The sequence below is a fragment of the Microtus pennsylvanicus genome, chromosome 3, assembly GCF_037038515.1.
Source record: "Microtus pennsylvanicus isolate mMicPen1 chromosome 3, mMicPen1.hap1, whole genome shotgun sequence".
In the NCBI taxonomy this organism is placed as follows: Eukaryota; Metazoa; Chordata; class Mammalia; order Rodentia; family Cricetidae; genus Microtus; species Microtus pennsylvanicus.
The window spans coordinates 83643315-83772245 of NC_134581.1; the positions used below are offsets into that span (position 1 = coordinate 83643315).

At 40.5% G+C, this 128931-nt stretch overlaps 2 protein-coding genes and 1 pseudogene across 10 annotated transcripts in view; 1 reads left to right on the forward strand and 2 right to left on the reverse strand.

Moving 5' to 3' along the window:
- Window positions 1-12985, reverse strand: part of Hepacam (hepatic and glial cell adhesion molecule) — a 20189-nt gene extending 7204 nt beyond the window's left edge. Inside the window, exon 1 of the mRNA XM_075966349.1 lies at window positions 12570-12985. Within this exon, the coding sequence (XP_075822464.1) occupies window positions 12570-12654 (85 nt within the window). The 5' untranslated portion in view covers window positions 12655-12985. The remainder of the gene's footprint in view (window positions 1-12569) is intronic.
- Window positions 12986-33351: 20366 nt separating this feature from the next.
- Ccdc15 (coiled-coil domain containing 15) lies at window positions 33352-118847 on the forward strand. 9 transcript variants are annotated; one of them, XM_075966351.1, is made up of 17 exons: window positions 33352-33471; window positions 33790-33976; window positions 38120-38269; window positions 38868-39059; window positions 50195-50308; window positions 52555-52677; window positions 60490-60612; window positions 61424-62149; window positions 63587-63694; window positions 64665-64802; window positions 65401-65508; window positions 77848-77940; window positions 79695-79798; window positions 105234-105410; window positions 105875-106023; window positions 107636-107789; window positions 110551-118847. In XM_075966351.1, exons 2-16 carry the CDS (start codon window positions 33797-33799, stop codon window positions 107761-107763), a joined length of 2613 nt encoding a protein of 870 aa, XP_075822466.1. In that variant the 5' UTR covers window positions 33352-33471; window positions 33790-33796; the 3' UTR covers window positions 107764-107789; window positions 110551-118847. The 9 variants fall into 9 exon arrangements, with proteins under 9 accessions (XP_075822466.1, XP_075822467.1, XP_075822465.1 ...); XM_075966352.1 differs by having other exon boundaries at window positions 33408-33479; window positions 64665-64787; XM_075966350.1 differs by having other exon boundaries at window positions 33409-33479.
- Window positions 70416-70898, reverse strand: LOC142846220 (large ribosomal subunit protein uL15 pseudogene; annotated as a pseudogene).
- Window positions 118848-128931: the final 10084 nt, after the last annotated feature.

Here is a 128931-nt window from a genome sequence, read left to right on the forward strand (position 1 = left end):
TTCGTTTGTGCAGTGAAGTAGTTAGTGCGACCAGCATGATCGCTAAGCAGTTTCCAACTCTCACTTCCTATGCCTCATCAGCCGGTGTCACTCAAACCCCAGGAGATGACCCTGCAGAAAAAGCCACTGTAGGTATGAATGTCTGAATATCATTCGCTAATTGGAGGGAAGCCGTGTGCTGAGGAAGTTAGGACAGACAATGATCTCTATTTGTGAACCTTTTCTCTCATCTTGTCTTGAGAGAGAGTCTACCTGTGTTGTCCAGGGCTACCTCTACCTCACAATTGTCTTGCCTCGACCTCCAGAGTGTTGAGGTGACAGAAGCATGCCAAAACACCCTCTCATAACTAAGTATTTTTACATTAATTTTTGAGATGGCATCTCATGTATCCAAGGCTGGTCTCAGACTTGATCTATAGGCAAGAATGACCTTGAACAGATCTTCTTCCTGCCTCCACCTCCTGAGTCCTGAGATTGCTGACATGTGTTGCCACCCCCAGTTGTATGCCATGTTCATAATGATCCTAGGGCTTCGTGTACAGTACACAAGAACTTCATCAGTTGAGCTACACTGCGGCCCCTCAAACGCGATTTTTAAAGATTTATTTGTATTTTATATGTATAAGTGTTTTGCCTGAATATATGTATGTGCACCACATGCCTGTCTAGTACCTAGGGAGACCAGAAGAAGGTGCCAGGTCCTTTGAAACTAGAGTTACAGATAGCGTGACCTACCATGTATGTGCTGGGGATCGAATCTGGGTCCTCTGCAAGAACAACTGCTCTTAACTACTGAGCCATCTCTCCAGCCTTAAAGATTATTTATCTGTATATATGTATGTGTCCATGAGAGTGTATATTATACAGCTCTGGGTGCACGTCGAGAAGACAATGGATTCCTTGAAGTTGAAGTTATAGGCTGTTGCGAACCTCTTGGCTTGAGTCCTGGAATCTGACCTCAGGTCTTTGGGGAGACCAAGAACTGCTCTTAGCTTCTGAACTATCTTTGTAGTGCTCTCCCCCTCTACATCATTTTTTTTGAGACAGGGTCCCACTGTGTAGTCTGGCTGGCCTAAAACTTGCTACATAGACCAGGCTGACCTTGAATTCCCAGAGACCCACCTGTTTCTGCCTCCCAAATACAGTGACTTAATGCATTTGTCATCATTCCTGACCAAATCTCAAACATTTTTTAAAACAAAAAAAAGGTTTTCATTTTCCTAAAAATTTTACATGAAAATGGAAATAAATGAAATATGGTCCCATCTACATTACTTGTTTTGGCAGACGAGATGATGGGGCCTGAGTTGTCCTCCCCAATAACACAAAGAGCTATTAGGCATTCCCATGGCCCTGTGTATCAGACTGAAGTCCAGCTGTTCACGTAACCTGCAAAGTTTCTTTCAACTTTCAGTTTATGTGATGGCTTAAACAGGTTTTCCTGTCTAACAACTACTAGGTCCCGTTCTTGGCTAGATTTAGAAAAGCAAGCTTTCAAATTTCTCTGAGTGAACAAAGGGGCTTTGGTATGTATGACTTGAGGTGGTTCTGGGAAAAATCACAGAGTATACTTAAAGACCTCCATGCTCAAATAGCAAGGTCACGTCTCAGGACCTGGTCTAAAACTGTAGGATTAGCACATACCAATGACATGTGTGGGGTCACCCAGGAGGTTCACAAAGCTGAGTAAGGAAGGACCAGAGAGAGGGAGCACTGGTTAAAATCGCATACTACTCTTGCAGAAGACCCAAGTTTAGGTCCCAGCACCCATACCAAGTGGCTCCCAACCACCTGGACTCCAATTCCAGGGAATCTTCTGGCCTCTGTGGGCACTTAACACACACATGTGCACACACACACACACACACACACACACACACAAATAAATAAATAAATAAATAAATAATAAATATTTTTTTTAAAAAAATTGAAGGACTAGAGAGATGGATTAGCAGTTAAGAGCATTGGATGCTCTTCCAGAGGCTCTGGGTTCAATTCCCACATGGCATCTTACAACTCTCTGTAACTCCAGTTCCTGGAGATCTGTCATTCTAACACAAATATACATGCAGGCAAAACATCAATCAATGTACATAAAATAAATAAATCATTTAAAAAAGAAAAAATTAAACTTTCGGGTACCATCCCTGCTGTGATTTGTCCCTCTACCGTTTGTGTGTTGTCAGCCTTCCCCTCAAGGTGATGGTATTAGGAGAAACTGAAACCTTTAAGAGTACAGTGGGGTGGGGCAGTGGTGGCTTACACATTTAATCCAAAAGTAGGCAGAGCCTGGTCTTCAGAGCAAGTTCCAGGACAGGTTACAAAGCTACAGAGAGAAACCATGTCTCAAAAACCAAAACCAAAACCAAAGAAAGAAAGAAAGAAAGAAAGAAAGAAAGAAAGAAAGAAAGAAAGAAAGAAAGAAAGAAAGGAAAGAAAGAAAGAAAAAGCGAGCCCAGTGGGTTAGCTCACTGTGAATACTGTCCTTGGAAAGAACTGAGATAGTTATTGTGCCAACTTTTCAGAAATTAAATTGTTACAAAAGAATGATCCTAAGCACCACTCGCACACGGCTTCCTGTTTTACTGTGTGATCTCTCTTCTCCTCCACGTTCTGTGATGCCATCTACTGTCCTATGATAGGATGTGTGAGGTCTGCTCCAGAGCTGATGTTACATGGCTAGACTTTCTTCCTCCAAAATTACGAGCTAAGTAAACTTCCTTTCTTTATAAACTGTTCAGCCACAGATATTTCATTATAGAAATGGAAAACTGACAAACACAGATCTTGAGCATCAAACGATGCTTCTCATTTTCCTCTACCAGCGATAACCCCAGAAAGAAAGACATTATATTTATCAATTATCCTTCTCTCTTATGTAATCTCTGCTCTCTCTATCTCTCTCCGCGGATTATATTCCATCCCATTTCAAGGTTTCACTAGTCCCCCCACTTTTTTTTAAAGATTTATTTATTTCTTATGTATACAGCGTTCTGCATGCCTGTATGCCAGAAGAGGGCACCAGATCTCATTATAGGTACCTGGGAGGGCACCATGTGGTTGCTGGAAATTGAACTCATGACTCCTGGAAGACTAGCTAGTGCTCTTAACCTCTGAGTCATCTCTCCAGCCCTTCAGTAGCCTTTTTAAAAATTTTGTTTCCCCCTGTAATTCTGCTTTTTTTAAAAAATCAATTTATATTATATTGTGGATAAAAACACTGGAGACAATACAACTTTTGACTGCCTCCTAATTTACACTAGCCCAAGTGCCGGCCTTCCTTATGCCTGTGACCATGGGTATGCCCACAAGGAGAAGGGACACACGCACCCTCATTGTAAGAGGATGGCGCCATCTTTCTTGGATGCTGATGACAAGAACATTTTTGCTGAGCATGAACAGTTGCCTAGAAACTGGAAAGAATCTAAGTTTGGGTTTCATAACTTTCAGGCAACACAGAGAACTGGGACAGGAGCCAAAGCAGGACGCAGAAATGAGGAAACAGCTAACACCTCAGGTCTAGGGTGGCAATAAAAGGGAGGAGGATTATTTTACCTAGAGGAGCAATTAGCTTAATCATTGTCTCTCAGGCCTCTTTGTGTAGAAAGTCTCTGTTCCACTACAGAAGGTACAATCTCAAGATCTACCTAACTAAACCATGCCCTAGTGTTTATAAAGGTCAGAAGTGTCTACTCAAGGACGATTTGACACCCTGTGACACCAAGGAAAGGCAAACCTCAAGAATGTATCTACACAGAGCCGTGATCCTTTTCTTCGTCCCGTGATCCTTTTCTTCGTCCCTTAAAGGAATCTCCACGCCTTAAATTTATCTTTCAGAACCATCAGAGGGGTGATGCTGAACGCATGTTATAGGGCTCTCTGCACCTTACCCGTTCTCTAGCACCAGGAACCACACTTGCAATCCTTTCTGTCTGAAACAGGCTTTGTTTGCTAGGGTCTTTGAGCATCCTAGGTTCCCTGCCCTGGGCTTTCCCCAACTGTGTGATTTCCTTTCTGAAGCCTGGTAGCGAGACCCAGATGCAATAATCCAAGGGCAGCAAGAACTTTGTTCTCTGAGAGAAGGAACATTTTGTTTTCTGTTTTGGGTTTTTAATATCCTTCCGACTTAGTGATGATCCTGAGGAAGGCAGCATAGAAGGGAGGAAAGAGGCAAACTGCATGGTGGGTTGGTGACGTCATCATAGAGCCACATCACAGAAAACATCACAAGACTGCTCAGCTAGCAAAAGTCAGCTTCACCCAGGACCATCTAAAATTGTCTGGGGCAACAAGACCAATGGAAATAACTACCGTCCGTCCTAAAATTCAGCACAATATGTCTGGATCATTGGCCTTACAGAATTCCCTGCTCCCATCACGTATCTGATGCCCTGACACATCCAAAGACCACATATAAGATCGAAAGCATGAAGCAAACCCCGCTCTAGAAACCCTCTCCATTCCTGAAGTTCCCTACCATGCCTGTTACCTAAGGTTTGCTCCTGAGTGGCATTGGAGAGGCCTGTTCCCACTAAGGGCACCTTCACTCTGAAATTAACTTCCTCCCAGTTCTTTTCTTTGTCTCATCTCTGAATTCTTTCTTTGATGGCTAGCAAAATCTGTAAACACAGGATTGGCAGTCTCTACAATCCGTTATCATTATCCCTGAGACCTCTGTCGAACTCATCCCTGGCAGCAGTCTGAGAAAACGACCCCTCCTCGTCATTTTTACTATACAAGAGCATCATTTGTTGTGTAATGGTTGGGATTACTGCATTGTATGCTGTTCTCCTGTTGAGGCCTGGACTGTGACTGTGAAATCATTGGAAATGTTTCAAAATCATTCAGGGACATATTAGGAACTGTGAAGAAGTCCCTTGAGATTCAGGCAAAGGGGAGTCAGGGGATTTTAATCTACTCCTTAAGAAACATAGATGTTCAGGAATAATTTAAGCCTCTATTAAGACAACATAAGAATTATCATGTTTGTGAATTGAAACTGTCAATATTGTTAATCTGTCCATTCTGGCAAATAAAAAAAAATACCTACAAGTTGACCTATAATTTAATACTCTACTATTTAGATCTCAGGAGGCTTCCTTACTTACTGCACTAGAGCAGACTTGATATGATGTGTCAGTTTATGACCAAACTGACCATCACAGAGCAAGGACAGGGTGTTTTGTCCTTCTATGACAGGGCCAGTGCTTTGGAGTTGCCCTTGGCAAAACTGCTTTATTACACCCTCCCCTTTGTCCTACCCAAGGTTTCTTTTTCCATTACTTTTTCAACTATTATGTTCTTTTTTGTCTGGCACTTCAAGTTCTGAAAGAGAAGCCCTGGTGCAACTGTCCTGCTAGGAATGAAGATATTCTAAGGAGACATGTGTACTCTCTCTTTGGCTGTCAATACTGCTGAAACAATGGTCTCCAGGAACTGGAATTCCCCAGAATCTTATGAAAGGAGAAGAAAAAAGCCTGATGTCAACCAAAGAAAGAACTCATCTTCTAGCAAATAACAATAATAGCAATAATAATAATGTGTGTAGTCTGACTTGTCAGACCACCTTGCTTAAACAATGATGGGTCAATAATAGGCAGGATCACATCCTGACCAGGACTGTTTAGTTACATATAATTCTAGCTCTTCATATAAACCTAAACTTCAGGTCTGTACCCCAAAGGTGGACTTGTAGGAGTTGGGTCACTGGACCTTTTTGATTCTTCTTCCCAATGTGACTACACTAAATATCCTTCCTCTGTTTTATTATTTGTCCTTTTTTTGGTTTGTTTTTGTTTTTTCTAGGCAGGGTTTCTATGTGTAACAACTCTGTTTTGGAACTCACTCTGCAGACCAGACTGGCCTTGAACTCACAGAGATCTGCCTGTCTCTGCCTCCTGAGTGCTGGGATTAAAGGCGTGCACCACCACCACCTGGCTTTGTGGTTTTAAAAACATTTATTTGTTGTTTGTTTGGTGGTGGCATGGTATGTGCGATGGCACGGGGCACTTCAGTTCCCCTGTCAACTGTGTGTTCCTGCAGATTGTGAAGCTTGGCAACAATTATCTTTACCCACTGAGTCATCGCACCAGCCTCTTCCTTATTTGTCTTTTTAATTAGCCGTTGAGGATCAGTATCTGAGCCTAGTGTGTTAGGGTTGTCAGGGCCAAGGCTCTGACTCAAACGGTTACGTAGCTTGTCCAACATAAAACACATCCATTGATGTGAAGGGTAACTCGAAGAAAAGTAACATGTTTAAAAAGAACTGCAGGAGCTAGTCAATCCCGGAAGGGGGAGGTTCATGGCAATGTTCCAGAGAAGAAAGAAGGAGATGGCTCAGATGAGAAAGACCCCTTACTCAACATTTGGCCTTCCTGGCTTATACTCTACTCCCACAAAATGTTTATACTCTTCCCCAGTAAGCTGTGTGTGAGCATGCACTCTCCTGTAAACTGTGTGTGTGAGCATGCACTTCCCCACTAAGATGTGTGTGAGCATGCACTCCCCCAGTAAGCTGTGTGTGAGCATGTACTTCCCCACTAGGCTGTGTGTGAGCATGCACTTTCCCAGTAAGCTGGGTATAAGCATGCTCTTCCCCATTACGCTGTGTGTGAGAGTATGTACTTCCCCAATAGGCTGTGTGTGAGCATGTTCTTCCCCACTAGGCTGTGTGTGAGCATGCTCTTCCCCACTAGGCTGTGTGTGAGCATGTTCTTCCCCACTAGGCTGTGTGTGAGCATGCACTCCCCACTAGGCTGTGTGTGAGCATGTACTTGCTAGTGTGTCCACTTATGCAGAGACCAGAAGGGAACCCTGGGTGTCCTGCTCTTCCACTCTCTGCCCTATTCCCTCACACAGAGACACTCACTGAACTTGGAGCTAGGCTGGCAGGCTTCAACAACCTTCCTGTTTCCTCCATGACTCCCTGTACTGGGTTTAACAGGCATGAAGTTGACCACACCAGTCTTTTTATATGGGCCCTGAGCACTTGAACTCAGTCTTCATGCTTACACAACAAGTATTCTTATCTACTGAGCCATCTCCTCAGGCTCCAACGTGGAGCTTTAAGGATGATAAGTCCCTTAGAGCCAATTCTTGAGTAAACAGGGTCCTTCCCACCAACTCTGGGTTCCCAAGTACTGACCACAGAGTGCCAGGTTTCTTGAACCTCTTCTAGTAACAATAGTTATAATAAATAGTCCTTGGATATGTAGAAGTAAAAATAAATTTTCCCCTATAGAACATGTTGGACAAATATCAGTTTAGGTAGACTGCAGATCTAAGTACGAAAGGGGAAATACCATTTTAAACAGAAAAGGACAGTGTCTTAGTGACTTGAGAATAGATACAGAATTCCTAAAGAACAAAATAGCAGCAGCACCAGCAGCAACAACAACAAAAAACCTGGTAACCAGCTGGGTGTTGTGGCCAGCCTGGGCTACCATAGTGATTTCCAGGCTAGCGTGGGCTGCAAATTGAGAGTCTGCTTCAAAAACAAAAACAAAGACAGAAGGAAAAAAAGAAAGCAACAGGAGAAAACATCCAGGCAACTCAATGGAAAACTGTTCAAATGATTTGGTACAAGGGCTGGAGAGATGGCTCAGCAGTTTAGAGAACAGACTGTTCTTCCAGAGGGCCAGAGTTTGATTCCTGGCACCTGCATTGGGTGACACACAGCCACCTGTAACTCCATCATGTACATACTCAAAGCACACACACACACACACACACACTTGAAATAATTAATATATATATATATATTTACATTTAAAAAGATTTGGTACTTCAGGAAAAGCAATTCAATTAACTGATAAAAATATGTGAAAAGCTCAACTTGATTATCATGTAAATATAAATTTAAACTATAACTTGATTCCATTTTCTAGTAATTAAGAAGATTGGGATGATTGGTTCATGAAGGCATTAACTTCAATGGATTAATTCGTCAATGGTTTGTTCTAAGAGGGCTATTGAAAGGTAGGGCCTGCTTGGAGGAGTAAGTCCATGGGCGCATGTCTTGCCAGACCCCTTCCTGTCTGTCTTTACCTTCTGTCTGCCACGAGTTGATCTGCTCTCTCGCACGCATGTTCCCTAGGGATGTGATGGTCTCTCATCAAGCACAGACCCAACAGCAGTGGAACCAACTGACCGCGTGATAAGAGACAGGTAAGGGTGCTTTATATTCCACATTACAAGGACACACTTAGGCCTATGTGAATCTCCCGCTATGGGGCTGGGGGGAAGGGAGGGGAAAGTACAGGAAGAAATAAGAAAAAAAGTACCAACACCATGAATTATAAAAATAAGGCTTGGTCACCTGACCGGAGGGACCAGACTAAAGTTTGGAATGATTAATTGTCTTTGTTCTTGTTCCCTATAAAATGGACCGGTTGGCAATGGTCTGCGTAAAGCAGATTTGGGAATGATAATACTCTGTCTTCCTAGATTGCTGGCTTTCTGAATAAAGTGTTTAAAAATTCACTTCCTGCTTCTGTTCATTGGCCTCTGGTGGTTAACAAGCAACACAAACTACCTGGGTTCATATCTTGGTGAGTGCAAAGCCAAAATAAACATAGCCAAGACATAAAAGTGGAGAACGATTTATTATCTGAAGCAGGGAAGAAAAACATAGGATTTATTTCCAAAGCACTGCCCTCCTTAACACAGACAGAGAAGAGATTTTATCTGGGGAGTCTATACATACTCATTCAGAGGTTGGTCCAACGCCCAGTTTTATCACTTTGGGAGTATACCCCTGGACATGCTCAATACGATATGGAGTGTATGGTTAGAAGATTAAAGTGACAGGATACCTCTGGGCATGCTCAGCTTGTGTCATAAACTTTATGTTGAAAATGAAGGTTCTTTGAAGGGACATTGACACAGGAATCTGCTCTGAAGGTATCTGCCTCAGTGGCTAACATAGCAACTGAAATACCAGGTGATTCAGAGGAAATAGCAAGATTTCTTTCTTTTCTTGAGACAAGGTCTCACTATGTGGTCCTGGCTGGCCTGGAATTTTCTATGTAAACTAGCCTGGCTTTGAACTCACAAAAATCCTCCTGCCTCTGTCTCCCAAGTGCTGAGATTAAAGGTTATGCCATCAACCCAGCCATAAGTGTTTCTTTGTCTAAGGGATGATTACATGGGCTTGTTCACTTGCTAAGGGTCTATAGGACTATATCCTTATGTTAACTGCATCTTCTTCTATGAGTTTTTTAATTACACTATTTTTTAAACTAAAAAGGATCTCCATTGCAACATGGTAGGCTAAAAAAGACAGTGGGTGTGATGGCTCGTATCTCTAATACCAGAATCCAGGAGGCTGAGGCATGACGATTGCCTTAAATTCAAGGTTGCCATGGATTACAATGTCAAACAGTTCTAATACCCACCCACTTCTTCAAATTCAGCACAGAAACCAGGCAGAGGAGTAGAAAAGTCCAGAGAATAAAAACCTCCAAAGTTTGGATTTATATCATTATATACACCTTAGCCTCTGCGTAAGTCTTATTTGAATATCTTGTGAATTGTGCTATGGTGAGTTTAAGAAGGCTGAATTTGGTCTGATTTGGGGCCAGCCAGATGTTTTAATGGGTAAGGGTACTTGTCACCAAAGCTGATACATAGGACCCACAAAATGGACAGAGAGAACTGCCTTGTCTCCTGACCTCTGCAGTTATGTGCTGGGACTCCCACAAAATAAGCAAATAAATGTGAAGACAAAGAAGGGGAAGGCTGCGTCAAAGAAAGCCCAATTTGTCAACATCAGTGCCTGAATTTTCTTTTATGTGTATGAGTGTTTTGCCTGCATGTACATATATGTATAACACGTGTGCAGTGTCTGCGGGGGTCGGAAGAAGCCATTGTAGCCCCTGAAACTGGAATTGTGGATGGTTGTGAGCTACCATGTGGGTGCTGGGAATCAGACCTACGTTCTCTACAAGAGCAGTGGGCCCTCTTCATGGAACCTTCTCTCCAGCCCTCTCCTTGCCAATCTTAATACTTCCATAATAATTCCCATCTTCCATTACAGTTAGCACGGCCATGTAGCTAGTTCTAGCCAATAGAACCAGTGAAAGGGATATGTAGCACTCAGAGACTTATTTTGGAAACCCTCTTCCTTGTATCTGTTAAGGTTTTTTGTTTATTTGTTTGTTTGTTTGGTTTTTAATTTTCTCTTTGGCCAGGCATGATGACCAACACCTTTAGTTCTAGCTCTCAGGACAGAGGGACTGACACATAGACCTCCGTGAGTCTGAAGCCAGTCTGGTTTACATAGCAAGTACCAGGCCAGTCAGGGCTAAAAAGTAAGAAAACCCTGCCTCAAATTCTCTACCTGGACTAAGTAGAGACAAACCCTTCAGTGATCCACACACTGAAGCAGACAGAGTTCCACCAGCTTAGCGTGTTCCTTGAGAACTCTACACACTGAAACAGACAGACTTCCATCAGCTTAGCATGTTCCTTGAGAACTCCACACATTGAAGCAGATGGAGTCCCATCAGCTTAGCGTGTTCCTTGAGAACTCTACACACTGAAACAGACAGACTTCCATCAACTTAGCGTGTTCCTTGAGAGCTCTACACACTGAAACAGACAGAGTCCCATCAGCTTAGCGTGTTCCTTGAGAACGCTACACAATATTGTCCTTCCTTTCCCAGGCCTACTCTACCACTTTATTACACTGGCACATAATATATGCCAAGGAATTCAATTTTGAAATTTATCTACTACAGAAACTGACATTTTCCTAAATAATACAGTAAAGATGGCAGAGATTTATTACAGAATCTGCACTTTCATTGCTTGTTACAATAGCAGGACAGTAGTCAAGGGTCCAACAATTAGCTTTCATAAGTTATACCTAATATTGTTTGTTTGTGACAGGATCTCATGGAGCCCAGGTTGGACTCAAACTCACTATGTAGCCAAAGATAACCCTCAACTCCTGATCCTCCTTCTTCTACCTCTAAGGTGCTGAGATTACAGGCACGCACCGCCATGCCTGGCTCATAACTGCTATCTTATTAACATGATTTATAATTAGAAAAATAGCTTTGCTGTGGGCTGAAGTACCTATCCTCAAACTCACATGCTGAAGTCCACATAATCCTCACCCCCAAGCCCCACATCTCACGGCCGCACTTCTTTTGGCGATGGAGTCTTGGCAGAGCCAAGGAGTTAAAATGAGGTCATTCTGGAGCAGGGTGGATCCACTTCCGCACAAGTCCTTGTAAAATGGGGACATTTGAACACAGACACGCAAACAGGAAAACGCCACCTGAAGGCTGGAATTTTGCTGCCTCAAGCCAAAGAGACCGGAGACAGATCTGTCCTTAAGGCTTGCAGAGGGACCGTGGCACCATCAATACCTTGATCTCTAGCGTCTGCCTTTCAGAACTGCAAGACAACGATGTCCTGCTACCTAAATCACCTACTTTGTGCTGCTTGTTTCATCAGCTCAGAAGAATTAAACGGGCTTCCATTCTATTCTCTGTTGCCTCATTGTCCCAGCAATGCTTCATTGCACACCGAGGGATCCAAACGTCTATTGATCCTGCCAGTTCTCAAACTAAAGATCACTCAATTTCCCTGCCCACTGCTTATAGACTACCTCTCATCTTCGGAGACAGTTTTACAAGGGTTTTGCTGACCTCAATTCCTGCTTTCCTCTCAGCAATGCTGAACTTCTGGGCTCCGCCTAAACACACGAGACTATTTCAAGCTCTTGACCTTTGTCCATTTCCCAACAATCCTCTCACTCATGCTCCTACCTATTTCTCCCATCCTCTGAGATTCAGTGCAAACATTCTTCCTACGAGGAAACATTCCCTGGTTCTCGCCCAGCCGTATCCTGCCCCACCAGCAACAGCTTCCTGGAGGGAGGCAGGTGACTTTTTTTTTTCTGATTCCTTGCTTTTTGTTAAAACAATCTACGTCTCTGCCACACGAAAATGTGCATTTCTGGGCTCCCTGTCATTGTGTGTATGAACACAAAAACACATCGACAGTATTTAAAATAAGGTCAGTTCTCCATAGAATTGATAGGGGGCATTACAAAAGGTAGGTGTCTATGGCTTCGAGCGAATTATGAATAGGATGGATTATTATCCTAAACCAGGAGGCTCATTACCTACAAACGTCTTTTCTCTTTCAAGCAGTTTGACACCCAGAGAAGCCAGGGTGAAGGTTTGGGAGGCTCACCACCAAGATTTCCCCTCCTCCTCCCACCAAGAGCTCACATAATCCCCTGAAAAGAATGCTTGGACAGGCCCACGCCAACAAGTCATCCCATAAGAAGTGGCACAATGCCTTCCACCTAATGTACTGAATGCCGTGGGAGCTCCAAAGTCATGCAGCCTTGGGGGAGGGGGCCAGGGCCCAGGCAGGAAGCACAGGGAATGAAGAGATATATTCAACACTGATTCCTTAACTCACTGAGATCTTCCCACGGTCATAGCGCTCTCTCCCCTCCTCCAGCCCTGAAGGTATTCATGCTCTGTTCTCCCTCTCCCTCTCCGTCAAAAGCCCCAACTTCTTTTCTCCAGACCTTTCTGGTCTCCTACCTGGCTGGATGAGAAGCAGGTAGACAAAAGGAGCGAGGTGCAGGGCCCTGGAGGCTCTGGACAGGGCTCCCCTTTCTCTCTTCATTTTGGGTGGCGTTCTCCAGCTCTGGTGCAGACAATTAGCATGATTTCTCCACTCTGGGCACGTCCCTTTGTACCACTCGGAGTTTCTCTGCCCGGGCACAACCCTGCCAACTTCCCTCTGAATACACAGAGCTCTGTGTGTTGCTGGCCTTGTTCTCTCCTCTCGCTTTGCTCAGATCTAGCATTTTCTAGTTTCCAAGCCCTTCGCCCCCCTCCTAGTTTGGACAGGGGTATCTCCATGGCATGATAGTCTCCACGGCATGTTCCATTGTACTGGGCTCTGGTGGTCCAGCAGTTCTTGACTTGTCCGGAGTAAGCCTCACTCCCAAGGCAGATGCCGATCCGGCCTCCGTGTCCCAACCTACATGGCTCCACCTCACACTCCTCCTTCAGCTTAAGAACAGACTTCTAATAAGGGAGAAAAGGTGGGGGTGGGTGGGGGAGCTTTTGGATATCCTTGGAAATGAGAGGCCTGAAAGAATTGCTGAAGACGTGGAAAGCCCTGTTTTACCCCAAGGGGAGAAGATTGGGGGATGGGCTTGAATTCTGTTTCTTTCTTTTTTTTAAGATTTATTTATTTATTAAGTATAAAGTGGTCTGCCTGCATATGTCACTGCAGGCCAGAAAAGGGCACCATATCGCATTACAGATGGTTGTGAGCCGCCATGTGGTTGCTGGGAATTGAACTCAGGACCTTTGGAAGTGCAGCCAATGCTCTTAGCCTCTGAGCCATCTCTCCAGCCCCTTGAATTCTGTTTCTTTCACGTGTGTTCTAGTTGGGGTTCTCTCCCTTCACAGGTTCAGAGAGATGTTGGAAGTGTCTTCCCAAAGTCACTCTGTCATTCCCCTACATTCAGCCAGTGTTCTAGAACCTGTCAGAGCAAAGATGGGGGTAATGTTCCACAATCCAGCTCCCTGGGGTTCTGCTATCAGTGCTAACAGCCTGGCCTGTCCTCCTGCCTTTCAAGTCTGTGCACTCACTCCTCTCATGGCCCGTGCTGTGTCATAAAATGCTTGCTTACTCTGTGATAATGGGACAGACTCAGTCAGTATCTGTGAGTCCTTGATTTTACCTCTGTAAAACCGCTAAAGTGATAGACTCCTTGGAGAAATTGTCGGGGAGATTGGTGAAGATTGTGGTATAGAAGGCTCAGCAAATGCTTTGTTGGGGAGAAATCATTTAGGACTGGGTGTGGAGTATGCCTGCAATCTCAGCACTAAGGAGGCAGAGGCAGAAGACTGTGAGTTCAAGAACAGCCTAAGGTTCATTGTGATACCCTGTTTCCAAAATCCAAAACAGGCATAGTGATGCACGCCTGTGATCCCAGCACTTGGAGGATTGGGTACTTGGAAGATTGCTGTGCTTCTGAGGCAAGTTTGGACTACATCATGAGTTCCAGGCTGAACTGGGCTATAATGTGAGACCCTATCTCAAAACAAAAAAACAAAACAGAATGAAATAGAAACCCAGATCAATCAACAAAACAAAATACCAAAAAGGACATTTCATTTTTATTTATTTATTTTTTGTTATAGGTGAATGTATTTCACCTTAAAGTCAAAACTTGTCTGTGTTGATAGACTCCAACTTTGAGGGCCACCCCACACAATCCTGTGTTTTTTCTTTCATTTAATGTTTAAACCGTTTAAATTAAGAAATCATTCATATATCAGGAAACTCACCTTTAGTATGTACAGCTCGGTGGCTTTAGTATTTGCAACAGGCTCTGAGGCTGTCACAAATGTCCAGTGCCAGTTGGTTCTCCCCAGATAAGACCCATATCTTAGTTGTCAGTCACTACAGTCCTTTCCTCCAGCCCCGCTAACTACCGATCTGCTCTCTCTGTGGATTTGCCCGTTACGGATATGCTGTACACATGACACCATACCCACCACACCTATGTCTAAGATTTTATGGAACTCCGAAACTGTGTTCCAAAGAGCCCAAATCATTTATATGCTCACTAGCAATTCACAGTTGGCACTGCAAGGCCCTACCCCATATTTCTGTTTGTCTTTGTTTTTGAGGCAGGGTCTTCTGTATCCTACTTTTATGTAGTTGAGGATGACCTCGGACTCCTGATCTTCCTGCTACCAAGTACTGGAATTCCAGGCGTGCACCACTATGCCCTGTTCATCAGAACTCTCCCTTTTAAAGAAAGCAAATTAAAAATTTAAAAATCCCTTGACTATGTCATACATGTATATATTTTGTTTATTTGCCATTCGCCCCCTCCCATTACCTTCTCTTATCCCCTCCCAGTTCTGCTGGGAGCACCTTCCCAATAAGGCCTCTTGTTAATTTCATATCTTTTTCAGCCGGGGTCAGAGAATGGCCAAGCAAGGAAGCAAAGTTTATTGAAGACAAAAGAAACAGCTCTCTGAAGCTGGGAGGGGACTGGAAAATAAGTTGGATAAGTTACTCTTTTTTTAATTTATTTTTTGCTCTGTTTTGTTCTTGTTTTTTGTGCTCCACTAAGTTTGATTGGGGGTGCGTGCATGGATATGGGCAGAGAGATTCTTATTGGAGCATTGGTAACCTCCCAATTTTTACACCACTAAAGAAAATGACTCTTTCTCCTCTTAGCAACCATTAACTATCTGACTCTTTAGGAAGAAGTGGTGCTCCATGAGTCCTTCTCCCATAACCTTTTACATTTCTTTTTAATTATAATTTGTTGCCGGGCAACGGTGGCCTACACCCTTAGTTCCAGCACTTGGGAGGCAGAGGCAAACAGATCTCTGGGTTCGAGGTCAGCTTGGTCTACAGAGTGACTTCTGGGACAGGCAGGGCTACACAGAGAAACCCTGTTTCAAAAAAGGAAATAAAACAAAAATTATGATTTGTTTAGTGTGTGTGTGTGAGAGTGTGTGTGTGCATGCGTGTGTGTGTGCGCGCGCAAGACAGCTTGGGGGCTGATGCTCTCCTTCCACCATGTGGGTCCCAGGTACTGAATTCAGGTCATCAGGGTTGGCCACAGGCACCTTTGCTCATGGAGCTGTCTCAACAGTACCCATAGTCTCCCTCCTTTTTAAAGGTTCCTTTTATTCCTTTCTCTTTCATTCCTGCAAGGATCATTTTATTTCAGTAACACCAAAGTTCTCAACTTCCTTCTATTTTTATTTTTTCCAGATAAGGTCTCACTGTGGCCCTGAACTCCTGATTCTTCTCCCTCCATTACCCAAATGCTAGGATTTCAGGCATGTACTGCCCACCTAGCTTCATGAGTCCCCGTCAGTTACTTTTATCCCTGGTCTTAGTCTTGCAAACTAGCAACTGTCTCTACCTATGTTTTTTACAAACCAGACCAAGCTCAGCCAGGCCAGTTTTCTAAGACTGAAGTACCACCATGCCCATCTGAGCCTGGGAGAGCATCCTGGTGGAACTCCAGAAAATGTTCTGAAGTCTGTAAGTTTTTGTCTTTTTTTACCTCTGAATCTGTGACTTTTTCGTAGACAACTCAAGGCACCTGTCTGGAAAGCTATTGCTCCAGCAGACGTGCAACGCAGAAGGGAAAGGCAGCTGTAGATTTTGGCATTTAAACTTGTATTTTAAAGTGAGTAAGAAGATGAAAGATTTAATAGCCAGTCTTCGTGAAGGACAATAGAGGATTATAATCTCTTTCATCTGCCCCTCTGATATCATGGAGCAGCCTGTAGACCAGATCACGGTTATTTTTTAATGTTTTAGAGGAGCCACTCTTGTTTGTGATAGTTTGAGATTTCCTGAGTGGGGAAAAAGGAAATATGATGCTCAGGAAACAGAAAGCCTGATGTCTGGTCTTTTTAGTCTGAAGTGCTGTGGAAAACAAACTGTGACAGAGGAAGAGCTAAAAAGGATTTAAATACTCAACACCCGGTTTGTCCCCTGCTCTGGTGGTGGGGTTTAGGGTCCTGACACCTGTACAGAGTTTGTAAATGCTCCAGAATGCCCTAAGCCAGTGGAAGATTCAGAGGTGTGCATGGTGCCCCGTGTGTAGGAACTCTGCTGCCTGAGATGAGGCAGACCTACACGCTGTGGTTAGGGCTGGAAAGTAGCTCTCTAGACCAGCGAGGGGATCTCAGAACAGCATATAGAGACACCGTACTGTGTGCCTCTTGCTATGTCACTTCAGACAGACCGCCTACACTCATTCTAATGCTTCTGAGAGAGGATCTGGGGTGGATGGAAGGAAAGAGAAAGCCAGTCCGAGTGTCCCAGTGACTGAACTACTTGAGGAACTAACAAACAGAGCTCAGGAGGACAGTGGCTCTCCTGCTACCGTGAAAGGCAGAGGCTCAGAGGAAGATCACAGCAACTACAAACACATATGGGTTCTGCCTTGCCTTCATCCATCTTAGTGAACAAAGCATAATTTTGCAATCCTGTTTTGGGTGGTTTTGAGAAGAGCAGACTTGTAGAAGCTTATAATCACCTGCTTATATGCGTTCCTTTTCTAATAAATAAAGGCTTTTCAATGAAAGGATGTTGAGGTGGATGCTCCACTCTCTCCAGACCCCGCCTTCAGAAAGCCTGCCAAGAGGTGGCTCCTCCCCCTGAGATGCTCAGAACCACGCCTACAGAGTATTTTAAACAGGGCCACTAACCTGTCACATGATTTCTCTTCTGTCCCCTCCCCTCCCCGCCATCTCCCCACCCCCCCACCCCCCACACCCCGCAGAGTCACCGGAAGTTGCTTTTGCTCTGTTTATTAAACCTGGTTCTACTAATTTGGCTGGATTTGGCTTATGGCATCAGCGGAGAAACCCAAAACAGGGGACTTCAAAAATACTTATCAAAGGATCCTGTTTATGTCATCTGTCCTTGCTCACCCTGTCATGCTTCCATATGTTCTTCGGGTTCTCCCTCCGGGTGTACTCATCTAATTGCTTTTGGGAAGGGAGAGATTTCTGCACCCTGAGCAGCCCAGAGCTGCTGCCCTCACAGTTGACTCCAACAGAGGCCCTGCAGCTCAGCACAGAGCCCCGCCCCACCCGTCCACCATGTACTTACCCACCAGCTGAAACTCTAGAGTGTGTTCTGGAACAAGTGAAGAGGGAAACTAGTGGTTTTAACTGAGTCACCATCCTAAGTAAGCGTCTTCATGAACTGGAGAAACAACACTGGAAAGCAGGATGGGGAATGGGAGTGGTGTGTGCTCTGCCTTCCTAGTGCTGAAGGGCCCACCCAGAGCAGTGGACTCCCCCTGCAGCGAGATATGTCTTTGTTCCGTTTCTTCATTTCCCAGCGAAGGACACCAAGGGCAGAGAGACTTATTAATTTGGCCAGAGTTAGAGTGTTATTGGCTCGTGGACCAAGACTCTTGAGGTACCACAAACAAACAAAAACCATAAAAGGAAAAGGTAGCTCAGTGCTACAGAGCTCACCCTAATATGTGTGTTAGGCCCTGACTTCAGTTCCTGGTATTGCCAAACAACAACAGTAAATATACCATAAAGGGTAGAGTTTGGTAGGTGTGTACCTGTAATCCCAGCACCCAGGAGGCAGAAGCAGGAAGATTTCCATGAGTTCAAAGCCAGCTTGGGCTATATAGTGAGTTCTAGCCCCGTCAGGCCCACAGAGGGACACAAATCTGAGGGGCTGGTTGGGAAGATGGAGGGGATTGTGGGAACGGAACAAAAGAGTTTATGAGAATGAATATGAGGAAATAGGTTATGTATATTCATTATAAAACGTCACAAACCCACTATATATAAGTAATGTAAAATAAAATTAGAGTCAAGAAAAAATAAGGGATACATGTCTACAGAAGTGTACCATTCTTTTTTAAACAATCCTAGGCTTAGGTTTCCCAGAGTCCTCGCCTACTGGCCTCTTCCTGGTCTTCGGGCACTGCTATGGGAAGGGTGAGAACACAAGCAGAGGTTTCCAGTCGCCCTTAGTGGCAGCATTGCATCACTGGGGTTTTATATTTAGCCCTCTCCCCTTCCTCCTCTTTATTCACTTCCTGCCATTTTTTTGAATCATATCACTCTCCGTCACCAAACTGTAAATACTCTTTGGCAGAAGAGTGAAAAAAAAAAAAACCCCACAAAAACCAAGTCTTCCACAAAGGCTACCAAAATTGCTTTGTGGAAGGGAATTTCTTTGGCAAGAGATATGTCTAGATTCTACATTGAGGGGTTAAGGAAGGCCTTGAGTACAGTCAAGGAATAAAAAGACAAACTTCTTTGCACTAGAAATAAACATGAGGGGCAAAGAGATGGCTCAGTGGTTAAGAGCGCTGACTGCTCTTCTAGAGGACCCAGCACCTATCTGGCAGCTTATACCTGTCTGTAACTCCAGTTCCAGGAGATCTGACACCTTCTCATAGACATGCATGCAGGCAAAACACCATTGCACATAAAATGGGAGCAAATAAGTAGTTAAGAATGTTAAAAATAAATAAATACACATGAAGTTGAGGATGGAAAAGAGTAGAAAGAAAAGAAATGAAGCCAGGGAGCAGAGATAAGAAGAGCAACCGCTGTGAGAACAGCTTGGGTTATTGGTTACTGCCTCTCCCATCCCCCACTGCCTTCTTTGAAACCTTCAGGAAAACTGATCCCTCCCACATTCTTAAATTTTATCCCACCCACATTCTTTTTAAAAATATATTTTTCCAATTCTTTAAGAATGTCACTCACTGTATCTTGATGATATGCACCCCAGCTCTCCCCTTAACTCCTCCCAGATCCATCCCCACTGCATTTACATTCCCATTCTAGGTGTGTGGAAGGACTTGGGTTTGATTCCCAGCCCCCTTCCTTTCGCTCTCAACAACAGAAGAGGCCCACCACAGTAACAAGTCAGCCAGTCACTTGCCTAAGTCACACTGATGCATCTGAGAGAGAGGGACAGAGAGAGAGAGAGAGAGAGAGAGAGAGAGAGAGAGAGAGAGAGAGAGAGAGAGACAGAGAGAGAGAGAGAGACAGAGAGAGAGAGAGAGAGAGAGAGAGAGAGAGAGAGAGAGAGAGAGAGAGAGAATGTCTTGCTGACTCTGAAGCCGCAATGGTTGGTTGTGAGGGTCACATGGCTAGGCTCTATGTCATCTCTAGGAGCTGAGAACCATCAATAGCCAGCAAAGGAGCGGGGACCCAGTTCTACACTACAGGAACCTATGGACTTGGAAGAGGAATCTGAACTCCAGCTAGGAGCACAGAGCAAAGGACAGGTTGTCACACATTGGAGAAGGAGACACAGAGGCAAAGGAAGTAAACAAAAGTGGACGGCTTCTCAAGCAAATTTCCATCGTGGACAACTAGAGCTGAGGGCTGCAGCTGATGGCCAGAGAAGGACAGTCTCCCAGACTTCTAACCTGGCCCTCCTATGGAAGCATCCCACCCAAACATTCTTTCCTCTAACTCGTGCGTGCGCGTATGCGCGTGTGCGGGAGGCAGCTTCTATTCACCTGATTCTGTCAGACACTTTACTTGCAGTTACTAATCCAATTCTCCCAGCACCCTCTTTAGATAGAGATTATAATAACCATTTTACAAACAAGACCTAAACTTCTAAAAGGTTAGCAACTTGCTAAAATCATGTAGCTACTATAGATTGAGCCAAGGACTTCCTATAGATGACCAGGAAAAGTTAGGCCTTTCTTTATCCAATGCCCCAGCCGTTTCAACAAGTCCTCCTCCAGTGTCCTTGAGTTTCAGCTTTGGTCCTACCTTTGACCACCAGCGTCTTTGACTGAGCTCAGGATGTGAGGTGGCCCTTTCTGCCCATTCCTTGTGCCCCTCCCCACTACTGCCAAAGGTCTTTTGGGGTTTGATTTGTAAGCCTGTGCACAAACAATGCTGTAACTGCCACTTTCCCCAGCTAAATTGGATGTGATGGAGAGAGGCTACAGGGCCAAGAGCCGCCAGGAGACTTGCAGAGCTGTGAAGCGTTGCCTGGGAAACAAGGAATTTGTGTGCAGCTTTGTTGTGAGGAGGCAGGGCTGGACCTGGCCGGCAACTTCAGAACAAGAGGCAGATTAACTAGCTCCCTCGCTGCACAACAAGCTTTTCTGAAGCTTGGACAGTGAGGAATGGCTCTCTCCAAGGACATATTTTTCTCTTCCTTTTCTTTCTAAAGTTTCCTTAGGTGGCCTTTCTCTGAGTGGCTTCTGAGAAACATCAAATAGAAAGTGGAGACGGAGTCAAAAGGCAGCCCTCACCTCACCCTGCACAGTGGTTTTGCTGTTTGGATATTTCTCTCTATATGATGAGACTCCCAGAGAAAAGGGCTTCTGTGGAGATAATGTATCTCCAAAGTTGCAGAGTGTGTTAGGAGAAATATATGATCCTGGGGTACCCAGGGGTCCTGGGTAAATTTTGAGAGGCTGAGAGGGGGTACTGTCATTTCCCTCCTGGAAGCTGAAAAATACATCAAAGCCTTTTGTGCTGAGAGTAAATATTTGATTTCTGAATAGAATTCTCACCCCCTCAGAAACCCAGAGGAACTCAGGCTTGCGGTTATGGTTGCTAAACGTGCCCTATTCAGCAGCTCTCCAGAGGGACAAAGGGAAGAAATTAATTGGCCTTAAAGAGCTGGAGAGAGCCAGTCAGCTTTTGCTGACCTACTTAAGATGAGAGGTCATTCCAGGGAGCATCTTCGGAGCTCCGCTCTTGCAAGGCATTGGTGTTGGTTCTAAACAGGCTGGGAAATCACAGGGAAGCCACAGATGATGCCCCTCTCCTCAAAAGCACCATTGTTTCCCTTCTCCGAGGTCCTCAGATGGTGTCAACCCACCAACAACATCCCAGGCAAGGATTTGTTCTCACCCCCCTTCTCACCCGCCTCCCAATGAGGGAGGCACAGGAATGAGAATCAGCTGGCCAGCATCCAATAATTGCCTACTGTGTGAAGAGAACTCTATGTCCTAAACATTAAGAATGGTGGACCATGGGTGGGGGGGGCACATTCAAAAGCAATAGCTGGCCTGGGGCTGGAGCTCAGAGGTAGAGCATGTGCTTAGCATGCACAAGGCCCTGGGATCAGTCCCAGCACCAAAGAACAAAATAAGTCATAGCACAATCACTATTTAGAAGTTTAAATTTAGTTGGGGAAGTTGCATTTAAACCTCCAGTGGGTATTAGATTATTGGGAGTACATTTGAATTGCCCTTTTCAAATTATTTTGAAGTTATTTTTTTTTAAGTAGGATCTCCTTTAGTAAGTTTGGTCTCAAACTTACTATGTATGTAGCTGAAAAAAAACTGCAACATCTTGATCCCCTGCCTCTACCTTCTGAAAGCTGGGATTATGGCTGTTTCCCATAATGTGGATGCTGGGGATCAAACCCAGGACTTCATGCATGCTAGGCAAGCATCTAGTGACTGCCTTCAACATGTCTAGAAGTAAACCGTGGGTAAAAAGAGGACTTCTAGCGAGTGCCGGGATGGCTCAGCAGTTAAGAACACTTCCCATTATTACAGAAGAACTGAATTTGGTTCACAGCACCCACATTGGGCTGCTCACAACTTCCTGTAATTTCAGTTCCAGGTGATTCAACACTTCTTCTGATTTACACACGCACACACACACACAATTTTTTTAAATTCGCAAAACAAAAAGATGAAAAGAAGGAGAACTCTGAGACAGTGGGAGAAGAAAGAAAAGATGGGTAATAGGACCCTAACAAATAAAATTTAACTTCCACACAAACAACAAACTGCCCCTAGGGGTTTGGGACACGAAGGTATTTGTTATATGTGGTCAAAGTAGAGAAAAAAATAAGGAAGATCCACATTAAACTAGTAGGAGGGGTGGCTTCAAAAACAGTCCCAAATTTTCACCCCTTGTGGCTACCCTTAAAGGGTTTGGTTTTGCTTCCCTTACAGATCCTTGCCACAGCCGACTAGACTATCTGGAAACTAAGGAGTGTGACTTGTCAAGAACCTTTGCTTGCCTGGGTGCAATGGTGCACACCTTTAATCCCAGCACTGGGAGGCAGAGGCAGGAAGAGTTTTGAGTTCAAGACCAGCTTGGTCTATGTAGTGAGTTCAAGGACACCTAGAGCTACATAATTAGACCTGTCTCAAAATCAAAAACAACAACAACATGAGGTCCTTTTTGGTCATCAATGATAGAAGTTCACATTGAACTACTAGCAGGAAAAAAGTGTGTGGGGTGATTTCTGGTGCTATTTAAAAAAGTTAGGGTGGAGGCAGGAAATAGAGTGTTCAAGTGCTATCACGGCAATCATCTGATATTGGTGTCAGCTTCATTTATGAAACTTTCTTACAATTTTTGATGGGACCATAGTTGCTAGATACTCTACAATGCCAACACAATTCACTATAACCTTCTGAAATAGTGGGAAGGCTCTGTACTGACAGTGTCAAGTGTGGTGGAGGTTAGCGTTATGTCGTTTATAGGGCTGAGAAAACAAATGATAAATTTAATTCGTTAATTTATGTTTTGAGTCAGAGTCTTGTTATATAGCTCAGGCTGGCCTTGAACTCGCTGTATAACTTAGGCTGGTTTCAAACTTAAGTTGTTTTTCCTGCTTCAGCTTTCTGAGTGCTGGGATTACAGGTATGCACCATCTCAATGGACTTTAATTTTAATTAATTTAAATTTAGATAAATGGGACTGAAGAGATGGCTCAGTGGGTAAGAGACCATACTGCTCTTCCAGAGAACCTGAATTTAGTTTCCAGCACCCGTATAGGGTGTCTTATAACTTCTGGTAACTCCAGCTCTGGGGGATCTGAAGCCTTCCTCTGGCTTCCACAGCCATCCACACACTTGTGGCATACATACACATAGATAGACACACAGATACGTAAATAAAAACAAACTTACATTTAGGTAGCCATATGTTGCTGGTGATTAGCACATGGGACAATACAGCACTTCTCCAGAGAAAAGTCTCTTTGTAGAGCTGAAAAACAAACAATCACGCAATGGTAGTACAAGCCTTTAATCCCAGCACTAGGGAGGGAGAGGCAGGCAGATCCTTGAGTGTGAAGACAGCCTGGTCTATAAAGTGAGTTCCAGGACAGCCAAGGCTCACAGAAAAACCCTGTCTCAAAAAAACAAAACAAAGCAAAAAACAAAAGACAAAAACAAAACGAAACAAAACAAAAAACCAAACCACTATAACCTGCCACCCAAATCAAACCAAACCAAACCCTGTCCAAACACTGTGGTTAGCCTAGTTTTGGTCAGAGGCATTGCTGTAGATCAAACTCTGCAGCTAGGAGAATGGAAAACTATCCCAAGTTGAGCCATGTGCCTAATTCAGTGATAGGTGGGTACATAAGAAGGAATGGGGGAAGGGAAGCTTGACAAGAAAGTGAAAATCTTGATAAAATTAACATTATTAAATAATTATTTAAAAAGCTATTATATGGAGAGATAAAGGGTAAACTGGAATAAGAGGAGTAAATGGGGAAAGGGATGGAAGAGAAAAGAAGGGGATATGAGGAGGGAAAACTTACACAAACACCTTTGGAAAAACCATATGGAAACTTATTTTTGCAGAAGCTTTCTAAAATACATACACATATGAAAATAATCGAAATGGAGTCACCATATAATAAGGGAGACAATGCTTCAACTAGACATCTTGTGTCAACAAGTTAAACCTCCAGTACCAGGAATGAGCTACATCTTGTTGAGTCATTGGCTACAGGGGTCCTACAGAACCCCAAAATATCACAGGCTATTGCCAAGGCTACTGGTTGCTCTCTACAACCTGATGGCTTAGGCCTTATTGCTGAAGACAACAAATACTTATGTCATTGAACATGGAGAAGTTGAGCTGGTGCCTACTAGAAGCTTCACTCTTATTGAATGTTCATGGTGTTAGAAGGCACTCTGCACACTACCAGAGGAGAAAGGTAAATATCTATATCACACAACTAGAAACCTGAGACCTACAACAGCATCCTGCTTGCAAGCTCCACTGGTGCAATAGTGGCACAAATGTTATGGAGTAACCAACCAATTTTTTGTTTGTTTCTTTCTTTGCTTGAGACAAGGTCTCACTACATAGTGTTGGCTGTACTGGGGTGGCCTTCAACTCACATAGATTCCTTTATTTCTGCCTCCCAAGTGCTGGGATTAAAAGTGAGTGTACTCACACCTAGCTTCAACCACTTTTTAAAAAAAAACTTAGATTTAAGGCCCACTGCATGAGATGGAACCCAATGTTAAACTGGCCAAGAACCTGAAAGTTAGGTATGGGTCTAGGGGAAAACTTAATACTGTTATTCTGCTAAAGAACATGGCAATAACATGATTCCTAATGACATAGTGCCATGCCCGTGGAGCAGGGCCTCCTCAGAGAAGCTTCTTTGTGTAGTAGATGGGAGTTAACACAGAGATCCACAACTGGACAATGTGCAGAGAGGGAGAGACTGAAGCACTCAGTCCTAAACAAAATGTCTTTATCAGAACCCTCCCTTCAAAGCTCAGGAGTCTAGGTGAAAGAGGATGTGTGAAGATTAGAAGAGACTGCCATGGGGATGACTGCAAGGAAACCGTGTCTTTGAGACAAAACAGGAGTGACGTACAAATCAACTCCAAAGGACTCAGGCAGCGCACACAGGACCTGCACAAGTTCAAGCAAGATGGGGGTCCCAGAAGTGAGAGGGGATGTGGAAATGGGGTTCCCACCTCTAATCAATAAGCTATTTGCAATTGGTACCCTCTGACAAAAGGAAACACAGTTTTCTACAATGAAGTTGTCACTGAGTTTATCAACCACACACCAGTGCAGGCTCAATTGTCTAGAGTAGTTGGCCAACAAAAAATGAACTCCAGTGAGGTGTTTGTGGGGGTTTTGTTACTTTTTTTGTCTTTTCATTTGTTTTTTTTTTGTTGCTGTTTGTTTGCTTTTATTTTTGGTTTTTGTGGGTTTTTTTTGAAAGAGTGTGAGGGGGGAGGAAAAGCACAAAAAGTCTGGTGGGTAGAGAGGCAGGGAGGATATAAGAGAAGTTGGGGGAAAGATAAAAAAAATAGGTTGAAAATAAAATGAAAAGATTTTAAAAAGAAAATCTATTATGTATTCTTTATTTTGCAAATGTTCCATAATTCTTACAACAACCAAACCAGCCATGAAAAGTTAATTGTTAGACTTTGACATCTAGAGATCTGGAAATAAAGCTTCAGGTTACAGGATTTAATTACTAGTGGCAATAAAACTAGGAATACAAATTGAAAGTTTCTTCAGAGTCTTTGTTTTCTCCATTATAATGCCCTACCTGTAGAGATTTTGAATATAGAATGTCAATATGAGACATGGATAATCATGCCCAAACACAAATAAACAGACTGGCTTTCTTCAAACAGTTATCTGTAGTGCCTTGCTGCTTATTCTGTGTTTTTCCCTTCTTTTTCACATGTATGTCATATGTGCATATGTGAGCCCTAGGTTCTTATTGGGAATCCTCCTCAGTTCCTTTTCTGTATTATTCCTTTGAGACAGGGTTGCTCATTTGAACCCAGAGCTCACCAATGTGGCTAGTCTTGCTAGGCAGCTTTCTCTGGGGGATTCCCTCTCTGTCATCCAAAGCTGGAATTGCAGGTGAGACACTAAGTTCACCAGGCATTTATGTGAGGTCTACAAATTTGAACTCTGGTCTTCTTGATTTTGGCCCAAATTCCCTAAATGATTGTTTATAAATGTTTGTTTACATTTAAAAGGGGATATGCTATAGAGAGATGAATACTTTGCATTGGTATGGATCTTGGTTTATTGATACAAATTAAGGTCAATTCTGTTATATGTTTATTTCTGCACTTGATTAAGGTATTGTGTTTGTGCAGCTCATTTAAAACTGTAATGTATAATTAAGAAATATAGGTTAATAGATGATCATCTATAATAGTCAAGCTAGTAGTCATGTTAGTTAGGTTTTCTAGATATATATAGATATATTTCAGTTAGATAATCTTCAAACCTTTCAAATATTACAGAATATGGCATTTAAAATGTTTAAGAACTCAGGACTTTTCATGTCAACGAGACACATTAGCTCCTGGCAGCACCAAGCTACTTCAAGAGGAAGATGGACATTAAAGAGACTCCTTATGGAGCTTGCTGACCATTTGGGCAAGAAACTAATCTTACCTAGGCTGCTTGATGAACTGGACATGCAGGACCCACAGAAAAACGACTGCTGAACTTGTCTAAAGAAGGTGACATGTTCCTTTGGGGTTCCTGTTCTATAAAAGAGTCTGCCAGACATTCTGCAGGACACAGAAAAAAGTGATTGACAAACTGCCAATATAGGCAGAACTGTCTTTGAAATTTCCTGCTTCATGGAAAAGTTTGCCAGATATTATGGACCTGTAGGCTGAAGATGGGTGTCCCAATGTTACAGAAAAACTTTGGGTGACTGTCCAGGCAGTGAGATGTCTCTGTCAATTCTAGAGTTTTGGATGTTGCTTACAATGTACTTTCTGTTAACTTAAGTAATATTATGTCCTTCTGGAGTGTTTGATGGAGTTGAAGAATTTATAGTTATAGTTTTTCTTACTTATAATAAAAGATAAAGTAGATATAAATATTGTAACTGCAATTCTTGTTTGGTATCTGTTTTGTATATGTAATTTTACTATGTTAAAATTAAAACCTTGCTTTTCATTTAGACAGAAAAGGGGAGGTGGTGTGGGATTTTCCTCTGTGTGCTGTGAATACCATTGGTTAATAAGAAGATGTTTTGGGCCTGTGATATGGTAGAACAGAGCTAGGCAGGGAAAACTAAACTGAATACTGGGAGAAAGAAGGTGGGGTCTAAGAGAAGCCATGTAGCCCCACTGGAGACAGACACTGGAACTTTACCTGGTAAGCAACAGTCTTGTGGCAATACACAGATTAATGGAAATGGGTTAATTTAAGATATGAGTTAGCCAGAAATACGCTTAAGCTATTGGCCAAACAGTATTGCAGATATGGTTTCTGTGTGATTATTTTGGGAGTCTGGCAGCTGGGAAACAAACAAGCAGCCTCCGCACCACATAGAGCTATGCCTCAAAAAAAAATAATTTCAGAAACCCCAGTTGGAGTTTTCATCTGAGGACAGGAATGCTGCATGAATGTAGACCAGGATCTGGCATTAGAGAACCCAAATACTGCAGTAATTCTTGTGCTTCCCCCTCCTATAGGTGGAAGACACTTGTTCATTCCTGGCTTCCCAGACCACAAAATAATCACACAGAAACCACATTATTTGCAACACTTTTTGACCAATAGCTTAAGCATATTTCTGGCTTACTCTTATATCTTAAATTAACCCATTTTTATTATTTTATATTTTATCACAAAGCTCATGGCCTACTGGCAAGGTTCCAGTGGGCTCCAGCAGAGGCTTCTGTCCCTGGCAGTGGCTACTCCCTGACCCTGCTTTCTTTCTCCCAGCATTCAGTTTAGTTTCCCCACCTAGCTCTATTCTGCTAAGTCACTGGCTGAAACAAATTTATTCACTAGCCAATAAAAGCAGAACATAGACAGAAGGACTTCCCACACCACCCATACCTCACTATGTGGTACTGGCTATCCTGTAACTCACTATGTAGACTAATCTGGCCTCAAACTCACAGAGGTCAGCTTTCTGAGTGCTGGGATTAAAGGCCTGCACCATTACACTGGCTGCAGTAATTCTTGAAATATGTTTTTGTAGGCAGTTCTTATTCTGTTTGTCTCCTTAATTGTTCTCTATGTATCAGTCATGCAAGTAAGAGTTTTCCTATGTTACAAATAATAAAAATGAATACTATTTGTAGTATTAATAAATTGCTCTTGTTGTCCTTCTACTTAGAAAGTTTAGCATTGGGATAGCCTTGAGAGCTAATCTTATTAGCAACTCCACACCTCACATCATCAGAGAGAGAGGTTGAGAAGAAAACAGTTAAAGGAATTACAATACTCTCAAAATGTGATAAATCTTTCCTGGACAAGGATGTGGGCTTTTTATTTCTTGTCTGTCCTAGATATATATTTGGAAATGTTGAAAGACACTGAGACCCCTATGTTGTTGTTGTTGTTGTTGCTGTTGCTGTTGTTGTTGTTGTTGTTGTTCTTCTTCTTCTTCTTCTTCTTCTTCTTCTTCTTCTTCTTCTTCTTCTTCTTCTTCTTCTTTTTCTTCTTCTCTTCCTCTTCCTCCTCTTCCTCCTCTCCTCCTCCTCCTCCCTCCCTTCTCCTCCTCCTCTCCTCCTCCTCATCCTCTTTCTCCTCCTCATCTTCTTCTTTTTAACCACACACCAAGAATAAGGATAAAAAGACTCTGTATCCATGGTAAAATCAGAGAGTCTTTTGCAAAAAGCACTGTAGCAGATGCTGTTGAGAAAAATCAGGTGCCATTTGTGGTGCCATTTACACTGAAATGCTAGTGCAAAAACCCAATCTGCCCAGCAAGCAGAAAGACCCTTCTATATCTTCTAGTTAGAAAAGTTACCTTTGAGATGGTGAGGGAGGAAGAAGAACAGAGATAGACAGCACTATGGTCTGCTTTTAGGACATTCGCCAGAGCACTGGCTAGCTGTGGGAAATCCTGCTCCAACTTGGAGAGGAGATCAAAGTGGGTATGACTCAGCTGCCCAGGGTTGGGGTCCTAACACTCTGTTCCTCGAGGATTTGGGCTAGAAGGTTTGTTACTGTTACAGAGCTTCTCCTTGGCATAGGCTCTGAGGACTTAACATGTAACAAAGTTTTCTATATTGTTACAAGTATGGTTCAGCTAGTCACTATCAGGAGAGTAGTGAGCAAATAACAAACCACTCCCTGGTCTTCAACAAAACAATTGGTTCTGTGTTGGGTGGATGGCTGCCAAGAATGCAGAGACTTGGGGCTTTGTGCAGGGATTCCCAGCCACAGAAAAAGGATTGCCCAACTCTGCTGAGGGCTGCTCCAGAGCTGGGACTCCACACTCTGTTTCCAGCAACACTTGGTATTTTAAACTTTTGAGGATGGACTTTTTTCAAAGTCAACAGTTCCTTTGCTGAGCAACCAATCTCAGCCAGGCGAATATAAGCTTTGCAGAAAAGGTCAGAAAAGGAGATGAATCTCTGGTGTGAATTATCTGGATTTATGCGTATGGGCTCTTAGAAAAGATTTGACCTAGCTTTTAGTGAAAAATAAAGAATTTGAAGTAAAGGTTTGGAGAGGACAAGGAGCAATCTAACAATACCTTTTTATAGTGTATGTGCACACACGCACACAAGTGAAACTTAATCTCTTCATCCCCAAGTAGTGATTGTGTTCTACTATTCAGATGGGTGGAGGCAGGATGAATTCTGTCTTGCTATTCAGTGCTATTTCTAACCAACCCTTTTTTTCTTAATATCATCTCTAATTTTAAATCTTGTATCATCTGACTATAGCATTTACTGTTTTCCAACTTATATCCATCTACCACTTTGCAGATATTTTTCTGAAATGCCTCAAAGATTGTTATTCCTGGCAATGGCCAATCTGTTTTTTTGTAATATTTTTTTCGTGGTTTCAGTTTTCTCCTGGATAATTTGCCCAATGTTCTCATTCTTTGTTTAATTTCACTTAATGAATATAGTTGTTTTGCCTGCATGCACATTTGTTCACTATGTGTGTGCCTGGAACTCACAGAGGTGAGCAGAGGGTGTCAGATATTCAGGAAGACTTATTTTCTTCTCTCTCTCTCTCTCTCTCTCTCTCTCTCTCTCTCTCTCTCTCTCTCTCTCTCTCTCTTCTTTTGAGACAAGGTTTCTCTGTAGCTTTGTAGCCTGTCCTGGAACTAGTTATTGTACACCAGGCTGGCCTCAAAGTCACAGAGATCCACTTGCCTTTGCCTCCCAAGTGCTGGGGATTAAAGGCGTGCACCACCACCACCCGGCTAAGACTTATTTTCTTATTTCCAGAGTTAGGGATCAGAGACCATACCTTGGCTGCCCTAACAAGCTGGTCTTGGCCACATGTCCTTGATTAGGCTATTAAAAGAGCCATATTAAAAGTGATAAGCAGAAAATGGCTAGGCAGTGGGGGTATATGCCTTTAATCCTAGCGTCCAAGAGGCATAGACCAGCCTGGTCTACAGAGCTAGTTCCAGGACAGCTAGGACTACACAGAGAAACCCTGCCTCAAAAAACTAAAAACCAAACAACAAACAAACAAAAAGAAAAGCAGAAAGTGATTTATTCAATGTGATCACATTGGGAAGAGGAAGAAAGGGGTCCATCTTCCAGTGGTCCAAACGGAAGGCATCATTAAGCAACCCCGATCAAGGTATGGTTATTCACTCAGGTCCTGTCTCTTGCAGGGTGGTCTGACAAGTTATTAGCACTCTGTGAAATCTCTCTGATTTTGGGGAACCAGGTTCCCTGATGGCTGGCGCCAGATGTCAGCCTTTTCCTTCTCCAATCATGAGATTCTTGTGGCAAAGTACAATTCCTTAGGGGCAGCTTTGTTCCAACAGTCCAGACAGCCATAGTTAGGGACACAAATGTCTCTTTAGAGCATCCTCATCCTTTCCAGGCATGGCAATTACAGTCTGTCTATACTCATTGACTAGTGAGTCATGAATTTGAATCTATAGGCTAATAACTCTCAGATCAACCCTTTCAGTTCAGAACTCTCCTCCAGGTACTTTTATCCCACTATGTTCTTGGATGTTGAGTATGTAAGTGAAATTTTATTCTCAGCTCCTGATCTTCTTCCACCCCAACTCCACTCCTTGACCATTTTCACCATCTCAGGAAAATGCAATCCCATCCTGTAGACTCAAGAGGAAATCCCAGTTTTCCTCAACACCAGATTTCTAGCTAAACGTTCAACAGGTCCTCAAAATCTTGCTTCCCAAATACACTCGGAATTTCACAACTTTTCTCACCATTTCCACCCCTGCACCGGGGGCAAAGACATCATAAATTCCTAATGGAGCTATTGCAATGGCCTCTTAACTAGCCTTTCCTCCCTTTTTGCCACTCCTGTTTAATTCTCAACACCACATACAGAATGATGTGTTTTTTTTTTTTTTAAATTCAAGACAAATTGGCCCTCAGTAGCTCACAATCCTGTAATGGTGCCCCATCTCAGCACAGCATACTGCTCAACATGTTCTATGTGATTTGTCATCTTGTCTCAGTTCTTCTCCTTTCACCCTCTTCTAGGCATACTCAGTCAGTGCTCCCACACCGATGCTCACTCTCTACCTGGAACATTCGTGTTGTGTGTGTAGGCACCTACTGAAGCCAGAAGAGAACACTGGATTCCTGGAGCTGGAGTTATAGGAGGTTGTCAGCGCATGGGTGCCAGGATCTGAACTTTGGTTCTCTGGAAGAGCAGGAAGCAGTCTTAACCACTGAGCCATCCATCTCTTCAGCGCCTACCTGGAATATTCTTATACCTTGGTTCAATTATGTTGTATGCCTATTATTTCATCCCTTGGGATGCTGAGGCAGGAGGAGCCTGAACTACATTAGAGATCCCATTAAAACCTATCAGACAATCAATTAAATACCTAAAACTCTCCCTTGAAGCTTATTATGGCTTGTTCCATGATCTCATATAGTCTTTGTTTGAAAGTGCTTTAGTTTTTAAAAATAAATTGGCAGAGGATGTAGTTTTTGACTAGCTTGAATGGAGCCCTGGGCTTACTCCAGTACTGTGTAAAGCAAAATAAAAACAGAACACAAAGAATAACCTCAAGTGTCTTATGTCCTGTCTATGTCCCTTCACTGTACAGTAAATCTCCCAAACAAGAATATATGTTGAAGTGAAGCTTGGTGGCACATGCCTGTAACATCAGCCACTGGAAAGGCTAAGGCAGGAGGATTGCAAGTTCGAGGCCTGGCGTACAGAGAGTTCCAGTTCACCATGGTCACTTTAGTGGACCCTAAAGCAAAAGCAAGTCTTAAGGGGGTTGGGGGATTTTGCTGCAGTGCTTGTCTAGCATGCCAGAAGCCTTAGGTTCAACTCCAGCTCACACACACACACACACACACGCACACACTCACATCAAAACAATGAGCTTATATCTCTCAGGTTTAATGAAATGTCGCAAGCAGTGTTTGGAGACCACTCACTAGGTTGCACACAAGAACATGTTGAGGATAATCGTGAAACTGCGTTGTAAACCTTAAGAATGACATAAAGGGGTAGTGTGCTTTACTATTTATTGGTTTAATCTGTATTTTGAGGATGCCCTGGCAGGATGTTCTACACCAGTGGTTTTCAACCTTCCTAATGCTGCAACCCTTCAATACAGTTTCTCATGTTGTGGTGACCTTAACCATAAAATTTATTTCATTGCTACTTCAGAAATGCAATTTTGCCATTGCTGCAAAATATCGGATATAAAGGCTATCTGATATGCGACCAAATGGGGTCGTGACCAACAGGTTGAGAATCACCTTTTGGGTGCTTTCTTTCACTGCGTACTCTTGCCCACCCGCACATCATGCCAGACATCCCTCTTACAGATTAGGAGATGACAAGCCAGGCCTTGATGGCACACGCCTTTAGTCCCAGCACTTGGTAGGCAGAGACCTGCAGACCTCTGAGCTCGAGGCCAGCCCGGTCAACAAAGAGATTTCCAGAACAGCCAGGGCTACACAGAAAAAAACCCTGTCTCAAAAGAACCAAAAAAATAAAAATGAAAATAAAATCGAGATGACTACAGCGCTAGCGAGCACGCAGAGGCGGAACCTAAACTCGGAGATTTCCCCGACCTGCTCTGGACCTCCCATCCAAAGGGCAGGAAGCGGAAGTGACGGACCCCCCCCCCCCCCCAAGTGCCCGGATCCCCGCCCCTCGCACTTTCCCTGCCCGGAGGGATGACGCGAAGCCGGAAGGGGCAGGGCAGGCGTCCGACGCGGAGTGGCGGTTTGTTGTCCTGGCTCTCCGTAACAGCCCGCGGAGTTTGAGTGTGAGGAGGTCCGGGTCGTGGCGGGCTCCAGGCTTCCCAGGTTCCCCTGTCACTGCCCGCGCTTCTGCTCGAGCTTCACAGGTTCCCCGCCCTCCTGCACCGGCTCCGGTGGGGCCGCGCTTCTCGCTGCCGTGGGGCATCCTCTCAGACCCAAGTCCTGTCCCCACCGCCCGCTTGTGCTCAACTCTGAGCAGTTTTCCGTCTCCCAAATCAATCCTCGTTTCTCCTTCCCTTCATTTCCATTCCTCCCGGAAAGTAATTTTCAACCCCCCCCCCCCCCAATCTTTATTTCTTGACCCTCTCTTTTCTCCTAAGCAGAAGTCAGATGCCAGGAGGTATGGCGCCCCTCAAGAAGCCTCGGAATCCCACAAGATTACCCCTGGCTTTAAACCCCACGAAGAGTAAGGACGTTTTGGCAGTGCTGGCTGAGAGGAACCAGGCCATAATACCAGTTGGGGCATGGGTGGAACCTGCCTCACCAAATTGCTCGGAAATCCCCGCACATGTGAGTGTCAATTGACCCAGGTACAGAGATTCCTGCCACCTTTTTTTTTTTTTTAGTAGGCTTCTCTAATTGTTGGTGCTTGGAGATGAACAGCAGAAGAATGCTGTTTCTTTTCTGTTATAGATTATATTCTTGTGTATGGATTATACAATAATGATGTATTTTCCATCTTTTGTTGGCATAATCAAGTACTATTTCAGTACTTATTACTCACCATACAGAACATAATTCGTGGACCAGTAAATAGTTTATTTCACAAACTTGATTGTTTGCTGTGTACATCTTGCAGACACTCTGTAACATGATATGAATGACCGTTGGTCACACTTTAAATGTTAATTAGCTGCTCAAAGTTTATACGCTTTTAAATGAAGATCAAGGCAAAATGAAGTAAGAAAATAGAAGAGAAAGAGTTTAATCCTGACAGAAACACAGAGAAAGTTGTAAATTCCACGAAGACAGGGAGACTTTTCGTTCCTTCCTCTTCTGGTGTAAAGTAGGCCTTTTAGGACGTATCTGTTGACTGAATGAGAAGATATGGTCTTTGTTGGTCCTGAAAGAACAGAAATGCAGTTGCTGCAAACAGGAGGAAGCATTTCAGATGAAGGGACACCCTTCCGAAAGTTTACCACATGTAAATGTTTGAATGAGTATCATGCTAACACATGAGAGCGGTTTTGCAAGGTTTTTGTTTAGTGTTTCAACGGGCTCTCCCTTGGCTCTTGGTTCAACTTTTATTGTGCATAGCGAACAAATGTTCCACAACTCGTTTTTATATTAAATAAATATTGCCTAATTTATGTAGATACCCAGAAAGTATTTATGGAATGCAGGAAATCTGCAGTGTTCTTAGTGTAAACAAGGAACTAAACATGGGTGAAAAATATATTCTTAGTGCTCTTAATTTTACAGGAGATACAAGACACATTTAGATATTATATAAGGGTTCGGGAGATGGCTTAGCAGGTACTTGTGCAAGCCTGATGACCTGAGGTTCTGGTCCTGGAATCCAGGTACAAGCTAGATGGGGTGGGTACATCTGTAATCCCCACACTTCTGTATTGACATGGGAGCCAGAGACCGGAGAATCTTGCAGAAGCTTGTGGGCCAGCTAGCCTGAAGCAAAGAGAGACCCTGCCTCAAAACCAGGTGGAGGGAGAGAGAGAGAGCCAACTTCTGAAAATCCTCTGATCTCCACACATGAGATCAGACTATGGCATGCACATGTCTACACACACACACACACAAACATACAAAATAAATTTTGAAAATTATAAATGTGGGACTAGAGAGATGGCTCAGCAGATAAGACTGCTGTAATGGCTGCTCTTGCAGAATTCCCAGCACCCATTAGGCAGCTGTCTTTAACTCCAATTCCAGAGAATCTAAACCTTCTGGTCCTTGAGGACACTGCAGATATGTGGTGCACAGACATACATGCGGCAAAACACCCATACACAAAAAGATAAAGATAATAAAAATTATAAATGGCTAGATATGGTGGCACACGCCTTTTATCCCGGCACTCGGGAGCAGCAGCAGGTGGTCTCTGAATCTGAGGCCAGCTTGGGAGGTCCAGGTCAGATATAATAAGAGCCAAGTCAAAACCCAAGTCATCAACTCCCCCCAGTTACAAATATTAATAACAATACAGTAAGTTAATATAGTAAGTTGATTTTATTTATGTTCGTCATGTATATCATTACATATTCATTGATTTATGCCTAGCTTGTCACCTTTCAGAAAGGAATTCAAGAGTTGGATTGCATGCGATTAAATGCTAAGACTGTCTTGCTTAATCAAAGCGACTTGGTTGGTATGAAAATTTAAAACAATCTGGATATGCAGAGATGAGATGATTCTCCTATCAGGGGAACTGAGGGTAGTAGAAAGTAAGCAGGAAGTGTTCAGGATTATAAGCATGGGTTGCATTGATTGGAGTGGAAGACTTAATACTTGACAGGATTTGAAAATCAGGGCAGTGGCAAACTATAGGAAGTCTTGGGGAATATTGATTTTGTTCACTATTTAATATTTATAAATATGTTCCATGATCAAACTGTTTGAATTAAATTAATTGCCTCAAAGTTATAAGGGTTAGGGAGAGATTAGATTTAGGGGAACAAATTAGAATAAATTAAAACACTTTAGACATGAAGCATATCATCAGAATTTCTTTAGTAATAGGGAGTGAAGGAGAGAAAGCCCTGAAAAAGGTTAGTGAAATAGAAATCAATAATTAAAAATTGATACAAAGTTATTATTGAAGTCAATACACTTTAATTCCATCTATTTATTTGTGCATGTGGAAATTGGTTCTCTCCTCCCGCCATGTGGGCCTTGGCGATGGAGCTCCGCTCATCAGAACCTTTCCCTGCTGAGCTACCTCACTGGCCCAGTACTTCTTAATTACCAAGATACCTTTATAATCTCAGTATCATATTGTTCAAAATTTGTTACCATAACACCTTTTTTGTTGTTTAAAATAGTTTAGTTTTAGTTTTCACACATTCAGAATATTTAAAGTCTTGAAACACGCACAAACTGTCTCCTTTCCTATTTTTAAATAATCCTGTTATCAGTTCCAGTCAAAGGGAGTTTGATTAAGCATTTGGTAGAGTTCTTTATTACTTCTGCATATTTAATCTGGGAAGCCATCCTTATAAACAAGCACAGTCATTTCAAAGATGGGGTAAATAGTTGCTTGGCTGCTCTAAGGGCATAACCTATTCTACATTCCAAGGGATCTTGAGAGTGCATAAAAACCTCGTAGCTTGGAACTTCATTTCTCTTTGGTAATTAAATTATTATGAAAAAAAAAATCACTGTGGTCTTATATAAGATCTCTCTTGCATATCATACCCCCATTGTCTTATTGTATAACAAGCCACATGCAAACATAGTGACATAAAGCAGGAAATACTGTGTGTCTTTATCTACTTTGGTGTCCTGGGCCTCAGCTGAGTGGCTTAAATAACTGGATGTATTTGGGACAGCTTGGTGGGTTCTGGCCTTTAAAGTTCTTGGGTCTTTGCAGGCTATCATGTTCAGTAAGACTTTTTCATGTGTGTAATTTGGGCTAGGATGACTAGAATATCTGGGGGTGGCTGGATATCTTTCATGTCATTTGGCTAGTTTGACTAGCTGTGTTTCCGTTGACCATGGGAGTCTCAGAGCAGTAAGAATTCTTTTGTGGCACTGGCTTTCCCCCATGGTGAGCTTTCCAGAGCTTCAGTAGAAGTTACTTAATGACCTTGTTGGGGAAGTCATAGACCCAACATTTCTGCCTCATTCTGTTGTTTATACATAGATAGATAAAATTCAGTGTGGGTTAAAAGACTACACAGTAGTGTCAATACCAAGAGAATTGATTATTTAGATTAAGATATATCATTTTTGAAGACCAATTTTATATAATTTAAGCATTATTTTCATCATATATAAATTACCCAAAGAAAGGAGTGTTAAACATTTCCTGCCCTCAGAATTCATAATCTAGTAGGAGAATTAGTGCTACATTTTATTCATATTAAAATGAAATGTGCTATAGCACAAGAGCTCAGAGGAAATTGCTGGATAATCTTGACGTATAGGAAGGCCTTTACTAGATGGATGGAAGGAGAGCCACATTAGAAATGGAGGGCAAGGCACTTGGGAGACAGGGAAGGAGGTTGAGGTCAGCTTTAACTGTGTAGTGGGCTGCAGACTAGCTGGGGCTATAATAGTGACATACTCCCTTCCACCCAAAAAGGGGATGGCTAATTCTAAGTATGAAGGCACTATACATTGGAAACATGTCTGGTGAATAGTGAGCAATATGGTATTATACTAGAAGCCATGACACAGGGTCAAGTTCATTAAGAATTAATGAAGACATCTTTGATTTTAGTTGATTGAATAAAACATTAGGATTTGATATGATATTCACACATTCCATTTTTTAAAGCTCTTGACTTGCTCTAAGCTCCTGGGACTTGCTAGCTACACTTAGACAGTGGGCTTAACTCTGATTTCCTTGCTCCTCTGGAGACTCGGTCTTCACAATTATAGACTACCTTTTCTGTATTCATGAATACAGAAATACATTCCTCATGGGCAAAACTGATGACATTTAAGTTCATTTTCTATCTTTTCTCTTCAAAGGCTTCAGCATACATGATTGAAGAGGAAATAAAGGAGCAGCAACGAAGAAAACAAGAATCTCTGAAACATTTTCAGAGACAAGTCCAACACCGGGTAAATCAGCAAGTTAAGCTGAGGAAAAAGCAACTCCTTCAGAAGTCCTACAAAGCAGTGAGTCCCTAAGTGAGCTAGCTTGGGTGGGAAGCTTGTGTGCTATGAGATAAGCTGTGAGGCCCCATCAGGATCGCTTCTCCTTTGATTCTGTGTTGTTAAAATCCAGTTATCTACCAGCCCAGTCAGTTTTCATGTAGAGAAACTGTTTTTATTCCTGTGTTGTTCTGACTTGCCTCCCCCCCCCCCATTTCATTAAATACTTGAAAAAGAATGTCAGGATTTTGGGTATAGATTTAAGTTTGAATTCCTAGAATGAATTAGGGTGGGTCTTCCCACCTCAATCATCCTATCAAGGAAGTCCCTCCCAGGTGCTTGGGTTTTCCTTGATTGCAGACATAGTCCAGTTGAGAGCCACAGTTAGCCATCACAGTATGATGTGATACTGAATCCTACAGAATGGTAGAAGAGCTAGTGGGATAGTCTGGTTAAATTATTAGCACGTGAGAGGTGCCTGGTAAATGTTGGCTACTCTGTCAGCTAAGGCTTCCTGCCCCCTACTCTGTTGTTTTGGTTGAAAATCTTACGGCTGCTGGAAGGGATTATTTGTGTTAGAAGGGAATAGAGTCTCATTATCCCTCCTGTTTCCTTTGCGTAGGCAGAAAAGGAAGGCTATATAGCCATGCAATGTTCAGATCCGACACATTTAACTCCTAAAAGGACAAGTGTTTTCCCCAGCAATTTGAACGCTGCTATTGGAAGTTGTAGGTTACGCCCTTCCCAGGTGCTTGGGGATGCAACAGAAGATGGAGAGAATCAGAATCAGTTGTTTAAACAACAAGCTCACGCTGTAAGTACAGGTACATTTCATTTTATATTAGTGATGCTTCCCCTCAGTCCTCTAACATATAGATATATTTAGGGTCTAAAATAGAGATTACAAGTTAATATACTGTATTTCACTTTTTTTCTTGTGTGTATGTGTAGTATATGTATGTATAGACGTGTGTGTGTGCACATGTATAAGTTTGACGTTAACATCAATTTTCCTTCTCACTCTCTTCCTGTCTTATATATTGAGGCAGGGTCTCTCAGTGAACCTGGTGTCCCATTTCCCATCTCTGCCTCTCACATACTGACATTTATACATGGACACCAGCTCACCTGGATTTTTACATGGATTCTGGGGATCTGAACTCTGGTCTTCACAGTTGCACAGCAAACTCTTTACGTGCTGAGCTATCTTTCAAGCCCAACTTCACTTTTTTATTGCCACTTTTTTTGGGGGGTTGACTAGTATGATAGTACTTATTTTTATTTTAAAAAATTGTTTATGGATTGATTGGCTGGTTGGCTGATAATGTCTGTAGCTCAGGCTAACCTGAGACCCACACCTCTGTCTCCCAAGTGCTGGGGTCCTTATACATATCTCCCTTTTTATAATATATTACATTCTTTTTTGAGAAGACATTATAGAATCAGCTAAAGAAAGGTATTAAAAGTGTATAATTCAAAATTTATTAGAGTCTTAAGTCAAAGAACATCGAGTTTCCCGGTTATACTGAAATTATGTTCTTTATATGTTATTGCCAGTTAGTAGCTACAGACAGAACTGATGTTAACCTTTGATGCTAAGGAATTCAATATAGTTACAAGCATTTCATTTATTATTTTTTGTTTCTCTTTTCTTTTTTAAATTAATAATAAAATTATCTACTATATGCCAAGCAATAATATTTTAAATTCTTAGCATATCAGAATACTTGGAAAAACTTTAGTGACTTTTTAAATGTATCTAATTAAAATTGAAGGCACCATGAGTAGCAGCATACTCCCCATCCAATCAGTTCCTTCCTGGGTTACCTGAGATTTTAATGATGTGTTGCTTACCTCTACTTTAAGAAATGTTCCTCATCCTATTTTAAAATACATAGTTAGGGATAGTGAGAAGAAAAGAAAAAAAATGTGTTAAACAATGAGCACATGCAAATAAAAGCCATTCTACTTCCTGAGTTAATATACTTTGCCAAGTTTTACTTAGGTTCAGGGATTGACCTCACTGGGGCAACAAGACAAGATACAGGGGCACCTGTACAGAAAAGCTGGGATCAGATGTGCTGGGCTCTTTGATGGAGAAACTACAATATGCCAAAAGTTCAGCATGTTTATTGTGTAGAGTTCAACAGTGAGGTAGGTTATTGCATACAGCTGGATCAAGGGCTTATGGTATACAGCTGGATCAAGGAGGCAGGGCTTATGGTACACAGCTGGATCAAGGAGGCAGGGATATGGTATACAGCTGGATCAATGAGGCGGGGCTTATGGTATACAGCTGGATCAAGGAAGTGGGGATTATGGTATACAGCTGGATCAAAGAAGTGGGGATTATGGTATACAGCTGGATCAAGGAGGCAGGGATTATGGTATACAGCTGGATCAGGAGCCATAAATGCCTGGGGGGAGTGGGGAAAGCTATGTTGAATTTTTTCTGCACACGTTACCAATATCTGCATATGGAGCATCTGTCTTAACCTCACCCAAGGAAGGCTTTGCCACTTCCAAGGCACTGGGGTCCTTGACATGTCTGCTCCATGTCAACAGCACACATCCACTCAGGACTTACTCACTTCCGCAGTACTTGGTCATAATCGAATTGGGCTACATGTGTAAGTAGAGAGAGTGTTAGAAGGCACATGCTATCATCTTTGAATTTTGTTTTGAAATTTCTTTTGCCTCAAACTTTTTTCTTTGTTCTGGAACATTGTATAATTTGTAGTAATCATTTTGATAATTATCTTAATTTTCTTTTTTAAAGTTTATAAATAGGAGCCAGATATAGTGATAAATACTTACAATCTTCGTCTTCAGGAATCAGGTCAGGAAAATAGAAAGTTTGATACCACATAGATTCTCCCTTTATAAAAAAAAATGAAGAATTTATTAAATAGACACTGGTTACATTATAAGAGTGAAGGAAAATCCAGTCTTTACCATCATGATTATAACTATAAATCTCATTGCAATAAGGATTTTTTTTCTATAGAATACAGTGTGTGTGGCCTGTCACGCAGTCAGCATGTAAGTGAACAGATTATATTTGTTAAGTGTTGTAGGGGGATACTAATATGTGAAATAGGACCCTTGATGGGTTTACATTTCCAAGTAGATATACTGTAGTCTCCTATACCCCAAATCTAGTAAGTAATATAGACATTTAATGTGCTTGACCAAAAAAGTTGTGCCGTGGAAACTCCAAATTTTAAAATTGTAAGGAAATTGTACAGAGAGAATTTCTGCAAAGGTGGGATTGAACTGCTTGTTTTGAATTGGTGTGCGGACCTAAATTGATAAACTCCAGAGACTTTTTGAGATAGGAACAGTGAAAAATGTGGGATCTGTAATGCTAGAATAAGTGATGAAATCTTTCTAGTTGGTAGTTTATAAGGAAATAACACAGAAATGAGGTGAGACAAGAAATCCAGTTATAAAGAGCCTTTGTATTATGAAATGTTAAAGGTTTGTATACATTTTCATTCTTTTTCCTTGAAAAAGATGACTTAGTGAAGGATGTCTGGTGACCTCCTGATTTGGTCCTGTGAACTTTTGTCCACACAACCCTGTGACAATGGTTGTCTTTATTTTCACCATTTCTAGTGCACTTTTAATCCACTAGATGTCATTATGAAACCAGACAATGAAATTGTTGAAGCATTAACTCGTGTACTTTATGTAGAAATGATTAGATAATGGCACCATAATTTTATTTCTGGATGTTAGTGAGTTTTCAGGTTTTGTTTCTTTAAACTATAGAAAAATAGAATACTGGGGTTGGAATTTTAAGTTGTTTTTTCCCCTTTTTATTATTTTAAGTGATGGGTGTTTTGCCTGTATGTATGTCTGTGCACTCTGTGTTTGCAATGTCTGCAGAGGCCAGAAGAGGGCATTGAAACCCCTGGAACTGGGGTTGCAGAGGGTCTTGAGCTGTCGTGGGTGCTCAAGCTTAAACTAGTGTCCTCTGGACTGCATCAATTTCCTGTAGCCCAGGTGGCCTTAAACTCACAGAGATCCATCTGTCTCTGCCTCTTGAGCCCTGCAATTAAAGGTGTGTGCAAACCACACCTGACTGACACTGGGTTTTTAAGGTTCATGCGACATTGAAATATTTAAGGATGAAATATTTGACATCTCGAATATACTTAATAATATAAAGATCATCTAGTGTCTTACTACTTTGCTGTTGCTGTGATAAAATACCTTGACAAAAGCAACCTAAGGGAGAAAGGGCTTCTTTTGGCTTAGAGTTCCAGGGACATGCATTCTGTTGTGGCTAGGAAGACATGACAGCCAACAAGGACAGCATGGTGGCAGGAGCAGGAGGCTGGCTGGTCACACTGTATCTGCACTCAAAAAGCAGAGTCTGTAGGAAGTGCAGCTGTGCTATAAAGCCTCAAGGCTCAGCCCCAGTGACCTACTTCTTCCAGCAAAACTCCATGTCCTAAAGGTTCCACAACTTTCTCAAACGGTATCTTCAGGTAGGGATCAAACATGTGAGCCCGTGTGGGACATTTGGCATTCAAACCACAGGATGTAGAGAGTTATAGGTAAGGTAAGTTTGTCCAGGAGTTAATGCTGAGTCTGGGTTATATGCCTGAATATTAAGTGCTTACTTATACTTCCCTTAAAAGAAAGTTAGGAGTAGGCTGGAGAGATGGTTCATAAATTAAGAGCATGGGTGAGAGCCCAGATTCAGTTCCCAGCATCCACATGGGAGCTCACAGCTGTCTGTGACTCCAGTTCCAGAAAATCTGATGCCCTCTTCTGCCCTCTACAGGCTCTGCACTCACATAGTTAACAGACATACATAAAGGTAAAATGCCCATACAGGTAACATTTTTAGGGGCCAGTGGTTCAGTGGGGGAAGGCACTTGCTGCCAAATATAAAGATCTTGAGTTCATTCTCAAGGACCTGCATAGTGAAAGGAGAAAACCAACTTGTGCAGATTGGCCTCTGGCCTCTGTGTTTCAGCTGTGATTTGGGACACTGTGTTATTGTTTCCCCAAGTGAAGGTGCTTGCCACCAAGCCTGAAGACCTGAGTTTGATATCTGGGACCCACATGCTGGAAAGAGAGAAAAACTCCCACAGGTTGTCCTCAGTCCTCCATGCATATTCTCATTTCTCTTCATGGATGAATAGAGTTCCATTTGTGTGTATCTATCCTATGTTTTCTTCACTCACTGATAGACATTTGTGCAGGTCTTCTATCTTGGCTGTTGTAAATAGTGTGCAGCCATAAAATGGATGTGCAACTCTCTGTGTGATATGCTGACTTAGATTCCAGCTAGAGCTGGATCATATGATAGTTCTATTTGTAGTTTTTGAGACACTTCCAGCTGATTTCCACAGTGGCTACAGCGGTTTGTGTTCCTACCAGTAATATATAATGATCCTTTCCCCTCATATCCATGCCAGCATTCTGACTGGGTTTAGATAAAATCTCAAGGCAGTTTTTAAATATGCATTTCCCTGGTAGCTGAGGCTAACTGTATTTCTTGGCCATTTGTATTTTCAGTCTATTTATTGACTGGATGATTTCCCTTTTCTAGTGTCTAACTTTTTCTGTTCTTTATAAAGTCTAGGTGTTAATCCTCTGTCAAATGTGTGGTTAGTGACAATTTTCTCTCATTTTGAAAGGTTCGTCACTTTTGCTGTGTAGAAGTTTTTTTAAATGTCATGCAATTCCATTTGTCAACGAATTCTAAGAACAATTTTCTGTGCTATTAGAGTGCTTTTAGAAATTCCTTAAAAATTTTGAAGTGTTTCCTGTGTGTCCTTCTAGTAGTCAATTTCAGTTCTCATGTAAAGATCCTTTATTTTTTTTCTTACCATGAGAGTGTCATATCAATTTAATTTCATTCTTTCACATGCTAGGTTTTTATTCTTTTATGACTCCACAGATTCCTAGCATTTTTTCTATGCTGTAAACAGTTACTTTTTGTAGTGAGGATTTATTTGTTTTTATTTTTTATTTTGTGTGTGTGTGTATGTATCTGTGTGTGGGTTCAAGGAAGCTAGAATATGGCATCAGATTCTCTGGAGCTGGAATTAAAGGCAGTTGTGAGTCCTGGGAACTGAACTCAGGTCCTCTGGAAGAGAAGCAAGCATTCTTAATCACTCAGCCATCTCTCTAGCCCTTTAAGTAAATACTTAAATGATGTGAAATAATGGTTGAATTATCTATAAGGTGCTGTCTTTTCTATTGCTGTGTTAAGATACCATGACTGACTTAAAGAAGAAACAGTTTATTGGGGCTTACAGTTGAGTCCGTGATCATCAGGGTGGGGAGTATGACAGCACGCAGGCAGGCATGGTGCTTGAGCAGTAGGGAGTTGGGGAGAGGGGAGAGGAGAGAGAGACAACTAGGAATGATGTGGGTTTTCTAAACTCAAAGTCCACCCCAATGACATGCCTCCTCTAATAAGATCACACCTCCTAGTCCTTCTCAAACAATTTGATCAACTGGGGACCAAGTATTCAAATATATGAGCATGTGGGGACCATTTTTATCCAAACCACCATAGATACCATTCAGGTAATTCAGAGTAACCCACACAAGATAAGTTTGTATCAAGAATACACTCAATTGGTGCTGTAGATACTGCACACTGCTTAAGAGCACACTGGTCCTACGAAGTTAGTATGAGGCCATCTAGACTACATGAGACCGTGTCTCAAACTCACTCCCATACTACAAAATCAATGTAGTAATGTGTAAATATACTGCATTGTATTGAAAGAAAACAACTTTGTATAGCTATTTTGGCATTATCTTAAATTGATAATACATTCCATAACGAAAAGTAGATAACATTCTATAAATATTAAGCCCTATGTTTTTCTATGAAAAACATACACAGTATTAATAGTTTTAGTTTGGTTACATACAAATTCTGTCCTTCCAGTGGGCTAAATTACATGAACAAATTAAAAGAGCTAGAGAACATATATATATACATATATAATATGTTTGTTAAATTTTGCCATGTATACTTGCTAAATGTTTTTTAAATTTTCATCATATAATAATACTGGTCATATTTTGACACTTAAATCATGGCATTTATTAATATACTATAAGTTTGAGCAAAGGTATCTTTGCTAATGACTAAAATTGTTTCTGAGCATGACATATCACTTTCTGTTATGTAACATGTAGAAGACACTGTATCCAGACCTGTATTAATTGATATGCAGCCCTTTGCCATTGTTCCAAGCAGCAAAGGCTTGGGGAGAGGCTGTGAGCCTTTAGTAGAGCTTGTGAGATGCCTGTTTTCCTCAGACTTATCATGTACAAGATGCTGTCTCTCAAAGAGTCAGAGTGAGTGAACTTTTGCTGACTGGTGTTTCTATGGGTGGAAGAAAACCTAGGCTTATGTTCTTTGCCTAAGGTCTGAAGTAGTATTGTGTAATTGTGTAAACAAAGAAAAAGGTATATATATATATAATATCCATATTTTTAAAAACAGAAGAGCTTTGCCTGTTTCTGCATTTCTCCCTCCACTAAAGCTACTATTTAGTTTTGATTTTTTGTAAATTTTTATGTTTTGGTAGTGACATTCATGTTTCTGAGTAATTAGCCGTTTTGTGCCAAAACATTAACTGGGGAGACACAAGCCACAACAGACCAATGTACAGATAGCACCAAAGTCCAACTGATGAACCAGTGTGTTTATTGGGAGCACAGGTGAGGAGTTCCTTACAGAAGCAGAAAGAGTCAAAGACAGATGCATCACCAAGGCCCACCCCAGCCTGGGTGACAGCTCACACAGCTGGGCACCTGGAGCTCACTGCACAGCTTTCAGGTTGCTCCACAGTTGGAGAATGCCCTTCCCAGGGACCTCCGTTGGTCTAAACCTCTTCCAGGCAGCTGGCCTGCTCTGAGTCTTTGCAGGTTTTCTCCTCCGAGAGTCTTCTATGAAGCTCAGCTTGTTATAGTCTTGGCAGCTCGGAGTTTGAGGTGGACTCAGAGATTTGATTGTGGACTCTGGCAGGGAAGGGCTTAGTGAATCTGGTCAGTTTCAGGGACTTCCTGCCACAATTTTGGGTTGTTTACCTTCCTGTTTAAAGAGTTCCCAGGGGGATGGACTGTGCAATCTCAGAGGAAACTTGCACAACATAAGTATGTGGTAGAGATTCTTATTGATGTCCCATTAAGAAAGGTGAGAATTTGGCTCACTTTTCTTTCCCTCTTGCCATTACACATACTTTTCCATCCCATACCCGCTCTTTATAATATTACTATACCAAAATTTTCTTAGATTGAGATTCAGCATTTTCATTGCCATTGCCATAAATATTAATCATACCAGGTGGTAACTGCAGTTTTTTATTTTAAGTTACATTGATTCTTTTTATTTGCTGGGTTTTTTGTTCAGTTATGAATTTTTCATCTCCACTAGGGAATTATTTTTTAAATTATTTATTTGTACTGATGTTTGTGTTGGAGGTAGGGCTCATGGAAGCAAGAAGAGGGCATCAGATCCTTTGGGGCTAAAGTTAAGGTAGTTGTGAGTTTCCTGATATGGGTGCTGGGACTGAACTCACGTCCTTTGGAAGAACAATATATGCTCCTAGTAGCCCATTTGTTTGTTTTGAGGCAGAGTCTTACTCCTTAACTGAGACTGCCCTGGAACTTACTACTTAGCTGAGGCTGGCCTTGAAATTGCAACAGTCCTCTTGCCTGAGTCTCCCAAGTGTTTGGATTACAGGCATGAGCCACTACAACCAGCTTCATCAAAAAAGCTTAAGTTGGCTAACCATTCAGTGCTAGTCTGTTAATAATAATTAATAGCTGTAAAAGATTGAGTTATGTGTCTAGTTTTATGTAAAAAAGACACTATTAAATTTTATATTCTGAATATATTTTATTTTTAAGATTTTATTATGTATACAGTGTTCTGTCTGCATGTATCCCTGCAGGCCACAAGAGGGCACCAGATCTCATTACAGATGGTTGTGAGCCAGTTTGTGGTTGATGGTTATTGAACTCAGGACCTCTGGAAGAACAGAGCCATCTCTCCAGCCCCTGAATATACTTCTAAACATACAAATATAAGTACATGCATGTACAGTGATCACCATTACCTTACAAGTCTTCATTTATACTAGTTTCTTTTAATTATCAAATAGTTTTATACTAGTAATAGCTATTTTCTGTGTTTTGAATATTAATTCTTGCTCTTTCATTAGTTATAGTTTTTGTGGCTGCTCTAACATATTACCTCAAACTTTTTTGTTTTTGAGACAATGTCTCACTCAGTAGCCCAGAACAGTCTTAAACTCACTGTGTAGCCTAGGCTGGCCTCGTACTCTCGTTCCTGCCTCAGCATCCCAAGTTGTATTATCTGTGCCCACATACCCAGATTACCTAACTTAAATGACTAAAGTGTCAGGAATGTATTTGTGAGGGTTTAGCGGTTAGACATCTAAACTGACTTTCATGGATCCTAATTGAGGTATCAGCAGGGCCACCTTCCCACAGATTTTAGAAGAAAATATGTTCCTTGACTTTTCCAGCTTTTGGTGTTTACCTGCTATCATTCCTCTCCTTGTAGCTGCGTTCTATAAGCCGTTGCCTCTTCACACCATCTCCTCTTCTCTGCTGAACCTCCCTCTACTGCTTTCTTACAAGGACACCTGTAGTGGCAGTTAGTGTCCATTTGGATAATCTGAGACTGTGTCCATATATTAGTGCTCTTAACCATATCAGCAAGGGTTCTTGTGCCTTATAAAATGTCAGAGTTTAAGGGATTAGGATCTAGTATTTTTGGTTGGCCAAATACTGGCCAAATAGCAGTCAATATTCAGACTGCTATAGTTCTTTTTATTGAAAAGATTTTCACAAGGTTGAGGCTTGGCAAAGTGTTAGGGTATTGAAAGAGAAATAAAACACAGTGCTTCTTCTGGCTGTTGGACCACTTGAAACCCTGCTTATGACTCAGACTCTAATGGAAATTAGTAATTGATGGGAAATGAAATTCTGACATCTGTTTCTAGATGCTTTACAACAGACTACAACAGACCTTTGGAATCTTTGGCCATATGTATGGGTCATTGAAACCTATCCTACTTGACAGTGAACAAAGCAGTATATAACTCGCTATACATTGTTTAACTCCAAGTGCACAGAATGTCTTTTTGCTTGTGAATAACTCTCTTGATTTCTGTTGCCACTCTGCCTCTGATCCAGAAGTCTTTTTGGTAGAACGAAGAATAATGGTTCCAACTGGTTTACCTGGCTACAGGTGCAGACCTCTGGAAACAAGGACTAAAGAGAAAATACACTGTAGAACATTGGTCTGGTAGTAGGAGTGTTTTTTTAATCTTTTGCTCATTATTAGTAAAAATTACATAGTTTGATTACTATATCACTACGTCATAGTTTTCCTCAAGGAAGACTTGATTCTGTTAGCATTTTAGTAGTGGGCTAGAAGTATTCCTAGCCTTGCTGTAGTTTTTTTTAATTAGTGCCGAGATGTTTGTTCTTTCCTGATGCTTTGTGTATCCTAAATAGAAAGATGCACAGTTTTTTCCCCCTCCTAAATGGACATTCTTTGAAGATTTGAAAGAGATAAAATAGATTCTGCTACTGGAAAAGGAAAATAGTTATGTACTAAAATCACTAGAATAAGGAGTGAATATAAAATCTTATGATGGTTGCATATCAGTTGTTTCTTAGAATAATTGAAATAAATGGGCTCTATTGTACAGTGTTGCACTCTACATTAACTTAATGTGATAGTCAACTTCCATTGTTAACTTGACACTATCTTGAATCACCCGGGAAGAGAGTCTCAGTGAGGGATTGTCTGCTTCTGGTTGGACTGTGTGCTTGTCTGTGGAGGATTGCTTTAGTTAAATTCATTGATTGGGAAGACTCAGCCCACTGTGGGCAGCACCATTCTAGGCCAGGTGTCCTGAACTATTAATAAGAATGGAGAAATTAAGCTAGTACAAGCAAGGAGTCAAGTTTGTTGCTGATTGGGTATAATGTGATTAGCCCTTTTAATTTCCTGCCTTAGCATCCTTACAATTGATGTGGGATTCCCCTCTGTATGCTGTGAATACCATTGGTTAATAAAGAAACTGTCTTGAGCCTGTGATAGGGTAGAACAGATCTGGGCAGGGAAAACTAAACTGAATGCTGGGCCACAGCCACGTGGAGATACACAGATTAATAGAGATGGGTTAGTTTAGGATATGAGTTAGCCAGAAATATGCTTACGCTATTGGCCAAACAGAATTGCAAATAATATGGCTTCTGTGTGATAATTTCGGGGCTGAGCAGTAGGGAACCAACAAGCGACCTCCTTACAACATACAATGGTGGACCTGGAATAGTAAACTGAAATAAACTACCTCCCCCCCCCCCCCAACCTCTGAGTTGCATTTGCCAGGGTATTTTTGTCACAGCAACAGAAATGACCTAGGACAGTTAGGAAAGCTTCCTGGAGGAGAAGGAAATCTGAAAAAAAAGGCTAGTATAGATTTTAAATGAGGGAGTACAGAAAAAAGTCACATAAGAAAATTAGAATTTTAGGAGAACTGGCTATGGAGTCTTATAGCAAGGAGTAATAAAAAACATTTATGCAAGATGAATAGAAGATAAGGAGCATATTTGCTCAATAAATCCTAAGTATATTTAGGTATTACTACCTGACATTTTATGTATAAAAGGTATGTATCTTTTTCAATGGGTTTGCTTTATAGAACTTAAGTTATGAAGTTACCCAGTTTTATCGCAGAATAATGACAGCAATATTATAAAGTGCTCTCAGCAGACTGAAGTCTCCTTTGCAAGTAATCCTTTTGTCCTGAACCTGGCATCTTTTAATAATAGAGACCTGTTTTCCTGTTGGAACACTGGGTGCTTTTGGCATTAGGATTTTAACCTGGTTTTGTTTTCTTTTTCCACCTTCTCTGGCAGCTTAGTCAAACTCTGCAACAGGCACGTCAGCAGCTGGCATCCTTTAAAACTGTGGGTGACAAAAAGACACCAGTGTTTCTAAATGGTAGAAGGAAAGATTCTCCTGCCCATGAGGTAAATTAATTTTCAATATGCTGCTTTTAAAAATATGTGAAAATATATCTAGGAATTTATTTTTATATCAACATAATTTAGAAATGCAAAATAATCGAAGTGATATTTAATAGGGAATACTTTACTAAATTAAGATATACCTAAATAGTAGCCATTCTTTTGAAAAATTTGATTTTCAAATAATATCTGAAGAACAGGGAAAACTTTTAACTGAAAAAGTAGTATATAAAATTAGATATTCTATAATCGTAATTTTAAAAATACATGTATTTATTCAACAAGTGTTAACACTAGGCCATGGTGGTGCGCGCCTTTAATCCCAGCACCTGTGAGACAGACTCAGGCAGATCTCTGAGTTTGAGGCCAGTCTGGTCTACAGAGTGAGTACAGGACAGCCAGGGCTGCACAGAGAAACCCTGTCTCAAAAGACAAACAAAAAATAGTGTTCACTGTTTCCTTACTAAAAAGTAAAACTTATGTATTATAAAAATTTTAAAATGAAAACAAGGAAATAAAAGTTATCTATAACAGTACACAAAACTGAGACACTGTATTTGATCCCAGCAAGTGCAAGAAAGGAACAGAAGAGCAATATTATCTTCCTGTACTGCAGTTATCCACGTGTTTGTCTGTCTCCTTCTCTTACCACACTTCTCATTTCAGATTCTAGTGTCCACTTGTTTATTCCATCCTTCCCCAGTAACACTGAAGCCCCCCCCCCCCCCGAGATCTCTCGGTATTCTCACCAACAGGCTAACGTTTGTGTTTTTGTTAGTTTGGTTTGGTTTGGTTTTTGTTTTTTGTTTGTTTGTTTGTCTTGATGCAGGGTTTCTCTGTGTAGCCTTGGGTGTCCAGGAACTCACTCTGTAGACCAGGCTGGCCTCAGATTCACAGAAATCCATCTGCCTGCCTCTGCCTCCTAGGGGCTGGGATTAAAGGTGAGTGCCACCACTGCTCAGCTTGAGTAGTATTTTTAATAAAGGAATTAATTTAATTCTAAACTTAAATTTAGAATGAAGAATTAAAAACTAAGTGTTTAAGCCTGTACTTAACAAAATGGCATTGTTTAGGTGTCCTACTTATTTCAGATTTTACTAGTTTGGATGTTCGATTCTTGTGTTTTCATGTGTTTGCTCAAGTTTGGCATTAACTTCCAGGTTTTAGTAAAATAGACCCTTACTTAGACATTTTGGTGTATTTCTGCCCATCAAGTGTCTCTCAGTTCTTTCCCGGTTTCAGTACCTGCTTGGGATATGGCATGAACCATACACATTGTGTGCTGCTTAACTACAGCAATGCAGTCTATCCTGCTGGGACTTTTGAGATACCTTTTCTTTTGTGCCTTGCGTATTCTCAAACCTGCCGTGTATGTGGACTGTTGGAGTCTTTGGTGGGTACTATTAGAAAAGGGACCGGACAGTTTTACTCAGACAGGAAAAAGGTGTTGTTAGTTCCTAGAGACTGTTGTTTGTTTGGAATGCACTCAGGCCTTTCAATTGCCGTTTTTCCAGAGAAAATACTGTTCACTGACCTGACTAAAATAATTAATCCTGTAGAAGAGAGAATTAATCCTGAAACAACATCCTTGTGCAAACCAGTTTCATACGTCAGAGGTGCCATATGAGTGTAATTTATTATTATTATAACGATAATGAATTCAAACTTACTGCTTGTTTCCAGAGAATGCCATGTCCTTTTTCCAGATAAAAGAATAGAAATAAATCCACTCCATATAACTGGGAATGATCTGTGAAATTAGTGAAATTTTTCTTAGATGTACACCTTTATTTATCTTTACTCATAGCTGACCTGTATTCATGTATGTGTGAAGCAGAAACTACTAATTGAAAATAATTACATTGTAACCCAGTTAAATTCTGCCTTCATTTTCTTACTAGACTCTAGTGGCATTATACTCCTATCTAATTGTCACTGTCATTCAAAAATTGAGACACAAGTACAACATGTTCTTGTTTGACCCTTGATAGGTTGCCAAGACTGAAATTAAACGTCTTCTGTAATCATTGGTGGCTAGAATAACTGCACACTGTCATTTCTAAAGTTTATGTATTCTTCCAGTGTATTTTATTCCACGTGTTGATACCTGATTTATTTGTATAGGTGAATGAAAATGGTAATTCTTTATTCTAAGCTGCTAGGTCATTAATAAAGATTAAGTGAGTATCATGAGCGCATTGCTTTCCCTAACTATTTAATATATGGACTGGCTTCTTTTATCTCCCCAGAAAGCACTTCTTAGCAAACCAGCATGCATCAAGATAAACAAAGAAGCAGGAGAGGAACCCCCTGGTAAGATCCACGAAGGCCCTTTAACTACAATTCATTACCAGAACTTTATGGAAAATCAGGTAGGGAAATGTAGATATAGGTGTTTATTGTCTATTTCTTGTAAAAAAAAAAATGAAAATTGAAAATTTTTAATTGGATCATCTTTTTTTCATAAAGGTTTAAATGTTCTCTCTATGTTGTGAATGTATTTCCCTTATTAGACAGCAGACATGTGTGAGCTTCTCCCATTCTGTAGACTATCATTTCACTTTAACAGTACCATCATTTCTAGGCCCCAAAGTTTAGTTTTGGAGTGGTCTGACTTATTGTTGTCTTTTGTTCCTTGCTCTTTTAGTGTTACCTCTCCTTAGCATACATGGGATCATGAAGTTTTATTCCTAGGTCTTCTAAGTATATAATTTTAGGTCTGTATTCATCTCTAATTGATTTTCATGAATGAATCGAAGAACAGGTCCACTTCATTCTTTTCTATGTCGATACCCAGTTATCTTAATACCATTTGTTAAAGAGTTATTCTTTTCCCATTGAATTGTCTGACACCCTTGTCAGATGTCAGTTCATGATAAATATGACGGTTTCTTTCTTACTCCTTCTCTTTCTAATATTCTGTGTGTTTGTATGATTTGCTTGTTAATTCAACCTTTTTTTGCTTATTTTTGTTTTTTGTTTGTTTGTTTTTAAACCAGCTGACATTTTGATAGGAATTATTGAGTCTGTAGATCCACTTGTGAGCTATAGTGTTGGAAATGTGGCCAATGTGTGGGGTGTGTGTGTGTGTGTGTGTGTGTATTCAAGTAAGGTTTCAGTATATTGCCCAAGCTCGTCTCAACTCATGGGCTTTCATTTCTATCTTCAAAGTTCTGGGATTATAGGTCACCCACCAAATCCAGCAATATTGTTGAAGAACAATATTTTCTTTTAGTCTGAACATGGTATATCTTTTCATGTATTTAGATCTTTAATTTCTTTTAATAATGTTTTAAAGTTTTAAGTACACAGCCTTGTACTCTATAACAGTCAATTACATTTGAATACATTGTTTTGCTAGACTTGTTTGTGGTATCTAAAGTTTTTTTTTTTTTTTTTTTTTTCCTGCCAGGCGGTCGTGGTACACGCCTTTTTTTTTTTTTTTTTATTATTATTATTTTTTTTATTGATAAAAGAATAAAGAAAAAAAAAACAAATTTCCACCTCCTCCCAGCCTCCCATTTCCCTCCCCCTCCTCCCACTCTTCTCCCCCTCCTCCCACCCCTCTCCCCTTCCCCCCACTCCTCTCCCCCTCCCTCTCCAGTCCAAAGAGCAGTCAGGGTTCCCTGCTCTGTGGTAAGTCCAAGGTCCTCTCCCCTCCGTCCATATCTAGGAAGGTGAACATCCAAACTGGCTAGGCTCCCACCAAGCCAGCAGATTGCATAGGATTAAAACTGCGTGCCATTGTCCTTGGCGTCTCATCAGCCCTCATTGTTCGTCATGATCAGAGAGTTCAGTTTTATCCCATGCTTTTTTTGGTAATAGTCCAGCTGGCCTTGGTGAGCTCCCAGTAGATCAGCTCCACTGTCTCAGTGGGTGGGTGCACCCCTCGTGGTCCCGACTTCTTTGCTCATGTTCTCCCTCCTTCTGCTCCTCATTGGGACCTTGGGAGCTCAGTCCAGTGCTCCAGTGTGGGTCTCTGTCTCTATCTCCATCCATCACCAGATGAAAGTTCTAAGATGATATGCAAGATATTCATCAGTATTGCGCTAGGATGGGGTCATTTCAGGTTCCCTATCCTCAGCTGCCCAAGGAACTAACTGGGGACCTCAGCTTGGGCACCTGGGAGCCCCTCTAGGGTCAATTCTCCTGCCCACCCTAAAGTGGGTCCCTTAACTAAGACTTGTGGTTACGTGCTCCCCTATCCAACCTTCCTTTATCCCGATCCTCCTATTTCCCCAAGTCCCCCCTCCTTCCCTTCTACCTTTTCTCTCCCCATCTCCCCTTACCCCCTTCCCACCCCACCCCCAAGATCCCACTTTTCTCCCCGGCAATTTTGTCTACTTCCCTTATCCAAGAGGATAACGATATGTTTTTCCTTGTGTTCACCTTCTTACTTATCTTCTTTAGGTTCGCCAATTGTAGATTCTGTGACCCCTATTTATGGCTAGAAACCAATTATGAGTGAGTACATCCCATGTTCTTCTTTTTGGGTCTGGGATACCTCACTCAGGATAGTGCTTTCTATTTCCATCCATTTGCATGCAAAATTCGAGAAGTCATTGTTTTTTACCGCAGCGTAGTACTCTAGTGTGTATATATTCCATACTTTCTTCATCCATTCTTCCATTGAAGGGCATCTAGGTTGTTTCCAGGTTCTGGCTATTACAAATAATACTGCTATGAACATAGTTGAACAAATGCTTTTGACATGTGATAGAGCATCTCTTGGGTAAATTCCCAAGAGTGGTATTGCTGGGTCCAGGGGTAGGTTGATCCCGAATTTCCTGAGAAACCGAAACACTGACTTCCACAGTGGTTGCACAAGATTGCATTCCCACCAGCAATGGATGAGGGTACCCCTTCCTCCACAGCCTCTCCAGCAAAGGCAATCCTTGGTGTTTTTGACTTTAGCCATTCTGACAGGTGTAAGATGGTATCTCAAAGTTGTTTTGATTTGCATTTCCCTGATTGCTAAGGAAGTTGAGCACGACCTTAAGTATCTTTTGGCCATTTGAAGTTCTTCTGTTGAGAATTCTCTGTTCAGTTCAGTGCCCCATTTTTTAATTGGGTTAATTAGCATTTTAAAGTCTAGTTTCTTGAGTTCTCTATATATTTTGGAGATCAGACCTTTGTCTGTTGCGGGGTTGGTGAAGATCTTCTCCCAGTCAGTAGGTTCCCTTTGTGTCTTAGTGACAGTGTCCTTTGCTTTACAGAAGCTTCTCAGTTTTAGTAGGTCCCATTTATTCAATGTTGCCCTTAATGCCTGTGCTTCTGGGGTTATACCTAAGAAGCGATCACCTGTGCCCATCTGTTGTAGGGTATTTCCCACTTTCTCTTCTATCAGGTTCAGTGTTTTCGGGCTGATAATGAGGTCTTTAATCCATTTGGACTTGAGTTTTGTGCACGGTGATAGATATGGGTCTATTTTCATTCTTCTACAGGTTGACATCCAGTTGTGCCAGCACCATTTGTTGAAGATGCTTTCTTTCTTCCATTGTATACTTTTAGCTCCTTTATCGAAAATGAGGTGTTCATAGGTTTGTGGGGTAAAATCCGGGTCTTCTATACGATTCCATTGGTCGACTTCTCTGTTTTTATGCCAGTACCACCCTGTTTTCATTACTGTAGCTCTGTAATAGAGTTTGAAGTCAGGGATGGTAATGCCTCCAGAAGATCCTTTATTGTATAGGATTGTTTTGGCTATCCTGGGTTTTTTGTTTTTCCATATAAAGTTGATTATTGTCCTCTCCAGATCTGTGAAGAATTTTGATGGGATCTTGATGGGGATTGCATTGAATCTATAAATTGCCTTAGGTAGAATTGCCATTTTTACTATGTTGATCCTCCCAATCCAAGAGCAAGGGATGTCCATCCATTTTTTGGTATCCTCATCAATTTCTTTCTTCAATGCCTTAAAGTTCTTATCAAATAGATCTTTCACTTCCTTGGTTAGATTTACCCCAAGATATTTTATGCTGTTTGTGGCTATCGTGAATGGAGAAGCTTCTCTGATTTCCCTCTCTGCTTCCATATCCTTTGTGTATAAGAGGGCGACTGATTTTTTGGAGTTGATCTTGTATCCTGCCACATTACTAAAGCTGTTTATCAGCTGTAAAAGTTCTTTGGTGGAGTTTTGGGGATCGCTTATGTACACTATCATATCATCTGCGAATAACGAAAGTTTAACTTCTTCCTTTCTAATTCGAATCCCCTTGATCCCATTATGCTGTCTTATTGCTATTGCTAGAACTTCCAGCACTATATTGAAGAGGTATGGCGAAAGTGGACAGCCTTGTCGTGTTCCTGAGTTAAGCGGGATGGCTTTGAGTTTCTCTCCGTTTAATTTGATGTTAGCTGTCGGCTTGCTGTATATAGCTTTTATTATATTTAGGTATGACCCTTGTATCCCTAATCTCTCCAAGACTTTTAACATAAATAGATGTTGAATTTTGTCGAATGCTTTTTCAGCATCTAATGAAATGATCATATGGTTTTTTTCTTTCAGTTTATTTATATGATGGATTACATTGATAGATTTTCGTATGTTGAACCAGCCCTGCATCTCAGGAATGAAGCCTACTTGATCATAATGGATAATTTTTCGGATGTGTTCTTGGATTCGGTTTGCCAGTATTTTGTTGAGGATTTTTGTGTCGATATTCATGAGTGAGATCGGCCTGTAATTCTCTTTCCTGGTTGAGTCTTTGTGTGGTTTTGGTATCAGAGTAACTGTAGCTTCATAAAAGGAATTTGGTAATGACCCTTCTGTTTCTATATTGTGAAATACATTAAGGAGTATAGGTATTAGGTCTTCTTGGAAGTTCTGGTAGAATTCCGCATTGAAACCATCTGGTCCTGGGCTTTTTTTGGTAGGGAGGTTTTTGATAACCTCTTCTAATTCTTCGCGACTAACAGGTCTATTTAGATTGTTCACCTGGTCCTGATTTAACTTTGGTAAATGATATTTATCTAAGAAAGTATCCATTTCCTTTACATTTTCCAGTTTTGTGGCGTATAGGCTTTTGTAGTAGGATCTAATGATTCTCTGAATTTCCTCTGTGTCTGTGGTTATGTCCCCCTTTTCATTTCTGATCTTATTAATTTGCAAATTCTCTCTCTGCCGTTTGATTAGTTTGGATAGGGGTTTGTCAATCTTGTTGATTTTCTCCAGGAACCAGCTTTTTGTTTCATTGATTCTTTGGATTGTTCTCTGTGTTTCTATTTTATTGATTTCAGCCCTCAGTTTGATTATTTCCAGTCTCCTACTCCTCCTAGGTGAGTCGGCTTCTTTTTTTTCTAGAGCTTTCAGGTGGGCTGTTAAGTCTCCAATGTGAGCTTTCTCTGTTTTCTTTAAGTGTGCACTTAATGCTATGAACTTTCCTCTTAGGACTGCTTTCATTGTGTCCCATAAGTTTGAGTATGTTGTTTCTTTATTTTCATTGAATTCCAGGAAGACTTTAATTTCTTTCTTTATTTCTTCCTTAATCCAGGTGTGGTTCAGTAGTTGGCTGTTCAGTTTCCATGACTTTGTGGGCTTTCCGGGGGTAGCCTTGTTGTTGAATTCTAACTTTAATCCATGGTGATCTGATAAGACACAGGTGGTTAGTAATACTTTTTTGTAACTGTGGATGTTTGCTTTGTTACCGACTATGTGGTCGATTTTCGAGAAGGTTCCATGAGCTGCAGAGAAGAAGGTGTATTCTTTCCTATTTGGGTGGAATGTTCTATAGATGTCTGTTAAGTCCATTTGTTTCATTACCTCCATTAGTTGTCTTATTTCTCTGTTAGGTTTCTGTCTGATTGACCTGTCCATTGGTGAGAGAGGAGTGTTGAAATCTCCTACTATTAGTGTGTGCGGTTTGATGGCTGCCTTGAATTTTAGCAATGTTTCTTTTATGTACGTGGGTGCTTTTATATTAGGGGCATAGATGTTCAGGATTGAGACTTCATCCTGATGAACTGTTCCTGTTATGAATATAAAATGCCCCTCTCCATCTCTTCTGATTGATTTAAGTTTGAAGTCAACTTTGTTAGAGATTAGTATGGCCACACCTGCTTGTTTCTTAGGTCCATTTGCTTGATAGGCCTTTTCCCAACCCTTTACTCTGAGTAGGTGCCTGTCTTTGTGGTTGAGGTGTGTTTCTTGTAAACAGCAGAATGTTGGATCCTGTTTTCTTATCCAATCTCTTAGCCTGTGCCTTTTTATAGGTGAGTTGAGACCATTGACATTAAGTGATATTAATGACCAGTGGTTGTTAGCTCCGGTCATTATTTTTTAGTCGTAGAGTTTGTGTGTATCCCTTCTTTGGTTTGTGTTGATGAAGGGTCTCTAGATGTCTGAGTTATTGTGGTCATTATTGGATTCCTTGGTTAGTGATTTTCCTTCTATTACTTTCTGTAAGGCTGGATTTGTGGCTGCATATTGTTTGAATTTGTTTTTATCCTGGAAAATTTTATTTTCTCCATTTATAGTGAACGAAAGCTTGGCTGGGTATAGTAATCTGGGCTTGCATCCATGGTCTCTCAGTTTCTGCAGTACATCTATCCAGGACCTTCTGGCTTTCATGGTTTCCATGGAAAAGTCAGGTGTAAGTCTGATAGGTTTACCTTTGTAAGTAATTTGGCCTTTTTCCTTTGCCGCTCTTAATATTTTTTCCTTATTCTGAATGCTTTGTGTTTTGATAATTATATGGCGAGGGGATGTTTTTTTTTGATCCAGCCTATTCGGTGTTCTGTATGCTTCTTGCACCTTCATAGGTATATCTTTCTTTAGGTTGGGAAAGTTTTCTTCTATAATTTTATTAAATATATTTTCTGGACCATTGAGCTGCACTTCTTCTCCTTCTTCTACTCCTATTATTCTTAGGTTTGGTCTTTTTATTGTGTCCCATATTTCCTGAATGTTTTGTGATGAGAGTTTGTTGGACTTGCTGTTTTCTTTGATCATAGTGTTTATTTTCTCTATGGTATCTTCAGAATCTGAGAGTCTTTCTTCTATCTCTTGTATTCTGCTGGTTATGCTTGTTTCTGTAGTCTCTATTCGTTTACCTAGATTTTCCATGTCCAGCCGGCCCTCTGTTTGTGTTTTCTTCTTTGCGTCTATTTCAGTTTTCAAGTCTTGAACTGTTTCCATTATCTGTTTGATTGTTTTTCCTTGGTTTTCTAGGGTATCATTCACTGATTTATTCAATTCTTCAAACTTTCTGTTATATTTCTCATCCATTTCTATAAGGGCGTTTTTTACATGCTGTTTAAGGGCGTCAATCATTTTCATGAAGTCAAACTTTTCTCCTTCTTGATTAAGGTGTTCATGTCCTTCCGTTGTGAGGTCGCTGGATTCTGGTGGCTTCATGTTGCTTTTCAATTTGTTGGGCGAATTCTTGCCTTGACGTCTGCCCATCTCTTCTTCCAAATACTCCCTTATGGATCTTCTTTTACTAGATCAGGTCTCCTTGCCTACCCAACGCGGCCTCCCAAATGTTGGCTCTCCTGGCACCAAGGGATCAGGTCTCCGTGCCCAACCCTGGCTCGTCCCAACGCTGGTTCTCCCCAATGCTGGTTCTCCTCAACGCTGGTTCTCCTGGGGCCGAGAGATCAGGCCTCCGTGCTGGTTGGGCAGCTCGCAAACAAAGCGCCTACTCTCCTTGGTGCAGGCAGGCCATAGAAACAAAGGCAGTGGAGCCCGCCCGGGCGCCCCGAGGACTGGGATCCAGCTCCCAATGCCACGCGCCAAAGAGGGGGGGGGGGCCCAAGTGGGGAGGGCTCTGGACGGAAGCTGGGTGGGCCAGGAAGAAAGAGGCAGTAACCAGGGAATAGAGGTCCTGCAGAGAGCCCAAGAAAGACAGGAGGCCAAGGGACCCCCGAGATCCCTGTCCCTGGCTGGCGCCGCGGGCCAGAAACTCACCCCAATGCTGGTTCTCCTGGGGCCAAGAGATCAGGCCTCCGTGCTGGTTGGGCAGCTCGCAAACAAAGCGCCTACCCTCCTTGGTGCAGTCAGGCCACAGAAACAAAGGCAGTGGAGCCCGCCCGGGCGCCGGGAGGACTGGGACCCAGCTCCCAATCGGTATCTAAAGTTTTATTCTAAAGTTATTGTAAAGATATGGTTTCTACTTGTAATAGCTATGTTTAATGTGCTTTTGGATTTTGCTTTTCATTTTTGATATTATTTGCTTTTTCTTTAGGACCTTGGCTGTCAGGAAATTTCATCTGTTGTGACAGATGAAAAGGAGAGAGAAGATTGGTGTGTGGGTTACCAGCAGGATCTCCTTTCTGAGGACAGAGAAAAGGCTGTCAGCAAAGTTCAGGTAAAGCCAAAAAAGTAAACTTATGGTCTTGGGGCACAGATCTATAATCTTAGCTACTTGAAAGACTGAAGCAGAAGGATTACAGATTCATAATCAGCCTTGGATACAGCGTGTGAGTTCAAGACCAGCCTGAACAATTTTGTTGAGAACTTATCCTAAAATAAAGAGAGGATTGATGGCCAGGCGGTGGTGGCACACACCTTTATTTCCAGCATTTAGGAGACAGAGGCAGGTGGATCTTAGTGAGTTCGAGGCCAGCGGGGTCTACAGAGCAAGTTCCAGGACAGCCAGTACTGTTACACAGAGAACCCTGTCTCGAAAAACAGAACAAAACAAAAAGGAGGCGGGGGTGATTGAGTATGTAGCACAGTGGGAGAGTGTTTGCCAAGCATGCATAAAGTCCTGCTTTAGTCACCAGTAACGTGAAAAAGCGGTTAAAAAAAAGTGTGATTTGAATTAGGGATTTATGGTGTATTTAGGATTATTGACTCAGGTTATTTTTTTTGTTTTGGTTTGGTTTTGTTTTTCAAGACAGGGTTTCTAGATGTATCTCTGGCTATCCTGGGACTCACTCTGTAGACCATACTGGCCTTGAACTTACAGAGATCTGTTTGCCTTTCCCTCCTGAGTGCTGGGATTAGAGGCGTGCACCACCATCACCCGGTGACTCAGGTTATTTTAAAGTTGGACAAATACTAAGGTTTCACCCTTCTAGCTTTGCTTGATTATGATAACATTTAAGATTATTTTGGGATTTTAGATTTTTGCTGCCATCTAGCAGTCTGTGTTTGTTATTTATATTTCCTTTTAGAAAGTAAAATTCAAAAGTCCATTATTTGTTGTGATAAAAGAAGATGAACAAAAGCAATTGAATCTTCATAGCCTTCAGGCTGTTCTTCCACAAGCCCAGGATTATTTTGTAGAAGTTCAAGGCAACTGTCCAGAATCCCAGAGTGGTGTGATAGATGTCCTTAATGTTGAGCCCAAAGCTTCGAGTATTGAACCTAAAACTCCAGGTGTTGAGCCAAACACCCAGGCCACTGGAATTGAGTTTAGGACCTCAAAGCCAGAAGGCCAGGCTCTTACGACAGCAAGTCAGGACATTGTTAAAGCCCAGACTGTTGAGCTTGATGAGAATATTGAGTTGGAAGCCCATGATTTTCTACCTCCAAATCAGACCTTTTCATCCAGAGACCAGGATTTTCTGCCCAAATGCCAAGACCAGGAAGACCACCATGTTCTCTCTAAATACTGGAATGTTCTTCCTAAATGTCAGGACCAGGATAGTCCACCAGTAGACCAGGAATTTCTACCTAGAAAGCAGCTTGCATTATCTGAAGAACAGAGTCATCCACAGATCCAGGATCTCCCACCTAAAGAAAAGAGTTTTCTGCCCAGACACCAGTATAATTTACCTATATATCAGGACAGAAGAGGTCCACATGTTCTTCCTAAATGTCAGGATCATGATGTTCTTTCCGAAGACCAGAGTAATCTACACAAATGTCAGGAGCAGGATCTTCCACTTGAAAACCAGGTAAAATAAAGCGGGAAGGGGGTACAAGTCAGAAGTGACTTTGGTTTGTAATAGAATCTGCAAAGATTCTTCTATAGCTGATTTGGAGATTCCTAGCTGGAGACAGCACTTTCCTGACTGATTTTTGAAACTCCAGGGTTCCTACAAAATGTTAAAGTAATGCCAGCAGTATATTTTCTCTACCCAGGAGATTTATATGTAAAAAATAATTCTATATTAGGATAAATATTTCCATCATCTGTTTTGGCAGCTGGAAGTTGAAAAGAGGCATGGCCTAAAAGTACCAGCTGTATCTCTCAACACAGGTTCCAGACCACGTCTCTGCTAGAGAACATTAAAAGGGCCAGAGGAAGAAGAAGGGGCTGTGCAGAGAGGACAGTTTGTAGGGTTGTAGTTGGCCAGCTTCTCCCCCACGCCAACAGTCTAAGTCAGCCTGTTATTCTTAACTCAGCAATCAGTGCACAGTGTTTGTTCTTTTTAAAGCAAATATGATGAAGCCAGAGTCAGTTCTGAAAGGTAGACAGGGAGAGAGTCACTTCCTCTGATGTCTGTCAGGATCTCTGTGGGTACCATCAGGTCTCCATCAGGAGCAAGGTAGAGCAGAGAAAGGACGGAGATTAGCAGAAATTTAACCCTTTGAGGTTTAGTTTGGACTTGCAAAAACACTGAGCTGACTTGGGACCTGACAAAGCATGACTTCTGTGATTGTGTTTCATATTACTCTGAATTTAAAAATTACCTGATGCTCTTACCAAAGTCTTCATTATTTCTCTCATACTATTCCTGCTGGACATTTTTTTTTCTTTTAGAAAGTAAATTTTAGGGAGCCATCTCTGATAGGACAGATGGGAAAGGGAGAGGAATCTTTTCTCTTGCTTGTTATCAGTGTCTGCCTCCCAAACCGCAAGTTCAGGATTTTATGAGAGACCAGGTAGGGCAGAATAGTATTGGGGGACCTAGTCTAGGTCCTGTTAGAATACACTCATTGTGAAGAAGGATGTGTAAATGCTTAACAATTCAGTTCTTGCTCTTCTCTTTCTCTGTTCTATCTTGTACCTAATGGTACAAATGACCCTGTTTTAGTAAGTCAGATAAATTCTCCCACTCAAAAGGCAGTTAGTCTGTTTTAATTTACCAGGGTTATTCTCTATTGCTGAATCCCACCATATTATCACAAACTTATTGCCCCAACATGAAGAGTGTAAGAAATAGTAGACCTTAATCCATTTTAAGGTTTGGTGAGTTTGTTAGATTCTCCTGTGTGCAGTTTAAGAATTAAAATCTAGTAGCTTTGGATGAAAAGTGTAGCATTGTCCCTGATTCCTGAGCATCAATCAAGATTTACATGGAGTTCTCCCTGAAGCCTGCAAGATTTTGACTAGCCTATTTCCCTGACTGATTATTATTGCCATTATTATTGGTTTTATTCTCTTTTAGGACATGTTTCTCAAGCAACCATCAACTTTCATGAAAGGAGAGAGAGACAAAGAGGAGTTACCTCTGGTGTGTCCTCAGATCCAGGACCCAATTTTCCTTAGAGAACAGGTAGAGAGCACCTATAGAATGAGGGCTGAATAACTCCTGAAAAAGAATAACAGACAATTTATTAAGCTAGCTTGTATGTGGAATACATAAACATAAGACTAAGAATAAAATGTCGAGTTATTTTTAAATGTGCTAAAATAATCTGTGATTTACTTTAAAATACTCCTGAAAATAAAATTGAAGAAGGCTAGAGAGATGGCTCAGTGATTTAGAGCACTGGCTGTCTTCCAGAGGAATCAAGTTCAATTTCCAGCACCCACACTGGAGCTCACAACTTTCTATAGCTCCAATTCCAGGAGATCGAGTGTCCCCTTCTGACTTTTGCAGGCACCAGGCATACATGTGGTGCTCAGTCATAACACTTAGAAAACACTTATAAATGTAAAGTAAAAGTTTTAAAATGTTGAAGAAGACATAGATGAAAAAGGGTTGCTAGTAAAGTATCATAAGAGATTTATTATATTGTTTTGTTCCTACTTTATTATATGTTTGGATTTTTTATGACACACACACACATACACATACACATTTGTTCTGTTGTGACTCTAGAATTTTCTCCTGTATTGAGACAGTTTTGTAGTTCCTTTTGATCAAGTGTACCAGAAGGACTTCATCTTAGGAGGAATGGAGGATGGCGAGACTGCAAGAGGGGTTGCTTTGGAGGACTGTACACATGGTTAACACAGTATTTGAGCCCTACCTAGCCTGTCTGGGAGAATAGTAGTGAAGAATATGCTTCAAAGAACAAATCGCTTAGATTTGGGCCTGAGATTTGACAGGCAGTGAAGTGATCACTTCAGGCATGTAATGTTAAGGTCAATAATAATGGGCAAAGAGCAGAAACAGACTCTTTTTGTTCTGTTTGCCATTCTGATTGAAACCTAATTCAATCTTCATCAGCTTTAATTGCTGCTGTAGATGTTATCTTCCTGTTTGGGCAATTTCTATTGATATTTATGTTACTTTTTAGTACAGGAGCTATGAGCAGTCATCATGTGATATGATAAATGAAAGATGGAAAAAGGAATTATATCCAGAATGCTACAGATATGGTTTACATGAAATCCAGGATCCAGACTCTGCATGCAAGCAGGTAGAGTGGAGTTTAGTAAGTGTGAACAGTTAAGAGTTTGGGCTGGGCTTTTTAGAGTTATATTACTAACAAAGTTATTAATGTTATTATCTTTATTGATACTAACATTGTAAAAATGATAGCTAACCTTAATAAAGTATTAACAATAGCTCAAATTATTTTTTTAAAGATTTATTTATTGGTTATATATACAGCATGTTTCCCTGCACACCAGAAGAGGCATCAGATCTCATTACAGATGGTTGTGAACCACCATGTGGTTGCTGGGAATTGAACTCAGGAACTGTTGAAAAGCAGTCAGTGCTCTTAACCTCTGAGCCATCTCTCCAGCCATGCTCAAAAGTTTTTAGAAGCTTGTATGCATTATCTTTCTGAATTCTCACAATAACATGGGAGATAGATGCTGACATGATCCTTGCTTTATAGGTAAAATTATTTTGCAGATGTATTAAAATTGTTAATAAGAAATATTTCCACTTTCATGGTTTAACATATTAGAACACTCTGGCTTATTTAGATTACCTGGGGCTATCACTGAAACCTGTAGTGTTTTCACTATTATGTCACCATTTACACAAATTGATGTGTGATTTAGAGCTTACGTTTTACACAGCAGCAACCATCTGTTAACACAACTGAGAAGTGGCAAGAGGATTTACATCTTGGTAGTCGTGAACATCTTCCACGCAGACACTGGAGAGAAACATGCAGCAGGCAACAAGTATGTGTACTATTATAGATACCTTTAGCCTGAAAGTGGGGAAGCTGATGAAGAGCCATGTTGCAGCTGCGTGGTGGTGGGCACGCCTTTAATTCCAGCACTCAGGAGGCAGAGGCAGGCAAATTTCTGAGTTCATTGCCAGCCTAGGCTACAGGCTGAGTTCCAGTACAGCCAAGGCTCCACAGAGAAACCTTGTCTAAAAATCAGAAAAAAAGCAAAACAAACAACCCACATTTTATTTCAGAGCTTGTGCCAGAACTTGTTAGGGTGGTGTTGGCCAAAATTTGGGGATATAGAATTAAGATCTCTAGTGTTTCAAGAAATGTCACAAGACTGTGGTCTGTTAAGATTTCTTTATGGCTCTTCTGAAGTCGTATGTATTCCATCCAAAGTTCTATTCTCAAATTATTTCTGTTTGTGGTTTTATGTATTTTAGAATCAAAGGTTCTAGGTAACTAGTAGTGTTAGGGTGCCTGAAAGAAATCAAGAGATTTCCCTTGGTCTCATTCAGGGAGTCAGAATGACATGAAGAAGAAGGGCAGAAAGGAGGACATGGCTGAGGCTTCAGGACTGAAGTTCTGCTTTCTGGAACTTGTAGTTTGGCCTATAAAGTTAGCTTAAGGGAGTAGCATCATGGCTTCTTCAACATTGTCATTAATAGTCCAAAGAGTAAGGCCCTTTTCTGAGGTGGGTCTTTTGCATTTGTTTTTTTCCTTGGCCTGGAGAGACTCCCCTTTTTCCTTCATTGATTCTTTCTGTTTGTTATGATTTGGGTATAAAAGACTCATTTGAAGGCTTGGCCCCTATGGTAGTGGTGTTGAGGAATAACTGGATCATGAAATTAAATTGCTGGCCTCCTTAGGCGGTAGGGTCTAGTGTAGAAGAACATCATCACTAGGTTTATGTCTTGGAAGAATATACTTTGTTCCTAGCCTCTGCCTGTCTTGCTCCAGTTCTTCCTATCCACTGTGAAATGTATCATTTTGCTCTATTCATGCTCTGGTCATGATGATCTGTCTTACAAATATGTGGTTCCAGAAACAACACAGCCATGTGAACATAGGCTGACACCTCTGAAACTAATACAAAACAAGTCTTTTGTTGTTGTTGTTGTTTTGTTTTGTTTTTTGAGACAGGGCTTCTTCATGTTGCCCTGTCTTGGAACTCAATCTGTAGACCAGGCTGGCCTCAGATTCACAGAGATCTGCCTATCTCTGCCTCCTGAGTGCTAGGATTAAAGGCCACTGCCACTGCCAGACCTGCCAAAACAACTCTTTAAAGCCTCCTTTAGTTTCTCGGGTATTTTGTTGCTGTGATGAAAAAGCTAGCTCAACTTATCACTCTTCAGATTTTAGCTTAAACCCCTTTGGAAAAGATTGCCCTGGCTACCTTTTCAAAATTAGGGGTCTCCCACCCCTTTTCCTGTGTGAGTGTGTGTATGTATTTTAATATTTCCTTGTGTTCTGTTTGTTTCTTCTCAGTATAAAACTATTTTCAGTTATTTATTATATACATGTTCCTTTTGTTTATTTTCTATTTTTGTTTTTGTTGGTTTTGTGGGGAGTTTTTTTTTTTTTTTTTTTTTTTTTTGAGATAGATGCACAGTCCGGGATGGCTTCTAACTTGGTATATAGTTGAGGCTGACTTTGAACTCCTTATCTCCTAGTTGTAGGTAGAAGTTTCTGTCCTACCAGCAACTCCCAAATAAACACACTGAGACTTAATATTACTAATAAATGCTCAGTCGATAGCTCAGCCTTGGTACTAGCTAACTCTTACATTTAAATTAACCTGTTTTCCCCTCTATGCTTTACCACAGAGTTCATGGGTTGTTACCTCTTTTTCTATACATCCTGCTTCCTCAGCAACTGGCTGTCATCTCCCCTGACTCCACCCACTTCTTCCTATCATTCTCCTAGTTTGGTTGTCCCACCTATAATTCCTGCCTGGCTATAGGCCAATCATCTTTTTATTAAACCAATCTGAGTGACAAATCTTCACAGTGCACAAAAGGATTATTCCCCACCATTTCCCCTTTTTGCCTAATTAAAAAGATGGGCTTTAACTTTAATATAGTAAGATTATATATAACAAAAACAATTATTAACTAAGAATTGCAGTTACAATATCTAGTCTATTTGTATTTGACAAAATTAGAGAAAATATTTTATTATCTGTCTTATCTTAGTTTTATACCTAATTTATCTTTTATTATAACTAATTAAAATTTTAACTGTGATTTTCAACTTCATCAAAGACCCATGAAGGATGAAATATTACCTAATATCAGGGATATCAGGCTGCCTGGACAGTCATCCAAAGTTCCTCTGCAAAGTTGGGTCATCCAACACTGGCCTACAGACCTAGTGTGACTGGAAGACATTTCTGTGAAGCAGGGAATTGTGAAGGACTGTCCTACCTTGTTTCGGCAAAGTGTGGCAGTTTCTCTTCTTGTGTCCTGCTGGTCCAGTTCGGACAATAACTGTCAGCAATTGAGGCAAGGGCAGTTTCTTTGCCTACATGGCTAGCTTTTGCCATAAAGAAAGCAAACTCCATATGAAGTTTCTTTGCCCATCATCTTCTCTGAAGTAGATTGATGCTGCCAGAAACAGATGTGTTTCACTGTCATGAAAAGCCTTTGGTTATTAAACATTAAATACCATATTCTGTAGGTCTTTGAAGTATTTAAAGGCCATTTGTTTATCTAAATATATCTGTGCATGACTTTGGAAACATACCTAGCATAAGCTTAACTATTATAACTAATAACTTATATTTCTTAATTATATATTATATTTTAAATGAGATATATAGGCATAGTACTCCAAACAAGAGTAGAAACATAGGTACAGTAAGTTCTAACAAAAGTAACCTTAAATTTGTATCATTATACAAAAATACCTTAAATAGTAGAAACATATATACAGTATAGAAAAATTAACCTCAAATTTGTATCAATATACAAAAGTTCATACCCATGTAAAATATTTAAGACTAATAGTTGCTTTTTTGGTTTAAAAGTAGATTGAATAATATACCTTTTTATCCTATCATTTCTATATCACATTCCCCCTTATTTTCAAAGGAGATCTTTGAATCTAATCTACATTGTTCAGTTTTTTTCCTGACCATTACCAATAACAATTTGTAATACCCCCACTTACATGATAACAAAAGCCCATAAACAATTTTTGGACAATGTGGACGTAGTTTACTAGACTATTTCCTATTGTTTGGGAGTGTTGACATCTTTTGGGGGAACTTTGAGAAAATTGGATAATTGTTAAGTCTTGGCTGGAGAGTGTGAGACTGGATCATCTTAGTCAGCAGCCTTGGAGCTGTCAAACATTTGTTGAGTACCTGCCAACATTAGCCATTATTTAAGTATGGTCAGATACAGCTGCAAGCAAGTCCTAGCACTTAGAATTTCAGACAGTCTCAAAAAGAGACTGGTGTGTAATCAGATAGTTATTGAGCAACATAATTCGTTCACAAAGCCTAGAAGAGAGGCACCTCTGTCCTAAACCAGGGTGAAGTTTGTGATTTGAATTTCTTCTTTTTATCCTACCTTCATACAGACCCTGAAAATCCTCAATCTTAGAACAATATTCCTCTTCTTACATTTCTAATCCAAAGACATTAACAGTGCTGATAAATACTAATTCCTACTTAGGGTTTCAAGTATAACAGGGTTCCCAGTGCTGCCTAGCTTTTTACTTGTTGCAATGCCACACTCTCATAATTCCTTTTTTTGTGTGTCTCTGTGCCTATCTGTCTCTCTTTTGTCTCTTTATGTCTGGGTATGCAGAGGTCAGAGAACAACTTGGTGGAAATGATTTTCTACCTGTGATTGTGGGGAATGAACTCAGACCACTGGGCTTTTATGGCAGGAACCTCTACCCTGCTGAGCTATCATCTCTCTGATCCCAAACTCTCACACTTTCGTAAAGAAAATCAAAAGCTGGGCATACATCTTTAATCATATCACTGGAGGCAGGGGCAGTATTATTTACTTCTATGACTTCAGCTACTAGGTGATTTTAAAATTTGTCTTGGAATATCCAGTAACCAACTCAACTCTTATATTCTACAGGTACTCAAATTGAAGATGTTCTGAGTACCTGTTCCAGAACAGCTCCTTTACCCACTTAATTGTGCAAGCTATAATCCTAGGGATTATTTTTATATCTCCTCTGTTCTTCATCTTAGATCCTTTTTCAATTAAAATTTCTTATTATTGTGTGTTTATGGAATGGTGTAAATGTAAGTTTGTGTTCCATGAAGTGTGTGGAGGTCAGAGACAGCTTTGTAGAGTCAGTGTTGTCATTAGCTTGTCACCTTGTTCCACCTGTGTTGACTGAGGTTTCCTGTCCTGCCTGATCCTGCAGCCATTCAGTCCCCAAAAAATACACAGAGGTCTACATTAATCATAAACTGGTTGGCATAGTAGCTCCATCTTGCTCTTAATTAATTCATACATCTTACTTTAACCCATTATTCTTGTCTGTGTTAGCCACATGGCTTAGTACCTCTTTTGGCAAGGCGGTCACATCTTGTGTCCTCTGCATTTGGGTGACGACTGTAGACTGAATCTTTCCTCTTCCCAGAATTCTTGTTGCCCCGCCTTTACTTCCTGCCTGGCTACTGGCCAATCAGTGTTTATTTAAAATACAAGTGACAGGGTACAGACCATTGTCTTACAGTACCCCCCCCCTGTTTTTTAAGAACAAGAACTCTGAATCGAATCTCCTTTGTTTAGCTTTTCTCCTGACCGTTATTCATAATAACTTGTAACCAACATTCTAAACAAAGACAAAAATTCATAATATATGTTTTTGGGGAATGTGGGCGTAGTTTTCCAGCCTATTTTCTGCTGATTGGGGGCACTGATAATCTTTTTTTTTTTTTTGAAAGTGTTAGCATTTAATTGGCCTCCCTGAGTGGCTTCAAGCCACAGGCACCTCCAACACCCTTTATCTTCTCTTCAGCTCTTCTGCTGAAAAATTTGGCTTTCACGATGACAGGCTGCTTAGGGAGCTTTCCCTTCCCCAGAACTTTGTAGTAGCCTGATCGCACGACATCAATGATGGGAGCAACTCCAGTCTTGTTCTTGGCAGCGTTGACCCGGGTCTGCTCACTGACCAGCGTCCACAGTTTATCCAGGTTGATAGTCAGGCAGAAACTCTGGTTCCTCTTTAAGTGGTAATGCCTCATCCTAACTTTCCCGAAGTAACCTGGATGATATTTGTCGAAGTTGATCCTGTGATGATGCATGCCTCCAGCATTGCTCCCTGATGCTTGTGGTGTTTACCGATTCGGCCATGGCCGTGGCTCACATGGCCCCAGAGTTTCCGGGTCTTCCTCAGTCTGGATGGCATGGCGGTGGCAGAAAGGAAAGACGGCACTGATAATCTTATAGGGACCTAAAGAAAATTTAGAATCATGGTCAAGTCCTGACAGGAATATTCTGTGAGGCTTGATCATCTCAGCCAGCAGTCTTGAGGCTGTTCTGGAAGTAGAACTCAGACGTCTGGGCCATCTGCTCCTATCGGAGATTTTTCAGGATGTTGTCCATAATCAAACCTGATTTTTTTTCTTAACCTGGAATGAGTCCACAGTCTTTCATTTCCTGTGGAAACAAAAACAAAACCTCTTCTCGAAAGTAACATATTTTTTGACTTAAATTTTAAAGTCAAGCCATTTTCAAAATATATATGTTGGGTTAATCCAGCAGCATTTATAATCAAATATCTTTTAGCTGTTTTTGCTCCTTCCTCAGCCATCAGACAATTTAAAGATAAAATAATAACATACAGTATCCAGACTCTCTATGTATTTTCATCTTTATGTGGCTTTATTTAAAGCTCTATTTCTTTTATTTTTATTTTTAATGTTTTGGCTTTTTGAGACAGGGTTTCTCTGTGTATCTTTGGCTGTCCTGGAGCTCTGTAGACCAGGCTGTTCTTGTACTCACAGAGATCAGCCTGCCTGTGTCTCCCAAGTGTTGGGATTAAAGGTGTGTGCCACCACACCCAACTACGCTCTTTCTTAGTTTTTTATTTTAATAACTTTATCCTTTTCCTTTTCTCTCACAAGCCTACATATATTTTTAGACACACTGTAAACCATTTATTGGTTTCTTCATTTGCGTCTGTCTTTACTGTATATCTCTCTTTTTCCAACTACATGAGTCTTTAATTTGCTGAACAGTAGGCTAGGATTAAAGCCATGGCTTTGACAGCTGTATCCAACCCATTCCTTAGCCTTCTGAGAGCCTAGCTTCATGGTGGAGGTACTGACTGGAGCCATGTTTATTGCCACATCTCTGTGGAGTTTTAAGGTCCCTGTCACCACCAAAAATCATGTGATCGGCAATTCATAAACACCATTTAAGTGTTTGCTGGCAGGTTCTCTTAAAACAGCTGTAAGGTTTTTGCAGCTAAAGCTGAATCAGGAAGCCTCTCTTAAATGAGGTGCACTTGCCTCTAGCAAACAGAGCCTACCTGAGAAAATGCTTTCAAGAAGCCATGCTTAACTCTGTTCATTTTTGTCTAGAATTATTTCCCAAACTCTCTCAGGTTGTAAGTGGTTTTAGCTGTCCACGTTGGCACCATTTGTTGACAGAGGTTTCTGTCCCACAGGGTCCCACAGTCATTTAGTCCCAAATAAACACACAGAGGCCTACATTAATTATAAACTGATTGGCATAGTAGCTCAATCTTCTTATTAATTAATTCTTACATCTTACATTAACCCATTATTCTTGTCTGTGTTAGCCACGTGGCTTGGTACCTTTTTTGGTGAGGCAGTCACATCTTGTATCCTCTGTGTTTGGCTTCCTCTCTGTCTGGGTGAATCTTTCCTCTCCCTAGAGTTCTCATCGCTCTGCCTCTATTTCTTGCCTGGTTTCCCCGCCTATGCATCCTGCCTGGCTACTGGTCTATCAGCATTTATTTAAAATACAAGTGACAGGGACAGACTATTGTCCCACAGCACACCTGAGAAGAGGGACTTTGAGTTGAGAAATTGTCTCCATCGGATAGGTGTGGACATGTCTGAAGGGAATGTTCTTATTTGCTAATTGATGTAGGAAGGCCCAGCCCACTGTGGTGATGCTGTCCATGGGCAGATGGGCCTGGACTGTATAAGGTAGGTAGATGAGCAAACCAGGTCAGGCAAGCCAGTAAACAGATTCCTCATGGTCTCTGCTTCAGTTCCTGCTTTTAGGTTCCTGCTTTAGCTTCCCTCAATCATGGACCAAGACCTGTAAGACAAACTCTTTCCTTCCCTAAGTTGTTTTTGGTCAGTGTTTATCACAGAAACAGAGAACCAAACTAGAATAGTTGGCTGTCTTCTTCCACAGTTCCTAGGAATCAAACTCAAGTCTCTGTGCTTGTGCAGCAAACACCTTAAAACCTGCTAAATTATCTTGCTCTCTTAGATCCTCTTGATAAGGCAGATTGGGGACAGTTCCACATTAAACTCTTCTCTTTGTATTTTTGTTGCCATAATTTTAGCTCGGATCTTTACCGTTTCTTAACTGGTCTTTTAATCAATTTCCAGTGTCTACCTCTACTTCATCTGATCTAGGAAACTGACTTCCTGATTTTGACTTTTCTGTTTCATTTCAATTTATCTTTACAATACAACTAGACAGAATCTGTTATTTGTAGATACCAATTTAATTTTTAGTGCCCCCAAAGTGATCAGTTAGGAGAATTCATTTTAATGAATTTTTCAATGCAGTTTTAAATGCAGAAAGTATTGATAGCATGAAGATCAGTTACCTTTCCATTTTCTATTTCCTCAGCCTTTCCTTTTCTCCAGACATATCTACTATCAACAGTTTAAAGTTCATCAGTCTAGACCACCTAATTTGCATACACATGCATACAGATAAATTTTTGATTGGGTTGCATATCCTATTATTTTTATTTAATGACATTGTATTATATTGATTGTTCTGCAGCTGGCTTTTTAAACTTCACATATTAAACTGATAATAAATTGATTTTTATGTGTAGTAAAGAAATAAAAATATTTAGGTATACTCGTACCTTTTTGGAGGTATTTCTAGCATTTTGTGTCTCTAACTTCTATTACATTTACTCATTGGAAGCCAGTGACACTGCTCCAAACCTACCCTCCTCCTCAGACTGTGACAAGCAAAAATGCTGTAGGCCTTATTAGAAGTGCCTGGGAGGTGATTTTATCAATGGATCAATTTTAAAATGAAAAAAAAATTAAATAAATGTGGGGAAGAAAAATGAAATATAAAAAAGTAATTCTGTGCTTCTTGTAATGTATGATGAAAATCTTGTAAAACTTTTAAAACAAAATGTTGGAATATATAAATATAATACATGGATAAATTCTTTAGAGCATTTAAACACTAGAAGTATACAGAAAGACTGGGGATCTTGGTAGAGTGCTTGATTGATTTGTACATGAATAAGCCTGTGGTTTGATGCCCAACCCTGCATAAACTGGGGGAAGTGTTGGAGGCCTGTAGTTGGAACAGTGGAAAGGTGGAGGCAGGAGGACCAAACTGCATGGTCATCCTATGCTACCTACGTAGCAAGTTTGAGGCCTGCTTGGGTACATGGAGTGAACCCTCCCTCAGACCCCTCAAAAAGTATACAGAAAAAGTATGAGTCCCCCATTAAGCCCTTCCTCGAAATCCTAATTCTAAAATTCCAATTCTCTTCCCAGTATTAATCATGTTAGTGTATATATTTTTGTAGTATTTCGTAAGCATTTAAGTATATCTGAATGTAGGTGCTTTTAAAACTTGTGGTGAAGGCTTGGTAGATGGCTCAGAAGTTCGGGGCCTTTTGCTGTGATCTCTCTGAGCTGGATCTTAGGAACCTCACAGTAGAAGGAAAAACTAATTCCTGAATGTTGTCCTCTGACCTCCACATATGCTCTGTGACATGCTAATCTGCCTCCTCCCCCAAATAAATGGATGTTTAACATTTTAAATTGTTGTAAATACAAAATTTAGCATTTAAATAATTGTATTTATAATAGAAATATATTTTTGACATTTGGAAATAGTCTCCATATTTAGCCCAGATTGGCATTGAGCATGAAAATTTCCCAGTCTCTAAATATTAGGATTATAGGTGTAGGCCACCACTCAGCTCACTTTAAGCCTCTTCAAATATACGTTCCAGTGGCATAAGTACCGTCACATTGAGAGATATGTAGCCTGCCACCCATCTATGTCTAGAACATTTTCTCACCTTATGAATCTGAAATCCTATCGAGAACTCTATATCAATTAAATAAGTCTCCCACTTCCTCCTCCTTACCTTACTGCTTCAATCTGAGTCTGACTGTTTTAAGTACCTCATGACGTGACTTCCTACAGTATTTGTCCTCTTGTGACTGTCCTGCTTTGCTTAGCATAATGCTACAGCTTAGTGCAGTATTTTCACTTTAAAGTCATTAATAGTATTTGTGTGCGTGTGTGTGTGTTGCGTTTTGTTCATTTATTCATCCACCCATGGACACTTGGGTTGTTTCCTGCATTGCTGTACTGACCAGGAGTATATAACTAACTGTGAAATGTTCCATTCTGCTGCTGAAGGCAGTAACTAGAGAGACAGTGATGGAAGAAGCTTTACTGGTAACAAACTAGCGAGTGTGAGCTGGAAGGCTTTCACACCCAGGTTTCATCTTGTCAGAGGTTACAGACTTCAGCTATAGTCAGGTGAGCTCTGTACTGAAGATGAATGCTTATGTGTGTTTGTCCTGGGAAACCCAGGGCCTCATGCATGCTAGGCAAGTGTTTTCTATGGGGCTCCTACACCTAGCTTGTCAATTAATTCTTACAATTGTGTTGATGTGGTTTTGATGCTTTCCATAAGTCACCAGGAATAGCAGGTGTTTATGGTTTCTATAAACCTAATACTAATGATGAGTAGGAAAGTAGGAAGTCATCTTGCCAGGGGCTTTCTTGGATGTTTTTCCTTTTTTTTTTTTTTTTTGGTGAGGCTGATTTCAGTGTTAACTATTTGAAAAGTGGGTCATAAGAGAGCAAGGCAAAACAGACACAGTGAAAATCTATCTGCTGATTGCTAAGATGTGAGTTAACTGATTCAGTTTCAGTTAACAAACTTCTAGTGTGTGCATGACTTAATTGAATTGTAGTTTTAGGTCTCTGGGGTGATAGCTTATTGTGGTTCTTGATTTTGAGGTTTACTTCAGATTGCTTGGTTCCACGTTCTTGGGCAGAACATCACTGTGGCAGAAATATGTGGAAGAAAGGGGTGTTCAAGTCATGGTAGAGGGAAAGAGAGGAAGGGAGTGGAGGCCCAGTATGTCTTTGAAAGTCACTCCCGATGGGCTACTTTCTCCAAGGAGGCCCTACCTCATAAACATTTCAAAGCCTGCCAAAATAGCACCTATAGCTGAGTACATGTATATGAACAGATGGGGGTGACATTTCATATTCCAAGCATATCAGATTTGAGATTTCTCCTATTTCGTATGTTACCTTTTTACTCCGAGAGTGTCCATTCGTACGCAAGTATTACTATAGTCCATTTTATTTTTTTCTAACATTACCTATATTTAGTATCATATTCAAGAAATTGCCTGATTTGGTGTTAAATAGCTTTCCCCTCTTCAAGGCATTCTGTAGTGTGCTTTCTTACGTTTATATCTCTTGATCTGATTCATGTTGAGTTAATTTTTGTAGATGGCATATGCTAAGGGCCTACCTTAATTTTTTTTTTTTGCATGTGAATAGCCATTTCCTAATACTATTTGTTGAAGAGACTGTCTTTTCCCCAGGATGATGATGTGGGAGTGTCATATGTCAATCTGTTCATTTCATTGCTTAAGCAATAAAGAAACTGCTTGGCTGGCCCTCATAGGTTAAAACATAGGTGGGAGGAGTAAACAGAACAGAATGCTGGGAAGAAGAGGAAGTGAGCTCAGACTCGATAGCTCTCCTCTCGGGGGCAGACGCCTCAGAGGGACACCATGCTCCCCGCTCCCGGGAAGATGGACGCGATGAAGCTCCTACCCAGGATGGACGTAGGCTAGAATCTTCCCGGTAAGACCGGTGCTACATAGATGATTAGAAATGGGCTAGTCCAGGTGCGAGAGTTAGCCGAGAAGAGGCTAGATAGAAATGGGCCAAGCAGTGTTTAAATGAATACAGTTTGTGTGTTGTTATTTCAGGCATAGGCTAGCCAGGTGGCCAGGGTGCTGGGGACGCAGCCCCGACGCTCCTATTACTACAGGATGACCTTGATTTCCTTATTTAGTGCTTTTGATCATATGTACCAGGGCTTATTTATGGTCATTTAGTTAATATACATGCAGTATTTGGTTTAGATATTTCTGTTTAAAGATTCTGATTTAATTTACATGGTTCTATGGGGTCTATAACTCAGCAGTAGAGTGTTTGCTTCACATGCACAAGCCCCCAGTTTTCATTCCCAGCACCACAAAAGGAAAATAAGTGTTGTTGATCCCTTAACATTGATCTCAGCTGGCAGCATCACTAACTCAAATGAAACAAAACTAATCTAACATGTATTATCTCTGCAAGGCATATCCCAACAATAGCACCCCACCCCCAGTGCACGTGTGTCTTGTGCTAAGAAATTAATAGACACCACAACTTTTCTATGCTTTGGAGTGATAATATATCAGCAATATACTGTGGGGAGAGGGTCATCTTAACTGGTGAAATCACCAACAGAAAGCACAAAAACACATCAAGTTTGCTACCATGTAGATTGCAGAAAGGATGCTTATTTATGATATGAGAGCTGAAACAGAGTCCCAGCTGGCAGCATGCATGTTTCATTACTCAGATCTTTCATGTCTCTGCATGTCTGCCAAGGACTACATAAGCACTGTGAGTGTTGGGGTTCCATATAGATTTGAACGTGTAGACAAGTTTGTAAATATAATGGTGAGTACAAATAATAAAGATTAGCTACCTGTACAGTTTGGTATTTTGTGAGTTTTCACAGGGTTGGCAAACATACCACAGCCAAGATAAGAACATTTTCATCTCCTGCAAAAAATCCTGTTGCGAGGGACAGTCTAGTTCCTTAGTCCTGCTTCTGGTACTAAAGATAAATAACTTTAAAATAAAGAATTTTAAACTATTTTTTTAAAGTAGAAATTATTACTTGACATAAAATGTCCAGGTAGGTGTACCAGCTATCCTGAATTTTCTAGAAGATATAGTAGGTAATGAGCCCTTGTTTCTTCTAGCTGAACTGGTTCCAGGAAGAGTCAGTAGTCAGACATATGAAGAGGATTCACAGAACTTTTAGCAATTTTGTCACTTTTGTAAATTGAATTTTGTAGCAGGTTTATGAAGAGTATCGATTGGGACTGAGCAAATACCGTGCTTCACTGGCCTTTCAGTCTGGAGTGGATCAAGAAGAAGACAAGAAAGAGGTATGCTTCTGAATTCTCTGTGATGTTGGAAGTAGTTCACTATTTTAACTCATTAAAACAACAGAAATTCTGGAGCTGACCCTTTGAGAGAATGGGGTCTCACAACCATCTGTATCTCCAGTCCCAAGGGATCTGATGTCTTTTGGCCTCTGCAGGGCACTGTTTGCAGATGGTACATAGTCATCATCACAGGCAAAACACTTTGCTAACATACACAAAAGATACGAAATATTTGAGTAACCCAAAATGCATTCTGTCAACTGGACTGTTTCAGCTCCATATCACAAACAAGCAGCTTTTTGCAATCTATTTGGTGCCATATTTGATGCATTTTTAGTGCTTTTTTAAAAAATTGGTGATTTCTCTGGTTAAGATACCCCCTCAACTATTCTGCTAATATACTATTACTGCCAAGTATAGAAAGGTTGTAGTGTGGATTCAACTCCTAATATAAGGAGCAGAGGGAGGGGAAGTCTGTTATGTGCCTTACAGAGAAAATAAGTGTGTTAAAACATATTAATATTAAAAAAAACTAGAGACCTGGGGAGATGGTTCAGCAGTTAAGAGCACTGACTGACAGTCACTGACTGCTCTTCCAAAGGACCTGGGCTCAGTTCCCAGCATCCACATGGTGACTCAATCATCTGTAACTCCAGTCCTAGAGGATCCAACCCTCTCCTCTGTGGACACTGCAGTGTACAGACACATGTTGAACAGTCATACAGGTGGGCAAAACATCCACACACATAAAAATAAATACTTTTTAAAAAAGAAAGAAATGAATAAAAACAGAAATTCCAAAGATGTTGAGACATTATAATATGCTTAACTTTTCTTTTAGGCTCGTAGGTTTTGAGATGCACATGTTTGATCCACGTGAATTTCTCTAGCTGTGTACATTTTCCACTGTAGCTTACTTATAGGAGTACTTTAAATGTATGGCTTCTCTTCCTTTTCTGGTAAAAAGTACTCTACCAGTTTTAAATCCCGGCCATGGGCTGATGTCAGATGAGAAACATTTTTTGATGCATCTTCAATAATGAGAGTCATTCTTCAGATAAAGGTTCTTTCACCAAAGAAGTCATATATTGACCTAGTGTATGTGTAGATATGTCATCCCTTTGAGTAGCTTGTGTCCTTGAAAGAATATGTAAATCCCAAGGTATAAACAGATCATGCATAGTGTAGTAGCACTCGCTTTTATTATGCTCGTTCTGTTTATGAGCATGATACCCTGATAGACTTGATCCCTCTGCACTTCTTACCATGTGTGGTAGGCTTTGTGATGTGATTTTAGTCTTTACAGATTCAATGGGCTATTGTTCTATTATAAAATGCCTGCCTTTCTTTCTCAGAGGCCCTCCTTTTATGATACTGCTTCAGAACACAGAGTAAATATAGTATGTACCTTAATTGTGTCAAATATAACAATTTCCCAGGTACTATTGACAAGTGGACTACACTAAGGTCAAACTAATACACTGTTTTTTCTTCAGGTGATGTTTTAACTATTTCAGCTTTTACTAAGGGTAAACTAAATTTGCATTTTCACTGGTTTGTCTATGAACAAAGTAGCTATGTACTTGAAAACATAATTTTCTTATTGTATGTACTGCTGTTAATACAGAGGAAATTGATAACTTTATCACATGTAACCTCATTATCTGACAGTTTTCTTCTCTTTAGAATAAGAATATTGTCCTTTGCAAAGCTGTCTGTGAATAGGCTAGATAATTTTAACTTCTTTCCTTTAGCGTCAAAAGCAATACTTGAGACACAGGAGACTTTTCATGGATATTGAGAGGGAGCAAGTGAAAGAACAAAACAGACAAAGAGAACAAAAGAAGAGAATTGAAAAGTAAGTTCTTTTGATTCCCATTCTAAGGCTTAAATAACTGCTAAGGTAATGTTATGCTTGCTAAGACTAAGGGCTAGAAAACATCAAGTTTGGGCTTGAGGTATTGCTCAGTGGTAAAATATCCTTAGCATTCACGGTGCCCTATGTTCAGTCTCCAGTTACCATGCCACTCACTGTCCCAAAAGAGGGGAAAAGGAGGAGGAGAAATTACCAGGCAGCAATTTTGTGGTTTTGCCTTCTGAGATATAATTAAGTACACACACACACACATATAATACATATATTTTTTTCTTTTTGAGACACAATCTTACTTTGTAGGAGCGCACTGTGTAGACCAAGTTGTCCTCACACTTGTAGTCATCTCCCTGCATCAGCCTTCCAAGTGCTGGGATTATAGTTGCACTACTGTGTCTTTTTGATTTTTTTTTATACACTTAATATTTTAGAACAATTTTTAGTTCATAGCAAAATTGAGCAATAGAGTTCTCATATACCTCTTGTCTCCAGACATGCACAACTTTCCCACTACTTCAGTTTTTTACATTCGAATAGCCTACATCAGCACACTGTTACCCAGAGTTCACGACATACTTTAAGATTCATTCTTGATTTTGTATATTCAATTATATAGTAATGAAATGGGTTCACGCACATATTATACAGATTATTTCCATTGCCTTGAAAACCTGTGCTGGGCCATTTCCTCCCTCTCAAGGCCCTTAACCCTGGCAATAGCTTACCTTCTCATCTGGCCTTGTGAGTTTTCCTTCTCCGTTGTGTGTGTAAGCTTTTCAGGTTAGTTTTTTGTAGTTATTGATATGCATTTAAATTTCTTTCATCGCCTTTTCATTGGTTGATAGCTGTTTCTTCTACAAATGGGGTGTGTGTGTGTGTGTGTGTGTGTGTGTGTGTGTGTGTGTGAGAGAGAGAGAGAGAGAGAGAGAGAGAGAGAGAGAGAGAGAGAGCGAGAGAGAGAGAGAGAGAGCGAGAGAAGAACTCTCATGCACATGGAGGGCAGAAGTTTTCTTTCATTCTAAGGATCATGCTCAGGTTGTCAAGCTTGGTGACAAACTCCTTCACTGGCTGAACCAACTTGTTAGCCAAATAGCTGTTTTAAAAAATATATAATAAAAAATTTAATTAATAATCTGCTGTCTTGATGTATCCCTGTTTTACATTATCATTTGACCTGCTGAAGGACATCTTTGTTGCTAATAAGATTTGGCAGTTTTGAGTAAAGCTACTATAGCAAACTACTATGTAAATTTTCCTGAGGGCATAAATTACTGGCTCATTTAGATAAATAAATAAGAAGGACTGTGATTTCTGGATCATAAGCAAAATGTGGATCATGTCCTTGTCGGTATTTGGTGTTGTCAGTGTTTGTGGTCTGTTCATTCTAATAAGTACATGTGTTGGTGTCTCAGTGTTGTAACTTTCAGTTTCCTGATGATCTATGGCATGCAGTATCTTCTCATATGTTTACTTGCCATCTGTATATCTTCTTTGGTGCTATATTTATTCAGGTCTGTTGCCTATTTTTCACTTGGGTCTTTTGTTTCTATTTTTAGTTTTATAGTTTTATTAGTTTTTTTCATACAATATATTTTGATCATATTCTTTCCTTTCTTCAGCTCCCCATAGATTCTTCCCACCTCCTTATCAACCCAACTTTGTGTTTTCTCTCTCTCTCTTAAAACAAACCTAAAAAAAAAATCAAAGCGTACTTAAAAAAAGCAAACAAAAAGACACACACACCAAAAAGTGCTCAAAAATCCATGTTTTGTGTGTGTGTGTGTGTGTGTGTGTGTGTGTGTGTGGTCAACTACTCCTGAGCATGGGGCCTGCCCTTGAGTTGGTTGATAATACCCAGTGAGACTGTATTTGAAAAATCTAGCTTTTTATTTCCTACCATGTATCAGTTGCAAATAACTTCTTGGTTAGGAGTGGGGCTTTATGCCCATGTCCCCTTCTCAGTTGTGGAACTTTCTGGTTTGAATCTGTGCAGATCCTGTGCTTGCTTTCATAGTCTCTGTGAGATCATATGTGTTTCAGCCTTATGTCTAGAAAATGTTTTTGCCTTAGAGTCTTCCCCTACCTCTGGCTGGCTCTTACAGTTTTTCTGCCTTCCCTTTACATAGACCTCTGGGCCTTAAGGGGAGGGGTTTGGTGTAGACGGATGTTTCTGTCCTGCCTGGTCCTGCAACCATTCAATCTCAAACACACAGAGGCTTATACTAATTATAAACTGTTGGACCTTTTAGCTCTGGATTATTATTAACTAGCTTTTACAACTTAAATTAACCCATAATTCTTGTTTGTGTTTAGCCACATGGCTTGGTACCTTTTTTCAACAAGGCATTCTCATCTTGCTTCCTCTGTGTCTGGCTGGTGACTGACTCTCTACCTTTTCTCTTCCTGGAATTCTCCTAGTCTGATCACCCGCCTATACTCCCTTCCTGGCTACCGGACAATCAGCATTTTATTAAACTAGTAAGACGGACAAATCTTTCAGTGTACAAAAGTGTTATCGCATAGCATTTCTCCTTTTTTTTCTTTTCAAAACAAAAATCCTGAATCTAATCTCATTTGTTTAGCTCTTTTCCTGACCATTATGCATAACAACTTGTAACCAACACACTAAACAAAGACAAGTACCTATTATTATCCATTTTGGGGGAATGTGGGTGTAGTTTCCTAGGATACTTCCTGCTCATTGGGGGCACTGGTAATCTTATGAGGATCGAAAGAAAATTTAGGGTTATGGTCAAGTCCTGACTGGAGTTTTTTGTGAGGCTGGATCATCTCAGCCAGCAGTCTTGAGGCTTTTCTGGATGTAGAACTCTGAAACTGCAGCACAGATGCTCTAAAATGTTGAATCATCTGGGATGTCCATTCCTATCAGAGATTTTTTCAGCAGGTCTTCCTCAATCAAACCTGATTTTTTTCTTCACCCAGAATGAATTTACAGCTTCTTATTTCTTATGGAAATAAAAGCAAAATCTTTCTCCCAAAGTAACATATCTTTTGACTTAAATTTTAAAGTCAAGGCATTTTCAAAATATAAAAGTTGGATTAATCCAGCAGCATTTATCATCAACTGTCTTTTAGCAGTTGTTGCTCCTTACTCAGCAGTCAAACAATGAAAAGAAAACACAATAACATACAATTTTCAGATTCTCTGCATATTTATTTTCCATCTTTATGTGGATTTTAAATCTCTACTTATTTTTATTTTTAATTTTTGATCTTTTTGAGACAGGATTCCTCTGTGTATTTTTGGCTGTTCTGGAATTCACTCTGTAGACCAGACAGGCTGGCCTGGAACTCACAGAGAACCTCCTGCCTCTGCCTCCCAAGTGCTGGGATTAAAAGCATGTGTCACCATGCCTAACTACTCTATTTCTTTTTTTTTAAAAGGGCTTTCTCCTTTTTCTTTTTTCTCCCAAGCCTACATGTATTTTTTTAACACGTTGTTTTTTTTCATCTGAATCTGTCTTTCTGGTATAGCTCTAACATTGTCTGACCACATAAATCTTTAATCTGCTAAGCCATATGGCTAGGATGAAGGTGGCAGCTTTGGTGACTAGCTTGGCCCATTCCTTGACTTCCTGAGGGTCTAGCTTCATGGTGGAAGTACCGGCAGGAACCATGTTTATTGTCACAACTCTGTGGAGTTTCTGGGTTCATGCCACCACCAAGAAACTTGATGCTGGCTGCTCTTGAACACCATTTAAGTGTATGGTGGCAGGACCTCTTAAAAGAGTCACCATGCAGTTTTTGCTGCTAATACTGAATCAGGAAACCTCTCTTAAAGGAATCGCACCTTTGCTTGCCACCAGCCAACAGAGCCAACTGGAGAAAAGACAGTTACCAAGAAACTGTACTTGACTCTGTTCTTGTCTGTCTAGAAACCTTTTTTAAAGCCTTCTCAGGCTTTATGTGGAAATTCTTACCAAACATTTGGATGCAATTTGTGGAGCCCAGCTAGCTCAATTGGTAGAGCATGAGACTCTTAATCTCAGGGTCATGGGTTCGAGTCCCATGTTGGGCACCATTTGTAGATGGAAGTTTCTGTCCCATCCAGTCCTATAGCTGTTCAGCCACAAAGAAACACACAGAGACTTATATTAATTATGAACTGTTCAATCTATTAACTCAGGCTTATTATTAACTAGCTCTTACAACTTGAATTAACCCATAATTCTTGTCTGTGTTTAGCCACATGGCTTGGTACCTTTTCTCAGTAAGGCATTCTCATCTTGCTTCCTCTGTTTCTGGCTGGTGACTGACTCTCTGCCTTTCCTCTTCCCAGAGTTTTCTTAGTCTCATTGCCCTGTCTATACTTCCTGCCTGGCTACTGGACAATCAGCATTTATTAAACTAATATGAGTGACAAATCTTTACAGTGTACAAGAGCATTATCCCACAGCAGTTTTGTAAAGACATCTTATTTAGGGCTGACTGTTCTAAAGTCTCTTACTCTCTGCACATTGTCTATTTGTGGATCTCCATGTTAATTTTCATTTATTGCAGGAAGACTCTTCTCTGATGGGAGTTGAGTGATGTCTGCTCTATGGGTATAACAATGTATCATTAGGTATCATTTCTTTGCTATGTTCTTTTAGCAGAGTAACAGTACTGTGTTTTCCTCTAGGCTCATGGCCTCTCTAGTCTCAGGTTCTTGGTCACTTTAGCAGTGTCAGCATGACTTCTGTTCTATAAAACGGGCCTTAAAACCAATCAAAAAGCGACTGGTTACTCCCATAGCAGTTGTGCCACTGTTGCATCAGTATACCTTGCAAGTAGGTCTCTGTTGTAGGCAATAAAGTCTGTAGCTGGATGATACTGATGTTTACTTTCTCCTCCAGCACCATACATACAAGTCAGGAGAGGTGATACACCAGCTCTATTTCTCTGTTTTTAATGACATTGTTTCTTTAGTTTGACTTTGAGAATTTTTATGTATATGTTGAGTTTAAGATCTTTGTAAAATCTTTTTAAATACTTTCTTTTCAGTTTCTGTCATGTCTTCTCATTCTTTTGACAATGCCTTTTTCAGAACAGAAAATTTTAATGGTCTAGTTTATCATTTCTTCTCATGGATTAATTCTGCCATATCTAAATCATCTTCTAGGAACTATTTGGTTTTTATATTTGGCTCTATAATCCATTTTGAGGGGCTTTTATTATTGCCTTTTGAGATAAAGCCCAGACTTGTCTGGAACTCAGTGTATCTAAGAATGATCCCAAACTGCTGTCCCTCCTACCTGCACCTCTCAGTGCTGAGATTACAGTTCTTGATCCCACCATGCCTAGTTTGGAGGTGGGTTTTTGTTGTTTGTTTTGTGATTTTTTGAAAATTGGATCTTGCTGTACAGTTCAGATTGGTCTTGAACTCATAGTCTTTCTGTTTTAGCCACTGAATCTCTGGGATTATAAATAAGTGCTATCATGCTTGAGTGTACAGTTTGAGTTAAGTTTTTATACGAATTATAAGGTCTTTGTTTAAAATAATTTTTGTGTGAAGATACTCTGATTTTCCCAGCACCACTTATTGAAAAGACTGTCTTTTCTTCATTGTGTTACTTTTGCCCCTTTGTGAAAGGTCAGTTGACTGCATTTATGTACTTCCATATCTAAAAATCTCTGTTCTATTTTATTGATCTATTTGTTCACTCCTTTCGCAAATACTACACAGTCTTAATTATTTTAGGTGTTTAGTAAGTCTGAAGCTTTAGCCCTCCATTTTTCTCCTCTTAGATTGTATCTTTACAAGGTATCTAAAAAAGGTATCTTATCTCTTTACAAACTTTAGAATTAGTGTATCTGTGTCCATAAGATTACTTGCTGAATTGCACCGGAATTCCATGATCTGTAGAAAAGACTGGGAGAATTAGCATGTCAACAGTACTTACCATTATAATTTTTTAATGTTTTTCTAAAAATTGATTTTATTTGTGTGTATGAATGTTTGTTTACATATATGTCTATATATCACATGCATTCATGCCTGTTGCCTACATAGGCCAGAAGTGGGAGTCAAATCCCCTGGAATTGGAGTTATAGACAGTTGTAACCCACCGTGTGGGTGCTGGGAATCAAAGCAGAGTCCTCTGGAAGAGTGGCCAGTGCTCTTAAAACTGCTGAGCCATCTCTCCAGCTCTACTTTCTCTCTCTCTCTCTTCTCTCTTTCTTTCTCTCTTGATTACTAACACACACACACACATATATGTATGTGTGTATATATGCATATATATAAAATTTTTTACAATCTGCTTTTTCCCTGTTCCTTATTGACATGTAGAAAAATGACGTTTTATAGATCTCTCTTTTCTCTTTCTTTCTTGATTACTAACATATATAAATTTTTTACAATCTGCTTTTTCCCTGTTCCTTATTGACATGTAGGAAAATGACTTTTTATATAATCCTGCTGTTACTATTTGTTTCAAGAGTGTTTTTGATGATTCTTTTAGAATTTCAATGTAGATGAATATATCATCTTTTTGTTTGTTTGTTTTTTGAGACAGGGTTTCTCTGTAGCTTTGGAGCCTGTCCTGGAACTAGCTCTTGTAGACCAGGCTGGCCTCAAACTCAGAGAGATCTGCCTGCCTCTGCCAACTGAGTGCTGGGATTAAAGCTTGCGCCACCCCCGCCCAGCGAATATATCATCTTTAAACAAAAACATTTTTTTCCTAGTCTCTAACCTTTATTTCCTTTTCTTGTCTGACTACATTTGCTGAAACTTCTGATGCAGTGTTGATAGAAAATGGTTGAAGGACCATTCTTGGTTGCTCCTGATCTTAGAAAGGAAGTTTAAATTTCCCACCATTAAGTATGATCTTAACTGTGTTGGGGTGGGGGAGTAGGGCATATAGAAGTCAGACATGAGTGATGTCAAGTGTCTACCTCTGTCGCTCTCCACTTTATTTTTGAGACAGAGTCCTTCACAGAACCTAGAGTTTGGCTTTTTTTAGCTAGGCTAGCCCCTTGAATCCTCATGTATCCATTCCCCAGTGCTGGGGTTACCACCTCTGGCTTTTACACAGGCCCTGTTGCTTGCAGGCACTCTATCCACCAGGCTGTCTCCCTGACCATCTGAGATGGAGATAATACCCATCTTGTGGTGTGATAATTGAATGAAATTGAGAAATATATATATAAAGGAGTTTGAATTGTATCTGACATTTGTAAAAATCACAGTAAGGAGTCTCAATCACTGCCACAATGTTTAATAAATAGAGGACAGACCGATGGAGAAAAGGAGACCAAAAATGTTGATTATATTGCTGAGAGTGGAGCAGGCATCATCTAGGGCTGTAGTAGGAGGCCACTTACGCGTTCCTGGCTGCCCAGACCACAAAATAATCACTCAGAAACTATATTATTTAAACCATTGCCTGGTCAAAAACTTAAGCGTATTGCTAGCTAGCTCTTACATCTAGAATTAACCCATCTCCATTATTTTATAGTTTACCATGAGGCTCATGACCTACCAGCAAGGTTCCAGCTGGCATCTTCCCCCTCTAGCAGCTCCATAGCATCTCACAACTCTGCCTTCTTTCTCCCAACATTCAGCTTCCCCCCTGCCCAGCTCTACTCTGCCCTATCACAGGCCTACTTCTTTATTCATTAACCAATAAAAGCAACACATATACAGAAGGACTTCCTACACTATAGGGCAAGGCTTCTTAACTTTTCATTCTCAGTACCCATTTTTATGCAACTCTGGGCACACAGTTTTATAAGTAATATATATTTATTTCTTTGGTATAAACTTTTGCCACATATTAAAGACAAGAGGAAATTTTCATACTAGTGAAATGAATGTGCTTATTTTAGTTTTCCATAAAAATTCAACATTGATTTGAATATTTGACCTTCAGGATGTAGAAGATTTTCTTTTTTTTTTCTTTATTTATTAAAGATTTCTGCCTCCTCCCTGCTACCGCCTCCCATTTCCCTCCCCCTCCCCTGACCAAGTCCCCCTCCCTCGTCAGCCTGAAGAGCAATCAGGGTTCCCTGCCCTGTGGGAAGTCCAAGGACCAACCACCTCCATCCAGGTCTAGTAAGGTGAGCATCCAAACTGCCTAGGCTCCCACAAAGCCAGTACGTGCAGTAGGATCAAAAACCCATTGCCATTATTCTTGAGTTCTCAGTAGTCCTCATTGTCCGCTATGTTCAGCGAGTCCGGTTTTTTTGTTTGTTTGTTTTTTGTTTTTGTTTTTTTTTTGGTTTTTTTCGAAACAGGGTTTCTCTGTGGTTTTGGAGCCTGTCCTGGAACTAGCTCTTGTAGACCAGACTGGTCTCGAACTCACAGAGATCTGCCTGCCTCTGCCTCCCAAGTGCTGGGATTAAAAGCGAGTCCGGTTTTATCCCATGCTTTTTCAGACCCAGGCCAGATGGCCTTGGTGAGTTCCTGATAGAACATCCCCATTGTCTCAGTGTGTGGGTGCACCCCTCGCGGTCCTGAGTTCCTTGCTCGTGCTCTCTCTCCTTCTGCTCCTGATTTGGACCTTGAGATTTCCGTCCGGTGCTCCAATGTGGGTTTTTGTCTCTGTCTCCTTTCATCGCCTGATGAAGGTTAATATTCAGGAGGATGCCTATATGTTTTTCTTTGGGTTCACCTGTTGAAGATTTTCAACATTTTTCAGATTTGATATTTCAATTTCATAATCATTAATTCTGGGAATGTGTTTCAGATAATTATGTAGTACAAAATTGCTGAAGTGTGTTCAGGGCCTTGGTAGATAGATGATGCTAGAAATTCTTATTTATTTCTTTTGGTTTTTTGAGACAGGGTTTCTCTGTAGTTTTGGAGCCTGTCCCAGAACTGACTTTGTACACCAGGCTGGCCTTGAACTCACAGAGATCCACCTGCCTCTGCCTCCCAAGTGCTGGGATTAAAGACATGTGCCACCACCACCCAGCTAGAAATTCTTTTTTAATCCCAAACGAAAATGTATTTAATAGTTTTTTGATGTTGTTGTGTTCAGCTGTCTCTCCAGTCCCCATATTTAATAATTTTTAAACGAAACCCTAGTTTGCAACTGTAACAACAGCTTTTAAAATTAAAATATTTTAACACAGTATAATCCAAAGGTACTAATTTGGATCTTACTAGTTGATACTATCTTAAGATATAATAATTTGCTGGGCAGTAGTGGTGAATGCCATTAATCCCAGCACTTGGGGGGCAGAAGCAAGCAGATTTCTGTGAGTTCCAATACAGCCTAGGCTACATAGAGAAACCCTGTTTTGAAAAACAAACAAATAAAAAAGATATAATAATTTGATCCTAAGGAATGATGTAGGAACATACAGAAAGTCTTTGTTTTAAGAGCAGGACACTCTATGAAAAACACTGCAGTTTGCAACATAACAGTAGTCTTAAATCTCTGCTGAGGCTTCAGGCAGTGCTTAATGGCATCACATGGCTGTGCATGGTACAAAGTGTCACTAAGTTCAGAATCAAGGCTATGGGGAAGTGGTGATGTAATTTTGAATTTACATCATTAGGTATTCAGAAACCTTTGGTTGTTGCCAATTTTGTTTGTGACCCCTCTATTAAGTTGTATAATCCTGTATGTAAGTTTCAGAAATTGGGAGCTGGAGGACCATGATGACCAAATTCCCATCCTGAAGAGTACTGTCATCTTTCCTGTTTTTGATAAATAGAGATATTTTGTGAGCACAAGGAGAGCTGGTCATGGAACCAGTGAGTCTTGACTAGGGACACTAAGGGGCTTAGCAAATGGGGTTGGGGTCAGGCTAGGTTAGTGGGTCCTAGGGAAAATCCTTATGAAGTATAGTTTTTGTGTATTTTTTGGTAGAACTCTACTTTAATATTTCATGGATCCGTTGTATTTTTTTTCCTTTGAGGCAAGTTTTCCTGTAGTCACGGTTGATTATGTAGTTGAGAATGACTTTGAACTCCTGACCTTCTTGCCTCTACATCTCAATTACTGAGATTGCAGGCATGCATGGATTGAACACAAAACTTTGTGTATGCTAGGCAAGAAATCAACTAACAGTACTGCATCTATAGCTTCAATCTTTATGTTTTTAATGTTCTTTAGTACTGTTCTTATATAATCTTACTCAATAACAACATTAGAACTTAAGTAAGGATATTGGCTTTGAGGAAGTCTGTAATACCTATGCTAGATTTATCTTACTGTGTCTTACCTTTTAGCCATAATTATGGTCTGATCAAGATCAGAGCTATCTTCTAGTTCTTTGTGTGTCCATCAGGTTAAAGACAGAATAGAAATGTATTTAGTTCAATTTATTTCACTGAACCAAGATTTCTCTCCTGTAGGTTTGATGCCTAACCTAAATCTTATGACACATGGGATAATCAATGGAGAATTTTTATTTAGCAAGACAACTGACTTTTAAAGAAAAAAAAAAAGGTTTTTAGTCACTGTTTTCTACTGGATAATCTTCCTCTTCTCCTAGATTTATACTCAGAAAATAGTGTGAAAGGTGCTGGTTGTTTTGCAGGTGTCATCAGAAGACTTAAAATCATGTTGTTGACAAATAGGTTAAATTTTTTTTCTTTTTGTTTGTTTAAGAAACCAAATATGCATTGTAGGTGGTTCTTCTATTTATGTGTTGCTTTTATTGGTTAATGAATAAAGAAACTGCCTTGGCCTTTTGATAGGGCAGAACTTAGGTGGGAAAAACAGAACTGAATGCTGGGAGGAAGAAAGCAGTCAGAGGGAAGTCATGGATCCTCTGCCTGAGATGGACACCGGTTAGAATCTCTGGTAAGCCACTGCTACGTGGCGATACACAGATGGGTTAAACTAATATGTAAGAGTTAGCCAATAAGAAGTTAGAGCTTGCTGGGCGGTGGCGGAGCACGCTTTTAATCCCAGCACTCGGGAGGCAGAGGCAGGCGGATCTCTGTGAGTTCGAGGCCAGCCTGGTCTACAAGAGCTAGTTCCAGGACAGAAACCAAAAAAGGCTACGGAGAAACCCTGTCTCGAAAAATCCAAAAAAAAAAAAAGAAGAAGAAGAAGTTAGAGCTAATGGCCAAGCAGTGTTTTAATTAATGCAGTTTCTGTGTGATTATTTCGAATGTAAGCTAGCTGGGCTGCCAGGATGAACAAGCGGCCCTTCCTTGCAATGCATTCTTTGATGGAGGTTGTGTGTTTTAACTTGAAATGCAAAAAACACTTTCAAAAATAATCATGGATTGGTTTTGTAAGCATGAATTGATTTGCTTCTCTTTGCCCACTTATAAGAATGAAATTATGTGGTTTCCATTAATTTATCAGCTGCTTATTGTGCTACTACTTATTGCTAGGTGTGTTATATTTAGGGATATGAGAAATGACAAACACAATTAGAGTTTTCAAGAAACCTATAGGGTAGATTTGGCTGAGGAATAGGGAAAAGTTAAATAAGTAGATCACCATCATGCTTTGTAATAAGAGTTACAAGGCTCCGCTCCCAGATGGCTCCTGCCTCATTATATAATGAGGATAACATGATGGACCTCTTTAAAGGTGCTATGCTGATTAAAATAAGACAGTATCTTATCTAAATGATTTGACACGGTGTCTGGAACATGGTGCATTTTCAGTAGGTGTTAGTGGCTGCTATTATTATAAGAAACAAAAGAATATGTGAGAGCACAGAAACTGGTTTTAAACTAAAGTTGAGAGCCTGGGTGGCAGAAAGGGGAGACTTCCCAAACCTAAGTATTGAAGAATTACTAGGAATGGCATGAGATAAAGATGGAATGTGAATGGGGACGGGAATTGTAGGTTAAAGGACTAGCATTGCAAAAGTGGTGATTTGTGAGACAATATGACATTTCTAATGTAATCAGAGCTAAATAAATGGCAAGATTTGAGCCTTAAGACGTAAAGACAGAATCATAAAGAGCTTAGTGTGTCAGGAGGAAGTTGGACTTTATACTGAGAACAGTCAGGAGCCCAATTAGAGGCATTGTGGGAATAGATAAGACTAGCTGCTAGGAGTTTGTTGAAATAAGACAAGAAGAGAATGAAATTAATTTTAAAAGTATGGATTAAACCCTAATTGGGAGATAGTTGCAGTACTACTGGGATCAGTTGGTTCAGACATCATTCATGGTAGCAGTGACCATCAGTCGTTGAATGTTTACACCATTAGGTATGACATTGGATGCTTTAGAAGTATTAGCTCATTTGCTCATTTCAATGACTTGATAAGGTAGATTTTGTCGCTTTTGTTCTGAGTGATCTGCCTAACATAAGATTACATCTAACCAGTGGCAAAACTGGGGCTTTGTCCCAGATTTGGTGGCTCCTTTGCCGAATTTTTAGAAATGTTTAACATGGCCTGTCACAAGTGAGTAGGCCAAGATGGTAAAGAGTAGAAGGTAGTTTTAAGAGAGGGATTTAAGGATGATACCTAAATCTGTGGCTCATGCTTCCAAATGAATGAAGTACTGTTAAACACATCTCCCAAGAAAGAGATACATAAATAGAGGATAAATTTAAACTGGGGCCTATGGGCTTGAGGTATGAAAAAAACATCCAGTAAATATTGCAGTAAGAAATGTTAAATTCTTCTTCCTATTATTGTCGTTATCATTGGAGATGGGAAGATAGGATCTATGTAGCTCAGGTTGGTCATGAAGTCTCCGTAGCCAAGGATGACCCTGAACTTCTGGACTCCCTACTTTTGCCTCCTGGGGGGCTGGGATCCTAGGTGTGAGCTGCCATGCTAAGTATCCAGCCCAGGGTTTATGCCATGCAAGCATCCTACTAACTGAGCTATATTCCCAAACCTTGTTAAATTAATTTGTAAGGAATAATTCTTTCAGAGTTATGAAATGGGAGTCATGGAAAGTGTTGAACAGGAAAACAGTGTGAACAAAGGCTGAGACTGTGCTAGGTGCAGCTTTAGGATTTAGTCTTGTGGAGCAAAGAGACAGACTTCCATCTCCTTGAGAAGGTCTTTTTCTAGCAGAGCAGCTCTTCCGTTATGAATAACGGAAAAAAGCCTGTTTCTCCATCTTAGAAGAATTCTTTTTATTTGAACGTATTATTATTGTTGGTAAGTTTCTGTAATTACACAGGAAGAAGGTTCAGGAGTCAAAAGATAACCCCTATTTTTAGTTCTGTGTCTTTATTTTTGTTTCACTTTGTAAAGGATTAGTGATATGAATGGCCTTACAATGTGGAAGAGGACTGAATTATAAGAAAAATATTGTAGAACATGATAGTACACACCTTTAATCCCAGCACTAGGCAGGCAGAGGCAGTTGGATCTCTGTGAGTTTAAGGCCTGGCTGGTCTATATATTGAGTTCTAAGCTAGCCAAAGCTACCTAGTGAGACCCTGTCTCAAACAAAGCAAAACAAAACCCCACAAAGTTTTGAGTTGTTTCCTAAATTATCTTATTGTTTTTATTTTGTTTTACATACATATTCATAATGATACCACTTTGTTTTTAGAGTATACTTCAGAAGTGTAAATATTAGTATCTACTTGTTTAGTTGTGCAAATGCCCAGTATATTGAATTTATAGACCAACTTGCAGTCTCTTGGATCCTTACTTCTTTTTTTAGAAAAATTGACATTGGTTTCAGAATACTTTTCCTTATTACCAGAGAAGTATTGTAATAGCAGTCACACCATTGTTTTGGCCTCCTCTGGCTTCTATTGTTTACTAGTAAAGGCGTGTTTGCATAAGATGCGTTGCAGACATTAGAGAATAGAAACTTGTTTATAAAGCATTTGTAGCACTATCATTTTGGATTTTATGCTCCTTTCTGAAAGTGCTTTGTGGTGGTTAGTCTTATCCGGAGAATTTTGACTACAATTATGGATTCTTCCTTAAGGAAATATCTCTGAGATATCCAGTGGAGATGTCAAATTGACAGGTAGACTTGGATCTCAAAGCCGTAATCTATGGCACTGCTATGGCTTTGTGAGTTACAGGTGACTGTGGGTGGTAACTGAAGCAGAAGCCATAGATTAAGACTGGGGTAAGAGAATGTCATGTCATGAGAAAGAAAATACCAACTAGAGCTTGAAGATAAGCTTGCAAGGCAGACAGGAAAGGATGGGTCTAAAGAGGGGCATGAGGAAACCTGGCAGGAGAAACAATGCCCTCAAAGGATGAGAAAAAAAAGCTTCAAGAAGGAAGGAGTAGTTAGCAAGTCAGTAAGGTCAGGAAAGTGTTCCCACAGTTCCTCGGCCTTTTTTTTTTTTAATCAGTGCTCCCCATAGAGCCTTTTTAGACATTTCCCCAACACACCTTCAGATCTTAGTACACAGATAGAATGCATTTTTGTTTATGTACTGTGGCTTTTTGGAGTGTCACAAACTATTGTAATACTTTAAATTAGTTATCCGTTTGGGACAGCATTGCCTATGCAGAGAAAGCATGCACCAAGTGGAGTAAGTGACCTTAAAAAACTGTTTTTTACTGGAGTGCTCCATCTGTAAGCTGTTTCAGAGGGGGTGAAGAAATGTAGAACTGGAGGCAAAAAGGTGAGATAACTGACTGAAGAGAACATCTAGGTAGAGGCAGGGAGTTAGTTAATGTCATCAATTCTGTCCTGTCAGGGGTACCTAAGATTTCAGCCCAAATAAAGAGAACCATCCAAAGAAGAAGAAACTTCATATGAGATTGTTTATGATGCTGGTTGTAGTGCACAAGCTAACACATGGTTTGAATTTGATGATTATCTTTTCTGTTGTCATACACTTGTCTCTGTTTATATTTCATCATTGAAAACCTCACTCTGCTTCATCAGATTTGCTTTTATGACAAGGTCAGGAATTACCGACCATAACAAATTTGAATGTCTTCAAAGTATGTTTCTTAACTGGCTCTCTTTTGAAAAGTTCTTTGGTCAGTGGTCAGAACCCACTCATAGGCACTCCAAAAGAATGTTTTACTAGCCCCTGTATGTTCTCAGTCCAGTCGAGTTGATCAAGATGAGCCATTACAGAGCAGAGTTGGGGAGGAATACTTGTTGACCACCATGATGTTGCAGTTGTAACCATCCTTAAAAGCGCAGGTCACCATAGCATAGTTCACAGTATAATAATTAAGAAGTAGTGAGCAGGGCTAAAGAGATGGTTCAGTAGTAAGAGTGCAAACTGCTCTTTTAGAGGATCCAGGCTTGATTCCCAGGACCGGCATGGTACCTAAAAGCCATTTGTAACTCCAGCTTCAGGGGACCTAATGCTATCTTTTTACCTTGGTGGGTACCACATGCATGTGGTGCATGGACAAACATGCAAACTAAATACGCATACACATAAAAATAAAGAATTTTTTTAAGTGAAAAAAAGAAAACACATGTAATTTGGGCAGTGGTGGCACACACATTTAATCCCAGCACTTGGGAGGCAGAGGCCAGTGGATCTCTGTGAGTTCGAGGCCAACCTAGTCTACAGAGCAGGTTCCAGAACAGCCAGGGCTACACAGAGAAACCCTGTCTCCGAAAACAAAAACATCAAAGAAGAAAACATAGATCCTAGCCACGCACCAGTGAGAGTTGGCCCTCGCAGTCTTCTCCTTCCGTTCTCTAACTTAGGTTGAGAGCCGCATAGGTTAAAGTCAGCACCGCCTCTGTGTGCCTGTGTGGGTTTTTCCACATCACCAGCTCACATTCCCAAGTTCATTGCCTTTAAATCTTGATCTTCCCTGGTATAAAGAGATTCCCTGTGCCCAGATTGCAGTGAGATTTCTCACCTCTGCCCTATTACACCTTTATGTTATGCTGCAGTTTCAGTCATACCATAAAAACGTTTTTATGCGCTTTGAGAAATACTCAGCTTACATTTATAGGGGTAGCTCAGAAAATACTAGCAAATGTGAGAAGGCATTTGTGAGAAAACCCTTGTGTAACATGGCCTTGTTTTTCTCTTCTGGGAGTGGCTAGTGGTTAGCTATCAGAATACGGATGAGTTAACTGCACACTGACAGCATCCATGCCTATTTTTCTAGTTTTAGTTTTGTAGTATGGTGTCTAGATCTTAAATTTAACCTAACAAAATGGAGGCTTTAATTTTCCCCTGGAATTGACAGTCTGCCACACATAGATAGAGGCCTAGAATTTTTAGCAGTCTTGCTTTATTCAAGAAGTATGAGTCTAGGGGCTAGAGGGTTAAGAGTTAAGGGTTCAGTGGTTAAGAGCACTTGGTTGCTCTTGCAGAGGACCTGGTTGGGTTCCCAGTACCCACATGATGGCTTATAACCACTCCAGTTCCAGGGTATCTGACACCCATGTACATGTGTATATACAGACAAAACACTTAGACACGTAAAATAGAATAAATAAATCTTTGAAAAAGTATTTACCAGTACTGTGGTTACAGGCACATGTTGTTGCACCTGATTTTTTCGTGGGTGCTAACAATCCAAACTCAGACTCTCATGCTGGTATGGCAAACACTTTACTGACTGAGGCATCTCCCCAGCACCAAAAGTTGGTAAGTTTTGACATGTATAGCACATGAAACCACCACCACCAGTGTCTTGATAGTAAACATACCTGTTGTGCTGGCTAGTTTTATGTCAACTTGACACAGAGTCATCTGAAAGGATGAAACCACAACTGAGTAAATTACTCCATAAGGGCATTTTCTTAATTAGTGATTGATGGGGGAGGTCCTGGCCCATTGTGGATGATGTTATCTCTGGGCTTGGTAGCCTTGGGTTCTAAAAGAAAGCAGGCTGAGCACTCTAGAAAGCAGCAACCTCTGTGGCCTCTGCATGAGCTCCTGTCTCTAGGTTCCAGCCCTACTAGAGTTCCTGTCATGACTTCCTTCAGTGATAGACTATGCTGTGGAAGTGAATGTCTCATAAATCCTTTCCTCTCCAACTTGCTTTTGGTCAAGGTCATACATAGCAATAGTAATCCTAACTAGGGCAGCTGTCACCCTCGGGACTTTTGTCATATGACCCTTGGCAGCCTTCTGCACCCCCTACCTCAAACGCAGGCAACACTGGTTTACATATTTTAGAGTTATATTCAAGCACACTTTGGAGATACTATGGGTTTGGTTCCCAACCACTGCAATAAAGTAAATATCACAAAAGACAGTCACATGAATTGTATTCCCAGTGCATATAAAAGTTATCTTTATTTTATACTATAACATCACCTATTAAATGTGTAATAACATTGTATCTAAAAATATAGAATGTATACACTTTGATTAAACATACTTTAGTAGATGGCGTGGTGGTACACGCCTTTAATCCCAATTCTGGGGAGGCAGAGGCAGGAATATCTCTGTGATTGGAAGCCAGCCTGGTGTACAAAGCAAGTTCTGGGCCAACTAGGATGACATAGTGAGACCCTGCCTTAAATAAATTCTTTATTAGTAAGAAATCTTGACAATCATCTGAGCCTTTAATTGTAATCTCTCTTTGTTAGTGGGATGTCTTGACCTTGTGTTAATGACTGCTTACTTATCAGAATGAATGGTTACTGGATATTGAAATGGCTATGGGAGATTTTATTATTTAAATTATTTTTATTTAGAGACAGTGTCTCTCATTCATTTTGTAGTCCAGGCTAGAGTAGAACTTTCTGTGTAACCCTTATCAAGCCTTATCTTTCTCACATACCCAAATAACCATACTTGGCTAACAGTTTCTTAGAATGAAGTACCATTAACCTTGTTTACATGAAAGGTATGTTTTGGCACATGGTACTACTTGATAGCATTTGCTCACAGTAATCCTTTCCAGAACACTTACAACTACTTTTTCCAGGTCCATTAGATCTATCTATCCACAGGAAGTATGGGAATAATATTGATCTCTTCATATATCCCCCTCAGAGCTCTTGGAGATCCAAGTTCATCATCAACAATGAGTAATTGTTTTTTTCCAGAAGAGCTTTTTGTTGTTTTTTGTTTTCCCTAAGAAGTATGTTGAAATAGGAGCGTCGGGGCTGCATCCCGGCACCCGGCCGCCCCCAACGGCTAGCTTTACCTGAAATAATTACACGGAAACTGTATTCTTTTAAACACTGCTTGGCCCTTTAGCTCTAGCCCTTACTGGCTAATTCTGATATCCCAATCAACCCATCTCTAATAATCTGTGGGCACCGGTCTTACCGGGAAGATTCTAGCCTACGTCCATCCTGGGTCGGAGCTACGTCGCGTGCGAGACGCCCGGGAGCGGGGCATGGCGTCTCTGCTCCAGAGAGCAGAGCTGTCGAGTCTCTGAGTTCACTTCCTCTTCCTCCCAGCATTCTGTTCTGTTTACTCCACCCACCTATGTTCTAAGCTATGAGCCAAGCAGTTTGTTTATTACTTAACCAGTGAAATCAACAGATTGATATATGACACTCCCACAACAGAAGTACTTATTGGCAATCTTACCAACAGCATTCTACAGATTCCAATGCAATGCCCATCAAAATCCCAGCAAAATTCATCAAAGACCTCAAAAGAATGGTACTCAACTTCATATGAAAGAGCAAAAAACCCCAGGGAGCCAAAACAATCCCGTACAATAAAATAACTTCTGGAGGCATCACAATCTCTGACTTCAAACTCTACAACAGAGCTACAGTACTGAAAACAGCCTGGTATTGGCATAAGAACAGACAGGAGAACCAATGGAACCGAATAGAAGACCCGGAGATCAATCCACTCATCTTCGAACACCTGATCTTTGATAAAGAAGCAAAAAATATCAAATAGAAAGAAGAAAGCATATTTAACAAGTGGTGCTGGCATAACTGGATATCAACATGTAGAAGAATGAAAATAGACCCATATCTATTATCATGCACTCAAGTCAAAATGGATTAAACCCAGCCACACTGAACCTTATAGAAGAGAAAGTAGGAAATACACTTGAACACATTGGCACAGGGAACCACTTCCTAAATAGAACCCCAGGAGCACAGACACTGAGAGAAACAATTAATAAATGGGACCTCCTGAAACTGAAAAGCTTCTGTAAAGCAAAGGACATGGTCAACAAGACAAAATGACAGCCTACAGAATGGGAAAAGAAATTCACCAACCCCACATCAGACAAGTCTGATCTCCAAAATATACAAAGAACTCAAGAAATTGGACACCAAAAGATCACATAATTCAATAAAAAAAAATGGAGTACAGACCTAAACAGAGAACTCTGAACAGAGGAATCTAAAATGGCTGAAAGACACTTAAGGAAATGTTCAACATCCTTAGTCATCAGAGAAATGCAAATCAAAACAACTCTGAGATTCCCTCTTACACCTGTAAGAATGGCCAAAATCAAAAATACTGATGACAACTTATGCTGGGGAGATTGTGGGGAAAAGGGAACACTTCTGCATTGCTGGTGGGAATGCAAGTTGGTACAACCCCTTTGGATGTCAGTGTGGCGATTTCTCAGAAAATTAGGAAACAACCTTCCTCAAGACCCAGTAATACCACTTTTGGGGATGCTCAATCGTGCCACAAGAACATGTGCTCAACCATGTTCATAGCAGCATTGTTTGTCATAGCCAGAACCTGGAAACAACCTAAAGGCCCCTCCACCGAAGAATGGATAAGGAAAATGTGGTACATTTACACAGTTGAGTACTACACAGCAGAAAGAAATAACGACAGCTTGAATTTTGCAGGAAAACGGATGGAGCTAGAAAACATTATTTTGAGTGAGGTAACCCAGACACAGAAAGAAAATTATCACATGTACTCACATAAAACAAAGAAAACCAGCCTACAAACCACAATCCCAGAGAATTTAGACAACAATGTAGACACTAAGAGAGACTTATATAGATATAATCTACATGGGAAGTAGAAAATAGAAGAAGACAAGATGTCCTAAGTAAATTGGGAGCATGGGGACCTTGGGAGAGGGTTGAAGGGGGGAGAGGAGAGGCAGGGAGGGGAGTAGAGAAAAATGTAGAGCTCAATAAATATCAATAAAAAATGTATATAAAAAAAGAAGTACTTCTCAACAGTAGGCTTAAACTACCCAGTGAATAGCCTGGGGATGTACCTCATTTGGTAGTCTGCTTGCCTAGCAGATACACATCCCTGGGATGTTCTCCAGCACCATGGAAACTACATGATGACAACACACCTATGATCCCAGCACTTAGGAAGAGACAAAAGGACCAAAAGTCATCCTTGAAATCCATTTAGCCTTAGTCATCTTGACACAGCTGGGAGTGTTTTACGAGGAGAAGCCTCAATTGAAAATATACCTGGATCAAGTTTTCTGTGGGTGTGTTTATGAGGAAATGTCTTGATTATTAATTGATGTAAGCAACCCAGTGCATTGTGAGTGACATCATTGTTCCTTGGGCATGTAATCCTAAGATGTATAAAAAGCTAACTAAACATGAGCCAGGGAGTGAGCTAGAGAGCAAGCCAGCAAGCTACGTTCCTCCATGGTTCTGCCATTAGGTTCCTAGTTGACTTCCTGCCCTTGACTTTCCTTTGTGATGGACTGTGACCTGGAAGTATAAGATTAAATAAAGTATTTCTTCCCTTAAGGAGGGATTGAAATGCTTTATCATAGGAACAGAAAGGAAACTAGAACATTTGGCTGCATGGAAAATTTCTAGCCAGCCTGGAACTCATGGAACTTGTCACGAAATTCCTTTCCAGTAAGGATTTTAAATGGGTGCTTTGCCATTTAGGCTTTGTTCCATTGGGACACAAACCAAGTAGACCTAGTATAATCTTTCAGTCTCTAAGGATTTTCAGATTGGGAAATGAACATTGGCTTTAACTTGAGGGAGCTTTAGCCCCTAACCAGATAGTCATCTCATTCTTTGAAGCTCTGTAGACAGGAATTGACTTGCTCTTAAATAAAGTTTCAATGAAATTTGTATGCAGGCATTAGTATGGGCATATATTATCTTTTCTCTTGGCTAAGTACCTGCGGAATAGGTATGTATTTCAGTCTTAAAAGAAATTATCAAACTACTTTTCAAAGTGATTGTACCAATTACTACAAGCACAGATAAGATGTAGATCCAACCCAGGTATTTCTTAAATTTAGCCTTGCACAAACTAAGGACATGAACAAAATAGAGACAAATTACTTGCAAAAATGTAATATGAATTGCCTCTAGTTCAGTTCCCAAAAGTTATTTCTACCTGAAATATTATAAACACAGTTTTTACTACTCACAACTCTATCAGCGTTCTGAGCAAAGAAAATCAAACAACATATTAAGAGAGCAGCATAATATTACCAGGTGGGTTGTACCCCAGGGACAGAATTGGTTTAGCATTCAAAAGGAGAAATGGAGTTAGAGAGGGAGTGACCTCGTGCATGACCACATGCAAAATCCAATACCTATTAAAAAATTTTAAAAACCTTTTCAACAAACTGGGAGGAGAAGGGAACTTTTTTTGACACAGAACATCTATTGAAAATCTTACCACTAATATACTTGATATGAAAGGCTAAATGCTTTCTTTCCAAATCCAAGGCTGCCCGTTCTCTTCACATCTATTCAAGTCATACTAGAGTTCTAGTCAGTGCAGTCTGGCAAGACAACGAAATAAAACAACTTAAAGAAGTAGTGATTAAAGTTGCCTTTATCTGAAAATGACGTGATCACTTTGTAAAACTCCAGTGGAGTTTTAAGGTTAATTGAGTAAGTTTGCAGGGCACATCATTGATGCCTCAAGCTAAATGTGCACTCCTGTATGCTGCCAACATAAACGGACATTTCAATGCAGTATCATAGCAGACCAAAAATAGACAGAATAGCAGCTGGGGATTTAGTTGAGTAGTCGAGCACAAGGCCCTGGGTTCAGTCCTCAGCTCCAGAAGAGAAAACAGACAAAATATATTACTTTGTCATGTGTATGATGAGAGATACTAACTTGCACTTCTGTGTTTTCTGATTTGGGGGTGTATTTGTTTGGGCCTAAGGGTAATACTAGTGTTAGAGAATAGTTGAGAGGCAGGTTTTCTTCGTCAGTCTTGTTGGATGAGTGTCAGCTAGTTTCATCTCTTCCTTAATCATTTGTTAGAATTTGCCTGTAAACCCATGTGGTTTTGTGCTTCTCATTGAGAAAAATCTCTTAACTGCAGTTTCATTATTGCTGATATGGGAGTCTAATAATATATACCTTTCACATTGTAACTGCATCCAAGTTGTCAATTTTTTTGGCATGAAATTGTCCCGAGCCTTCTATATTATAGTAGCACATGTAATGATAGCATTTTACTTTTTTATTAATAATTAGTGTCTTTCCCCCCACATTTAGACTGATTTAACAGTTATCAAAGAACTAACTTTTCAATTCAGTATTTTTTCTGTTATCTTTGTTTTCCAATTTGTTTCAAATCTCTATATTTCCTTTATTATTTCTTTTCTGATACTTATCTTGAACTTAATTTTTCTCTTTTTATAAAGTAGAAGCTAAGGTCTTCAATGTGGGGCCCTTTTTATTTTATTTTTCTAATATAGGCATTTAATGGTAGAAATTCCCTACTACATGCTCTCTTTTTAAAAATTTATTTTATGTATATGGATATCTTGCTGCATGTATATCTGTGTACCATGTGTGTTCCTGCAGAGGCCAGAAAGGGCATCTGATCCCTTAGAACTGGAGTAGCAGACAGTGTGAGCTGCCATGTAGTGTTGGAAACCTAATGGGTGCTCTGGAAGAGCAGCCAGTGCTCTTCTTATCCCCTGAGCCCTCTCTCCAGCCTTAACTAAATTCTTCGTAGCTGTATAAATCATTTCACTGAGTTAAACTTTCCTTCTAAATTCCACTTCTTTTTTTCTCATAAGTTATTTGGAAGCACTCCACCCACTGCAGTACATCCCCAGCTCTTTGGGGTTTTTAATGTAGCAATCCTGCTGGATATTAAATGATCTTTTTTTTGTTGAAACAAGGTCTCTATACATAGCTGTCTTAGAACTCAGTATATAGACCAGGCTGGCCTCAATAGAGATCCTCCTGCCTCTGCCTCCCAAGGGCTAGGATTAAAGGTGTGCACCACCATACCTGGCTAGATGATTTTATCTTTGTTGTAATTTTGGTTTGTATTTTCTTGATAGTGAGTGATGTTATTGTTGCACACACATCTTGGCCCATTTGTATATCATTTTTGGAGATATGGCTGCGGAATTTGTTTTCCAGATTTTTAATCTGACCTATTTAATCTTTTTAATTAGCACCCCCTTTGCTGTGATTCATCTTAGAGTTTCTGTCTTTATGCTTACACATTTACATATATGACAAAATCGTAGTTAGCATATTTTTCTCTCAGAAATTGCGTCTTTCAACCCTGGAAGATTTATGTCAGTCTTTTTCCTGTTACTTCTTGTTGTTCAATACAGGGTCTCACTATGTAGCACAGGCTGACCTGGAAACTCACTCTATAGCTCAGGCTGGCCACACATGAGATGATTCTCCTGCTTCAGCCTCTTGGATGCCAAGGAGTATATGTGCCACCATGCCCAGCAGATTTTATTTTTGTATGACTAATAACCATGAGAATGTCATTCTGTGTAATTCTAACACAACAGTGTTAGATGATCTTGATTATTCTGCTCATAACGAATTACTTCCCTGCCTCTTTCCATACTTGGTGTCGTAGTCACTGTTCTGTTGTTGTGAAGAGACCCATGACCATGGCAACTCTTATAAAAGAGAACATTTCATTGGGGGTTTTACAGTTTCAGAGGTTTAGTTCATTATCATCATGATGAGGAACATAGCAGCATGCAGGCAGGTACTGGAGCAGTAGCTGAGAGTCTACGTCCTGGTCCATAAACAGAGGGGGGGGGGTTGAGAAAGAGAGAGGACTGAGAGAGACTGTGAGCCTTTAACCTTTTTTTTTTTTTTTTTTGAGACAGGATTCTCTGTAGTCCTTGCTATCCTGGAACTCACTCTGTAGTCCAGGTTGGCCTCTAATTCAGAGATCTACCTGCTGGGATTAAAGTGCTGGGTTTAAAGGTATGCACCACCATGCCAGGTTTAGGATTTTTGAAAATCAAAACACATCCTCAGTTAAATAATTTCTCCCACAGGACCATACCTCCTAATCTTTTGAAATATTGCCACTCCATAGTGATCAATCATTGAAATTTGTGACCCTGTGGGGGCCATTCTCATTTAAGCCACCACACTTGGTAATCTTTGGTTGGATATCTGTACTGTTTGGGTTTTTTTTTTTTCAGTGTAACACAAACTTAGACACATTTTGGTAAAGGGAATCTAATTGAGAAAATACCTCTGTAAGGTTAGCCTATAGGTAAGTCTTTGGCATATTTTCTTGATTAATGATGGATGTGGGAGGGCCCACCTCACTGTAGGTGCTGCTAACTTTGGACAGGTGGGCCTAAATTATTTAAGAGAGCAGTCTGAGCAAGCCAGGAGACGAAAGCCAATAATTAGCCTTCCTCCATGGCTTCTGCTCCTATCTCTGCCTCTAGTTCCTGCCTTGAGTTACTGCCCTCACTGATGGACTGTGACTTCCGAGTTATAAAATGAAAACAGACCCTTTCCTCCCCCAACTTGCTTTTGGTTATGGTGTTTATCAGAGTAGAAACCCCAAGACAATATTTAACATTGTGTTTTATTTTTTACCGTTTGTTTGGTAAATGTATTGCTATTACAAATGTGTTTTACTCAAATCTACCAGGTTCCATTTGAATTCTCCTCCCCCTGCGCTATTGCCTAGGTTAGCAATATTTAAAGGTTGGCAGTAATTGGAATTGCTTTTTTGTTTGTCATCTTCTAGGGACAACTGTGGTTTTGTGGTTGATAGTAGTGTCATGAAAGCTGTTGTTTATTTCATTTTATTGTATTTGCCTTTTAAGTTTCTTTGTTGTGAGGACAAATCTGGTACCTGTTAAAGCATTTGGTAGTGGCAAATGTCCTGCCTACCAGTTTTAACCTGAGCCTGTTCTTGTGCTGGGATTCTAACAGAAAATGTCTTACTGACAATTTCTCGTTTCCCTTTGAGAGGCAATTTCTATAGATTAGAAGATAAACTAGGGACTGGAGAATGGCTCAGTGGTTAAGAGCACTGGCCACTCTGGCCTTTCTTCCAAAGGACCCCACTTCAATTCTCAGCTCCCACATAACAGTTCACAGCTGTCTGTAACTTCAGTTCCGGAGAATGTGGCAATTCTCACACAGACATATATGGAAGCAAAACCCCAACATACATAGATAAACTCAGGTCAGCCAGCGCAAACACTTTTTAAAATGCTCTTGCGGGAAGGGCACGCCTTTAATCCTAGCACTAGGGAGGCAGAGGCAGGCGGATCTCTGTGAGTTCGAGAACAGCCAGAGCTATACAGAGAAACTGTCTCAAAATAAATAAATAAATAAAAGTTCTTGGGTTGCTAAATTGATTTTGTGTTGTCCTTTTTTGAGGGAATTTCTTGAGTTATTTGTATAAGGAAGCTAATTTTAAATAACAGCTTTTAAAAATTCCTAAGTATGTTTTGTTTCATTTTCAGAATTAAGAGAAGGAAAGAGCAGCAGCGCCATGCTGAAGAGCAGAGGCTCCTGAGAGCGCACTGCCCTGAAGACCCTTGTTCAGAGCAGAAGATAAGTGATGTCTTAGCCCAGCTACAGCTTGAAGAAATGGAAGGAGCCAGAGAGAAACAGCACCAGAGAGAAAAAGAATATGTAAGGTGAATTTAAACATTCTGTGTGAAATTCTCGCTCTAGAAGAGACAGAAAGTAGGCTTTCTCACATTCCTTAGGAGACTTGGTGTAGCTAGGCAGTGGTGGTGCACACCTTTAATTCCAGCACTCAGGAGGCAGAAACAAGAGGATCTCTGAGTTAGAGGTTAGCCTGGTGTACAGAGCAAGTTCCAGGACAGCCAGGGCTACATACATAAACCTTGTTTCAAAACCAAAGAGAGAGAAAGAAAGACAGACACTTTTGGTTTGTCTTCTCATACTTTTCCTCATATAGGTTGGATACTCCATCGCTGTTTGATTGGCTAGTACATCTTGAGACTAGCACTGTGTTATGCTATTTCCTACTACATAGGAAGACTCGGGGTACAGAGCAGTGAAAAGCGGTATAAAATCAGGATTTATGCTTGTTCTCCTAGTCGTTGATTGACCTGACCACACTGTACTTTTATAGATATGTAGAAGCTTTGCGAGCCCAGGTCCAGGAGAAAATGAAGCTGTATAATATCACTTTACCTCCACTATGTTGTTGTGGTCCTGATTTTTGGGATGCTCATCCTGATACCTGTGCCAACAATTGCATTTTCTATAAAAACTACAGAGGTAAGTATCTTAAGGAATTGCTATTAAGTCCTAATAGTAATTAAAATTTTTTGTGTGTGTATGTGTGTGTGTATAGTGATTATGGTTATTTAGAATTTAAGAACTTACTATATATTTATATATAAGAGAATTTTATATATACCTTTATAAAACAACTATGTGAGACAATGAAAGTTGTTATAGTTTCATTTCTGGTTAGTCCTTTTTATGATAGAAAAGCATTTCCAACTCATTACATTATCTATAAGAGGACCTGGGCTCCAGATCTTCCCCTAATTGAACATTATTAAGAGTTTGTCCTTTATGGCTAAATTAAGAGTGTTATTCGCATATTTTAACGGCGTCTAATAAAGACTTACAAGCATATATCCATATTAGGCTCTAGGCAGAGGCTATTTATTCATTCATTTTCTGGCCACCCAGATCTGAAATAATCACACTGAAACTATATTAATTGCAACACTGCTTGACGAATCACTTGGGCATATTGCCTGCTAGCTCTTATATCTTAAATTAACCCATCTCTATTAATCTGTGCATCATCATGAGGTTGTGGCCTACCAGCAAGGTTCCAAGTAGTGGCTACATGGCGTCTCATTGCCTCTGCTTTCTTTCTTCTTCTGTCTGCTTAGAATTTGTGCCTTGCTCTGTTCTGCTAAGCCACTGGCCAAAACAGCTTTTTTATTAACCAATGACAATAAAACATATTCACAGCATACAGAGGGGAATCCCACATCATTAGACTGTTTATTCCGCTGGTGAAACAGAGAAGGATAAGGATCTCTGTCAAGAGTCCCAAGTAGCCAAGCGGTGATGGCACACACCTTTAACCCCAGCACTTGGGAGGCAGAGGTAGGCAGATCTCTGTGAGTCTTAGGCCAGCCTGGTCTATAAAGCTTAAGTCCAGAACTGTTACATAGACAGTTGTCCTGTCTGGGAAAACAAACAAACAAACAAAAAAAACTGTCCCAAGCTGAGAGAATAGAATCATTCTAGTAGTTGCTAATGTTTCTTGTCCATCACTAAATGGACTTATAGAACATAGGAACACTGAAAATGTTGCCAGTGTTTCCATTGTTGGTGTACTTCATCTCTGTGATATGAATGTGTCCATCCTATGAATCTTATCATTCCCTTACTTTAAACTTCTCCTCATAACAGTGAAAGCATGATATATTTTATGTACTTCTCTCTGGTCTCAGGCCACACTGCGGCCTCACCAAACTTCTTCGTACACTTCTGCATCTCACCCGCTTTGTTCTCTACCTGTAATACCTTTTCTCTCCTCCTGTTAATCCCCAAAGCCCACTTTAAATGGCACAGCTTCTCAAATCTGTCCAGTGTTCCCTAGTTGTTGGTTCATATCTGTCTTCCTATTATTGTGACCGTTTGTATGTGCCTGTGGTGTGGAAGTACTGCCCTGCAACTTTAACTCTTCTGCCATTTTCTGTATTCTTTTTTCTTTGCTTACAGAGTGCTTGCTCTATTCTACGTATTCAATAAACGTTTATTCAGTGGCATTTTGGGTAAAGAAGTTACTGATAGGAAAAAGAAGTAGGAGAATTGTATAGAATCTGACTTTATTCATTGTTGTACAATCCTTCATTTGCAGCATATAACCGGGCCTTACATTCAGTCATCAACTCTTCTGATATCTCTGAGGGGAACGCGACTCTTCGAAATGCTATTCGTAATTTTGCTTCTGTACATAGACGGACTTCAAAAAAAAGTCTACAATAAGAGTCTGAAATCAGTGCCAATGACTGGTAGTATTTCCACCTTCCTTTACAATCAACCACAAAAAATGATTCAGGAAAGCTGTTAAAGTGTATAAGATGTATTATTAGCTGAAGGAAACCAGCCCCACATAGTAACTGTCTATAGTTAGGTATCTGCCTTGGGACCAGCACGGAAAGTTGAATGCCAAACTTGTCTCGCATTTAGTATGAGCCACTGGAACCAGTTATTTTAAAAGTGATTAGAAAGTAGTGTTTCTTAGTTTTTGCTGGATTTTTTTTTAATTTTCATTTAGCGTTCTTTGTCTAATTAGAGATACTCATGAGAAGTCTTTGAGGTTATATTACTCTCATCCTGCTAAAATCATGCTTTTGAGTCTTGACAGTATTGAAAGTGTCTGGATGAAGCAGAAGAGGAAGGGGCTTCTGAGCATTAATGGTTGTCTGTATTGCTGTTGGCTTTTCTAATTTTATATAGTAATTAGAGGTGAAGCAGGTTTGGATTTGGTGTACTTTAAAATGGGTTTTTCCTCCTGCTTCTTTTACTTTTTTTCTCAGTCAGTGACATTGAAGACAGGACCTTTTAATTTCATTTTTATTCTAACTTTTTTGAGTTTTTTTTAACTTTATGTATATGTTTACCTGAATGTATGTCTTACGTTGTGTGTACGTTGCCTTTGGAGACCAGAAGAAGGCATCAGATCCCCAGGGGCTGAAGTTAGAGATGTTGTCATGTGCCAAGGGAGTGCAGGTAATATTGAACCTGAGTCCTTTGAAAGAACAGCTAGTGTTTGTAGCTGCCAAGTCTTCTCTTCAGCCCTGATTTATTACAACTATATAATTGTTACTGCCAAAAAGTCAAACTCTAACTTTTTAATATTTTTTATGTGAAATAACTATGATTAAATTTTTTTTCTTTTTTCCAAGACAAGATTTCTCTGTAGCCCTGGCTGTCCTGGAACTCACTCATTCTGCAGACCAGGCTGTCCTTGAACTCAGAGATCCTCCTGCTTCTGCCCCCACCCCCAGTGCTGATGATTAAATTCCAAAAGATATACATGAGATCAAGGAGTAAAGTTCTGCTTCCTTTGTCTGTCTTTAAAAAAAAAAAATGCTGAATGACGTACCTAAAACAAAGGAAATAAATATTGCCATGGTTATTATAAATTTGTTATTTTTTCACATTATTTCTTGATGCAAAATTTTAAATGATTAAAATCAGCACTTAGTAGTCTGGAGAGATGACTCAGCAGTTAAGAACATTGACTGCCCTTCCAGAGGACCCAGGTTCGATTCCTGGCACCTACATGGCAGCTCACAATTGTCTGTGACGCCAATTTCAGGAAATACAATACCTTCACATAGACATGCATGCAGGCAAAACACCAGTACACATGAATTAAAAATGAATGAATTAATTCAAAAAACAGCACTTAGGCTATGTCACAAAAAAATAAATAAACAAAGGCCTTCACTTCTAGCCAGGCTATTGAAAAAGAGTCTAAGTTACATGAATGAGAAGATTAACAAGTTATTTAACTACATTGATTAATTGTCCAGTTCGATCAGAATCCTTGAAGTAAGTATATATTTTATTTGTTCTTAATGATTTATATTTTAATAGTTCTATTTAGATATGATTTCCTATAAATAGGCCACCAATTTAAAATACACAGCCCAGTGGCTTTTAGTCCATTCACAACCATTTTCAAAGAAGACTCCGTGATCTAGCAGCTCTGCTTCCACCCAGAAGTGTGAAAGCACTTCGCTCAGAACAGCCGTATGTGTGTGGATGAACGGAGGGTTAACAGTCTGTGCACACTTGCGGCAGAGGGTTCTCAGGCTTCAGAAAGGATTCCTGTCCCATGTTGCAACGCTGTGCTAAGTGAAATAAAGCAGTCACCAAAAGCAAGTATTACAGTGCTGTGCATGGGAGCTTCCGAAAGTAGTCAGGTTCTCAGAAATAGTAAAGTAGTACTTTGTGGAAGCTGGCGTTAAGAGGACGTGAGGCATTGTCATGTAAGGGTACAGAGTTTTAGTTTTCCTGGATGAAAATGCCCTAGAAGTCTGTTTCACAAAGTGTGAATATGCTTAATTGCTGAACTGTACACTTAAAATGTGTACAATGCTAAAGTTTAGTTTGTGTGATTTTTTTTAAGAATCTTTTTAAAGCCATTTTACTTTTAAATTTTAATTATTATTTATCAGGGGGTGAGTCCGAGGGCTATCAGATCACCTGAAACTGGAGTTGTGAGCTGTCTGATGTGGGTGCTGGGAATTGAACTCAGGTCTTTTGCAAGAACATTATGTTCTCTTAACCATTGAGTCATCTCCCCAGCTCCTAGTTGATGTGATTTTTTTTTTATTTATTTTTCTGTTTTTGTTTGCTTGGTTGGTTGGTTTGGTTTTCTGAGATAGGGTTTTTCTCTGTAGCTTTGGAGCCTGACCTGGAACTAGCTGTTGTAGATCAGGCTGGTTCCAAACTCACAGAGATCTACCTGCCTCTGCCTCCGGAGTGCTGGAATTAAAGGCATGCACTACCACCTCCCTGCAATGTGACTTTTTTAATATGTAATTTTTTAGCTTCAAAAACACTACAGCTAAAACATACAAAAATTGTGCTTAGGAAAAAAAATTGTGCTTAGGTACAGAGGGTTCTTGAACATGCATTGATTTGATGTTTCTTTGCTAACAATGAAGAATTCTGCAGTTTATCTAAAAACTAATGTATATCTACTTTGAAAAACTTAAAAAACCAAACACTTCTCATGCTAGCTTCTCTTTTTCACAGCTAAAAAATGTCAGCAGAATGCTGTGTCACATAGAAAAACAACAAGACGACCTGAAGCTACTGGGATCCACCCCTGTGTCAACAGATTTAGCCTCACAGTGCACACCTTGAGCTACAGCCCTTCCAAAAGGGGTCTTCCCCATGCGAAGCAAGGAGCATCAAGACTTTGTTTTTGTTTACTTTATAAACTACAGATATTTACAGTTTTCAACTCAGGGTCTTCAGCCGGTAACCATGATAATATCACCTCACAAACTGAAAGCAAAATGCCAGAAGCATCTTCAAAATGCCTTGTCATACCAAAAGCAAATTGCAGAGTAAGGAGAACACAAGAGTACCTTTTCATTTTAAAATGTTTGGAAACATGTACAAATTTGATACAGTTTCAGGAGTGCCAGACATATGTGTCCACTTTAAGTAAACTGAAGGCTAAGAGAAGCTGGGGGCAGTGACTGACCAGATTCTACATTAAACCCAATGAAGACAGTAAACACAACTCAGATAAGATGTTTGGATCATGGCTCTTTCCTCTATCATATTTGCAAGAAGACAGATAAACATTTTTTAGCTGAGCGTGGTGGTACATACCTCTAATCCCAGTACTATGGAGAGGCTGATGCAGAGGGATCAGGAGTTTGAGGCCAGCTGGTCTACATGAGACTGACTCAAAAAAATTAAGCCAAATAAAATAGTTGTTTTCCCTCCCTCCTCCTGCTGCCGCTCCTCATCTTGTTCTTTCCCCTTTATTCAACCATGAGACTGTCTTTGGTGTGTTCTGAGATCGTCCTTCTTGTATGCCTCCCTCTGCCTCACCACCTTACTACTTGCTGCATGGCTGCTTTCTCTGCTGCTTAAGCTGTTTGGCGTCTCACTCAGCTGTTGTTGTTTTTCTTTTGTTTTAACCACGTCTACATTAGAGATTCCAGGATTTGTGGCTTCGATCTTGGGTCTGAATTCTGAACAAAAGAAGTATTCAGACAATGATCTGTGGGCAGCAATAGTGGCCTTTTCCTTCGGGCCTCCTGCAAACTGGCCCACAGTCCTTCATTTCCCAAATGTAGCATGTTTCATCCAACTTTGCCGTTTCATCAGTTTGAAATTCTCCCCCAGGCATTGTCTCCATTTCTCAGAGCACTTAGGAAATCCTGCAATATTGAGAACATCTAGCTTTTCTTCTCTGCCTTTCTATATAAAGCGTGCATAAGCAGCCATAAGACCTTGAGCTCGTGAGGTTATGAAGTGCTGAGGATCGAACCCAGGACTCTGGGAGTGCTGAGCAAGCACTAGCAGCTTCACTACTTCCTCAGCCCAGAATTTTATTTATTATTTTTAATTAATTATTAGTTTGTGGTATGTGTGTGAGAGAGAGTGACAGACTGACTGTGGGTACTACCAGATATGTGTGGAGGTGAGAGGACAACTTGAGAAGTTGGTTTCCTCCTTCCACTGTGGGATCAAGGATGTAACTCAGATCGTCAGGCTGATCCACCAAGCATTTTTATCCACTGATCCATTTCTCCAGCCCCAGCCCAGAATGTTTTATATATTGGATCTTGTCATCTTAGAATCTTACTTCTTTTCAATTAGCCATTTGTTTCTTTTTCCTGTCTAAATAAAATGATTAGAACACCCTGCACAGCATTGTGCAGAACTGGCAAAGTGGACATCCTTGTCGTGTTTCTTACTTTAAGAGCAAAGTTATGATTTATCAGGTTTGATGATGTTCGTTCCCTTTTATTACTAACTTATTAAGGATTGTTATCCTGATATTGCTGGGTTTTCCCCATTGCTTTTTCTGCATCTATGATTATTATGTATTCTTTGGTTTTTTGTTTGTTTTTGTTTCCCTTCTCCTTTTTGTGTTTTAGGCAAGAGCCTTGCCATGTAGCCTACGTTGGCTTCAAACTTAGGTTTTTGCCTTATTTTTTTTAAAAAAAAATGGCTTTCTTGTATTAACACAAATTTGCTTTCCTAGGAGAAGTTGTATTGACTTCTGTTTCTTTGATTCTCACACAAATTTTTTGTTTAAGTTTGGTTTTCTGAAAACAGGTGAGTTGACTTGTCTGATTTCAAGTTAATAGAATGATATTAAAGTTGGGCCTTTGAATGTCATTAGAAAACTTCAAGACTTTCAATTTCAGTCTATAAATAAATGTTTCAAGATTGATATCTTAGCCAGTGTTCTGTTGCTATGAAGAGACACCATGACCACAGCAACTCTTTTTTTTATTTTATTTTTATTTTTCTTAATTGATATTTATTGAGCTCTACATTTTTCTCTGCTCCCCTCCCTGCTTCTCCCCTATCTCCTTCAACCCTCCCCCAAGGTCCCCATGCTCCCAATTTACTCAGGACATCTTGTCTTTTTCTACTTTCTACTTCCCATGTAGATTAGATCTATGTAAGTCTCTCTTAGTGTCTACATTGTTGTCTAAGTTCTCTGGGATTGTGGTTTGTAGGCTGGTTTTCTTTGCTTTATGATTAAAAACCACCTATGAGTGAGTACATGTGATAATTTTCTCTCTGTGTCTGGGTTACCTCACTCAAAATAATGTTTTCTAGCTCCATACATTTTCCTGCAAAATTCAAGCTGTCGTTATTTTTTTTCTGCTGTGTAGTACTCAACTGTGTAAATGTACCACATTTTCCTTATCCATTCTTTGATCGAGGGGCCTTTAGGTTGTTTCCAGGTTCTGGCTATGACAAGCAAAGCTGCTATGAACATAGTTGAGCACATGTCCTTGTGGCACGATTGAGCATCCTTTGGATATATACCCAAAAGTGGTATTACTGGGTCTTGAGGAAGGTTGTTTCCTAATTTTCTGAGAAATCGCCACACTGACATCCAAAGGGGTTGGTACCAGCTTGCATTCCCACCAGCAATGCAGAAGTGTTCCCTTTTCCCCACAATCTCCCCAGCATAAGTTGTCATCAGTATTTTTGATTTTGGCCATTCTTACAGGTGTAAGATGGAATCTCAGAGTTGTTTTGATTTGCATTTCTCTGATGACTAAGGATGTTGAACATTTCCTGAAGTGTCTTTCAGCCATTTTAGATTCCTCTGTTCAGAGTTCTCTGTTTAGGTCTGTATTCCATTTTATTTTTATTGGATTATGTGATCTTTTGGTGTCCAATTTTTTGAGTTCTTTGTATATTTTGGAGATCAGACTTGTCTGATGTGGGGTTAATGAAGATCTTTTTTCATTCTGTAGGCTGTCATTTTGTCTTGTTGACCATGTCCTTTGCTTTACAGAAGCTTTTCAGTTTCAGGAGGTCCCATTTATTAATTGTTTCTCTCAGTGTCTGTGCTCCTGGGGTTCTATTTAGGAAGTGGTTCCCTGTGCCAATGTGTTCAAGTGTATTTCCTACTTTCTCTTCTATAAGGTTCAGTGTGGCTGGCTTTATTCTGAGGTCTTTGATCCATTTTGACTTGAGTGCATGATAATAGATATGGGTCTATTTTCATTCTTCTACATGTTGATATCCAGTTATGCCAGCACCACTTGTTAAATATGCTTTCTTCTTTCTATTTGATATTTTTTGCTTCTTTATCAAAGATCAGGTGTTCGAAGATGAGTGGATTGATCTCCGGGTCTTCTATTCAGTTCCATTGGTTCTCCTGTCTGTTCTTATGCCAATACCAGGCTGTTTTCAGTACTGTACCTCTGTAGCAGAGTTTAAAGTCAGGGACTGTGATGCTTCCAGAAGTTCTTTTATTGTCCAGGATTGTTTTGGCTATCCTGAGTTTTTTGCTTTACGAATGAAGTTGAGTACCATTCTTTTGAGGTCTTTGAAGAATTTTGCTGGGATTTTGATGGGCATTGCATTGAATGCCCAATGGAGATTATTTTTGTTAAGAATGCCATTTTTACTATGTTAATTCTGCCTACCCAAGAGCATGGTAGATCTTTCCACTTCCTTTTGTCTTCCTCAATTTCTTTCTTCAAAGATTTAAAGTTCTTGTCATACAAGTCTTCCACTTGTTTGGTTAGAGTTACTCCGAGATATTTTATGATATTTGTGGCTGTCCACAGCAACTCTTCTAACAGAAAACGTTTCATTGGGGCAGGCTTCCAGTTTCAGAGGTTTAATCCATTATTGTCTCAGCTGGGAACATGGTGGCACACAGGTAGACATGATGCGAGGTGGTAGCTGAGAGTTCTACATCCGGATCCTCAGGTAGCAGGAAGAGAGAGCCACTGGGCTTGGATGTAGCATTTGAAACCCCAAAGCCCAACCCCGGTGACACACTTGCTCCAGTAAGGTCACACTTACTCCAACAAAGCCACACCTCCTAATAATGCCTGCTCCCTGTGACCAAGCATTCAAATCTATGAACCTATGGGGAACATTCTCATTCAAACCACCGCTTGCATTGCAATTTGGTCATATGTTAACGGTGGCCAATGGCTGTATCTTTGTGGAGCTACAGAACTCAGAGAAGTAGCATGTGTCCAAGGAGAAGCCTAAGTCTAACCTGTCACACTGGGCAGTGTGGTGAATTCTGTTTGAAGTGATACATTTGTTTTGGAGGGAAATCTGAAATCTAAGGTCGGTTTTTTTGTTCCAAATTTTGTGAGACTGTTGTCCTGGCTAGTTTTGTATCAGCTTGACACAAGCTGGAGTTACCAGAGAGAAGGGACCCTTAGTTGAGAAAATATCCCCATAAGATCTGAGTGTAGACAAGTCTTTGGGGGCATTTCCATAATTGGTGGTTGATGGGGGAGGGCCTAGCCTATTGTGTATGGGGCCACCCCTGGGCTGATAGTCCTGCCTTTTAGTAGAAAGCAGACTGAGCAAGCCATAAGGAGCACCTTCATGGTCTCTGTATTAGCTCCTGCCCTGCTTGAGTTCCTGTCCTGACTTTCTTTGATGATAAACTGTGTTATGGAAGCATTAGCTTCCATATAAATAAATAAACCCTTTCCTCCTGAACTTTCTTTTGGTCATAGTGTTTAATCACAGCAATAGAAACCCTAACTAAGACAAGTTTTTTAATTTAACAGGGTAAATTTTAATCACGTTTCTAGATAAACAGAGACCTTTAAAAGAGGCTGAGATAACAGGCAGATCATAAAGAGATGGATTATGGTTTGTGGGGCAGGAATAGGGTTTTGCAGTGAGGAAAACGACTAAACTTGGGCCCAAAATTTAAAGTAGGCTATGGTTGGGGAATGTACCTCAGTGTTTGCTTAGCATAGTTACAGCTGGGAGTTTGATAATAGTACAAAATTGAGTGAGTGAGTGAGTGAGTGAGTGAGTGAGTGAGTGAGTGAGTGGATAAATAGGGTAGATGGCAGGCATTTAAATTGGAAAAAAAACTAAGTGAACACAGGGAACTGAAGAGATGGCTCAATGATTAAGAACACTGCTTTTCCAGCAGAGCTGGGTGAAATTCCCAGCACCCACGTGGCAGCTCACAATCATCTGAAACTCCAGGACCAGTGATCTGACGCCCTCTTGAGGCCCAGACACTGCATGCATATGGTGCATAGACATGCATGCAGATGAAACACCCACATACATAAAAATAATTTTTAAAATAAGAGAATGAATACTGCTTGTATAATCCTCTTCATATTCTGTAAGTATTTTCTCATCATTTTTATTTGACAAGGCTTCTGTTTGCCTGAAAAAATAGACCAAAGGGAACTTCACCGGTTTCTACACACCTGATTGTATCTATGTAATCCTGCTGCTGTGATGGAGCTGTCTGTTTTCCCATCTTTTCCCAAGCTTTGACTAAAGTGAGTTTCCTCCTGTCGCCTTAAAGACATTGCCTCTGTACTTCTCCTTAGGTGGCTCCCACCATTAATCCCAGTACTCAGGAGGCAAAGGCAGGTGGATCTCAAGAGTTTGAGGCCAACCTGGCCTGCAGAATGAGTTCTAGGACATCCAGGACTACACAGAGAAACCCTGTTTTAAAAAACAAAACAAATTTTTCTAACAATTAAAATATTTCTATAGGTACACAAACCTGCTATAATTTGTTCCATATTGAAAACCAACCAACTTGCTGGATGGTGGTGGCACACACCTTTAAGAGACAGGATCTCTATGAGTTCAAGGCCAGCCTGGTCTACAGAGCTACAGAGCTAGTTCCAAGACAGCCAGGACTACACAAATTAACCCTGTTTCTAAAAACCAAGAATCAGCCAACTAAAAACCACCTCGACTTACCTGACAAGCCCTCTCAGTTGCTACTAAACTTTTTTGCTTCCATTTACAACAAAATACTGAGTTCCCTGAGCTTACTGCTGCTTCTCATGCTGTCTTGCTTACACGTTAGCAATCTGCCTTTGCCATTTTAGTGAAAATCTTCTTCAAATTGGGTGTGGTGATGCATGCTTGTTCTCCAAACATTAGGGAGGTGGAGACAGGGCTACCTAGCAAGGCTGTCTCTGAAAAGAAATTCTTTTCAAAGTCACCAGTGGGTTCCAATTTGCAAAATTCATCGTCATTTTCAAACTTCGTCCTAATTATCAACAGAATTTAATATAAGTGATCCATCGTTTTTTAAAGTGCCTTTTCAACTTCTTAGTGTCTTCCATGTTTATCTCCATCTCCTCCCATGCTTACATTGGGCATCCCACGATCAGTCCTTGTTTTCTGTCTTTCCTCCCCCTTGCTCCTTTGAGCTTTCTCCGGTGACTTCAAATGTCATCTTTATATGGACAATTTTGAAATTTATTTCTCTGACTCCTGACCTCATCTCTAAACTTCAAATTCCTAAGTTTGGCTGCATCAGTGACATTTCTATATGCTTGGTTTCCCACAGATTCACTCTTTTTATACTGTCCCCACTATGAGTTAATGACAGTTCTGCCCCCAAACCTTGTAGAAATCGTTGACTCTTCTCTATTCCTCTCATCCTTTCTCACTCCACTGGCAATGATGCCATGTGTATACCTTCAGAGTTTATCTGTCATTCTCCTTATTCCACTCCTTGATGTGTTCCAAACTATCTTGTGGATTAGTTGCTACTCTTCTAAGTGGTTTCCCAGTTTTGTTTTGTTTTGTGTTGTTGGAGATGAGTATTCTGTAATCCATGCTGGCCTTAAACTCTCTAGCCAAGAATGAATGACCTTGAATTTCTGATCCTCCTACCTAGGTTTACAGTGTCCACTACTATACTTAGCATTACAGGTAGCACACCTAAAGCCTGTCTTCCCTCCACCTCCTAAAAGGCATGTGCACACACACACTCACAGTAGCCAATCCATTGTAAACAAATAAACAATAAATGTGTCTTACTGTATGCTTATTCATCTCAGTAAATGCCATGTTTGTCTAACTTATTTTCACCAAACACTACGTAGTCACTCTCTACTCTTTCTTATGCAAGCTGTGTGTGGTCTTCATTAGTTTTCCCTTACAATATACTCAGAATACAACTGTTTTACAGTACTTGCCCCATCACAGTAACACTGGTCCAAGTCATTGTGTTTCACCAGAGTTTCTACAGTAGCCTCCTCCTTGGTTTTCTTGCTTCTGTATGTGTGCAACTCATACATTGTTCTTAATACAGTAAACAGAGCAGGCCATTCAAAATTAAAAAGGTCACTCATGCCACTCCTTTGTCGACTGATTTTGCACAGAAAAGACTTGGAGTCCTTAGAGTGCTGTGTACGGCCCTACAGAATGTGATCCCAGTTATATGTGAGATTTCTCCTGACTGTTTCCTCTGTGTTTACTCTGCTCAGCCGCGCCGACCTTGTGCTTCCTTGGGCAGTCCAAGAATACTTTGGTTTCAAGGCCTTTTCATCTGCTGTCCTATGCCTTCTTCCTATGATAATATTTGGCTTTCCACCTTCACCTTTGTTCAAATGCCGTTTATCATGAGGCCTCCCTGATGAACTGTTTAAACTACCCTTCCACTCACACCTTACACCAAGGCTCCATATTCTCTTTTTTTAAATGTTTCTTTCATGGTACTTAAGAGCTGTATCACACACTGTTCATTCCCCCCCCCCCACTGGATTATATACTTCTTAAAGGAACTTTGTTTTTGTTTTATTGTTTTTGGTTTGTTTTTCTTTTTGTTTTTGGTTTGTTTGGCGACAGGGTTTCTCTGTGTAACAGTCCTAGCTGTCCTGAAGCTTGATCTGTAGACCAGACTGGCCTCAAACTCACAGAAATCCGCCTGCCTCTGCCTCTTGAGTGCTGGGATTAAAGGTGTGAGCTACCATTGCCCAGCTGTTTGTATTTGTTAAACTCTATTATATCTCCAATGTTATAGCTGCGCCTAATACTTAATGGGCTTTATGTCAATATTTATTAAATAACTGAAAAACTTGTCCCCTTTGTTTCTGTGTTCTGTTTCATTGTTTTCAGTGGAATGATAATTACATTTAGCTGTGCATAAATGGAGCCGGTACTGAAGTATAAGTGTTTTAAGTAAACATTTAAACACAGCTCAGGTCCTTCAAGCATCTGGACTCTGGGCCTGCATAGCAGAGCTGCCTCCCCTCTGGACCCTTAAGGATGACATGATGCCCTCACCCAGTAGTCAGTACATTGGGTTCCCATAGTTGAATGTGATCATAGTGGCTTTCCCTGTCCTCTCTCTGTAGACAGTCTGGCTAGAACAAAGACAGTTGGAATTTATTAATGGTAGTTCTTCGTGATTAATAGTTTTCCGTAATGTACTGTTTCCTCAGAAAAGACACTAGAGCTCACATTTTGCCTTGTTTCACATTGCCTTGTTGCTGCTGTAATTTAGGGCAAATAATCTCTCTGGACAGTCATTTTTGATAAATAAATGGAGTATACAACATGGTTTCCAGCATAGCTCTAATACAGTATGCATGTGTTATGTTTTTCCTTTGGGCCTAACTCAAATTGTGTAGTTCATTTGCTCTTCTTGCTGAGTATAGACTACTGGTAGATGTGACTTGTCAGAGATAAGGGTGCAGCAAGGTCTCCGCACTGCCCACTGATCATGTCGAGTGGACCAGGAAGGCAGAACAGAGGCTCTTAGAGTAAAGGCATGGATTCAGCCAGAGGAGCACAAGCCATGACTCAGCTTCAGCTCTTACCAAGAGACAGCCTTCGTTATGTGCCGACAACCATGCCAAGAGCTGGAACTCTGTGGTAGTGGCAAGTTTGGGAATGAGCGCTAACGGAGGATGTCTGTACCTGTCTGCTTGTGATAACAACCATCAGAAATATGTGTGACACATTTTCCTAGCCAGTTCAACCTGAGTAAGCTTGTTCCAGGTGCTTAAGTTTAGGAAATATCTATGTTCTTTTCCTTGTATTGTTGCAGTTATTACTTAATTATCCAGGCCTCACCCTTACCTTTTTAGACCTTTTATGGTGGGCAGGAATAGGATAGTCAGCAGCTTTATTGACCACCCACTGTAAGCAGAGACTAGAAACTGCTTCTGTTTGTAACCACTTAAGCTAGTAAAAGGAAGAGAGCAGGTGTGACTTTTCTGTATTTGCTTATTTATATTCCATTTTTAGAAGCAAACTGTGTCTTCTAGTTGATCTTCTACATGTCACGATCACTTTGTGCCTGATTTTAGGTATTTTCTGGTTTCTCAGACAAAAAGACACTTGTGAGATAATGGTCACTTGTCATCTTCTGATCTGGATGCCGATACTGTGTAGAAAAGCTTTGAGTACTCACAGTAAATAGGAACAAGCTGCACCACGAGGAAGCAGATACCTAGAACTTAGGTCATTCTGCAGGAAAAGCAAACTAGTGCCTTACAACCTGGATTTAAAGGATTATAAAGATGAGCACCAAAAAGAACGTGTAAACCTCATTTGGATGCTGAGAGGAGAAACTCTGAAAAAGGTAAGTTAGAAGTGTTCAAGAAGTTGTAGAGTCTTAGTTACTCGTTTTGCGAGAGGCAGTGATAGGTCCTGAAATGTAGCTCAGTGCTGAAGCACCACCTAGGTGTGCCCAAGGCCCTGGCTTCAGTCCTCAGCACCACAATCCCCAAAGAAGAAGAAGCCAGCAGTGAAAAAGAAACTATCTGTGTGGGCATGGATGCTGAGGTAGATATGAGTGAAATGAAATTGTGCCTTGAAATTCATCTCAATTTAACAAAATAGAACAAAAAAATTCAAGAAAGTGTTACCAAAAGCTTGATAGTACTGGTTCCTAGTGGCAGGCTTGTGAGAAACATTACTCTCTCCACTGGATTTTGTGTTTGAGTTGGGTTTTTCTTTATTGTTTTGTTTTTTTTTCTGTTTTTTTTTTTTTGAGTGATTTATAGCAGAAGTCTTAAGCCTGAAATAGTTAACATAACTGTATCTTTCCCCCTTCTCCCATCTAAGGAGGTGGGAAGGAGAAAGTGCTGTCCCACGGTTTTGGAACTTCTGACACAGGCATTTACAGATGGTGACCAGAGCCCAGAGGTTACAGACTAACTAGAAATTAGGTTCATGCTGGTGATTGGGTCAATATGGATGTTCCCTAAAATAGCTCACACAATGAGTAATCAAGAGAAACAGCTCATCGCCTAGTTTTACAGACTGTATCTGTGAATTTCCAGCCCAATAAAAGTTGAGAAATCAAGGATGAAAAGCCATAGAGATCGTTAGGGTAGAAATGATGAGAAGGACAAAATGGTAATTAAGGGAACGAATATTCATGCTATTCAATTCAAAAATTACTATCTTCGCTCTGAATAAAATCTCTAGACAATGAGAATTTGTCCTTTGGTGTCAAAAGGACATGTAATTCTCCAAATGATTTTAGTCTAGAAACACCTCACTGTTTTTAAAATGTAAGCCATTAGCTTGCTTTAGAAATAGAATCAGTTTTCCTGTAAAGTGACCCAGGTATGAGATTCAGCTTCCTTATGGTATATGGCATGTTTCAATTTTCCATAGATTGTTACTCAAGGATTTTTCTCCTTCCATGTCAGAATTGTCCTTTGATATTTTTTTTAAAGATTTACTCATTTATTATATATACAACATTCTGCCTCCGTGTATGCCCACACAGCGGAAGAGGGCGCTAGATCTCATTACAGATGGTTGTGAGCCACCATATGGTTGCTGGGAATTGAACTCAGGACCTCTGGAAGAGCAGCCGGTGCTCTTAACTACTGAGCCATCTCTCCAGCCCCATCCTTTGATATTTTTAAGCTCTTTCTTGCTTTGTCTTCAGAGTTTCTACTCCTGTGGGATAATTGTTAAGTTTGTGATCATGTTTCAAATCTCAGTCCTACCAAACGTCCACTGAGTGACCTTGAGTCAGTTACTGAAGCTATCTTGAGCTTTAGATGGGAAAAACAGAACTTCGTAGAATTCTGAGAATTCAGCGAGAGCATACACATATTCAGTGACTAGCCTGGTGCCTAACACACAGTAAATACATGAATATTTTATGTTAACAGCAGAATTACTATCCCCAGTATACCATCATATACATATGTGAATATCCGTACACAACCATTTTAGGTGTTGTTCCTTAACAGTTCAAGACGCAAGGCCTTCCCTACATCGCAAGCACGTTGGTCCCTTGCTGTTTCTGAATAGTTTAACTGGAACTGAGCTGAAGGAGCATAGGAACAGAAGTACATCACGTATGGCCTTTATGTTACTGCCTAAATGAAGACATTTTCTATGTCCCCAGGTTATGATGATATAGTATTTGGTAACTTTATTCATTGCTCAATCCTATACTGAACCTACTTAGCACAAAAACCAAGTTTTCTGAAGGTGGAAGATCAAGGGAAGAGAGTTTGCCAAATTAGTGGGTGTGCCAATTAAATTGCAAATCAACCTGCTCTTTCTTGCTCAATCTGAGGGTGAGTTGACGCCTGTTTGTAAATCCTTCCTGGTTCAGCGATGTAGATCCGCACATCTACTGAGACCCACCCGCCTTATTGAATTGCTAAGATTGAATTATGGTTTAGCTGAAGGAGGCCAAGCCTACCCTGTGTTCCAGGTGGGCACAGTATTTTATCTAAGGAATTAAAAACATTTTGCCATAAAGGTACAAGAGCATCTTTTTCTGTCATACATTAGAACCTTGTATTGTATATATTTTTTTAAAAATGTCTTTTGCTGGAAGAAAAGGCAGCTAGCTTTTAAAATGGGTGAGGGGGGCTGGAGAGATGGCTCAGTTGTGTAGAGCTCTGGCTGCACATGGTGGCTCAACCTTCTGTAACTCCAGCTCCAGGCTCCAATGTCCCCTTTTTACTTCCATGGGCACCATGAACACACATGATGCACATGCATACCTGCCAGCAAATCATTTATTCACATAAACCTAAAAAGTTTTAAGGTGAAAGAAAAAAGACAGCGATACAACTCTGACTTTTAGGGACTGGGGTCAGGTAGTCTTTCCATACAGCTCTAGCTCGTTATCCTCATCCTGTACATAACTTAGGTCATGAACAGTAGATACAGTGGGACCAGACAGTGGAGACGAGGAGAGGATTACAGAGACATCAAGGAGCAGAACTGAGAGGGACTAAGAGTGAGAGCAAGAGCAGAAAGAGTCAGGAGGAGAGTGGGATGGAGCTTAACTAACACAACAGGAATGAGCAGTTTAGCTAGTTAGGAGTTCCTGACGACAGCTGGTGTTTATTAGTGCCTTTGTAGATTTACATAGTGGCTCAACCTGGAAAATCCACTGATTAAGGACAGCTGATGCTCAGTAACTATGCATCTTCTGTTTCTCTTTTTCTAAACCCTATCTACTACTTCTTTCCCTTGACCATTAGCAAAATGGAAATATATAGATGAATAAATAGCTCATGAATATGTAGTTCATGAATTAGTTCAGCTCCAGAAGCACAATACATTGGACTTGCATTTCTGTATACTGACCCACCGAGGCAACAAGGGTAGGGAATTTGATCAGGCTCTTGCATAGTAGGTGGTATAGTTCTGTATATTTGACTTGCAGGAAGTAGACTGTGAGGCTCTTTTATGTGTCTGTGTTTGCCAGGAGCCCTTATCTTTGTAGATGGGACTAGAAAATCTTGCTAACATGAGTTTAAGGTGGGTATTGCCCCTTTGTAAACCTCATGGGGTTGATAGCCTCTCCTTGCAACTCTAGGGAGTGCTCTAATAGCATTTGCCAGTTGGCAGGAGTGTCCCTTAGGATTAACTGGTCTTTGTTTGAGTGAAATGCCCTTTGAATTTTTCAGCCTTAAACGCTTCCTTTGAGGCAAAGTGCTCTGTGAAAACTTACCTGATCTGTAGTTTGAAACTTCCCAACTCAGTAGAGCTACTTGTAGCTACTTAGCACATAGCCATGCTACCCTCTGTGATAATTGTTTGTAAATGTTTTTTAAAGAATTATGTAAATAAATAAATGTTGGGGGTAGATGAGAGGCAGGAGGGAGAATAGGATAGGGATGGAAGGATGATATGTAAAATAAATTAAAAATTTAATAAAAATACAATAAAATGTATCAATGAAAAAAAGATTTATTTTTATTTTATGTGTATGTGGTTTTGCCTTTATGTATATCTGTACCACGTTCATGCATAGTACTCCCAGAATCTAGACAAGAGCCTTGGATCCCCTGAAACTGGAGGTCCAGATGGTTGTGAACCCATTTGGGTGCTGGGAATCAAACCTTGGCTCTCTGAAAAAGCAGTATACTCTTAACCAACATAATACACCCTGATCACATCCCAGGTTTACTTCCCTGTCCCTGTAACCTTCCTCAAAGAAAAGAAAGAGAGAGAGAAATATGGGGAAAGGAAAAAAAACGTTCAATTTGTGTTGCCCATATATTCTCTGGAGCATGATCGAACATCCCGTGTCCAGCCCCTTAAAGAAAACTGAGTCCTTCCCCACCCCGTCCCTGCAGAAGCCGTCAACTATGAAGAGCTGCACTTCAGCATCCCTGTCACTTTTTTTTGTTTGTTTGTTTTGTTTTTCGAGACAGGGTTTCTCTATAGCTTTGGTGCCTGTCCTGGAACTAGCTCTTGTAGACCAGGCTGGCCTCGAGCTCACAGAGATCCGCCTGCCTCTGCCTCCCCGAAGAGTTCTCGTCAATGATTTCCTGTCTAGACTGTTTCTTTGGCTGAGGGGGAAGGAGATGTGGTAGAGGAGGTTGTCACAGAAGCCTTCTGTGTCTCTCATTCTGAGCTGTGAGTCTACAGTTGTCAGTAACCACTGCAAAAGAAGCTTCCTTGCCTTTTTACAGTCAGTGGCAGAGGACCTTACTACAAACCCCTCATTCTGTGTAATGTAAGGATTTGATAAGACTTGGAAGCCCCTGACATATTTCATAGATGCCTGCCCATCTTTCTATAGCTTGAGCCCAGATGTTGTAAACTGGGAAGAACTTGTTTCAGTTCATTACTAGGATGTGGGTGCAAAGTTTTAGTAAAAGTACTTAGAAAAATGATAAGGGTCTAAGAATAAGAACTTCTGATAAGATAGATATCAAATCAGGGATTTTAGGTCACTACCACACTTAAACTACCGCCTGCCTTGTAACCATTTACTTACTGAAGGACAGTTGTAATATTTTGCTGTTCAGATGAGCTGTTGTGGACATTTACATACTGTATTTTGTGTGGATGGAAACGTTCGCTTAATCAGTATAGATGTCCAAGAACAAAACTTACATATATGGTAAGTGTATTTTAAACTTAAAAAATGACTTGTCTGTATGCATTTCTGTGCCGCAGGGCCCATGTGCAGCTCAGATGACAACTTTTGGAAGTCAGGTCTTTCCTTCCATCATGTGGGCTCCAGGACTGACTCCGGCTGTCAGGCCTGGCAGCATCTTACCTGCAAAGCCATCTTGCCAACTCAGAGTTTACATTATCTAGGAAAGTGACAGTATGTTCTGGGGTTGTGTTAGGTTTTTTTTTTTTTTATCTGCTCTGCCAGGTGCCAAGAAGTAAAAGTTTAGGTTTCCTATTTGGTCCTCCCTGTCACCCTTGTGGGGCCAAGTGTACCTCATTACTGTTAGGATGGGTGGCCTCTGTTGACAGTCATGGGAAGGAGAATGGGTCTTCTAACTGTTCCCCGCAGGACCTCCAGTGGTACTTTGGTGGTTGGGATGGAGTACTCATTACCATTGGAAAGAGATAAAAATTGATTCAGATTTGAAGTTTTCAGATGCCACCTCGGGGCGTGGGGTTCTATCACAGACAGATGTAAGCAGAAGTCTCGGTTTCCCATGTCCTGGCTAACCTGAGTGGAGAGCTGCAATTTTCTGCGCTTGAGTGGAGTGGGCTGGTTATTGCATGACTGCTCTTTGCTCAGCCCATTGACTGGATAGGGTTAACTTTTCTAGTTGTGTCTGTCCCTCCCCTTCTGGCAGTGTCCAGATAACCCAGGCTAACCTAGAATTCATGCCCCTGCCTCTGCCTTCCAAGAGCTGGGGCTTCAAACATGGAACCCTCTTGTCATAACAACTTGCCCAAAGGATGAAGTCTCAGCTGTTACCATGGCTGTTTGCCATTTCCCGCTGCCTCACTACCGTTAAAAACATCATCTCTTCTGTAGTTTTCCACCATGCATGTGCCTGCCAGCTGTGCAGAATTTCCTGGTACCATTTTTTCAAGATCATGCTTTTTCATGGCACGTTGTTTTGCAGATGTACTCTGTGAGTCCCACACTCCCATCTTTTCTACTTGGTAAGCAGCTAGACATTCCTCAAATCTGGACTTATTACATATAGTGGAGCTTCTGAGATTCAGAGGTGTTTGACCCCATCTCAGGGCTCCCCTAGCAGTATAAACATACTCTGTAGCCTCTTTCTTGTTTGCATTGCTTTTCCAACTTACCCTTGCGGTGGGATTGTGCTGGGCATCTCCGACCTACTTAACTGTAAATTCTTTGATGTAGGCACTATGTCTGTTTTATTCACCACTGTGCTCAGCCCAGCACAGAACTGACACTGAACAAATGTTTATTAAATCAGTAAGTGAATGAGTCATTACTTTACTCAGAGACTGTCCGCAGCTTGTAAGATACTGAGACAAACTCATTTTACCCCTGCCATTTATTCCTTTTTAGTGCTCCCTTAAACAACGCAACTTTGAGAAATTGTAATAATAATTAACATTTCTATCATGTCGTTCTCCCTTCTGTAATGACTTTCAGGTTGGGCTGTTCCTTATCTGCTTCTCCACTGATGTCCTGCGGAGGCTGACCGTAGGAGAGCCAGCAGATGTGGTTCTTAAAGCCAGTCTCAAGACCGCTACTAACCCTGAGTTCATTCCTCGGGAAACTGAAGCCCTGCTTGGAACTAGTTTTATCAAGTGGAGGTTTTCTTTGACAGGTGTTTCAGAACTGTAGCTTTTATTAAGAAATGTAATCCTTTTCAATATGATCATCTGGGCCGTGAGGGTTTCAACAATAACTTTGTAGTGTGAGTTCAGTATCTGACATTTAAGATAATAGCATTTTCATTTTTCTGTATTTTACTTAACCCCACATACATCCTTGACAACACCTAAGTTTTTCAACATGGGCTATCACAGTGCTTACTATATTATCAGTGAGCTAAGCTGAATGTATACATAAACACACTGATAAGGATTTTACAAGACAGTGTCTTATCATAATCTCTCTACTGCCAAGACCTACTGAACAGATCAGGAACTATTACATATTTTTATACAAGTAATTTCTAGTTATTACAGCCGTCTTGTAGTATAGGTGTTATTATCCATGTTTTGTAGACAAGGAAACTGAAGTTGATTGTATCTGAGCCAGAATTGTCCCTGACTCCAAGCAATGTTTTAATTTGTTAGTATACCAATCTGTCTTTCAATGAAAAATTCTACGATTACATTTCCCCCCAATATCCTGACTGCCTGCCCATTCAGTCACATCTCTGAGACATGGTTCCATTGTCTGCTTTATAAGATAGAAATCAGAGGAGGGAAATGTATTTTTAAAATATTTGTGTGTATACTGATATTTGCATTTTTTAATCTAGTAATTTGGCATTTGGTCTTTAATATTCAGGAGTATTCAAGGCCTTGTATCTCTTTGACAAAATTAAGGAAGATCCTCTAAGAGGATCTAACCGGTTCATTAACTGTCCAGAAAGTCATGTGGTGATCAGAGAAACTCAGTGGCAGTTGGAACTGGTGCTTAAGGGGTAAAACGGCCATTAACACTGAGCTTCTTCCTCACAAGTGCCTGCTACTGATCCATAGGAATTAGAGGGCCACCCATCAGGAACTAGGATCTTTTCCTTCAGTGGCTGACTGAGTGGCTCCTCCCTTCCTCATTTCTTTAAACACCAGTCACATCCTACAGGGTTTGAGAAGGCGCTGTGTGGGGTGCTGGATACAACAGGAAGGTGAGGCAGATGTGAAGGGGTGCTGTTAGTGAGGAAAAGGAATACCTGAGTTGTAATGTCCCTCTTTGTCACTCTCAATCAGCAGGAAGCAGAGAGCATCTAGGTCACCCACAGGAGCAAGTATGAATGGGTTCCAGTGATGACAGGCATGTCCTGGTTGCCATTCCAGGATACTTGGCCCAAATTCGTAGGCAGTGATTTAGACAAGGCAAAGACTGAGGACTGTCTCTGCTCCTAGGCACTTGTTGGCACATAGTGGGGACATAGTCACACAGACCCTGAGAGTTCCAGCACTCAGCAAATATGACTACCAAAAAATACCAACACATCTTCAAAGAACATGCAAAACACACTGTAGTGAGCCTTCTTCCTCGACTCTTTGTAATGGAAAGATAGCTCTCCTGCACTGCTGAAGTCTGGATAGCATCACAGAAGCTCTGGAAATGGTCTCTTCCATTCCTCTACTGACATCCACTTACTGAGTGACCCCAGATGACCAACCAGCAGCTTCCTTGGTTCATTTGCATTCCAACTTGATCCTCCTTGTAGTCCCCTAGAAATCAGTAGTTATGCTTCCGAGGAAGCCAGCTTACTCCTCTAGTGTATCTCCTGTTTAAACAGGGGTGCTGACTACCTGGGGTTGGAGTGCCCCAGGCAAATGAGAGCTTTAAAGCATTTTTGGTAATTCCCACCTCACTGAATGGTAAGAAAGGGATGCATACTTAGGCACACACGGTATGCGCTCTTTATTTATTTATTGTAACTTGTGTGTGTGTGCACACACGCATGTAATGTGTTTCGCATTTGCCTATACATGTACAAACGGTGGCCAGAGTAAGATCACAAGTGTCTTCCTCTATCATTGTCAATTACAAATACTCGGTCTTGGGTAAACTGATTGGCTGACCAGTGAGGCTCTCGGGATCTGCCTGTCTTCATCCGCTAGTGCTGAGGCTGTAGGCACAGGAAGCATGGCTGGCTTTCTCTGTGGGTACTGGAGACTCAGGTCCTCATGCCCGCAGAACTGGTGCTCTCAGCCATCTCCGCAGACCCTGTGTGGTGTACTTAAGGATTTGATTAAGTCACTCTACGTGATAGATACCATTGGTGTTCCAGCATTTTA

Bases quoted from the DNA above. Each gene is read 5' to 3' on its own strand.
- Ccdc15 (XM_075966351.1), top strand. From the start codon at position 33,797: ATGCCAGGAGGTATGGCGCCCCTCAAGAAGCCTCGGAATCCCACAAGA. The intron at 33,977-38,119 runs GTGAGTGTCAAT...TTCTCTTCAAAG, and splicing joins GCTCGGAAATCCCCGCACAT to GCTTCAGCATACATGATTGA. The intron at 62,150-63,586 runs GTAAAATAAAGC...ATTCTCTTTTAG, and splicing joins ATCTTCCACTTGAAAACCAG to GACATGTTTCTCAAGCAACC.